Source organism: Schistocerca americana, chromosome X, assembly GCF_021461395.2.
Source record: "Schistocerca americana isolate TAMUIC-IGC-003095 chromosome X, iqSchAmer2.1, whole genome shotgun sequence".
Classification (NCBI taxonomy): domain Eukaryota; kingdom Metazoa; phylum Arthropoda; class Insecta; order Orthoptera; family Acrididae; genus Schistocerca; species Schistocerca americana.
The window spans coordinates 472,656,337-472,800,515 of NC_060130.1; the positions used below are offsets into that span (position 1 = coordinate 472,656,337).

Below are 144,179 nucleotides of genomic sequence, written 5' to 3' on the forward strand. Positions count from 1 at the left end.
GTGGGTAGCTACGACGGTCGGCGTTGGCAGACACCAGCAAGGCAAAAGCTCCGTCTCAGTCGTGTATCCAGATGAACAGGAGTTACATTTGCATTATTTAGCTGATGTTTATATTTTGTATAATGTGGGAAATTATAGGCTATGATATCATTATGAGCTATATTTTCATTGACGACATGGGGTTAGTATAATTCCAACTACACCCAACTAGTGGAACCCAACCCTGTCCCGTAGTACTAAATGTAATTAAAATTTAGTAGCCCCCAAAATCTGAAAAAAGGATGTTTACGCGTAATCTGTCAACTGAAGGTCTTAGGGGCATCAGAATGGTAACTCCATGGTGTGCTGCTCAACTAGTTGCCTAGAAACATCACCCGTTACCGTATACGGTGATCTGACTCATTCTTACCGCAGATTAATTTTAGGACAGATAATATTGGTGGCGGAATTACATCAGGGGCAGATTTTGTTTTGTTGTTAGCTTTGTTGTGTTTCTCAGTAGTTATCTACTTTTTACAAAAATGAAAAGTGAAAATCTCATTCTGGAAATATCCCTTAAGCTGTGGCTAAGCCATGTCTCCGCAATATCCGTTCTTCCAGGAGTGCTAGTTCTGCAAGATTCGCAGAAGAGCTTCTGTGAATTTGGAAAGGTAGGAGACGAGGTACTGGCAGAATTGAAGCTGTGAGGACGGGTCGTGAGTCGTCCTTGGGTAGTTCGGATGGTAGAGCACTTGCTCGCGAAAGGCAAAGGTCCCGAGTTTGATTCTTAGTCCGGCACACAGTTTTAATCTGCCAGGAAGTTTCGTATCAGCACACTCCGCTGCAAAGTGAAAATCTCATTCTGGAGGTTTCCACACACCACATGCATTAGCCTCTAGATGGTCGGTCAATGCATACCGAACTACATCTACATACATACTCCGCAATCCACCATACGGTGCGTGGCGGAGGGCACCTCGTACCACAACTAGAATCTTCTCTCCTTGTTCCACTCCCAAACAGAGCGAAGGAAAAATGACTGCCTATATGCCTCTGTACGAGCACTAATCTCTCTTATCTTTGTGGTCTTTCCGCGAAATATAAGTTGGTGGCAGTAAAATTGTACTGCAGTCAGCCTCAAATGCTGGTTCTCTAAATTTCCTCAGTAGCGATTCACGAAAAGAACGCCTCCTCTCCTCCAGAGACACCCACCCGAGTTCCTGAAGCATTTCCGTAACACTCGCGTGATGATCAAACCTACCAGTAACAAACCTAGCAGCCCACCTCTGAATTGCTTCTATGTCCTCCCTCAATCCGACCTGATAGGGATCCCAAACGCTCGAGCAGTACTCAAGAATAGGTCGTATTAGTGTTTTATATGCGGTCTCCTTTACAGATGAACCACATCTTCCCAACATTGTACCAGTGAACCGAAGACGACTATCCGCCTTCCCCCCCAACTGCCATTACATGCTTGTCCCACTTCATATCGCTCTCCAATGCTATGCTCAGATATTTAATCGACGTGACTGTGTCAAGCGCTACACTACTAATGGAGCATTCAAACATCTATCTCAGGGAAATTCATTATATTCGAACTGAGAATATGTTCGAGAATCCTGCAACAAACCGATGTTAAGGATATTGGTCTGTAATTTTGAGGATACGTCGTCCTACCCTTCTTATATATAAGCGTCACCTGCGCTTTTTTCCAGTCGCTCAGGACTTTACGTTGGGCAAGAGATTCGCGATAAGTGCAAGCTAAGTAAGGAGCCAAAGCAGTAGAGTACTCTCTCCAAAACCGAATTGGAATCCCATCAGGACCTGGCGATTTATTTATCTTCAACCCATTCAGCTGCTTCACAACCCCAGGGATGTCTGTCACTATGTCCTCCACACGGTAATCTGCACGAGACTCGAACGGCGGTATGTTTGTACGATCCTCCTGCGCGAAAGATTTCTCAAATGCTAAATTTAGATTTTCAGCTTTCGTTTTGCTGTCTTCCGTTGCCAGGCCAGACTGATCTATGGAAGCCTTCGACCGGCTTACCGATTTTACGTAAGACCAGAATTCCCTTGGGTTTTCAACAAGATCTTTTGCTAAGGTACGACGGTGGCAGTGGTTGTATACTTAGCTCATCACTCTTTTTACAGCAGCACGAATCTCTACAAACTTTTGCCTGTCCTCATTCTCCCGATCTTCCTTGTACCGCGAGTGCAACTGTCTTTGCTTCCTGAGCATTCTCCGAATTGCGCTGTTAAACCACGGTGGGTCTTTTCCGTCCGTAACCCAATTTTTCGGCGCATACTTGTCCAATGCGTGATTTACAGTGTGTTTAAAATTTGCCCACAATTCTTCCACGTCCATCGTACCGGAAGTAAATGAAGTCGATTCATTTACTGAGTGAAATGCTAACAACTGCTTATCTGCTCTTTCTGGTAAGAATACTTTCCTAGCCGTCTTGACCGACTTTTTAACTTTCGTAACCATAGTCGTAATGACAACATCATGATCACTAATCCCTATCTCAACACTGACATCGTCGATGAGGTCTGGTTTGTTCGTGGCTACCAGATCTAAAATATTTCCATTACGCGTTAGCTGTCGATTTAGCTGCTCGAGACAGTTTTCGGATAATGTGTTCAAAAGTAATTCACTCGACGGCTTGTCTGTACCACCTGTAATGAATCCATAGACATCCCAGTCTATACTAGGTACGTTTCAGTCGCCTCCGACTAATATAGCATGGTCCGGGTACTTCTGCGATACAGAGTGTAGACTCCCTTTGAATGATTCTAGAACTGTCACGGTGGAACCTGGTGGCCGGTAATAACACCCAACAATTAACTTTATTTCTCCTACTAAATAAATAAATAAATAAATAATTAACCTGTCCCAAGTAGGAACAATAGGCTTTTATATTCAAGGGATCGGTAGTCACCGAGAGACTACACAATGGGCCACAGTTTATTCCTCAAAGATGAGTGTTCAACATGGGTAGCGTGCACAGCACAGTGCTGCACACAGAGAAAGTATATCAACCGACCATGAGCCCCTTCACAAGCATCTAGGATCTATCACATCCATAAACACAGTGAAGATTGTTTGAAAACGTCTTGCACTGTTTACAATACCTGTTTACGGGATGTCCATCCAACGAGATGATAAACGCCGAACACTTAATGCCACCAGGAAGAAGCTACAAATTTATCACTACTCCAAGTAGTCTTGCAGAGAATTTTAAGTAAGTGGAGTAAGCAGAAATAATTACGTGACCGCCAGGCAAAAATATGAGCCTATAAATTGGAGATTTGTGGTAGTGCGCTGTCATAATGATTGGACATCATCTCAAAGAATAGCGCAACATTTTTCTTCCTGTACAGTGGACGTCCTGAAAGTTGACTTGTGTATTACCACGTCATTAGGAATAAATATTATATTATTAACTTCCACCCATTAGTTATGTTTTAATAATGCATCGTCGTAATTTGATTTACAACTGGGAGAAATTCCAGTTCAAAGAAATGTTTAGTTGTTGTGAGAGACAAGATCTCTAAGCATGAAATTGGGTGCAAACATATACGAATGTTGCTTGTAATCTTTACTAGGGACTATGGCACCTTTAACTTTGGTGCAGTGTTCCTTAGAACTTAAATCTTCAAGAACTTATTTCTAGCTAATTGAGTGACATCAGATTTTGGCACTGTTTATTGTTTTTTGTCTCTGCGACAAAAGACGAGGACCAGCTGCAGTTTTCATAAAACCCTGATGGTACCTTATATTTCGGATGATGAGCCGTGTAAAAGTGGAGATTATTTCGAGTGAGAAACTGAGAACATACAGTCGCAATCTTTACTAAGTAATTAAAATCTGAGGTTGGTCGCTACATGAAAAATTTAAAGATTTGTGGTTCTGTTAAATAAAAGGGAGAACATGTTTCCCAATAAACTGGCCTATGCCCCATGTCTCAAGATATAAAACGCTATCTTCTAAAATGTGGCGCACTTAAAAATGGACGCCATGACCAGAACACGTTTGAGGATTCTCTCGCCAGAGCATTGTCACAGGTCTTTTGCTATTCAGAGTCAAATGTGGACGACTCTCTCCGAGTTGCTGAAAGATAATTTGATCTGGCCAAGTAACTGAGTTAACGAGGCGCAGCTTATTACAGAATGTTATCAAAAGTATCCGAACACCTGGCTGAAAATGAGTTACAAGTCCTTGGCGTCCTCCCTAGGTAATGCTGAAATTCAATAAGATGTTGGCACACACTTAGCCTTGATGACAGCTTCCACTCTCGCAGGCATACGTTCAATCAGGTGCTGGAAGTTATCTTGTGGAATGGCAACCCATTCCTCACAGAGTGCTGCACTAAGGAGTGGTATCAATGAATGTCGGTGTGGCCTGGCACGGAGTCTGTGTCCAAAAACATCCCAAAGTTGTTCTATAGGATTGAGGTCGGGACTCTGTGCAGGCCAGTCCATTACAGGATTGTTATTGTCGTGTAATCACTCCGCCACAGGCCGTGCTTTATGAAAAGGTGCTCGACATTGTTGAAAGATACAATCGAAATCCCCAAATTGCTATTCAACAGTCAGAAGTACGAAGGTGCTTAAAACATCAATGTAGGCCTGTGCTGTGACAGTGCCACGCAAAACAAAAAGGGGTGCAAGCTCTCTCCATGTAAAACATGACCGCAACATAACACCATCGCCTCCGAATTTTTTGTTGACACTACACACGCTGGCAGATGACGTTCACGGGGCATTCACCATATCCACACCCTGCCATCGAATCGCCACATTGTGTACCGTGATTCGTCACTCCACACGACGTTTTTCTACTGTTCATTCATCCAATGTGTATGTGCCTTACACCAAACGAGGCGTCGTGTAGCATTTACCGGCGTGATGTATGACTTACGAGGAGCCGTTCGACTATGAAATCCAAGTTTTCTCACTTCCCGCCTTACGACATCGACACGGTTCGTGGCGATATATTGCCGGGTTGGGGATCTGTTTCACGCTCTAATATTAAAGCTCCTGTCCTCAGTAGGAGAGCACTGTAATTGAGGAAGAGTCTTTCCGTATTTTACGATATGTGGGGCACGTTCCAGGATTTAATTATCGGCGCAATATGGTGATCTGCACAAAATACAATCATAATGCTCTATTCACAAGACATCAATTGTGCCAGAATGTAGGAGCGTCTACAAACTGATTCGAACAAGATGGAGACAATGTGTGTATGGAAAGTTATGAGAAAGCAGGTGTTCAAAGACAAGTTGAAGCAGACCATCCATCTCTGGCAGGGATGCCGTCACTCATCCACTGCTGTGGCATTAACACATCTCCAGACCTGTAGCTGAAGGATACCGAAAATTCCGGGCATTTCTTCTCTTCTGTAAGACAGTGCTTCGAATTCTGTTTGCGTAATTGTTCTGATTTCCCCGTCTGTGTTTAGAGAGTGCTCTCTTTCCAAACAACAAGAATGCGTTTATGATTAATGGCGTTTTCGCGATCATGCAGAGGCTTTTAGCTGCGAGAACGTTTGCGTATGTTGAAAGCAGGAAGGGTAACACGTGATGGACGGGCTGCCACGTTATTCTGCGCTATATCCGTAAATATGTACTGTTAGGGCAAGAGCTTCCGTGCATACAAGCCGAGACATCACGAAAATTCCTACAAAAGTGCATGTTAAGAATTTCTGGGACACTATGCAACTTGCGAGATTTCGCTATAGATACTGAGATTCGTTCCAGAACCACAGCCATCAAGAGTAGACATTACTTGTACATCGATCGGTGGCCGACTGTAGCAGCAATCGTAATATTTAATTGTAGTTACAATGGTAAATATGTTCCTGGCTTTGAATATTCTTGTGAGTCTTATATGTATTTGATGATCTGTAGATCACTTTTGCAGTGTTTAACTGTCAGTGCAATTTAGCGATCTGTGCAAAATAATTTTAACACTGAAAGTCTCGTCTGGAGAAAACAATGGCGAAAGGATCGCTAGGAACAATGCACCCTGTGCTATTCTGGAAACCATTGGAACATCTCACTCTGTGCTGGACCATACCACAGCTCCACAGCTATGCATCATTGCATATGGGACCAGCGTGAGGGCGGCTTGGAGCTCTGTGCTGTCAGTGTAACACTCGAAGAATTCTAACTGTATAGACGAAAACAGAACCTACTTTCACGTGCAGCAGTGTGATAGTGATAGCTCGTGCTGGCGGGTGGGGCGGCGGCGATGGGCGTCGAGTGGCGGGATGTGTTTTTTATTAGCAATCTTTTGTTTAAACTATATTCCATCGATTTCACCAACCAATAAGATGCTGCAAATTAAGAATGTGAAGAATACGGATTTAATTAATTTGCATAACTTTTTTATATCAGTGTGGCTCTAGCAGTACAGCAGTTAATGGGGGAGGGGGGAGGGGGGAGGGAGTGCATGAGTGGGTGACATTGAGCAGAACAGCAGGTTATGTGCAGAACACTACATTAATTTGCATAATTTTCATGTAAAACGCAGTACAATAGTTTAATGGGGTGGGTGACAGCAGAATGCATCAGAAATGGCATTGAAAAGCATGTGAAATTAGAAACGTTTACCAGAAAATGGTGAGAGGACATAACTGATTACCTAATTTGGTATCAAATGCGGTACGATAGCTTAAGGAAATAGGGGTGACAGGGAACCAGTTAATGGGAGAGTAGGTTAAGTGCCGACATGGGCCCAAACATTACGTTAAGACACCCAGAGTACAGTGCCAAATATTAGGTTACGCAGCATGTTTGCCCCATGTAATTGCTTCTTGCAAGACCTACATATTTCCAAACAGCAGAGAATGATGAGCAAGAGAAATCCAACCCCCCAAAATAGTGAATTTTTTACAAATAAACAATATACCCTTGAATTTCCTGTTTATGAGATCCTTCCTCCCCACCAATTTCCCTATATTGCATACAATGCTTAAATCCCCTAAATTGTTTAAATAAATAATATTCCACACAATGTCTAAATTGTTTAAACAATATTCCATACACTACAATCGAATAACCTCCAAATTATCGACCAACTGAGTCTTTTTCCCACCAATTCCTAGGAAGAGGTGGTGGGTGGATGACTTAGGTTAGTGGAGGTGTCCTTGTTTCCCGCCGTTTTCTTAGGTTAGTAGGGGTAGTATTGGCCTGATGGAATTTGAACTTCCAGCCAGGGGGGTGTGGCATGTGCATCATCAACTGATGTCACAGCCGCCATCTTGGATGAAGTCGTGAACGTTAGGACACATTAGCACACCATCATGGGTTGGTAAGGCGACGTTTTGGTCAGTTGAGGATCGTGGTGGAGACTTTACCTATTTGATTTCAAGTGCAGGTGGGCATGGCACTTGTGAAAATCACAAAATTTGAATTTCCCCACCTGGGAGGGGGTCGTGGCAGTGTGGGGGGGGGGGGGGGTCATGGCACTTTCCCACCAGATAGGTTAATTAATTGATCAATTTAATTAAGTAGTCAATCAAATTGATAAGAGTGAGAAGGGCCTATTCCAATAACTCAGACCTGAAAGTGTACCTGTAGCAGCGAGGGAGGAGGGGGTTGGGGGAGGGAGAGGGGTAGGGGGAACAATAGATTAAGTGTCTATCAGTCAAAACAAAATGGGGGTGACATGGAAAAGCACTTAACAGAACAATAGGTTAAGTACTTGTCACTCAAAGTAGAACAATGGGATTGCCTGTGAGTGCATGCCTGCTCCCTATATAGGCAACCCACACTAACAAAATGGCCTGACACCCCTGTTCCTCTACTACTACTGTAGACTGAGATGTACAGCAACTCAGCTAGTCACCGAGAGGGTATCTGAGGAGGGAATTTATTTATGCAGTTCAGCGGATCATACCCTGTAGGTCTGCATCTTATGAATCAAAATGTCCACTGTGACAAAGGATTTAATGAAGATGGACAACAGTAGCTGTTCATACGGGATAATCCAATCCTTTACGACCTGTATCATACACATGCCATTAGTGTATGATGAAATGAATACTTGAGGATAAGGGACTAATGGTAGCAAATGAATATTAATTTTTCCACTGACAAAAAACTTACTCCAGATAGCAACAACTTAATTGGTAATTGCAGGGTAATCATATAGATGCAGAAACTCATGGTAGTTGTTCAATGTGACTACCGCTAGACTTAATGCAGCAAAAGAACTGAAATGCATGTTCAAAACCCTTTGCACCCAATGCTTTCACGTGTTGATTGTAACAGGGATGTAACGGCTGATCCACCATTATTTTCTTCACTGTATTCTTCATAGTGGGTATTTCGCGAGCAGCCTAACGGGTTCTTTTGATGAACCTTTTTCCACATGATCCAAACAATCTTATCAAAATTACTGTGTGAACAAAAAACAACGCAGTTTCTCGAAAATTTCTATCCTTGGCGATAAACGTTTGCCGTCTGGGATGACACGTATTCCGAAACTTTTCTCTGTGTATTCGTTAGGCTTTCTGGACGTGTCCCATAATCGACAATCACTCACTAAATGTAAACACTAGCATATTCCATCGTGGGCACATCTAAGATGATTGTGCATGGTTCATAAAGATAGCATACCAACACTAATGCGGCAGGCAGTTATTTCTTATACAATAAACAGTTTACAAACACGCACCTCTCACGTAGTGTTCATTTAACACCTTTTACCGCCTGAAGTTTTCATCCTGACCATTATGTTCCTGATTTCCAAATACTGAGTTAAGTGTCCTTTATCCTCTGTGTAATTTTGACTTTAGGGATTTGGGAAACCCTCTAGAACTACATCTCTTTGTAAATTAATCTCTTCGTTACTTTTTAAGTCACATCATAACACTTAATGAAGAATTCTGGGAGCGAAAATGGGACATTCTCGTGTGCTGTCACGCCATATTTGCCGCAAACTGCCTTTCCGTTACAGGCAAGGAAGCCGGTCACTCTCGCGTGACCCCACAACGGGTCAGCTACATATAGCCACGTACTCATGCAAAAATACAAGTTGTCATATAGGCGGCAGGCTCCATTGCGGTTCGCATATGTTCCATCTTCATCCGATTCTTTTTGCGGTTTATTTTAGTGTAATTTTCGTAACAGCCGTCCATAGCCCTCTGTAATAAAAGACTAAGTTCTTATCGAAAAAATATGAGACGTCATTCGATATCCACAAAGAACTCCAGAGGGAAGATGACAAGTGACCAGACAGAAAGGAAAAAAAAATATGGTTAGGGACTTTGTATTGTAATTATTTCGTATCATCATCATCATCATCATCATCATCATCTAGAAGTGCAAGTGGCCGAAGTGGCGTCAATAGACTTGCACCAATGGGCCAAACAACTCCAGACTGGTCTCCCGGCTGATTATACCATACGACCATTTCATTTCAGTTAATGATAGCCTGATAATGGACGTCTTGTCTTGTAGGAAGTACGATTTTCAAATTGAACTGGGTATTCCCTCAACTTTTAGAATTTAAGAAGCCATCCTGCTTGTTTAACCGGTCGTCTCTCAAGCAGCACTTCATTTCTAAATCATTCTGCAGGATGTAAGTTTGTAGTGACAGATTCTAAAGTTTCCAGAATGAAATTTTGTCACTGCAGCGGAGTGTATGCTGATATGAAACTTCTTGGCAGATTAAAAAGTGCGTGCTGGATCGAGACTCGAACTCAGAACCTTTGAAAGGCAAAGGTCCCGAGTTCGAGTTTCGATCCGGCACACAGTTTTAATCTGCCAGGAATTTTCAGATTCTAAAGTGTTCTGAATACAGGCAAGTCACCTATCACTTTTAATCCCAATAATATTTGTTGATACAGATGTTTCATGTTTGCTGGTTTTGACATTTTCAATTTTTTTTCTGTAGAGGAATAGCCTATCGAGCAATATTAGGTGTTAATTGTCCTCCTAACTTCGATGATTTTCGATTGCAAGCAGTGATGCGTATTCAGTAGACGCAAAGGTAATCACTGCATAAACTGGAAAAAACTGAAAAGCTAAATGGAAGGAAGTTTAATAGCATTTCTAACATGGGGTGCAAAATACGATATTGCACAATATTTTCGGATTAGTGCCACCGATTTTTATGATTCTTGGCGAAATTATTAAGTTTGCCCTCACTGCGCGTTACGTTTCAAGCAATTATAGATGTACTCTAAACGGGCTGTATAAGCGGCCACGGGAAGCTTGGGTACCTACTACGCCTCGTGACCAGCATCAGGTCCAGCAGTGATGCAACTGACGACCTTGGAATGACGTTAACAGAACTAAAAGGCGAAATTTATTACCTGGTGCTACGGAAAATGTACTCATGGTTAATGCGAATGACTGATTCCACACGTGGCACATAGTTTCATGTTACCTCAACGCCATAAACAGCTTCAAAAGCTTATTACAACCCTTTCATACGATACCAATGTTGGTGGAAAGGTAAGCATCCAAGCTCGTTGCGTATCGTACCCTGGAACGGCGAAATGTGGAAATCAAGCAGAGCGGCGTCAGAGTAAAAGTGGGAGTTTGCTACACAACTTTGATGCAAGCAATTTCAAACAGGAAAACACCATAATATAACTAGATCTAAAATAGAATCATGTAACTAGAAATCTTGCATACGGCATTTTTATAGGCAACTTTACAACAGTAAACTCTTACGTCATCCTATTGACTATGACGAAAAGATGAGTAATCATTAGAACATTCTTCCGTGTCCATAGAAGTGAAAGACTAATACAAAAAGGCTCCACTGATTTTGTTTCCAACATGCTCATAAATAAAATAATACAGGGGAAATGAGAATCAAATTTTGTGCAGTTATGTTGGATTAAACAACTTTGTGATCTTATTTACTCCCAAGTCTACTCGCTTCACTATTTACAGTTGTTGAAGTCCAAGAGAGGTTTCTAAAATTCATCAACAAGCTGTGAGTTGCGATGGAGCTGTAGTTATGGCTGTACATTTGAGTAGATTGCAATCAAGAGTGACAAACGTTTTCTACTGAAACATTCGGTTACTGTTTTGCCCATCGGCTGAACTGAGAGCTATTGCAAGCAGTGTCGAAGATGACAATACTTTCCTCACTTGGACCGTCCTGCTACAGTTTTTTGAGTAAAACAAAAAAACGTTGACTGTAGACGAGGAGTCAAAGAAATGAGCTGTAGAGCTCTGTACCTCGTTTGGGGAGAACCCATTGCAGTAACTTTTATCACTGTTCAAGAAGATAGTAGATTTAAGTGAGAAGTTGGGCAACGAAGCCTACACTGCTGCACTTGCATTTGAAACAACCATGCAAGATGTTGGTTTCAATTTCGTTCTACATACTTTTGCATATATCTTCTCACTAACGTCTTATTTGTATATTGTAAGCTGGAGCTTAGGATATTGGCTAATGTGTAACAATAATTAATGGTTTCGAAAAAAAATGTTGAAGAAACAAGTATCATTTGTTTGAAAGAATATGAACTAGTAATTAAACGTCCTAGGCATGATGGTGCAGTCAGTTTGGAAACAAAATTTAGAAGAATCTGCTGTAAAATTTTGGATAAAGTTACGAGCAGCTGAAGGTTCACTTTTACATCCTGGTTACAACTAATTCGACAATATGGAGTATGACACCTCATTACATATATGAATTTCGTACATAAAAATGACATTTTATTCGTTCGTAACTGCTTATCGTAACGATCATGTTAGTCACGCCACTGTCTCCAAGACTCTTTACATTAACTATTTCCATCATACGAGGTCGATCCCAACAGAGTCGTGCTTTTCCTGCACAAGTACAAATTATATGATGTGTGAAAATGAGAAGAAACTCCTATTAGGTCACATTGGTCGGTACAAGAAGTGTGGAGGGTGCAGACGATGTGGTATGGTAAGGATGAATCGGAAAACACGTCAGTGGCCTATTGTTGGTGGTACGATTATAAACTGCAGTGCACGAGAACTCTGCGAAGGGTGGGAAAAGGTGAAACACCTATACACGTCACAGGCTGGTCAGAAACGGCCTTGCCGTTTTTGACACACAAATAAACCCCTTCCACATTCCGCCAAGACAACGAAGCTCTTGTCTTAACGGGACCACAAACCTGCTCTACACCTGAACTATCCAAGCGCGCGAATTCTCTGAGACTTAGCGTCCTCTCTTATAGGAGTTTGAATGACCGCCACAGTAATAGTCCGGACAGTGGCCAGAATATGCTATCTTGAATAAGAGCAAGGGAACGTTCATAGCGTCATAAGCTCACTCACTTCGCGAAGAAGTAGCCAAGGAGGCAGATGTTTGCTTTTGGTCAGGTGTGGTGATTGGGAAGATATGGGTCAGGTCGCTACATGATATAATTGAGTACTAGCCTACTCTCTATAGCGAGTGCAACGATTATAATCCCTGAGGCTGGCAGAATGAACCCACAGTTACAAGCATGCCTGTGTAGTGTACTCATTTCTTGGGTTGGTTCAGTTGATACTAAGTTCAGACCGAGTCTGGCAGGAACCATTTAGAGTTGCCTGACTAACGTGTTTCGTTTCTAGGAACTTTCTTCTGGCTCAGTCCGTTGCTTTACCGAAGCCAAAACAAAGCAAGATCTACGAAGTGGAGCAGTGGCTAATGAAACAAAATGTGTCCAGCTGCCCAGTAGGCCCCCATTATGTTAACGACTCTTCAGCCTGAACAGACATTCACCGCATCGGCAAATAGCACAGTTCGAGATTAAGTTTTTAATAAAAGTTCATATCACACTCCAAATCTTGGTGATTAAGTCAAGATCCCTGTTTACACGACGATCAACCACGATGGTCACTGAAGTGAGGACAATTACAGAAGCCTGCCAGCTCTTAACAGTCCCCAACTCAAGAAACGTTGGTTCGCCAAACCTAAACTCTGCCAATGCACACTGACCTCCGTGAAGTCCTTTACATCTGGGATGTCACACGGGGCAAGTGTCTCTTATTGCTCGCCAATGACGACGCAGCGGTCGTTACCCTTAGCATTTGAGGCGGAAGCGTATCGACAGATGATGGAAATACTTTACCCCATGGGCGGCTTCACACTTCCCCCACTGCCACAGCGGCTGAGTGGTAGGATGGACAACTACGAACACACTGTACTTAGATGGCATGCAGTCACTTCACTTCATACAACTTTCATATTTCCCAACAACACAGATCACAAAGGGGACAAATTTTCAGTATTATTTAATTATTTTTGGCGCACTGGAGACAATTTTCATCTGGTACAAATTGTCGACATATGGACAGACGCAGGCAATTTCACAGATTTTCTCACTCAGGCTGCCATGTAATCACAACTTATTTAATTTCATAATCGGAAAAAGGACTTCCACACATGTATTAATCGAAATATTGCACCATGTTTGCAGCCTCATTATAAAGATATGGAAACTGCACCTGACGAAAACAATGTAGATGTCCTTGACAGTTTTAAGGTAAAAGGATTTGTCTTTAAACGGGAGTTACTTTGCAGATCAATCAGTTACATCTGTATGTGCACAGGGTGCTTTCAATTGAAACAGGAAACCGTCTCTAAAACAGCTCGAATACAGATGTAAAATTGACAACATCATCAAAACGTTTAAAAATCTATTCTTGATATTCTTTCAAGGCCACAATCAGTTCTTTAGCTCTCGAATTTTAATTCCATTCAATGAACTTGTGGAACTAGGCTGCTTTTGTCTGAATTTGTCAACTCCACAATGTGATTTTCTTTTTAAATACATATCAATCAAATCACAAAGAAGTTGTTTCTCACCTTAGTAAGTCTTACTGTGCGCAGTGCGAAGTCATGTTCGCTTAAAATGCGAGGTTTGCAATGTATTTCAGACATTCTAATTTTAGATCCTACACTATTTTTTCTTCATAAATTCAGCGATAGCAGCGTTTAAATCGTTGGGGGCGCCGAGACGAAATAAGAGCTGGATCATTGTAAGAGCTACTAAGGCAAGCGAGTGTGCCAGGGCTTACCCCAGTTCTCTGCTACCGGCGCCACATCGTCATAACACGAATGTATTTAACATACACTATGTGACCGACAGTATCTGGACACCTGGCTGAAAATGATTTACAAGTACTTGGCGCTCTCCATCGGTAATGCTGGAATTATATATGATGTTGGGCCACCCTCAGCCTTCATGACAGCTTCCACTCTCGCAGGCGTATGTTCAATCAGGTGCTGGAATATACCTTCGGGAATGGCAGCCCATTCTTGACGGAGCGCCGCACTGAGGAGAGGTATCGATGTCGGTCGGTTATGCCTGGCACGAAGTCGGCGTTCCAGAACATTCCAAAGACGTTCTACAGAATTCAGGTCAGGACTCTGAGCAAGCCGATCCATTACAGGGATGATATTGTCGTGTAACTACTCCGCCACATGCCGTGCATTATGAAAAGGTGCTCGGTCGTGTTGAAAAATGCAATCGCAATCGCCATCGCCATCGCCCAATTCCTCTTCAACAGTGGGAAGCAAGAAGGTGCTTAAAACATCAATCTAGGCCTGTGCTGTGGTAGTGCCACGCAAAATGACAAGGGGTGCAAGCCCCCTCCATGAAAAACACGACCACAACATAACACCACCGCCTCCGAATTTTTTGTTGGCACTACACACGCTGACAGATGGCGTTCACCGGGCATTCGCCATACCCATACCCTGCCATCGGATCTCCACATTGTGTACAATGATTCGTCACTCCACAGAACGTTTTTCCACTCTTCAATAAGCCAATGTTTACACTCCTTACACCAAGCGAGGTATCGTTTGTCATTCACCAGTGTGATGGGTGGCTTACGAGCAGCCGCTCGACCATGAGATCCAAGTTTTCTCATCTCCCGCCTAACTGTCATAGTACTTGCAGTGGATCCTGATGCTGTTTGGAATTCCTGTGTGATGGTCTGGATACATGTCTGCCTATTAAACATTACCACCCTCTTCAACTGTCGGCGGTCTCTGTCAGTCAACAGACGAGGTCGGCCTGTACACTAGTGCTGTACGTGTTCCTTGACGTTTCCACTTCACTATCGCATCGGAAGTAGTGGACCTAGGAATGTTTAGGAATGTGGAAATCTCGCATATAAACGTATGACCCAAGTGACGCCCAATCACCTGACCACGTTCCGCGGAACGCCCCATTCTGCTCTCACGATGTCTAATGACTACTGAGGTCGCTGACATGGAGTACAAGGCATTAGGAAGCAGCACAATGTACCTAATATGAAAAACTTATGTTTTTAGAGGTGTCGGGGTACTTTTGATCACATAATGCACAAAGGATTGCCCCATAATCTAAAACTGAAATTAAAAATTAAAATAACTTTTCCAAACTTCTTCAGTGTATGCTTCAGTATATTTTGAAGTCCCAGAACGATCAAATGAATATGTGAGGCACAATATACAATCTTAAGAAAAAAATTAGTGGCATTAAATAATAAAACCAGAAAGCCATAAACTGGTCAGAATAAGTAAAAGTATGTCACAATTGAAAGTTACCAGTCTCAACTTGATCAAAGAGATATATTGATCAAGATAGGCGAATAATTGAAGGTGCTAAATATTAGACTCAGAAAGATGAAAATTCGTATGTAACTGCAGTTACATGTAAAATCCTTTTATCTATGACACCAATAAGTTACCTCTATTAGCTTTCAAGTTCTTTACTAAAAACTAAATTTGGAACAAAAACTTATTTATGATAGAGTAAGTATCATTTGTATTTGCAATAAGTAGTTCTAATTACAGCACTAGATTACAACAATGCAGCTGTACCAAGTTTCAAAACCGTATTGTAAGTAAGAATGAATACAAAGAATCAGAGAGGCAGCTCTACGCACTCCAGTCCGGAGCCGCGCTGCTGCTACGGTCGCAGGTTCGAATCCTGCTTCGGGCATGGGTGTGTGTGATGTCCTTAGGTTAGTTAGGTTTAAGTAGTTCTAAGTTCTAGGGGACTGATGACCACAGCAGTTGAGTCCCATAGTGCTCAGAGCCATTTGAACCATTTTAGAGGCAGCTCAGATGTCATGTTGTTCTGTCGGTTCCTTTCTAAAAATTCTATCCGGCAAGGTTCTAATGCAGTCAGTTAAGGCTTTCAGTGACTAAAGTAAACTTAGCTCCATTTATATAAAAACTAAGATCATAAATTGTTTAACGACGGAGATATTAATTAATACGTGTCTCAGAAAGGTGGCATTTTGATACGGCTATTTGTGTCAAGGGCGGTTGATAGCAGATGTTGCGTTTAGCGATCCATTGCGTCCATATGTAAATACGGGGATAAGACACACGTCGCGCCGAAATATCAATGTGTCTGCCCCAGTTTAAGCGCCTGCGTGTGCTGTGCCTCGGTTGACATCAGAGATGGGCAGACTTGGAATGCGTTTCCCGTAAAAGCAGGAAGTGAACTCGCGAGGACTGGACACCGTCTTGGATCGCTTACATTTCGCTGAAATAACTGTTTGTGTACCGCCCGTAATGTTGACAAAACCTCACGGAAAGTGGCGAGATTACACTGAAGAGCAAAACAAACTGGAAAATCTGCCTAATATCATTTAGGCCCCCACGAGCACGCAGAACTGCCGCAACACGACGTGACATGGACTCGACTAATGTCTGCAGTAGTGCTGGATGGAAATGACACCATGAATCCTGCTGGGCTGTCCACATAAATCCATAAGAGTACGGGGGGGTGGGGGGGTGGGGGTGGGGGGGGGGTTTCTCTTCTGAACAGCACGTTGCAAGGCATCCCAGACGTGCTCCATAATGTTCATGTCTGGGAAGTTTGGTAGCCAGCGGAAGTGTTTCAGTTCAGAAGAGTGTTCCTGGACCCACTCTGTAGCAATTCTGGACGTGTCGGGTGTCTCATTGTCCTTCGGAATGCACAATGGACATGAATGGATGCTTGTGATTAGACGGACTGCTTACGTATGTGTCACCTGTCACAATCTTATCTAGACGTGTCAGGGATCCCATATCACTCCGACTGCACATGCTCCACACCATTACGGAGTCTCTGCCAGTTTTAATAGTCCCCTGCTGACATGCAGGGTCCATAGATTCGTGAGGTTGTCTCGATATCCGTAGACGTCCATCCGCTCGAAACAATTCGAAACGAGACCCGTCCGACCAGGCAACATGTTTCCAGTTATCAACAGTCCAATGTCGGTGTTGACGGGCCGAGGCGAGGCGTAAAGCTTTGTATCGTGCAGTCATCAAGGGTACACGAGTGGGTTTCGGCTCCGGAAGCCCATATCAATGTTGTTTCGCTGAATGGTTCGCACGCTGACACTTAATGCCCAGCATTGAAATCTGCAGCAATCTGCGAAAGTGATGCACTTCTGTCACGTTGAACGACTGTCTTCAGTCGTCGTTGGTCCCGTTCTTGCAGGATCTCTTTCCGGCCGCAGCTATGTCGGAAATTTGATGTTTTTCCGCATTTCTGGCATTCGCAATATACACGTGAAATGGTCGTACGGCAAAATTCCCACTTTATTGCTACCTTGGAGATGCTGTGTCCCATCGCTTGTGCGCCGACTATAACATCCCGACATCCCGTTCAAACTCACATCTTTATAACCTGCCATTATAGCAGCGGTGACTGATTTAACAACTGCGCCAGTCACTTGTTTTCTTGTATAGGCGTTACCTACCGCAGCGCCGTATTCTGCCTCTTTACGTGTCTCTGTATTTGAATACGCAAGCCTATACCAGCTTCTTTGACGCTTCAGTGTATTTTTTCATTTTTAAGGAGAGCAGTTAACTTATGTGATGACAAGTCATGATGATAGACCATTTTACTTGGAACTTCCCGTAGGTTACCTCAACTGTTAATAGTACTGTTTCCATTAGGATTACTACTACTACTACTACTACTACTACTACTACTACTACTACTACATTATTATTATTATTATTATTATTATTATTATTATTATTATTATTATTATTATTATTATTATTATTATTATTTCCTTCACTTTCTCAGACGTTAAGTCCGGTTAAAAATGGAGTGACGCGGACCTTGATCAAGCGTCACTTCCTTTTAACTGTACGGTATGTGTTATATTGCATTTAGGAACTTTCGGGTAATTGAACATGTATCAATAATTACGGATTTCTGTAGTTGTATATATATGTTTGGATGTAGCTGTATTGCATTGATGTACTGGTGGATATTGTGTGGTATGACTCCTGTAGTTGATAGTATAATTGGTATGATGTCAACTTTATCCTGATGCCACATGTCTGACTTCCTCAGCCAGTTGGATGTATTTTTCAATTTTTTCTCCTGTTTTCTTTTGTATATTTGTTGTATTTGGTATGGATATTTCGATTAGTTGTGTTAATTTCTTCTTTTTATTGGTGAGTATGATGTCAGGTTTGTTATGTGGCGTTGTTTTATCTGTTATAATGGTTCTGTTCCAGTATAATTTGTATTCATCATTCTCCAGTACATTTTTTGGTGTATACTTGTATGTTCCAAAAGCCATATTTATATCATTGCTGAATACTTCTGTTATCTTTAGTAATTGGTTAAGTTGTTGATTTGTTGCTGCCAGTAGTTTTAGATCATCCATGTATAGCAAATGTGTGATTTTGTGTGGGTATGTTCCAGTAATATTGTATCCATAATTTGTATTATTTAGCATGTTGGATAGTGGGTTCAGAGCAAGACAGAACCAGAAAGGACTTAGTGAGTCTCCTTGGTACATTCCACGCTTAATCTGTATTGGCTGTGATGTGATATTAATTGAATTGGTTTGGATATTAAGTGTGGTTTTCCAATTTTTCATTACTATGTTTAGGAACTGTATCAATTTAGGATCTACTTTGTATATTTCCAATATTTGTAGTAACCATGAGTGGGGTACAATATCAAAAGCTTTTTGGTAATCAATGTATGCATAGTGTAGCGACCTTTGTTTAGTTTTAGCTTGATATGTCACCTCTGCATCTATTATCAGTTGCTCTTTACATCCTCGTGTTCCTTTGCAACAGCCTTTTTGTTCTTCATTTATAATTTTGTTCTATGTTGTATGTGTCAATTTCTGTGTAATGACTGGAGTTAATATTTTGTATATTGTTGGTAGGCATGTTATGGGGCGATATTTAGCTGGGTTTGATGTGGCTGCTTGATCTTTAGGTTTCAGATAAGTTATTCCATGTGTAAGTGTATCAGGGAATGTGTATGGGTCTGCAATGTAACTGTTAAATAATTTAGTTAGATGTAAATGTGTTGAGGTGAACTTCTTTAGCCAGAAATTTGCTATTTTATCTTTTCCAGGGGCTTTCCAATTGTGAGTAGAATTAATTGCTTGGGTGACTTCATGTTGCAAAATTATCACTTCAGGCATTTGTGGTATCATCTTACACGTATCTGTTTCTGCTTGTATCCACCGTGCATGCCTGTTATGTTGTACCAGGTTTGACCATATGTTGCTCCAGAAGTGTTCCATGTCTGTTATGTTTGGTGGATTGTCTATTTTAATGTGTGTGTTGTCTATTGTCTGGTAAAATTTCTTTTGGTTTGTGTTGAATGTTTGGTTTTGTTTCCTTCTATTTTCACTTTTTTTGTATCTTCTAAGTCTTTTGGGCAATGCTTGTAATTTCTGCTTCTTTTCATCTAATTGCTCAATCACTTCTTGTTGTGAGATTTTACCTAACCTTTTTCGTTTTTTTTCTGACATTTCATTTCTTATAAATTGTGTTAGCTGTCCGATGTCTTTTCTCAGTTTTTCTATTCTGATCTGTAGCCTGTATTGCCATGCTGGTTTTGTGGGTTTCTTCTGTGTCTTGGTTGGTTCTGATCTCTGCCTAGTGTGTATATTTAGTGTAGTGAGTGCTCCTATATAAACAAGTAGTTGTAACTCTTCCATAGTTGTGTTTTCATTTATTCTGTTGTGTATGATTGTGTTGATAGTTTTTATTGCTGTTTCGACTTGTGGGTTATTTGGTGGTCTATGCAAGAATGGTCTAATGTCTGTATTTGTGTCTTTGTATTCTATATATGTCAACTGAAATTTTTCTTATGCTGACATATATAGAATACAATATATATAGAATACAATAATTATTTCTTCTTTTTCTTCTGCTGGCATATATAGAATACAATATATATAGAATACAATAATAATAATTATTATTATTATACTTGTGTCATGTTTTATGAATGTGTAACAAAGTTGAGATAAAAAAATAAAACAGACATGAAAAACTAACTTGTGGGATTTTTTATTGGAAACCATGTTGGATGGCCCAGGATCCCAACTGGGGACCAGACACTGTCCGTGTCAACTCCCAGCTTCACACTTGTCTCCAGCAATACCAGACCAGATCCAAGCTGAAACAGTTGTAATTCAAGATTAGCCGTGAAAAGTATGAATAACCCCTTCTTGGTAGAACACCAATATGTAACATCGTTCTGTTACATCTTTTTGATGCAGTACAGGATATAAAATCAGAAATTAATCGTTCAGAAATATTGCGGTAGTCTATGTTCATTTTAAGTATTTCGCCCGATCATCGACATACTGATGCTTCACATGAATGGTTTGCTCAAGTTAAAATGAAGTATAAGGCGGAAAGATTTTGGTTGGTTGGTTGGTTGGTTGTTTGAGGTTAAAGGGACCAAACAGCAAGGTCATCAGTCCCTTGTTTCAAATAGACTCCATTCTGCTAACGGGACATCTCAGTATAGTCAGAAAAATAAAACGGATAAAGGGGAAACGTAAAAGGGCAGTCACGTTGTCATTAGTAAAAACAAATGAGGGAAGTTGGCAAGAGAACGAACCCAACACTATGCTGAAGCAGCATAGGCAAGACCACCTGTGACTTAAAAGGTACAACTGCTATAATGCAGAAAGTACGTATGGGAATAGAAAAACTAACCAAGCCTTAAAAAGAAGGGGTAAAAACAGAGTAAAAGGGAAAGAAAAGAGGATTCCGGTCAGGGAGGTGAATCGGGAATCTCTGAACACTGCCTACAGTAGAAGACACCCAAACACTCACCGCCCTGCCCCAACACCAGAGGGAGATTAAAAACTTTAAAACTGAGAATAAAAACCACTCTCCCGGAGGTAACCTAGAACCAGAGAGACCATCCGGGAATCGTCAGCCAACATCAAAGGTAAAGTGTGGGGGAGTCTGTACTTAGCACGCAGAGCCAAAAGAAGGGGGCATTCAACCAAAATGTGGGCCACTGACTGGAAGGCTCCACAACCACATAGCGGGGGTGGCTCATCACGCAAAAGGAAACAATGGGTCAGCCTGGTATGGCCAATGCGGAGACGACACAGTGTGGTCGAGTCCTTGCGGGAGAGGCTAAAGGAAGAACGCCATGAGCCTGGATTCACCTTAATGGCACGAAGTTTATTAGACAGTGGAGTAGCCTCCCAAGAATTGGCCCATGACTGTGCAAAGTGGGATTTGATGTGAAGCCGTAAATCCGCTGCAGGAGGGGTTACAGAAAGCGGGGGGTAAGTAACTGCTCCCCCAGCCAAACGATCAGCGAGCTCATTACCCGGGATACCCACATGGCCCGGGACCCATAGGAAGTCAATGGAACAAGCAGCACGGTGAAGATCAGCGAGATGGTCATGGATGGCAGAGACCAAGGGATGGCGCGAAAAACACCGGTCAATAGCAAGAAGGCCACTCATCGAGTCCGTACATAACAAAACGCGGTTGTGTTGGGATTGTTTAATAAAGGTAAGGGCCCGGGAAATTGCCATCAATTCCGCAGTAAACACCCCACATGAGGGTGGCAGTAGATGATTTTCCGTTCCAACAAAGGACGTGAAGGCATACCCATCATGATCAGCAGATTTAGAGCCATCAGTGTAAAAAACAACAGCATCCCGAAACTCCCATAAAATTTGGCGGAAAAAGGAACGGAACACCACCGGGGGGATGGAATCTTTCGGACCGCGGCGGAGATCCATCCGAATTCGAGGCCGAGGAACTAACCAAGGAGGGGTGGAGGGGAGGGAGCGAGGAAGACAGGACAAAGAAGGAAGCCGAAAATCACGGTTAAGAGACGCAAGGCGCAGCCCAACCGGTAAACCCGCCCGAGGGCGGGAGTCAGGCGGGCGACGTCCATGGTCTGGGAATAGGATAGAATAGGAAGGATGAGCGGGAGAAGAACGGATAGTAAGGGCATAAGACACCAGGAGCTGGGACCGCCGAACAGAAAGGGGGGGGATCCCAGCTTCAACCAGGAGACTATCAACAGGGCTAGTAGGGAAGGCACCGGTGGCCAAACGGATACCACGATGGTGGACTGGATCCAGCACGTGCAGCGTGGAAGGAGCAGCTGAACCATAAACTTGACAACCATAGTCCAAACGTGACAGAACTAGAGCACGATAAAGACGGAGGAGGAGGGAACGGTCCGCACCCCAGGAGGAGTGGGCAAGGAAGCGAAGGACATTGAGTTTACGGAAACATCCTACCTTCAGGAGTCTGATATGGGGCAGCCAAGTGAGCTTGTTGTCGAAAAGAAGACCTAGGAAACGAAACTGTGGAACCATAGGCAATCTTTGTGCAGCGAGATAGAGCTCTGGATCAGGGTGGACCGTAGTACGGCGACAGAAGTGGACCACCCGCGATTTTAACGGAGAGAATTGAAACCCGTGTGAGAGGGTCCATGCAGAGGCACGCCGTATAGCCACCTGGAGCTGCCGTTCTGCAGATGGCATCGAGGAGGAACTAACCCAAATGCAGAAATCATCCACATACAGGGCAGGGGTGACCAAGGGACCGACAGAGGCCACAAGTCCATCGATAGCAATGAGGAAAAGAAGGACACTCAAGACAGAACCCTGTGGGATGCCCGTCTCCTGGGTCCGTGGAGAACTAAAAGCAGTACCAACTCGAACTCTGAATGACCGATGTATCAGGAACTGGCGGATAAAAATCGGGAGTGGGCCCCGAAGACCCCACTGATGAAGGGTTAGTAAGATGTGATGGCGCCAGGCCGTGTCATAGGCCTTGCGAAGGTCAAAAAACACTGCAACCAAATGGCGGCGCTGGGAAAAAGCCTGCCGAACTGCGGATTCCAAGCGAAGCAAATGATCGATTGGAGATCGTCCCTCTCGAAAGCCACACTGGTAAGGGGACAATAAATCCCGAGATTCGAGGACCCAAGTGAGCCGACGAGCTACCAGCCGTTCAAGTAACTTACAACCAACATTGGTCAAACTAATTGGCCGATAGCTGTCAACAGATAGGGGGTTCTGACCAGGCTTAAGGACAGGAACCACAATGCTATCCCTCCACTGAGAAGGGAAGTCACCCTGGAGCCAGATACGGTTAAACACCCGAAGAAGATGGTGCCGTTGTGGAGCACTGAGATGTTGAAGCAGCTGGTTATGAATGGAATCTGGGCCAGGAGCCGTATCATGAGAAGCAGATAGAGCAGAAAGAAATTCCCATTCAGTGAAAGGTTCGTTGTAAGATTCTGACTCACAAGTGGTGAAACATAAGGTGACAGCTTCAGCCTGCTGTTTTTGATGAAGGAAAGCAGCTGGATAGGAGGCCGACGCTGATGCCACTGCAAAATGGGTCACAAGATGTTCTGCGAGAACTAATGGGTCCGTACAAATGCCATCTGGGAGGTGAAGGCCTGGGAGGGTGGACTGCCGATGGCAACCTTGGAGAGAGCGAAGTGTAGCCCATACCCGTGACAGAGGGACAGTGGAACCAAGGGAAGAAACGAATCGTTCCCAACATATCCGCTTGCTCTGTTTGATTAAATAACGGGCTTTAGCGCGAAGGCGCTTAAAGGTAGAAAGGCTGGCTACAGATGGGTGCCTCTTAAAGTGTTGCAAAGCTCGACGGCGATCACGGATGGCAATGGCAATGGCCGTACTCCACCACGGGACTTGCCGACGACGAAATTGTCCAGATGAGCGCGGGACAGCAAGGTTAGCAGCGCGAACAATCGCGTCAGACACGTCACGTAGGACGTCATCAATACAACCCGACAAAGAGGGAGAAAACTCGACCTGTGCAGTATATAGAGGCCAATCGGCGCGGTGGGAAGACCAACGAGGTAACCTGTCTATCGGGGAGCGGGAAGGGAGCGTGATAATCAACGGGAAATGGTCACTATCACAAAGGTCGTCGTGTGGCGACCAGTGTAATGAAGGGAGGAGAGAGGGAGAAGAAAGAGAAAGATCAATGGCAGAAAAGGTACCATGACCAGCACTGAAATGAGTAGGGGAGCCATCATTAAGAAGGCACAGGTCGTGGTCTGCAATAAATTGGTCTATAAGAAGACCTCGTCGAGATGGAAAGGCACTGCCCCACAAAGGATGATGAGCATTAAAATCCCCAAGGAGGAGGAAGGGAGCAGGAAGTTGCTGAAGAAGGGTGGTTAAGGCAGCAGGTGTAAGAGTCCTGTCAGGAGGGAGATAAAGATTGCATACTGTGACTGCAGAGTCTAAGTGGACCCTAACAGCAACCGCTTCCAATGTAGTTTGGAGAGGAATCCACGTGCTAGCAATGTCTGTATGGACCAACGTACAAACGCCACCAGAAGCCCGCAAGGGTCCGACCCGATTTCGACAGAAAACACGGAACCCACGGAGGGTCGGTGAGTGAGCATCAGTAAAATGAGATTCCTGGAGAACCACACAAGCTGCTGAGTAGGACGAAAGAAGGGATTTCAATTCCGGAAGGTGACGATAGTAGCCATTACAATTCCATTGGAGAACCACAGAACGATGGTTTAAATGAGGGCTGAACACGCTAAATCCAGTCATACCGCCGGGTCCCCACCCGTCACCGACAAGGAGGGGGCGACATCCATAAACGACAGGTCAGAATCCGGTTGTGAAGCCGGGGAAGGGACCTCCGGTGACACCAGAGGCTCTTTGTCAGGGACTTATGTTTCTTCTTCTTTTCAGGCTGAGATCGAGGAGGGCTGTGTGGCATAATGGAGCCAGCTGCAGCAAGATCAGGAACAGAAAGAGACCGGGCGACCTGGGGGCCGATAGACCGCTGCTCTCGCGGTCGCCGCGCTGCAGCAGACCTTTGACCTGGAAGGTGCCGGGAAGGGGCATCCCGGGAGAGGCGCCCTTGACCGGCAGACGCCGAAGGAGTGAGACACTTCTCCGGCTGGGGAGGGGGAGCGGCGCCCAGAGGAGAAGGTGTGGGAGCCGCAGGGGAGGGGGGAAGGAGAGGGGTCCGGGATGGGGGTAAGGGGGAGGAAGGGATGAAGATGTAACCAAGGCGTAACTAGATGTCATGGACACAGGGTGCAATCGTGCATATTTCTGACGGGCCTCTGTGTAGCTTAAACGATCAAGAGACTTATACTCCTGTATCTTTTTTTCTTTCTTATAGACTGGGCAATCTGCTGAACGTGGAGAATGACTACCATGACAATTTACACAGACAGGAGGGGGAACACAGGGACTCCCCTCATGGAGTGGACGTCCACAGTCACCACAGAGAGGGTCCTGGGTACAGCGAGAAGACATGTGGCCAAAACGCAAGCACTTAAAACACCGCATAGGAGGTGGGATGTACGGCTTCACATCACAGCGATAGACCATAATCTTAACTTTCTCAGGAAGGGTATCCCCTTCAAAGGCCAGGATAAAGGCACCAGTATCAATACGATTATCTTTAGGACCCTTCTGAACACGCCGAACAAAGTGAACACCCCGCCGTCCGAGATTGTCCCGAAGTTCCTCATCAGTTTGAAGGATGAGGTCTCTGTGAAAAATCACACCTTGTACCATATTTAGAGACTGGTGAGGGGTAGTGGACACGGGAATTGTGCCAAGATGGGTACAGGCACGAAGGGCCGCAGATTGGGCAGCCGAAGCAGTTTTTATCAGTAACGAACCCGACCGCATCTTGCTCAGGGAGTCCACTTCGCCGAACTTGTCTTCAATGTGTTCCACAAAGAATAAAGGTTTGACACTGGTGAAAGTATCTCCATCAGTCCTGGTGCAAACTAGATAACGGGGGAAAGGTTTTGCCCCTAGACGACGGGCCTGACCCTCCTCCCAGGGGGTAGCCACGGAAGGGAAGGCCGAAGGGGCAAGAGAAGCAGTACTTGAGGAATCAGTACCACGCAGAGAGACGGCCGCAGAAGAGCGGCCAGAGTTTTGGACCCGTATGCGTTTCATCTGCATAGCGTCCGCCCTGATACCACCCACTCCGATCAGGGTCTCTCCTCACGGGCGCCACCCAGCCACAGCAAGGGCCGTCTGGCACGGCGGCCATTGCCGGGAGTTCCGATGCTCCAGGATGACGAGCAACCACTCCAAGGCATGCATGAGGAGGTCACAGCTCAGGTATCAGAAGTGTGATCCCTGTGTGTTCAGGGGGCTCAACCAAAAGGGTACATAGCGACCCCACCACACGGGCTGGCTACCGTGCTGGCTATGCACCCTAGCATCAGACAATGACGTAAAAGAAAAGGTGGAATGTACTAGGAGGGCACACGTCGGAGACACTAGGTAAGGTGCTCTTCCCCAAATGGCTCACACTACGGAAGAGAAATTTTGGAATGGAGGTCAAACCCCAGAGGGGGACCAAGGAATGCCAAAAGGAGGAGATGATTACGCAACAAAGCCGGAGTGTAAAACCAACAGAACCAGGAGGATAGCGGGGCCAACATAAGCAAGGACACCAATAGAGGGAGAGGAGAGGGCGAGGGGAAAGGGGTATGGAGGGGAAAGGAGGGGAAGTGAAAGGAAATGCAGCCCGGGAGAGAAAGAAGGCTGCAATGGCTCGGGGCCCCGTGCACGCCACGCACGTATCCACGAAAGATTTTGCCACCATGCATTTAATATTCGGTAAATTCTTTTCGATTTATATTTACATTCGATCACTACTTACGATGCACAGTCCGATTATTAATCATTTCATTGGCTGATACTGGCTAGCACCACGTACTAAATTTCTGTAGTAGGGCATGTCAGAGAGTTAAGAACTGAGAGAAAAGGCGACGTGGACAATGCGTTCCTCAGAAGCCGATATCTGCCAAAGAGCGGCTGGAAAATAGTTGTGTGCTGCAGGGGAGGATGTAAACTGCCCTGAGATAGAGGGGAGCGAGGAGGTGGCGGTTTACAACGTCGCAGAAGCCCTGTAACGCGGACATTGCGGGTGGCATGTTGCACTTTGGCGGATCGAAAAAATTTTCAAAGATAGCTTACTTGGGGAAGAGCGTAGGGGGCAGGTCAAGGCGAAGAGAAACCCTTTTTAGTGCGAAGGTATCCTCGGGGTCACAAACGATTGTTGCGAACTGACCTCCGAAGAATCTTATCACGAGAAGCGCCAGGGCGTGTTTCCCACAAACATTTATTAGAGAAAACAAATTAAAAAGAAAGAAACAAATTTAAAAACTATGACATTTCAACATCGACGGTACAGTTTTCCATTGCAGAACCACAAAATCACTTCAGAATGGCGTGTAAGGCTGAAACTAGCAACATCGATAAACCGCCTCTGACGCCACTTAAGCTATCTACACTATGTGATCAAAAGTATCCGGACACCTGCCTGAAAATGACTTACAAGTACGTGGAGCCCTCCATCGGTAATGCTGAAATTCAATACGGTGTTGGCCCACCCTTAACCTTGATGACAGCTTCTACTCTCGTAGGCATACGTTCAATCAGGTGCTGGAAGTTTTCTTCGGGAGTGGCAGCCCATTTTTCACAGAGTGCTGCACTGAGGAGAGTTATCGATGTCACTCGGTGAGGCCTGGCACGAAGGGGTTCCAAAACGTCCCAAAGGCGTTCTGTAGGATTCAGGTCAGGATTATGTGCAGGCCAGTCCATTACAGGGATGTTATTGTCGAGTAATCACTCCGCCACAGGCGGTGTATTAGAACAGGTGCTCTATCGTGTTGAAAGATGCAGTCGCCATCCCCGAATTGCTGTTCAACAGTGGGAAGCAAGAAGGTGCTTAAGACATCAATGTAGGCCTGAGCTGTGATAATGCCACGCAAAACGACAAGGGGTGCAAGCCCCCTCCATGAAAAACAAGACCACAACATAACACCCTCGCCTCCGAATTTTACTGTTGGCACTACACACGCTGGCAGATGACATTCACCGGGCATTCGCCATACCCTCACCCTGCCAGTGGATCGCCACATTGTGTACCGTGATTCGTCACTCCACACAACGTTTTTTCCACTCTTCAATGGTCCAATGTTTACGCTCATTACACGAAGCGAGGCATCGTTTGGCATTTACCGATATGATGTGTGGCTTATGAGCAGCCGCTCGACCACGAAATCCTAGTTTTCTCACCTCCCGCCTAACTGTCTTAGTACTTGCAGTGGATCCTGATGCAGTTTCGAATTCCTGTTTGATGGTCTGGATAGATGGCTGCCTATTACACATTACGACCCTGTTCAACTGTCGGCAGTCTCTGTTAGTCAACAGACTGGGTCGGCCTGTACACTTTTGTGCTGTACGTGTTCCTTCACGTTTCCACCTCTCTATCACATCGTAAACAGTGGACCTAGGGATGTTTAGGAATGTGGAAATCTCACGTACAGACGTATGACAAGTGACACCCAATCACCTGGCCTCGTTCGAAGTCCGTGAGTTCCGCGGAGCGCTCGATTCTGCTTTCTCACGATCTCTAATGACTACTGAGGTCGCTGATATGGAGTACCTGGCAATAGGTTTCAGCACAATGCACCTAATATGAAAAACTTATGTTTTTAGAGGTGTCCGGATACTTTTGATCACATAACGTACACCCTCCGAATACACAGTCCATACAGCTCCAGCCACCGCTTTCTTTGTACGGCGTCTTTCCAATTGTTAATAACTCAACTAACTGAAACGAATGGTTTGTGGTTGTTTTGTTTTGTTTTGTTTTCGGGCGCAAAAACAACGAGGGTCATACGCGCCCACGTCGGAACTGTAGAAGACGAAGAGATGAGTGACTCCCCATCGACGGAAGAGATGACCGCTAAAAACAGGGACGTGAGGAATGATCTATAAAATACGTCATAGAGAGACAGAGGTCATGAACTAAAAATTAAAAAGCCTTCGCCATATTGCTACGACGAATAACAAGTAAAACGCGGTCTACAGCCCGCGCGTCGTTCGTTAAAACGGTCGGTAACTCAGACGGCCAACACAAACGAGAACGTAAGTGGTTAAAAAAAGGCATTGCGTTAGGAAATGGAGGACCATCAAAGGTTGAGCGCAATGAGTACAAACTGTGGGGGGTCGCAACTTAACAAATGGCGATGGCTAAAAAGACAGTGCCCTATGCGCAACCTAGCTGAAATGATCTCACGGCGAGAAGGCTGGCAGGAGGTCGTTCAGGCCGATGGGAGAGGCTTAACAAACCGGAGTTTGTTCCCATGAAGGGAGGGCCAGAGGCGATGCCGAAGTGACACCATCTGCTGACAGACGGCAACGCAGGTATCATCGGACGGAATATAAGAACTAGCGGACTGAGATACGAGGACTGCAGCCTTGGCAGCAGCGTCAGTGGACCCGTTTCCTGTCGGACCACCATGCCCAGGAACCCACATGAACATCACAGTCGATCCATCAAGAGTGAGAAACTGACAGCTTTCCTGGACAAGTTGCACTGAGGCATGGACGGTGTACAGCATACAGAGGCTTTGAAGGACACAGAGTGTAAGCAGTTGATGCAACGGGAAAGCCTGTGATACGGGACGAAGAGCTCTGCTGTAAATACTGGGGCGTTTCCCGGAAGCCGATACCTATAAACTTCGGTGCCAATGACGAAGGCACACCGGACTCCACGGTCACCCAGAGAGCCATCAGTGTACACAGAAGAAATGAATGGAACCAATGAACATGAACCTGGAATGTAATGAGTATATTAACATTTCATCAGCTGTGATTCCGTTCATTTTATTTCATGCATCTCTATGGCAGGATAAGTCATGGTCCTCCACTAGATCTGTTCTCCCAGCTGTGGCATCCCATCTAACCTGTGGGAGGACTCTTATTGTAGCGTTGCAAACAGGTAGAACCATAAGTGAAAATGAAAATTTGTGTCTAGTATAAAGGCGCACTTAGAATTCCTAATGGTTAAGACGACTACTTCTGATAAGAATGAGATCTTTTTCTAAACCCGGTCTGGCACAAATTTTCACGCTATTGTTAAGAGTAGCTTCGATATGCCACACACAACAACAAGCGCTTGTAAATATGCACGAAAGGTACAACCAAGTCACTGACACTACGTTGATGTATGTGGCTTTTCCCTTAGCCGTAGATGTTTATACGAGGAGGTTAAAAACCTAAGCCAACAGGCTTCGCGTTACTTATTACTGCAGCAGGTATGCAGCAGGGGTCATGACGACGAACCTTTAGCTGTTTTAATATTTAGGTTCTAACAGAACATAATTCCTCGAAATATTTGCATCAACGCTTCAACGCCAGCGACAGCCGCAGTGTATGGCCTTCCGTGATCCGGAACCGTCCACGCCCGCGCGAGGTCCGCTGTACACGGTAATAACGTGACAGCGAACGGCCGCACTACACGAGACTAGATGCGAAGCTATACAAAGAAAACATTTTCTGTCCTCCCGAATCCGGACGTTTCATTGGTACTTCGTTTTAAATGATAAATTACTACTTTTCACATGAAGTATAGAATTACTTTAACCGAACAAGACGGCTGTACATGGTTACATCTCCATTTTGGAGAGGGAGATCCTGCAATGCTCAATAACAAAAGCTACTCATCTATATCTGAGGGCTGACAGTTTTTTGCTACGTAATTGGTTTTCAGTTATGTCTCTCATATGCGTCACTACGTTATTGCTCGTCCTATTGTAGCTGTGACTATTTTGCATATTATTATTTCATTTTATTAACAGTAAGTCCAGAAACAAAACAAAAATTGACATAAATAGGAAGGGAATGATTGAATAATTTATTTTTCACCTATTAATTTATTCAAAATCCATGATCAGAAAATAAATAACCAAATGAATGAAATGTAACTTTGATTGGCTCCGTTGCATTGTGTAACTTCACGTCGATACTAATGAACAGCCTCAAACTTTTGTTTTGTCTCGCGGTGAAAACACTTTCGTTAGTTTTCCACATGAAGCGTCTCGTTCTTGAATGATTAACAATCATTGTAACTTGGAAACTCTTTTGTTGGTCTTTGTTTGCGTAAAAAAACAGTATGGGATGTTGGGTCTTCCTTAACGGAGAACACTTGTGTTTAATTTCTTCTCCAAATTAGTTTCAACAAAAATATCGCCATCATCAGTATGTACTCTACTTTCTAGAACATGCAAAATTAGCATCGTTACAAAACATCACATGTGTACTATTTGATTCTATTGTGTGAATAGTTTTATAATACCTCTTTTGCTTTTGGGATGAGTCACTTTTGTTGCCGTTTTTTGGCACACGGCATGTCATCTGGAGCAGTATGAGGGACTTATGAGGATATTTGAACTTACGTCAGTGTTACGCTGCAGTTGTGTTGTAGATAAAAGTTCTGGGGGGGGGCATTGGGTTGTGAGCTAACCTGAAAGCCAATGTGCACTCGGTATGTGTGCCGAGGGGGAGGGGGAGAGTGGGTGGATGGATGGATGGGGAAATGGGGGCTCATCTGAGATGAGGAGGCGGCCTTGACTGCGGCTATCGAGCGTATAGGGTGCAGTAGTCTGCAAGCTGTGGCTCACGTCGTCACCAACGATACCTGTTGCATAAGTTCTGAGGCCATCCTCAGTTCTTACAGCCGACTAGCGGAGGTGTGAAGAGTGCTGGTCTCGCGCGGGGTGCTAGCAGAGCTCGCAATTTGCAGCATCGTTCACAAAGTTGATCGGGAACCTTTCGTTTGGAGCCGAGTGGAGGGACTCACCCAGAGTCTCTGTCGTCTCTGTGACGGTATTGGCTGCAGATTTCTGGACCTGCGTTATCAGGTGGGAGTTTGTAGGACTCCTTGATAGGTCAGCGGTGCACTACACAAAGGAAGCAGCTACTCTGGTGTACTTGTGGAGTACACATGTTTTTTTTTTTAGGTTAAGCGTGCGTTTGAGGTATTCTCATAAAAACTCGCCACTCGATACGCATATAAGAAAATCAGACTTCGTTCAGAGTAAAGACAGTTCGACTGTAAGAATTCTATCAGTAAATTGTAGAAGTATTCGTAACTAAGTTCTCGAATTTACTGCCCTCCGGGAAAGTTCTCAATCTCAAATTATTCTTGGGACAGGGCTGGCTATAACCAGAAGTAGAAAGCTCTGAGATATATAGTGAGTCTTGGAATGTTTATCGAAAAGTCATATCAGACGCTGTAGGAGGAGGAGTGTTCATTGCAGTCGACAAAAATAGTTTCTCTACTGAGATTGAAATTGAGTGTGCTACTGAAGTTATCTGGTTGCGCATAACAGGTCTACGTGAAGCCAGGTTAATTGTTGGATATTTTTACCGACCATGCCTGGCGTTATGGACGAGCGGTTTTAGGCGCTTCAGTCCGGAACCGCGCTGCTGCTACGGCCGCAGGTTCGAATCCTGCCTCGGGCATGGATGTGTGCGATATCCTTGGGTTAGTTATGTTTAAGTAGTTCTAAGTTCTAGGGGACTGATGACCTCAGATGTTATGTCCCATAGTGCTCAGCGCCATTTGAACCATTACCGACCACCCGACTCCGCTGTGACAGTTACATAGTCATTCAAAAGAAGTCTATGGTCAGTTGTGCATAAATACCCAGATCATCCAATACTAATTGGTCGTGACTAACCTACCGAGCATAGACTGGGACGTGTATGGATTCATTGCAGCGTGTACATACAAACAATCTTTTGAAGTACATCTGAACACGTTTTCCGAAAATTGTCTTGAGCAACTAGTTCGGCAGCCCACATGCAATGGACGTATCCTGGGTCTTGTAGCTACAAACAGGTCGGACCTTATCGATGGCGTCAGTATAGGCCTAGAAACGGGGATTAGTGATCACGATATCATAGCGGCTATGGTAACAAAAGTTAATAAGTCAGTCAATAGGGGTAGGCTAGTATTTCTGCTAGAAAGAGCAGATAAGCACTTGTTAGAATCTCACTTAGACAATGAACTGCAATGATCCAGTTCCAGAATGGTGGACATAGATAAATTATGGGCAAAGTTTAATCATATTGTAAATCCTACTCTCGACAAGTATGTGCCCAGTATGTGGATTAAGGACGGAAAAGACCAACCGTGGTTTAATAATGAAGTTCGGAAAATGATGAGGAACTAAAAGTCGTTGCACTCTCGGTTCAAAATAGCACCCGAAAACGACGATGGGCGAAGATTAGCAAAAATTCGTGCGTCTGTGGAAAGATCTATGCGCGAAGCATAAAACAGCTACCAATTTCATACCACGGCTATATATCTAGAGGACAAACCGAAAAAATTCTTGTCCTATGTAAAATCGCTAAGCGGGTCTAAGGCTTCCATCCAGTCACTCGTTTATCAGTGTGGTTTGGCAGCAGAAGATATCAAAATGAAAACCGAAGTTTTAAATTCCACGTTGATTTTTTTTATTTTTATTGTGGGGTTTAAGGGTGCTCAACTGCTGAGGTCATTAGCGCCCAGTCACAGTTATTAGAGCACATGGAATCTAGTAAAACTCAAGGGGAGGGGGGGACACCAGAAAGGCTTGACAAAGATGCAGATAAAATAAGTAAAAAAGTTAGATGTCTTCGGACAAGCCAGTCAAAGTCATAAAACGCAGAACACGAGCAGCTGCTCGAGCGTCATCAGCTAAAATATCCGGTAAAGTAGATGGCAGGGACAGGACAACACGAGATTGACTAAAGCGGGGACACAACAATAAAACATGGCGCACTGTTAATGCCTGACCACAAGGGCACTGCGGGGCTGGGTCACCGGAGAGCAGGCAGCGGTGGCTAAACCGGCAATGCCCAATCCGCAACCTGCTCAGAAGGACCTCCTCTCGCCGAGATGGTCGGGAGGAGGTCGTCCAAGCAGTTGGGAGCGGTTTTACTGCCCGGAGCTTGTTTCCTTGGAGGGATGACCAAGCATCCCACCACAACGACACAAGCCTCTTACAAACATCCCCACGAACGTCAGATGATGGGACACAATGGGAGGCTGGCCGAGGCAGGAGGACTGCAGCCTTGGCTGCAGCATCCGCAGCCTCATTCCCAGGCACTCCTACATGTCCGGGAACCCACAGAAAGCTGACAGGAAAACCATTATCCGCGAAAGAATGGAGGGACTGCTGTATCCGTTGAACCAAGGGATGGACCGGATAGGGAGCTCCAAGGCTCTGAAGAGCACTGAGTGAGTCAGAGCAGAGTACATACGATGAATGGCGGTGGCGGCGGGCATACTGAACGGCCTGATGGAGAGCAAAAAGCTCGGCCGTAAAGCTCGAACATTGGTCGAGGAGCCGGTATTTAAAGGTGGCGGCCCCGACGACAAAGGCACAGCCGACACCATCGTCAGTTTTGGAGCCATCGGTGTAAATAAAGGTGTGACCGGCAAGTCGAGCACGAAGTTCGACAAACCGTGAGCAATACACTGCAGCCGGAGTACACTCCTTCGGGAGTGAGCTGAGGTCGAGATAAATATGAACCGGAGCCTGGAGCCAAGGTGGTGTCGGGCTCTCACCCTCTCTGAAGGTGATAGGGAGGGCAAAATCCAATTGTCGAAGCAGGCGACGGAAGCGGACTCTGGGGAGCAGCAGGGCAGACACATACAACCCGTACTGACGGTCGAGAGAATCGGCGAAGAAGGATCGGTAAGAGGGGTGGTCGGGCATAGACAACAGCTGGCAGGCATACCGACACAGCAGTACATCGCGCCGGTAGGTCAATGTTAATTCGGCAGCTTCAGCATAAAGACTCTCTACAGGACTAGTGTAGAAGGCTCCGGTCGCAAGACGTAACCCCCGATGGTGGATGGAGTTGAGACAGCGTAAGAGGGATGGCCGAGCAGACGAGTAGACGAAGCTCCCATAATCCAGCTTCGATTGGACTATGGACGGATACAAGCGAAGCAGGACAGTGCGATCCGCTCCCCAAGATGAACCACTAAGAACTCTGAGGACATTAAGGGAACGTGTACAACGGGCCGCCAAATAAGAGACATGCAGAGACCAACACAGTTTCCTGTCCAACGTGAGCCCTAGAAACTTTGTTGTTTCCACGAATGGGAGAACAATGGGACCGAGACGTAAGGATGGCGGAAGGAACGCTTTATATCGCCAAAAGTTGATACAAACCGTCTTCTCTTCAGAGAACCGGAAGCCATTTGCCACACTCCATGAGTATAGGCTGTCTAGACAACGCTGAAGGCAGCGCTCCAGGAGGCATGTTCTCTGGGCACTGCAGTAGATCGCGAAGTCATCGACAAAGAGAGAGCCTGAGACATTAGGTGGAATCCAATCCATAATTGGATTGATCGCAATGGCAAAAAGGGCTACGCTCAAGACGGAGCCCTGAGGCACTCCGTTCTCCTGGAGGAAGACGTCGGACAATACGGAACCCACACGTACCCTAAACGTTCGATCCGTTAAAAAGGAATCAATAAAAAGGGGCAGGCGACCGCGTAGGCCCCACCTGTGCATAGTGCGGAGGATACCCCCTCTCCAACAGATATCATAAGCCTTCTCCAAATCGAAGAACACGGCTACCGTTTGGCGCCTTCGCAAAAAGTTGTTCATGATGAATGTCGACAAGGTCACAAGGTGGTCAACAGTGGAGCGGCGGCGACGAAAGCCGCATTGGACATTGGTAAGTAGCCATCGAGATTCAAGAATCCAAACTAACCGAGCATGAACCATGTGCTCCATCACCTTACAGACACAGCTTGTAAGAGAAATGGGGCGGTAACTAGAAGGAAGGTGTCTATCCTTCCCGGGTTTGGTTATAGGAACGACGACAGCGTCACGCCAACGCATGGGGACCTGACCTTCGGTCCAGACGCGATTGTAGGTACGAAGAAGGAAGCTTTTGCCCGCCGGAGAAAGGTGTGCCAGCATCTGAACGTGAATGGCATCTGGCCCCGGAGCAGAGGACCGGGACAGTGCAAGCGCACGTTCGAGTTCCCGCATAGTAAAGGAGGCATTATAAGTTTCCAGATTCAGCGAGTGGAAAGAAGGTCGCCGAGCCTCATCTGCCTCTTTCCTGGGAAGGAAGGCAGGGTGGTAATGGGCGGAGCTTGAAACCGCCGCGAAAAACCGGCCGAAGGCGTTGGAGACAGACACAGGATCAACAAGGACCTCATTACCTGAGGTCAGGCCAGGTACCGAGGAGTGGGCCTTAATGCCCGACAGCCGGCGCAGGCCACCCCATACGACAGAAGAGGGAGTAAAACTGTTAAAGGAGCTGGTGAAAGAGGCCCAACAAGCTTTTTTGCTGTCTTTGATGACTCTACGGCATTGCGCTCGGAGTCGTTTGTATCCAATACAATTCGCCAACGTAGGATGGCGGCGAAAGGTGCGTAAAGCACGTCGTCGAGCACGGATAGCGTTTCTACAAGTCTCGTTCCACCAGGGGACGGAAACGCGACGTGGAGAAGAGGTAGTACGAGGAATGGAACGTTCGGCAGCATTGATGATAACAGCCGTGAGGTATGCGACCTGACTGTCACAACTGAGAAAATCGTGGTCCGGAAAGGTCGCCAGGGAGGAGTAAAGTCCCCAGTCAGCTTTCGGTATGTTCCAGCTCTAAGGACGTGGGGATGGGGTGTGGTGCAGGAGACGAACGACGCAGGGGAAGTGGTCGCTCGAATAGGTGTCAGAAAGGACATACCACTCGAACCGACGGGCAAGAGTGGTAGAACAGATCGAGAGGTCCAAGTGGGAGTAGGTATGAGTAGAGTCCGAGAGGAAAGTCGGGGCGCCGGTATTGAGGCAGACAAGATTGAGATGGTTGAAGACATCCGCCAAGAGTGAGCCTCTTTGACAGGATGCAGGAGAGCCCCAAAGGGGATGATGGGCATTGAAGTCGCCAAACAATAAAAACGGCGGGGGAAGCTGAACGATCAGGTGCATCATGTCAGCCCGACTAACAGCAGATGACGGTGGAGTGTAGATGTTACAAACTGAAAAAGTAAAAGCAGAAAGAGTAATGCGGACAGCTATTGCTTGGAGTGGGGTGGTCAATGGGATGGGATGGTAATAGACATCGTCCCGAACGAGCAACATGACCCCACCATGAGCTGGGATACCGTCCACAGGGGTGAGGTCATACCGCTCCGAGGTATAGTGGGTAAAGGCAATACGGTCAGTCGGGCGCAACTTGGTTTCCTGGAGACCAAGGACGAGCGGACAGTGCAGGCGGAGGAGCAGTTGTAATTCCTCCCAATTAGATCGAATACCTCTTATGTTCCAATGAAACAACGCTATCGCTAGTCAAAAAGTTGGGGGAACGAGATGGGGGAAGAGCTGATCACCTCGACGGCCGCGGAGGGCCAGGTTGCGAGGGAACAACGCTACAACCGATGGGAGGCGGATCCGGTTCCATCGACTCGTCGCCAGATGCGGCCGCTGTCCCTGGTTGTGTAGGAGGGGCAGCACCGTTTGCCGACGAAAGGCCAGCTGAGCACCTGGCAGCAGAGCGTCCCGGCGAAACTGAGGATGGCCAGGAGCAGCGACTCACGGATGGAGCGTCAGACGAAACGCGCCGGGGTGGAGAGGGGGATAGAGACTTCTTCTTGGAGGCCTTCTTGGAAGGCCGAGGAGGCGCAGGGATGGTGGGCTGGACCCGAAGAAGGTCCTCACGCGCGGGGTCCGTTTTGGAACGCCGGACCTCGGAAGCTGGGGTCCAGAACGTTTCCCCGATGGGCGCCTGAGAAGAGGATCGCTTCTCAGGTAGCGTGGGGGGAGGAGGAAGGGTGGCCCCTGGGGCAGAGGGGGTGGGGGCCACGGGGGAGGAGGATTTGGAAGGGAGGGATTTGGGAGGCGGAGGCAGAGCCCCCTGATGGGCGGAGGAGGTGGAGGGGGGACAGGATAGGGGTGAGGATACCGCGGGAGGAGTGGACACAACTGAGGCAAACGAAGTGGTCAATGGCACGGGATGGAGGCGGTCATACTTCTTCCTGGCCTCAAAATAAGAGAGCCGATCCAAAGTTTTGATTTCTTGTATCTTCTTCTCCTTCTGATACGCGGGGCAGTCTGAGGATCTAGGCGAGCGGACGCCAGGACAATTAATGCACCGAGGTGGTGGGGTGCATGTATGTTCCTCACGAAGAGGACGTCCACAATCGCCACAAAGGGGCTCAGCCTCACACCGTGACGACATGTACCCAAAGTGAAAACACCGAAAACAGCGCATAGGAGGCGGGACGTAAGGTCACAAGTCACACCGGTAGCACATCACCTTTACCTTCTCTGGGAGAACGTCACCCTCGAAGGCGAGGATAAAGGCCCCGGTGTCGATGTGACAGTCTTTGGGGCCGCGCTGGACTCGCCGGTCGAAATGCACGCCTCGGCGCTCCAGGTTGGCCCTGAGCTCCTCATCAGATTGTAGCAGGAGGTCACGATGAAAAATAACCCCCTGCGTCCTATTTAGTGCCAGATGTGGGACAATGGATACTGGGATGTCCCCTAGGCGGTCGCACGCCTGGAGCGCCGCCGACTGTGTGGCGGAGGTGGTCTTGATAAGAACGGACCCTGAACGCATCTTGCTGAGAGCCTCGATTTCCCCGAAGATGTCCTCAATGTGCTGAACAAAGAACATGGGCTTGGAGGTGGCGAATGTCCCCCCGTCGGTTCGAGAACAGACCAAATAGCGGGGGAAGTGCTTCGCCCCAAGCCGGCGGGCCTGTCCCTTCTCCCAGGGAGTGGCCAATGGGGAAAGGGCAGGAGCACCAGAACCAGAGACAGAGACAGTACCTTTCCTTTTGAAAGACTCGGCCGCAGAGCGACCTGATACGTGTTGACGTTTCATCTGCGAAACGTCCGCCCCGATACCACCCACTCTGACCAGGGGCTCTCCCCATGGGCGCCACCCAGCCTCAGCAAGGGCCACCTGGCAGGATGACCGTTGCCAGGAGTCCTGATGCCCCAAGGAGACGGGCATCTACTCCTTGGCCGACGTGGGGAGGGTGCAGCTCAGGTATCGGCAGTATGATCCCTGTGTTGTCAGGGGGCTACAACCTAGAGGGTACATGACGACCCCACCATAACGGGCTGGCTACCGTGCTGGATTTCTGTTGCCATGGAAAGTCCATCATGATCGTAGGTGCCGATGGGGATGCACGAAGGGCGTAACTTGTACAACCCATCAGGCGTTTAGGCCCAATTTGAGGAATAGTGGGTATGGTTACAACGCCGGTACAATGCTGAGTGCCAAGGTCTTAGTGCACTGAGGACCAGTGGTACACCACGTAAGGCGTCCTTCCCCAAAAGGCTCGTACTTCTGTAGAATTTTGAAAAATGGAGGTCAAACCCCAAGGGGGACCATCACATGGAAGGCCGAAACGGTTGAAACTCCTTTTAGTCGCCTCTTACGACAGGCAGGAATACCTCGGCCCTATTCTTACCTCGGACCCGCAGGAGGGTCGTTGAAATCGTTCACGCAGGGGAATCGTACAAATGCACCGTCGTTTGACCATCGGACAGACTCCCATTTTAATGACACAGTAATAAGCATCCCTGGCGTAGAGAAGCAACAGAGGATTGAAAACAAATAAGTCACTAGGTCTGGATAGAATCCCAGTTCCGTTTTACAGAGAGTACTCTACGTGATTGGCCCCTTAGTTAGCATTGATACGCAAAATGCTAAGCGACTGGAAGAGAGCGCAAGTGGCTCCAGCATTTAAGAAGGGCAAAAGAACGGACCCGCAAGATTTCAGACCAATAACCTTAACATCGGTTTGCTGCAGAATTCTAGAGCATATTTTGAGTTCGAATATAATAAATTTCCTAGAGACCTGAAAGCTCATGTCCACAAATCAGCATAGTTTTAGAAAGCCTCACTCAAAGGAAACTCGGCTTGCCGTTTTCTTACATGATACATTGCAAACTATGGATGAAGGCCAACAGGCAGATTCCATACTTCTAGATTTCCGGAAATCATTCGACACGACCCCACTGCAGACTCAACGAAGGAACGTGTGCACGTAATAGACTCCCACGTATGTGACTGGCTGGAAGACTTCTCAAAGTAATACAGCCCAGTATTATCTCGACGGCGAGTGTTCATTGGAGACAGGGGTAACCTCAAGAGTGCCTCAGGGAAGAGTGATAGGACCGTTGCTATTTTCTATATATGTAAGTGCTCTGGCAGAGAGGGTGGGCAGCAATCTGCGGTTGTTCGCCGATGATACTGTGGTGTACAGGAAGGTATGTAAGATCAGTGACTGTAGGTTGATACAAGATGGTCTAGACAAAATTTGTGGTTGGTGTGATGAATGACAAGTGGCTCTTAATATAAGAAAAAATATAAGTTAATGCGGATGAGTAGGAAAAATAACCCCGTACTGTTCGCATATAGCATTAGTAGTGTCCTGCTTGACGCAGTCACATCGTTTAAATATCTGAGCGTAAAGCTGGGAAGCGACGTGAAACGAGACGAGCATGGAGGACTGGTAGGAAAGGCGAATGGTCGACTTAGGTTATCTGGGAGAATCTGTAAAGCAGACCGCATATAAGATGCTAGTGTGGCCTATTCTCGAGTACTGCTCGGTTGTTTGGGAGCCGCGCTAGGTCGGATAGAAGGAAGACGTCCAAGATGTTCAGAGGCGAATTGCTAGATTTGTGACCGGTAGGTTCGATGAGCATCCAAGTGCTACGGATATGCTTCGGGAGCTCAAGTGGGAATCCCTGGAGAGAAGAAATTTCACAGAACACTACTGAGAAAGCTGAGAGAACTGTCATTTGAAGCTGACTACAGAACGATCCTACTGCCGCCAACATACGTTTTGCGTAGGGACCACGAAGATTGGATAGGAGAAATTAGGGCTCCTACGGAGGCATATAGATAGTCGTTTTTCCCCCGCTCCCTATCTGCTAGTGGAACAGGAAAGGAAATGACTAGTTATGGTACAGGGTATCCTCCGACATGCACCGTACGGTGGCTTGAGCAGTATATACCTGAATGCAGGTGTCCGCTGGAGCGAGTTCCACTGTACAAGGAACTATTGTGACAGCGAAAGGACGCACTTCAGCAGACAAAACGCGACGAAATGTAAAGTACATATTTTGCATCATTCTGAATCTGAACTTTTGACCTATATTTCGTTGTAATTTATAAATTACTAGTTTTCACATGAAATATGGAATTATTTTGTTCAGCAGGTTGAGTGTATGTGGTTACATCTCCATTTGTAGAGGACTATCCAGCTAAGCTCAATAATAAAAATTGCTCTTCCATATGCAGAGGGGTGACAGGATGTTAAGTTACGTTTTTCTGTGGTTCAGACCAACTAAAAGCCGACAAACTAATATGAGTACATGAAATTACGTTACAAGCTAATGCCCACTAAAAATTGTGTTCACAACAGTATCTCAACCTCCAGTAGTATAACACTGACGTGTTTAAGTTCACATTTTCATATTTGCTAACAGCAGCTCATGCCGTTGTAGATGAAATGCTGTATGCCGGAAAATGGCAACAAACATACAAATCACATAGTGACTCGAAAGTAAAAGAGGTATTATAAAACTAACCACACAATACAGCATCTGGAACCAAACAGTACACATGTAATGATGTTTTTGTAGTGCTCCGTAATGATGCTAATTTTGCATTTTTTAGAATAAAGAGTATCCACAGATGACAGTGATATTTTCGCTGAAACTACTTTAGAGAAGAAATTGTTTTGCATCAAGGCGGCCCACACTCATATTATTGAAGCATTAAGCTAGTCAACTATACACTGGACTGTTTCTACTACTGAAAGCGGTCGAGCTTTATCTCGTAAATAGACACACTTCTGTTTACAAAAGGGCTAAAAAACTATGCTCTGATCTGGCCTAGATATCGGGCATTCTGAGTGTGTACTGGCGTGGTGCTCATAGCGGAAAACAAATGTGTCACTGACAACAGCTCCAGGTGACAAATGGTCACATGGCGCCAAAAAGTTCCTGTACGAATGTGCTTTGATTCCGAATGATTTCCAAGACAGAACTTGACGTATCACGTTAGGGTTGTGCTGTTCCTATCCGCAAGATCAGATTGTTTGCTGAATACCAACGCAGCAACAGATTCGTCATGCTCAATGTAGTGTAAACTTATCTTTTATTCTTGCACCTGTCGTCCGCGATTTTTCCTCTTAAGAAAGGATTATGTTAATACGTCTACTAGATTATCACAGTGACCGAAACTAGTTCGTAGATCTTATCCATATAGCAGCTATCTCGCAGTACACAACGCCTTTTTAAATACATGAGAAGTGAACTACTTACTGTATTTTTTAAGGACGATATTTTATTTACCTTCAAGATGTTTCAATGTTCATCTTCCCCATGTTCAACATTTTTCGTATATACATTCAATTTGCAACAACCATCGTGAAGAAGGACTCCATTTACAAACGGGATGAAACAATGCTCGAAACAGTTCCAGTATGCGGATAATAAACACTGTATTACGTTAAATGCAGTTTAAAATGTCATGGAAATAATAAACCTACTGATACCACCTCTTTGCTATGACTCATGAAGTATCGAAATGCCGGACATAAAGCACTCCTCAAAATACAGTGAGTATAATCCACACCATAACAAAAATTATGGTAATTTTTATGATATCACTTACGTTGGCTTCGCCACATCATAACGAAACCATCACCTAGTATAAGCTAGACCTCGAGCTTTTACTACAGATCACTGTCATCACAAACTGCAATCCAAAAAAATTAACACAGAAACAAAATACGCGTATATATGTCAACGTTTTGTTAAACCTCTGTTTCCGCATGTATTGCCTCACACGCCACGTAATCATTGTGTCACGGGCCAAAGCTGACGTCCGCTAGCGGCAGGTTCAGTCTATCGGTATTATGAACTATTTTAAACTTGGTGAAAAGCACTTGGTTGTAAATTTCTTACTTGAACAAGTATTAACACTTAAAAACACTTTAATAATGACGATAAAAGTGTTCAAGAGTTTATTCTCGACAACGTCTGAACTACAGCAATAACAATTTTGGTTCAGGTCATTTCTCTGAATAATTACTGTTCTTTCTAATGGGAACAGCATAAATGCCACACGATGTTTAAAATCAGCTATGACTGCGCCGCCTGGATATGGCCGGAAGGAAATCAGTGTACGCTCTAAATGCTAATTTTAAAATAATTTGACTTGTTCTAATGTATTAATGGGAAATGTGACTATCAGAAAACGGTACTCACATAGCCAATGAAAGCGAACACGTGTGGACTTTGCTGCAGCCATAACCTGTAGAAGCTCATCTGGACGACTGCACAGCGTCAACGTAGCTCTGAGGTCATGTGACACCCAAAACTGCAACAACAAACACGGAAGTATTTCTATTACGCTGGACGGCACAAGACGACATTACGCGGAAAACAAACACTGACCGTAAGACATTGCTATTTCCGACGTCTCGGTTCTTCGGAACTATGCCTTACAGCCAAAGAATAGGTCTCGAATGACGATCTTCGCAAACACCATGAAACTGCAGTAATGTGATACGCCATTCGAGACATACCTTTCGGCTTCAATGTTTCTCAGTAGCGAACATTTATTTAACGTAAATTAACAAGAAAGTATGATAAAAAGCTTTCGATGCTACTGAGCCACAGTCATGCAGTATTAAGAATAAACCGCCATTTGACTGAATATTACTGTATTTTTCTTCTGTACTATCTAAGAGTTCGGCTTTTACGCCATTATCGAGTACAATGCTAAAAGTTCCTAGACTTTTAACACGTCACATCTGGTACCGTCTTAAAATCTTAAAGACATACGCCACTCTTGTTTACCTGCTTTGGGCTGAGTTTACCAGAGATGACGTGTAAATGGCCTAAGAACTTTTAGCACAGTACTCGATAATGGCGTAAAAGCCTAAATCTAGTCAGTCCAGAAGAAGATACAGTAATACGGCCATTTGAGGATTTATTCTTTTTTTAAAAAAAAGATGAGATTCTCATAATCTGTAGCGTTTATTTCCTATGTTAATCTGAAAAAGAAAATAAAAGAAGTCATCCACTGTATCATCCAAACCTGCACCAACGTTTATGAAAATTGTGATATAAAAAATAATACATGTAACTGCCATTAACTTTATATCACAGATGAGGTATGTAATGACACAGTGAAGGCACGAATTCAGGGAACGGTTCTGGGAGAGAGGGAGGTGGGTCACAGTTTGTTACTGGTCCTCCTCCCCGTCTATCAAGTGCAATCTGTCGACATCAACACTTCACAGATGCCTGGGATTTATATGATTAACAATAAAAATTCTAGTATAATAATAATTTTGTTTACGTAAGCTCCTAACACATCGCTGTAACATAACCCCCAAAAACTGCAGTTCAGAGTTACACAGAATTTGAAGAGCACTCGTCCGAAGACATAAGATTTAAGCGTGACGTACAATTGATTTAATAATTATAATAGCAACAAACTCCCAAAGTTTGACAACGTCTTAATTTTTTAATGTGCAGAAAATCAGAGTGGGCATTCACCGCTAGGGTTGTGAACAACATGTTTTTCAAATGGTTCAAATGGCTCTGAGCACTATGGGACTTAACTTCTGAGGTCATCAGTCCCCTAGAACTACTTAAACCTAACTAACCTAAGGACATCACACACATCCATGCCCGAGGCAGGATTCGAACCTGCGACCGTAGCGGTCACGCGGTTCCAAACTGAAGCGCCCAGAACCGCACGGCCACACCGGCCGGCCATGTTTTTCAGACCAGGGCTACATAAACGTATAAATGGAGAGAATGCTGCTACTTACAGACACTTCCGACTCCTTTTGGTGAAGACTGTCTATCTATTTTATTTTATTTCTTTTTTTTACTTTGTGGAAGGTCTTTTCCCACCTGTTTTGCCTCACTCAACTTACTGTCATTTGGCAGTTATATCAGTGGACTCACGAACCGAGTCGAATTTATTGTTGAACAGGGGCATGATTAGCTTGTCTGTGGGGACCTTTATTCGGCTGGAACGTTATCTGCAGCCAGTAGCCAGTCAGACCGCAAGGTCATCCACGTGGGGTCGTAACTGGAAAGTATCCAGTCTTCAACACAGCTTGTAATTTTCTAGAATCTTTGCCATTTTAGAGACTCGAAGTTTTGATGCTACTTTACTTTTTGCGGGTTAGCTGAGATATGTGCAAATGGATATATGGAAAATATAAATGCTTTTAGTATAATATTCAGGGGGTTGGTGATCAGCGCCATGACACCACCCTACCTCCTCCCCCCCCCCCCCCCCCCCCTTGGATCAGGAATCTGTGCCTGACACACATATCATAGCTTTAACGATCTGTATATGATCTCATGTTTTGAGTACTCCATATGATAGGAGATCCGCTTCCATAGCTCAGTGATCAGCGTATCTGGCTGCTGTGGAGGATCCAGGTTTGATTTCTAGTACTGCCAGGAATTTTTCTTTGGAGAGAGGACTGAAACGAGGTACACTTAGCCTCATGCGTGTGTGTTTTGCGTGTTTTTAGAGCTTGTGGGTGCTCGACGGCGAAGTCATCAGCGCCCTTACACTTATTAAAGCAAACAAATGCGGCTAAAACCTCGAAAATGTTTCCACACTCATGCACTCCACACGCCTAAGAACAGTGTTCCAACAGAATGACTATTCTGATAGACAGATACGCCATACATTCAGTTCCAAGCAAGTTCAACGCAGCGATGCAAATGAAGCTGTGAAAGGTACCCATTGCAATGGTTTCTTTGCCGTATTTTGCGGGCATGTCTTCGAGAACAGGGAGAATCCTCAAGAGACACGACATCAAAAGTGTTTTTCGGCCACCAGCAAAATGAAGAATTTGTTGTGTTCGGTCAAAGGCGATCTTGGCATCAGCAAACGTGGCGTATATAAGATCCCATGCCAACAAGGCAAATATTATATTAGGCAGACATGCCCATCCGCGCAAGAACGTTGTGTTTAAAACCATCGCCATACACGCCTACGCTAACCTGATAAATTAGCAGTAGCGGAACATTGCCTACACACAGGGCGTCGCATGTTTTACAAGAAGACTGAAGTTTTATTCTCAGCGTCATCTTTCTGGTACTGTGTGCTTAAGGAGGCGATACATGTCCGTACGGCGGACGATCTTATCAACAGGGATGCAGGTTTGCAAATAAGCGATGGAATCCAGCACTGGCTGTCATTAAGTTAATACCGGAGGAACAAGAACTTCCGATTCATGACCCGACGCAGGGCATGCTGAGATTTAATTCAGCTTTTAACCACAGGAGCTTCTGGCAGCACAATCACTGCCCACGGCGCACGCGCGGAAGACCTTTCTGCGGCTCCCACAACAGCTCCCACCACACAGAGTGGATAAGGACACGCAACCTGGAGATAAAGAGAACATTAAACCGCATGCGGCGCCATATCAAGGCGGCTGTAGATGCCCACAGGCAATAAGAGTGGGCGGATAAAATAGCACGACTAAACGTCGAAGACGGCACCGCTTGGAAGGTAATCAAAAGCTACCTGCACCGATCGATGAAAATACCACCCTTACAGGTCGGTGCTGACTACTTTAGCTATCCGAATGCGAAGGAAAACGCTTTGGCAGACGCTTTCGCCGCTAATTTTACGCCGACCGAAGGCCCTGTGGACGCCGACCACAGACAGCTCGTCAGGGAGCGCCTCCCCATCTTCCTGGCAGGGAGAGCTGATGACCAAGCGATCACACCAATCAGTTCAGCCGAAGTCGCTGCGCAACTTCGCACACTCAACAGCAGAAGGCAGGAAGCCCCGACTCAGTAACAAACACCCTGCTGTACCTGCCACGGTAGCGGATGTTCTAGCCAATACATTCAACATCATACTGCAGTCTGGAACATTCCCATCCTGCTGGAAGCACGCAGCAGTGGTAGCTCTTCCCAAGCCAGAGAAAAACATCCACTTGACTAAGAACTAGCCCCCTATAAGCCTACTGCCAGCGCTGCCAAAGGTGTCTGAAAGATTACTCATTCAGCGCCTCCACCGCCATATTGAAGACGAGGACATCAAACGCAAGCAACAGTTCGGCTTTCGCCAGGGGCGCTCGACGGTCCACCAATTACTACGTTTAATGGAAGAGGCGTTCTAAGCCATTGACCGACGCGAGTATTTCGGCGCTCTTCTGCTCGACGTGTCTCTTGCCTTTGACTCCGTGTGGTACGATGGTCTCCTTTACAAACTTCTTGTACTGGGGATACCGACACCGCATGTGAGGCTCCTGCAGAGCTATCTGCAGGACTTGACGTTGCACATTCGAGCTGGTAGTGGAATTTCCACGGAGCGTCGAATACTCGCGGGCGTACTACAAGGCTCGGTCATTGGCCCGACCCTCTATTAGTTTTACACAGTGGACCTGCCGCGCAAAGAGCCAATCAAACCGCAGTTTACATCCTGCAAAGGCGACGACAGATGGCCACAGACAACCTGACGGAGTGGGCCATCAAATGGCGTCTATCATACAAAGTAGAAAAGTCAAAGGCCATCATTATCACAGGAAGACACATTTCAACGGGGGTACCACCGATCTCTGTGCGTGGACGTCCAGTAGAGTAGAGTGCCAGTTCAAATACCTTGGCGTCACGATAAACGAACGTCTGACGTGGCGCCAACATATATCAGAAGCGAGGGCGAAAGCACAAGGTCGGCTACGGCTACTGTACGCTGCGCTAAACCCTACAACAACGCTGCCTGCCCACTTAGGTCTCACGCTGTACAAAGCAGCAATACGACCCCTATTGGAATGTGCAGCGGTGGGATGGGGAAACACAGCTGAGACCAACCTACGCAGCCTTCAGACCATCCAGAACATGGCTCTGAAACTGGCACTCCACCTCCCACGAGATTTCCCCCGGAGGACCTACACGTCTTTCGCCTACATACTACCACTCAGGAGCCGGTTTAAGGAAACTCAAAAATTTCTACAAAAACACAAGGCAAGCGAGAAATCCACTCATCCGCGAGCTCGGCCAAAGGCCACACTGGTTACATACAACAAGATGGTCAGACCTGTTACGGTTTGAGTAAGTAAGTCGTAACTCACGAATCACCTCAAAGCTCCAGTGGAGAGCAACAAAGCCAACCAAAAAAAGTCTCTGAGAAGAATACACCAACTATAGAAGGAATAGTAGCGAAAGGCTATTAAAGACTTCTACGGAACCAGGAGACGCGCGGTAACAAAACCGCTGAACATCAAAACTGATGCATATCTCCGGTAGGGGGTACTAAAAGCGCCGCTTTCCTCCGCAAACCTATTAAGAGTATTTGCTGTCTTACGTTATTCTCTTGATCCGTAAGCGAGGTATCCTATTGTGGTAGCATAATGCTTGCACAGTTTCCTTCAGATATAGGTTCTTTAAATTTATCCAACAGCGTTTCAGGAGAACTACGGGGTCATTCATCCAACGATTCCCAGTGGAGTTCAAGTCATCTGGTACCTCATTCTCCAGGAATTCCACATCAAGAAAAATTATTCGATAGTCATTCAGGAATAGTTTCAATACTTGCAAAGGTTGGGTAGTTTACCGTATTGTTCGTACAGACAAATTTATGGTAAATAAAACAATATGAACCATAAAGTAAGATGGCTTACGTTCGGGCTTCCCACAAGAATTGCATTCCGTTGCCACTAAATTCCATAACCTGTAAACCGCATCACACAGGCTTGGATTTGGAGTTCGGTTCTTAATAACAACATATGATCATTATTATTTTACTAACGCATTTTATAAATTTGTTTAGGGTAGTGTATAGTACATCGCTTCCTCATAACTTCCAAAGAACTGCATTTCATAGCATCTGTCAAAAAATTTGAAAGTAACTGTGTCATGCAATTGCTTTACGAACTATAACAGCAACAAAGCTTCACAAGTTTGACAAGTTCACAATTTATACGGTATAAAATCGAAGAATGCACTCATATCTATCAGTATTTCACTTAGCTCTAAGACTGCGAACGTAAATCTGCTGGCTATGGCCGTGCGAACATATGGGCAGAACGCTGTATGTTTATACCCTTTTCACCTACGTATGATAAAGTTTTTGTGTTATTTTTCTTAGTGCAGCATCTTTCTCCTTCTGTCCTGCCTTCCCTCAAATTCCTGTGATTTGTCTGTTACACTTGTGGACTCACGAAGGTAATCGTACGCTGACGGAAAAAAATCGCAACAACAAAAGATAATAAATGTAAAGTAACGAAATTTTGGGAAAACGTTTGTCTAGGTAACGTATTTAAGTGATTAACATTACAAGACCAACGGTTAAAGAATGCTCGAGATAAGCCATTGCAAATGTGAAGTACTGGCACATTAATTGCCAGTGTGCCCTCTAAAATGTTGAATGCAAGCATGCATGGAAACGTGCATGCATTGTGTTGTGCAGGTGCCGGATGTCAGTTTGTAGGATGGAGTGCCATGTCTGTTGTACTTGGTCGATCACTACAGGAACGGTTAATACTGGCTGTATATAACGCTGAGTTGTCGTCCAATGATATCCCATATGAGCTCGATTGGAGACAGATATGGTGACTGAGCAGGCCAAGGCAACATGTCGACATTCTGTAGAGCATGTTAGGTTACAACAGCGGTATGTGGGCGAGCGTTATCCTGTTGGAAAGCACCCCCTGGAATGCAGTTAATGAATGGCAGCACAAAATTTCGAACCACCAGACTGACGTACAAATTTGCAGCCAGGGTACGTGGGATAACCACGAGAGTGGTCCTACTGTCATACGAAAATGCACCCCTGACCATAACTCCAGGAGAAGGTCCAATGTGCTTAACGCGCAGACAGGTTTTGTTGCAGGCTCTCAACTGGTCTCCTTCTAACCAACACACGGCCATTACTGGCACCAAGGCAGAACCACCTTTCATCAGAAAACACGAAAGACCTCCACACTGCCCTCCAATGAGCTCTCGCTTGACACCAGTCAAGTGGCAAATTGCGGTGGTTCGGGGCCAATGGAATGCACGCTACAGGGCGTCGGGTCCAGAAATGTCCTTGAATTAGCCGATCTGACACAGTTCGTTGTGTCACTGTGGTGCCAACTGCCGCTCAAACTGTTGCGGCAGATGCAACACGATGCACCAGAGCCATACGCCAAACACGAAGGTCTTCGCTCTCGGTAGTGCTACGTGGCGGTCGATAGCCCGGTCTTCTTGCGACCGCACATTCTAATGACCACCGTTGCCAACGATCATGTACAATGGCTGCTGCCTCGTCTTTCTGCAGTATCACGGAAGGAACATCCATCTTCTCGTAGCAGTGTTACATGACATCGTTCACACTCAGTGAGGTGTTGATAATGGCGTCTGACAACTTTCGTTTACATGAAATGTACCTGTAGTTGCGAATATGGACTACCATCAGCTGTGTGATAGAATGACGACAGCAAAAATTTGTGCCCGGTTTGGACTCGAATCCGGATTTACCGCTTATCGCGAGCAGTCGCCTAACCATTTATTTTTATCTTTTCGCGAGTGGTCGCCTCACTATTCTTTTTTTTTTTGGAGACAGGAGCTCTACCGCCTTTGTTTGCATTTAAACAGGAACAATAGAAAACAAAAAAACTACCTTTTGTTGGTATTACAAAATGAGATTAACAATACGTAAACTGAAAGAGTAACTATAAACCAGACTGACGTAAAATTAACGTTGTAATAATCAGTAAACTTTGGAAAGGTAAACATACGTCAGAAATGAAAAACGTAAGAAATTTACGTTAAAAAAAATACTTCTCCATCCATGCTTCAAACTTCAATGAATATCTTTTAAAAATTAAAGCAAATCCTGGATCACAAATAATATTTAAGTGAAGGTAAATTTCGGGAATAACTACTGCATTGTCATACCACAAATAATATTTCTTTATTGCTTGAAAGCTAGTAAACCGAACATTATTCTCGCTTACATAAAGAAGGAAATCCACATCACAATGGAGAATCGTATTTCCAGTCCTCCCCTCTGCTGTTCTGTCATCCGAGTACGTTTTCTCGCAAGTATAAGGTACCCACCGATTCTTCTCTTCTGTTCATTCTTTCTTCGCGTTGATAATTTAGCTTCTCCTACCCTGGACGTTCCAGCTACGCGGGGGCTCTTGAATAACACTCCATAGGAAGTTAAAGAAATACTGTCGGTATTTCGGATTGTTCACGATCTTTAGATGTTCCTGTAAAAAATGTCCAAAAGTCCATTACATTCTTTGGGCCATCTCTGAACAAATAGAGCACCGTCTGACCTCGAAGCCACGTTACGGCATTCGTTTTGGTGCGTGGGTTGTACGTCCCGTCCGTGAAGAATATAATCCCTGGTTCAGTGTTGTGTTGTCCCATTCGAAGAAAGAAAGCGATCATCTGTGTCGACAAACGCCACACTTCTACCGAGGAGCCGCATATGAGGCGGTATTCATCGTTGTCCAGAGTTTGGCACTGAGGGCACAATGGAGAATCTGTCTTATGAATCACATGGAGTCTGAATCTTGTGACATTTTTATCATTAACTGTTAGTTACCACGTTGCACGTGTCTCTGTGTCTAAGGAAACATGGTGTATCATTTGCAGGCCGGCAGGGGTGGCCGAGCGGTTCTAGGCGCTACAGTCTGGAACTGCGCGACCGCTACGGTCGCAGGTTCCAATCCTGCTTCGGGCACGGATGCGTGTGATGTCCTTAGGTTAGCTGGGTTTAAGTAGTTCTAAGTTCTAGGGGACTGATGACCTTAGAAGTTAAGTCCCATAGTGCTCAGAGCCATTTTTTGTATCGATTGCCATACTACTTGCCAATTCATCAATTCATATGTGCATGTTTCCTCTCAATAGGATTACTGTGTCGTCCGGTATCCGATAGATGTCACGCGCCGTTGCAGGTGTGGTTTCCGGCAGAGCCGTCTGAACGTAGCTGTACTCTATAAATAAAGTGCGTATATGCTGCAGTAACTGGGAAATGCGCTGGACCGCCACTGGCCAGTCGAGAAACTGGTGCTAGTTCTTCTATTAAGATTTCTGTCAGACAAGTCTGATACCACCTCCATAGTTTTAACATTGTGCTGATGCATAGTGGCCGGACAGAGTGACCGAACGGGTTATGGCGCTACAGTTTAGAACCACCCGACCGCTACGGTCGCAGGTTCGAATCCTGCCTCGGGCATGGATGTGTGTGATGTCCTTAGGTTTAAGTAGTTCTAAGTTCTAGGGGACTGATGACCTCAGAAGTTAAGTCCCATAGTGCTCAGAGCCATTTGATGCATAGTGCCACGACTCGATCACGAGACTGCGCAAGACCAAGTCCACCCCTACTAAGAGGGTGGGGGGGGGGGGGGGGGTGTAACGGTGTCGTATCTTACTTTAAGCAGTAGATCTGCACTCACAAAAGAACCGAACGCGGCCAGTATTCGTCGTGCTGTTATCGCCGACATTGGGAGTACTTGAGCAAAGCGCGTAATTCGTGACGCCAGGTATGTGTTAAGAATATGTGACCCGCTGGACCATGTCTAATGCCCGTATGATGTTCCCCTAACGCCTGTCCGGACTGACTGTAGTAGTATCTTACAGTCGTATGCTGGTGTGCGACATATGTTGTTGGTCAAAATAATACCTAGACATTTCAAGTTATCCATGAGCCGTAAAGGTGCTACACACTCTTCCGGTAGTCCAACAATATTCATCGCTACACACTTGTCCATATTTATACGGCTGCCAGTGGTCGCTCCATATTTGCGTGCCCAGTCTAAAGCCACACTCATACCGTTTTCATTGCGCTCTATCAGCACCAGGTCATCCACATATGACTTGCTCATAAATGTGTATCCTCGCAAAGTCAGTCCTGTCAAGTGGTGTCGTAGGCAGCAAACCAACGGGTCGAGAGCCAGTGCATATAATGCCGTTGACAAGGGACATCCCTGTCTGACCGATCTCACTACGACTAGAGATGTTGTCGTACGTCCTTTGACGAGCAACTTGGAGGAGGCATTGGTGAGTAGCCGCATCACGACAGCGATAAATGGTCGTGGTAATAGCATGTGTGTCAGGACTTCTGCAAGACAGTTATGGCTTACTCTATCAAAGGCTTGATCAAAATCTATTGACGCTAGTGCTGCACGGAGGTGGCACGTCTTTGCTAGGGCGATCAAATAGCGATGTTCTACAAGCGCCATCTGAATGCTGTTATCTCCACCGAGCGAAGTTTGATGGAGTGAGAGCATTTGACGCAAGGCTCTTCGGAGGCGTGCTGCTAATAATCTGGTGAATATTTTAAAGTCGCAGTTAAGGAGCGTCAGTGGTCGATAGTCCCGTATCCGTGTACCACGCAAAGATTTGTGTATCGGGATAATCAGTCACTCCACAAAAGCCAGCGGTAAGGGCACGTTAGGAAACATTAATTCGCGGCAGATAGTGGTCCATCGTAGTGCGATCACATAGCTAGAGGTCCTGTAGAATTCCAGAGGGAGGCCATCTGGTCCCAGTGATTTGTTCCCCGCCCCCCTACCAATGGCCTCAGTCACTTCCTCCTCTGTAATCTCCTCCATCAGTTGTGCTTCCGCCTCTGGATCAATGGCGCCGAAAATCATATGTGTAACTTCGTTAATGGCCGCCAATCGGTATCCACTGCGGTGTAAAGTTGAGTGTAATGTTCTACAAAGGTATTACCTATTTCTTGTTGCGATGTTAGGTGTCTGCCATCATCCGTGTCCACGGCATGTACTACTGCTCTTCGTAGTCTCGTTTTCGTTGATGATGTGTTGCATGCATGGGCGTTCTCCTGCAACCCGATCTAGTGTCTGCACATTGACCACTGTACCTTCGAGGTGGCGTCGCATGATGGATATAGTTTTGGCTTTTGCTCGTTGTACCGCCTCTTGCCGCTCCGGAGAAGGCATTTGTTCGGCGCATTCCCGTAGCACCGTGAAACAGAAGTTCATCGTCTGACGTCGCCACACTTCCTGCTCACGATCATACAGTATGTCATCAATGCACGGCGCAGTGCCGGCTTGGCGTAACCCATACACCAACTTAGGGTCGTGGGATACTACCGAAGGCGTCGTTCGCAAGATCTCCAAACATCTTCAGTGACGTCTCGACAAGCTGAGTCCCGCTGGTGGACGACGTTCATTTTCCAAGGACCGCGGCTGCGCCACACTTGCTGCCGCCGGATGAGATTGTACATATTAATACTATATGGTCGGTACTGTCTGTAGGCCACAGCTCCGCTTCCAGGACGTCTGTGTTAAGATTGCGTCTAACACATATTCGGTCGAGACGGCTAGTGAAATGACTCGTTGTATGGGTGCATCCAGGATGGAGGCTATGGACATGCTCCCAGATGTCAACCAGATGCATACTCTGCACCAACATTCGTGATCCCGGGCACGGGGTATATCGAGGAAATTGATCTTTCGGTGCAAGTACAGAATTAAAATCCCCGCCTAAGACTAATCGGTCCTGTCGACATTGGAAGAGCGAGGCAATTTCGTTTGCAAACAAGCGGGAACGCCTTTGCCTTCTGTCTGTACCGGACGGTGCACAATTGTTGATGGGTCGTACGTCAAGTACAGGAAATGCTAATCCCTGTACCGACGGTAGGCACAGCACATCCTCTGCCGTGATGCCTTGTTTAAGAAGTATTGCTATGCCGCTGCCAGTTTCGGAGTCGTCTGATATGTATACCCGCACATGACAGGAAATTCATCGACGTATACTTCCTGTAGGAGGACGATGCCGGTGTCCGCTGCTTGTAGCATGTCTTTGAGTAAGGACACCTTAATCTGCGACCAGCTCTTGACGAATGCTGCCGCCGAGACGGTGGTGTTCTGGATGAGGAATCTCGGGACCTTCTGTAAGGTGGCCGTGTGCCTCTGTCGTTTCTTGATCGTCGCCCTCCATACGTATTAAAGAGTCTTCCGACGGGATTAGACGTCGATTCTTGCGCCGTTTCGGTGACCATTGCTTACGCGTGTGCGTTTCCGTATCCAAATGTGGGCGAGTATCTCTGCCACCACTGCAGTCGGACACGAAGGCAGCCGTTGCCACTATTCGACTATCGATGACCATTTGCTCATCCGATCTCTCTACTGGTGGTATCGATCGGTGCTGCTCGGTGGGGGGGGGGGGGGGGGGGGGGGGCATCGCCACCGTCACCATGCTCGTGTCGTCATCCGTTATCGTCGGCTTTTCGACTGGCCTGTCCAGGTATTGGGCGCGGTCACTGTTCGGTTGCGCTCGGAACAAATTTGCATATCTGAGAGGGAGAGACGTCGCCACAGGTGTTGCTACAGGTTCACCTGTCGATATTTGTGCAATTTTTCGTTGGAGACACGCTGAGCGAACGTTGCCTTCCTGACCACAACCTGAGCTAGTTTTCCGCTGAACATCGCAAATGACTATCGTTCTGCAGCCTCCAAATGTGAGATAAGACGGCACATGTTTTGATAGTTCGATCCGTATTTGTCGCACACCATGAAGTACCGGGTACATGGTAAAGGCTGTCCATTTTTCTGCTGAAATACTCTGACAGTTCTCAATCGAAGTCCTATATGATCAATAACTACCATTCCGACATGGACGTCTGAATGTTTAAATTTAAATCCATCTTTATGGTCACGTACGATATTGTCACACACCGTGTCGTTGATCCGTTTGACGTAGACCACACTGCTTCTGATAGAGAAATGGATGCCAATCATATCTTGTGGGTCAATTTCAATTTCTTGGTGTATAAATCGTTCTACTTCATATGCCTTCGGTCTTGCAAATTCATTATTAAAGCCGGCCGCGGTGGTCTAGCGGTTCTAGGCGCTCAGTCCGGAGCCGCGCGACTGCTACGGTCGCAGGTTCGAATCCTGCCTCGGGCATGGATGTGCGTGATGTCCTTAGGTTAGTTAGGTTTAAGTAGTTATAAGTTCTAGGGGACTAATGACCATAGATGTTAAGTCCCGTAGTGCTCAGAGCCATTTGAACCATTTTTTTTTCATTATTAAAGCTGATCTTGATAGTAGATTGTCGGTACGAATGAGCCATTCTAGTTCAAAAGTGCAAGCACAAGCGAAGGCTAACATGAAGTAAACTACCACGTGCGCGCGAAGGTCCGCGGCAGGGACGTAAACATACGTCCGAGCCGCACGACTGCAGAAAGCAGGCTGCACTTACATACTACTTAATCTAACTTCCCAAACCAGCACTGTTTGTGAAGGGGCTTTGCATCGTAATTCGGAGTAATAACAGGTGCTGCAATATCGTATTTATCCGAGTACACTGAGCAAGTGACTTTCAAGTAATAGCCTCCCCTCTACAGAAATATACATAATGGATGTACAAGTACAGGTTGTAGACGACATATGGAAGTTTGGGTTTGGCTATGAATCGTTTTCGGAATAATCTAATGGCAAGGCGACCGCTCGCGATAAGCGGGAAATCTGGGTTCGAGTCCAATTCCAGCACAAATTTTCGTTGTCCTGGTTCCATTATACAGCTGATGGTAGCCCATAGACGCAACTGCGAATACTTTACACGTATTTCATGACGGCTGCAGTTGCCACGGTGTCTGTTCCTTCGGACATGCATGTACGAAGGAACATTGTGTCGTAATTCGGAATAATACAGGCATTGCAATATCGTATCGTAACTTTCGTTTATGTCGCACAACTCCTTCTTTATGTTGCGATATTTTTTCCGTCAGCGTACCTGTTGTTGGCGGCAGGTATGGTCAGTCCATCGAGTGTGCGCCTCTATTTGGCTGGAATGTTTTCTACAGTCAGGCGGAAAACCACTCCACGTGGACTAACCTTCAGGGCCGCAACGGAAGACTATCCTGTATTAAGCTAAACTTGTAACTTTTTTAGAATTTCTTGCCATTTTTGATACTCCTAGTTATTACGATACTGCATTCTCCGAAAGTTAGCTGCAAAATTTATATATTTATATGTGTAAAAATATAAATATTTTTAGTAAAACTATGCTTGTGGTATGGTGTCATGACCCCGAGACTACCTCCCTTGGATATGCGTCTGTTCGTCGATATAATAAGGCAGGCCACCATACATCTGTGCCATATCCTCAATGCTTGTACGACAGACGTTAAATTAAGGACCTCAGAAGAACTCAGTTTGCCCATTTTAAGCTCAATATTCTTCTTTCCGCGCGGGATTATCCGAGCGGTCTCAGGCGCTGCAGTCATGGACTGTGCGGCCGATCCCGGCGGAGGTTCGAGTCCTCCCTCGGGCATGGGTGTGTGTGTTTGTCCTTAGGATAATTTAGGTTAAGTAGTGTGTAAGCTTATGGACTGATGAGCTTAGCAGTTAAGTCCCATAAGGTTTCACACACATTTGAACATTTTTTTTAGTACTCTTCTTATTATTTACTGATCTACATCGTTTCTGATTGTATATGTCAGTAAAAAGTAAATAAGGGTACGTTCATTAACTGTAAGACATCTCACTGTTCACCACCCTATAGACGTTCCGATTTGCTACGCGTATGTCAATATTTTAGAATGTACCAGCTGAGTTGTTTTGTATGGTGGGATTTAGAGATTTGTTGATAAGTTGTAAATCTTGTTCCTGTACTAAAATTTGCAGCTCTAAGCCTGTATCATCTGTTTCTTTGCTGAAGCAAAGTGATGATTTTGGATTAGTGTCTGTTATTATAATAAGATTAGTGCTTGTACCTGTGACTTATTTGCCACGTCTTGGCTGCACGGCTCGCTTCTTTTCATCGCGTGTGATGGCCCGTACCGCGCTGTGTGCCAACCGTCATGCTGCAGCGCTGCTCAGTCGCTGCTGGAGTATTGTTTACTCTCCGTGTTTTTTCTGTCCTTGTTATCGTGTTTCTTTAAACCGAACAATGGACTAGACTAAATTGGGACCATTCTTTCGAACAGCCATATAAAGCTCCGATTTAAAAAGAGCTTTGTTAGTAGTGGGAAAGAAACCAATGTCGTTCGCTTAGACTGGACGTATCATGAGATGCATGACGACTTCGTTTATACATTGCCAAAACGAATTTGCAAATTGCACCGAAACACACGAGGAAATAAGCCTCATGAGTCTTACAGGAGACAGGGCGAGTCGCATTTTATTTCGTTAAGGTTGTAGATATCGATACGAGGTTTTTGACAAATAATAGAACGCTGCGGAGCACGTAGTTTTGGCATAAGTTTAATCGTCGTAACTCTTGTATCAACCGAGGCATTGTAGGAAACAGGGTTCTTTTATTGAAAAGACCTATTATTTTTAACGGCACTCGAAAGTTCTTGAAAAGCGGAGTACATTGATTTAACCCTTTTTAATGTTGACGCTGAAACTTTTACACAGAAACATTCGAGGAATTTGCTGAATTTGAATAACTAGGTGACCGGAATCAGCTGTTCCAGTGGAAACACCGCCAAGTGGGACTTCATGCCAAGCTTAACCGTTGTATCAAGCCTTTCTACTTAGTTTTTGTTTCCACAAAACCAGTTTGCTTAAGCATGAGTACGTACACAAATTTAGGATAGTTTTCTCAAACCCCAGCTGATACACTATCGACTACCATATGGTTACATTTATAACAATTGTTTTCCTATGAAGTAGGGCAAGCGTAAATGCTGTTAATCTTAGTAGCGTAGGCCGTCTTCTCGCTGCGTGTGACAAAGGAGCCTGGCAACAAAGCTCCACGTGGCGGATTTTACACCGCAATAGCTAATTCCGACTATACTGCCTTTCAGTTCTAGCACTTCTCTCGAATATTTTTTCAAAAAATTTTCGATGCCAATATCAACAAGTCTGGAAGGTAGGAGACGAGATACTGGCAGAAGTAAAGCTGTGAGGAGGGGGTGTGAGTTGTGCTTGGGTAGCTCAGTTGGTAGATCACTTGCCCGCGAAAGGCAAAAGTCCCGAGTTCGAGTCTCGGTCCGGCATACAGTTTTAATCTGCCAGGAAGTTTCATATCAGCGCACACTCCGCTTCAGAGTGAAAATCTCATGCTGGAAATATCAACAAGTGTTATATAACCGTACTCGTTTTTTCAAGGTCCGTCAAAGGCCATTACAAAGTAATACATTCCAATAAAAAAACAATATTTCTTAAGTCAGAGATGCTACTTAGAGGCCAAGAAAGAATAGTGCTGAAGTAAAAGCATTTATCACAAGTCTCCTAACGGCCCCTGCACTGACAGCAAGCTCGGAATTTTGCTGCAACCCAGGGAACAGGTGGGTGCCGCAAATCAATACATTGAGTTCGTCTGCCTCTGCGTACTATCATTTGCCGAAAACTTCGTTTCGAGATCCTGGACCACTCAGGAAATAAAGATGTGTTACGCCTCATGCCACTCACTCTGTATATGTCAGCTTGCAAACTTCCTACTTTCAATTGTTATCATGACTAATAAAAAAGGCAAAGGTAATGCTAATCAGAACACTGGGAGGAGTTGGTGTCTAAATAACAATAGATTTATTCATTCTTAACCTCAGAAGACAAAAAAAAGGGTAAAGAAACGTCGCACGAACCTTTTTATTTGACAAACGCTTTCACTAATATACGGTCTATGGTGAACAAAGTGATCAGCCGGGAATCAATACACGACACTAACCAGAACTAATCGCTTTACCTGACTTCATACATATGAATCCGTGGTATGGCGCAAAAACTACGCTACTATCAAGCCCCTATACTTACTATTCCATAAAGAAAAATATGGTTCCAAAGAACAGGGTGCTGAGAAGCATATATTGGTGCCCTACGCCGTAGAAGCGAATACTTTACCCCCCTGCTGGTCAGGGCGGGACACCGCGATGCGCTCGGCGACTGGAGTCATGGACGACAGCAATCTGTTATTAATGGCGCACGCCCGAAAAATGCAAGTGAACGGTCTCGCGTTCAACTAATTCGGAATGCAGGTACTTCCATATGGGCCTCTGAAACACTGGTGGATTACAGTGTGCAGGAGAAACCCATTTGCTGGTCTGCCAAACCAATTTGACCCCGTGCCACGATTATGTGTGACGAAATATGTCAAATGTTTAGACGGCTGACTCAAAACAAATAAGTACACCCACGCATCACTCGTTGTGTGCGTGGTGCTAGAAGCAGTACCTCTGACGGTTCAGATGGTGACTGGCACAGGCTCAGAGTGGCACACTAGCAAAGGAAACACAAGTCTCACCGTATAGGTAAAGACATGTAGTTCTTTACTAGCGAAGCGCCAGTACCAGAGTGAGCTCTCTTCTCTTTCTGTCCGCTTCCTCCTAAGCTTGGTAGCAAAGCACATTTACATCTCACACTACTCCCACATTAGCCCAAGCCAATCAAGAGCTGGAGCGTGGCACTCGAAGCTGGGAGACCGCCCCTTGTTCTGTATACACAAATTTGACAAATCAGCGACTTGAAAAATTAATTGGGAGAAAAGGAAAAAAATTCAGCTTCTCAGTCTTTTTCCCACTTGTTTACACAGTGTCTTTTGCTAATAGAATGACCTGGATGGAACCACAGCCCCCCATAAAAGATTGTTATCTCCCCTGTTGCGTCCATTTCTAACTTTCCAAAGAACGGCCACAAATTTCGTAAAAGCCTCGTGCCTTCACAAATATGTTTTGTACCAGAGTCAGGGTGCCACTGACCTGTCTCACAGAAACCTGTCACAGAAACACACAGTCGTCTCATCGGCTTCCTACCTAACAAAGGTCCATCTTCTGCTTTATGCCGGTCATCAATGCTCTGCCCATAGCAGTGGCAACTCCTTGGCGATAGTCGGCCTACCTGGACGTGGCCACCAACCGACCGGCACTGTCCAGCGTGTCTGCACAATGATACCGAGGAACTCGGCAGTCCACAAGATTTTCACCTTGGTTTCGCAGAAAAAACACTCCCCTCGGCCCTCAGTCGCCACACACTTTTGCTGAAGTTGTTTAAATTGGCACCCTCTTCCTCTGAATGCTTGTTAAGCTTACTGCTATTCCTTCACTAGAGCACACAAGCAAGAGCGTTAACTACTGCCAACCATTTCAGCATATGAATGAAGTCAGGCCGTATCCAGTATAGCAACCAAGTAATAAAGATCAACTTCCCTAAGAACATTAGGAAGTATAACATCGTATCAGAAGTGAGAGTGCCCTGCAATCTCTCAAGCTTAAACCCTTAGTCGTTACTCATAATGTGGTCAGTACGAAATAAACATCGCTAATGCTTGATAAAATCTTGTGGTAAAGTCCCAAACAAATGTCGTACGTCGGTACTTTTTGACGAGAACATTAGCAATAATTCACAACGGTGACCCACATACTGTAGAGTATTTATAAATCTGCAGTCCGTTTAACTCAGAGACGCTGTTTTGAGGACCAGAGTGGATCGCGCCTGATGAGAAACGCCATAGTGGATGCCGTTTTCGGTAGTCTGTTAACTGCCCCCACACTGGCAGCAAGCCTGGACGTTAGCTGTGTTCCAGGAAACAGATGGGTGGTGCAAATCAATATAGCGAGGATGTGCGCAATGTATGGGCTCGCCAGTGCTGTCATGTTAACAGTAGTAGGGTAAAGCAGGCATGGCCATGTTGCATTGTTGCCAAATTTATTTAAGATGGTGGATCCAAGATGGCGGCCACAGATGCGACAATGTCGCAGTGATGTCATTGTGGGGAGTTCACATTCTGGCGAGAAAATACATCAATTGTGCTACCTCCACTACTCTAACACCAACCCCTCCCCTCCCCCCCTCCCCCTCCCCAACCCACTTCTCCTCTCTGCATCTGCTAATTGGTGGGAAAAGATACTCAGTCTCTGTTGGGTTGAAAGATAGGATGGATGTAAGTCTTTATTTTGTATGCGTTACTACCCTCCACCCTCTCCTCATCTGAAAACTGGTGGGAAAAGGACTCAATCTGTGCTGGGCTGAAAGATAGGATGGGCATAAATCTTTATTTTGTATGCATTATTTATTTGAAGAATTTGAGTTTTCATAGACACTATCTCCATCCAGTGTGTTCATCACGACGTCCAGAGTCCAACTCACCTAGCTCACAACACCGGCACAAGAGAGCACTGTGGGACCTCCCCCCTCCTATCCTGTGACATAATCAAAGAGCGAGGTCTGGGAAAAAATGGTGGGAAAAGGACTCAGTTTGCGTCTAGCTGTTGGACTGGGAGAATGGATGTAGCTGTTTACTGTGTTCAATGGATGAGATGTCTGTGCTGGAGAAGGAGGAGTTTAATGGGTATATCGGCTGTAACCATGCATCTGAGGACTGTGTCGATAGCAATGATATTTGGTGACGAATACGCTTCCTCAAATAATGAAGATGCTGAAGGATGGGGCTAAGTTACACTTTGAAACTCATGCTGGTAAATGCGTGTGCTGTATCTGTAGATTATTCGGTAAAAGATCAGTCAGTCTTCCACAGCATAAAAGGCAAGATGTTCACTCTGGTGCATGCACTCCCTGTCCCCAGAGGCCACATGCCGGCTTACGGCACGGCCACACGGTAGCCGCAGGAGCAGCCAAGTACTTCCTGTCACTTTGGAAATATCCACGCCCTTCCTCCTTCTCATATTCGGAAAACAGATATCCTTAGTCGTTGAATACAAACTGCTTCAGGTGTTATTACATCTGATGTCTAAGCAATGTGCGTGAATATTGCCACATACATAACTTGAAGATGTCACAGGAACTAAATGTACCAATGCGCGAAGAGAGAGAGAGGGAGCTTTGCAGATGATGCAAAATTATTTAGACACTTACATGTTTCATTCTGAGAAATACCATCACTGCCACACTTGAATATGGACTCTAAAAGATCGCTGCACACTTATGAAACCTCCCTGAGACATTTCTCACACTTTTATGGGAAACAGATCCCAAAACCGATATCAGCTGCTGTATCTGATTTTAAAAGCCAAAACGATGATATTTGGAAGTAGAAATAAATATCTCTGTAACTCTAAGCTGGACGATGACCACTTTTCGAGTTTTAGCTGATTGTTTGAAGGCGATGCCAGAGAGAGAAAATTTTCTCAGTCCTACAGTTGCTGTGGTGGTCATCACTTTTCGGAAACGGTGAGTGGGCTTAGTTTATATTTTCTGCTGGAGTCAGGGACGTTGTTATCCTCACTTTTAGAAGCACACACTGGTGTCCAAAAACAGACGGGAAAATCAGAACAATTACACAAACAGAATTCGAAGCACTGTCCTACAGATGAGAAGAATAGCTGGAATTTTCGATGAATTTTCGATGTCCTACAGCTTCTGGTCTGGAGATGCTCTAAAGCCACAATTTCAGGTGAGGGAGTGCATCCAGCATGTCTAAACCAGAGGAGGATGGTCTGCCTGGACTTGTCTCTGAATACTCGAGCAAAAAAGACATCACATGACTCTCAGACGCCACAGAACATTCCATGGGTAATTTGCCCCCGTCTTGTTCAAACCAATATCTAGAGGCTCCTATGTCCTGCACAAAGGATGTCTTGTGAACCTCTCACGTAATTGAACTTCTTGTAAATGGAGCATTCTGACTGGTTCTTACTGAATTTAGCTGCCAAACTGCTGCTGCTGCCGGTATTGGAGCACTGTCCGCTATTTTCTGCAGACGGGCAAATTACGAGACTTTCAGTGGCAAAACTATTTTATACAGACCGAAAAAAAGAAAAAAATACAGCAGTAATAGTGTACTGGCAGTTAAACCATGCAGAAGTAGTCTCCATATCATGAAATACGGATGCTACCGCCAAAGACACTTCCTCAATTACATTGTTCTGCTACAGTCAAGGAAATCTCGAATTATTTCAGTGTTAAACCGATATTAAACCTGGCTGTATCACCACATACCACACCGATATAGTAAACACAATTCGTATTCTGCATCATACAAAATCATCACTTTTGCCTCCTCATATAGCTGTCGGCCACCAGACATTCGTAGCTATACCGTGAAGACAGACAGATCCCCTAAAAACATAGGCACATGCACTGTATATAGTCCCCACAGCACAAGATATTTCCCGTGAGGTCGTTCGGTCATCCATTGTGGCCACTCCCTACCCTGATAGGTGACCAGAGCGCCCTCAGCGCACTGCAGTCACTCTCTGAACTAGTGTACGAAGGCCGGACTGCTTTCCCCTCACGATACAAAGGCGTTACTGTTTCCGGCCAAGACCTGCTTGCTTGCTTTCTGCCAAGGTTTCTACAGCCATCTTCAGACTCCGGGATTATAAGAACATATGTATATTCACATGGTTTGGCAGAATAACATAGCATTTACGCAACAGTTCTCGATGTCAAGCACATAGCAGTATGCAACCGATAGGCTGCACAGTAAAATTCCGAAGATAAAGACTGATAATTATATCTCTAGAAACCCAAAACTTTAGCAAGGTGCAGTGAGGTGAAACATGTTGCAGATCGCTGAGTAACAAGACACCTGTCTCACCTGAGGTCGTTCGAAAAAGTGAAAAGTGAAAAGTCGAAGAAGGAGACATAACTAAATGTTCCATGCGTATTTTTTTAACGAATACCGATGTCAGTGATATAACAGATTTCAAATCATCCTTCTACTTCGCTAGGTGTTTCTCATGTCTAAAGAAGTCCGCCCCCCGGTAGCTGAATGGTCAGCATGACTGATTGTCAATCCTCTCCCTGGTTCGATTTCCGGCTGGGTCGAGGAATTTTCTCCGCCCAGGGACTGGGTGTTGTGATTGAAAGACCAGCACCCATCGAACGGTCTGGCCGACAGGGGGCCCTAGCCATGTCTAGAGAATAAGCAAATGGGTCCTCCACCCGTCTTTCACTATCTAGACGCATACAGCACACACCACAAGCGATGTTCTCTCAACCAAATAAAGACGGGAAGCAGTCAACCAGACAATTTACATGTGAGGGAATAATTGTCCGGTGAAAACTGAGTTCCAGTACAGCACTCGTGGCTGCCGCATGGCGGTAGCGAAGTGGGGCCGAGGCAGTTCCAGATAAGTTTTATAGTCTGACGATAACTTATGGATTTGTAGGTTTAGCTTGACGATGTCCACTATGGACAAACGGTAGTTACTGTTATTCTGAAGAAGGTTGGGTTATCCCGACTGAAACCTAGGTAAGTTGTAGGTAAACGGTGCAACTGAGGCTGTTGATTATTAAAATTAAAATTAATATTTCTACAGTTGCTGACAGGGCCGCGAAATGTTGAAAATATCTAACTTCTAAAGATATAATTTCCAGTCTTTATCTTCGGAATTATAATGTGCAAGCGATCGCTAGCATGACATCGAGAACTATCACGTAAATGGCAAACCATGTGAAATACATATGTTCTTGTAATCCCAGAGTCTGAAGGTGGCTCTAGAAAGCTTGGCAGCAAGCAAGCAAGGAGGTCAGGACCGGAAATAGCAACGCCTTTGTGCGGGTGGGGGAGGAGGGGGTGGGTTACCATTCCAGCCTTTGACACCAGCTCGGAGAGTGGCCGCAGTTCGCTGAGTGCACCCTGTTCGCAGATCAGGGCAGCATGTGCGGGGGCAGTTGACTCTTGACCGGTGGCGATGATGGACGGCCGACCGACCTCGTGGGAAATATCTAGTGCTGTGAAGACTATATACAGTGCATGTGCCAATGTTTTTCGCGGATCTGTCTGTCTTCGCGGTGTATGTACGGGTGCCTGGTGGTCGACAGCTCTATGCAGGATGCAGAAGTGATGATACCGCATGATGCAGGATACGAATTTTGTTTACTGCATCAATATGGTGTGTGGTGATATACCACGGTTACAGATCAGTTTAACACTGAGAAATTTGTGCTTTTTCTCGACAGTGGCAGATTAGTGTAATTGGGGAAGTGTCTTTGGCGGTAGTTTCCGTATTTCATGATCTGTAAACCACTTTTGCAGGGTTTAACTGCCAGTGCTATATGGCTGCTTATATCTTCTTTCCTTTTTCGATCTGTACAAAACAGTTCAGCCGTTGAACGGCCTTGATACGCCTGGGCATTGAGTCAAACAGAGCTTGGATGGCGTGTACAGGTACAGCTGCCCATGCAGCTTCAACACGATACCACAGTTCATAACAGTAGTGACTGGCGTATTGTGACGACCCTTGTAATTTATCTATCTGCAGAAAAATGCGGACAGTGCTCCAATACCGGCAGCAGCAGCAGTTTGGCAGGTAAATTCAGTAAGAACCAATCAGAATGCTCTACTCACAAAAAGTTCCTTGACGTCAGAGTGTCACAAGACATCCTTTGTGAGCGGCATAGGAGGTTCTACAGACTGGTTTGAACAAGACGGGGGCAAGGTATCTACGGAAAGTTTGGTGACGTCTGAGATTCACGTGATGCCTTCTTTGCTTTAGTGTTTAGAAATCCGGCCGCTGCGGTGGAGCGGTTCTAGGCGCTTCAGTCCGGAACCATGCTACTGCTACGGTCGCAGGTTCGAATCCTGCCTCGGGCATGGATGTGTGTGATGTCCTTAGGTTAGTTAGGTTTAAGTAGTTCTAAGTCTCGGGACTGATGACCTCAGATGTTAAGTCCCATAGTGCTTAGAGCCATTTGAACCATTTGAGTGTTGAGAAACAAGTCGAGGCACACCATTCTGCTCTGGTTTTGACAGGCGGGATGCCGTTCCTTACCCGCCATTATGGCCGAAGTGCATCTTCAGACCAGCAGCTGTAGAACATCGAAAATTCACCGAAATTTACAGCCATTCATAGTATGAAGGCTTTCACGACCGGATGAAATATCTTCTGGTAAACCTTGCGGGATGTAAGGTCGTGGTCCATGAAACTCTTCAGCTCCTGACGTTTCGTCCAGTGCTTCGCTGGACATCTTCAGAGGGGTGTTTCTCCTCCGGTGAGTCTTGCCGAGTCGGCACGCCAGGTGATACGCCAGTATGGCGATGACGAATACACGCTTCAATGTGCGTTCACCGCGATGTCGCCAAACACGGATGCGACCATCACGATGCTGTAAACAGAACCTAGATTCTCCGAAAAAATGACGTTTTGCCATTCGTGCACCCAGGTTCGTCGTTGAGTACACCATCGCAGACGCTCCTGTCTGTGATGCAACGTCAAGGGTAACCGCAGCCATGGTCTCGGAGCTGATAGTCTATGCTGCTGCAAACGACGTCGAACTGTTCGTGCAGATGGTTGTTGCCTTTCAAACGTCCCCATCTGTTGACTCAGGGATCGAGACGTGGCTGCACGTTCCGTTACAGCCATGCGGATAAGAGGCCTGTCATCTCGACTGCTAGTGATACGAGGCCGCTGGGATCCAGCACGGCGTTCCGTATTACCCTCTTGAACCCACCGATTCCATATTCTGCTAACAGTCATTGGATCTCGACCAACGCGAGCAGCAACGTCGCGATACGATAAACTGCAATCGCGTTAGGCTACAATCCGACCTTTATCAAAGTCGGAAATGTTGTGGGTTGGCAGGAGAGCCAACACCGGATATGAGAGGAAGCCGAAAGGCACGCGTCTTAGCTCACGCAGGCTGGCGTGAGGTCTGGAACAGGTCAAGGAAATTAGACTTTAGAAAAACGGACGTAGCAGGTGGAATACTTAACTTTAATCCATTAATGATGAGCGTCGCTCTTGACGGTACATGATTACAGTATCAATAGTAACTGGTGATGGCGCCTTGCTAGGTCGTAGCAAATGACGTAGCTGAAGGCTATGCTGACTATCGTCTCGGCAAATGAGAGCGTATTTTGTCAGTGAACCATCGCTAGCAAAGTCGGTTGTACAACTGGGGCGAGTACTAGGAAGTCTCTCTAGACCTGCCGTGTGGCGGCGCTCGGTCTGCAATCACTGATAGTGGTGACACGCGGGTCCGACGTATACTAACGGACCGCGGCCGATTTAAAGGCTACCACCTAGCAAGTGTGGTGTCTGGCGGTGGCACCACAGGAAACGTGATGGTACGCATTACTCCTCCTTACACGAGGCATTACAACAACGTTTCACCAGGCAACGCCGGTCAACTGCTGTTTGTGTATGAGAAATCGGTAGGAAACGTTCCTCATGTCAGCACGTTGTAGGTGTCGCCACCGGCGTCAGCCTTGTGTGAATGCTCTGAAAAGCTAATCATTTGCATATCACAGCATCTTCTTCCTGCCAGTTAAATTTCGCGTCTGTAGCACGTCATTTTCGTGGTGTAGCAATATTAATGGCCAGTAGTGTATAAACTAAGCCCACTCACCGTTTCTGAAAAGTGATGAACACCACAGCAGCTATAGGAGTAAGAAAATTTTTTCTCTCTGGCAGCGTCTTCAAACAAGCAGCTAATACTCAAAAAGTGGTAATCGTCCAGCTTAGAGTTACAGAGATATTTATTTCGACTTCCAAATATAATCGTTTTGGCGTTTAAAATCAGATACTGCAGCTGAAATCGGTTTCGGGATCTGTTTCCCACAAAAGTGTGTGAAGTGTCTCAGGGAGGTTTCACAAGTGTGCAGCGATCTTTTTAGACTCTGTATTCGAGTGTGGCAGTAGACATCGTAAAACTGATGCAAACTAATGTGCACCGATCGTTTTTTGAAAGGGTATTTAGAGATATATTCAGTTGGATTCAGAGAAGTTTTACAAGTGTGCAGTGATCTTTTTGGAGTCTGTGTTCCAGTGTGGCGGTATACACAGTAAAATTGAGGCAAACTATTGTGCAGCGGTCTGTTTTGCAAATATGGTTAGAGACATGTTCAGTTGGATTTAGTATCTCCTGAAGTAGTTCGTGCTCAAGGACAAGGACTAGGCATGGCAGTGGCGTAAGTCGGCGCATGGCCTCTGGCGGCAGGGAGTGTGCACACCGGAGGGAACGTCTTGCCTCTTGTGCTTCGGAAGACTGACTGGACTTTTACAGAATGATTTACAATTACAGCACATGTATTTATCAGCATGAGTTGCAATGTGTAATTTAACACCATGCTGCCAAATCTTCATTATTTAATGAAGTGCATTTGTCTTTACCAAATATGATTGCTATCAACAAAGTCCTCAGATGCATGGTTATAGCTAATATATCCATTAAACTACTCTCCCCGAGCAGAGACATCTCATTCATTGAGCACAGTAAACAATTACGTCCGTCCTCCCAGTCCAGCAGCTAGACACAGGCTGAGTCCTTTTCCCACCATTTTTCCCAAGACTGCTATCTTGAATTACGTCAAAGGAGGATAGTGTGGTAGGGCCAACAGGACCCTCTGGTAGCGGTGTTGTGAATTACGTCAGTTAGACTTCGGCCCTCATGGTGAGCATAGTGGATGGAGTTACTGTCTATGGCAACTCAAATTGTTTAAATTAACAATGCAAACAAAATAAAGACTTATGTCCATTCTTTCCGGCAGTCCAGTACAGACTGAGTCCTTTTCCCGCCAATTTCCAGATGGGAGAGGCGAAGAGAGGGGGAGTAATGTATTCAAAATAAAGACTTAATCCGTCTTGTTTGGCAGCCCAGCACAGACTGAGTCCTTTTCCCACCAATTTTCAGATTGTGGGGAGGGGAAGGGGGGAGGGGGCACGGGAGGGGGTTGGTGTTAGGTTAGTGGAGGTAGTCCAATTGACCTATTTTCCCGCCAAAATGTGAACTTCCCGCCATGATGTCACTGCAGTGTTGCCACATCTTGGATCAGTCGTATTGAATAAATCTGGAAACAATGCAATGTGGGGTCATGCCCACTTTTCCCTAACAGTTCAAACGCACCTGATGGAGAAATCGTTTCCGTAGGAGTGTCAGCATTATGAGATATTGACTCAGTCCTGTTGCACAGGAGAATTATTTCATTGTGCATGCGTAACATTTTTTTTTAAGTTCCACCAGGCGAGTGCAGAACGCTTGATGAGAGACGCTGAAGTAAAGCAGTTGTCATTCTACTATCCGCCCCCACGCTGGCAGCAAGCCCAGACGTTTCCTGCCTTCTGGCCAACAGGTGGGCAACGCAGATCAACACAACGATTTCGTGCGCCTCCGCGTATTATCATTATCCGAGAGCTTCGTTTCGATGTCCTGGACCATTCACGAAATAAAACATTTGTTACGTCTCATGCGGCTCACTCTGTATATGTGAGCTTAAACCCTTAGTCGTTACTTATGACGTGGTCAAAACGAAATAAACATCGCTCACGCATTATAAAATCCTGTCTTGAACCCAAAAACAGATATCGTACATACGGTACTGTTTAGACGAGAACATTAGGAATAATTAACAACGGTGACCCATATACTGCATAATGTTTAGAAATCTACAGTGCGTTTTAACTCAGAGACGTTGTTTTGAGGCCCAAGCGAGTCACGCCTGATGAAAAGTGCTGAAGTAAAAGGAGCTTTCGGAAGTCTATTAACCGACCCCGCGCCGTCAGCGAGTCCGGGCGTCGGCTGCGTCCCGGGAAACAGGTGTACAAATCAATACAGTGAGCTCGTGCGCAGTTTATGGGCTCACCCGTGCTGGCATACGAGTAACAGGTCAAAGGTACCATCTGGACACACAGCTTTTCCGTAGGAATGTTGACATCATAACTCATTGGTCCAGTACTGCCGCACAGCAAAATAATTTTGCTGTGCAGGCTTAAATTTGTTATTAAAGTTCCATCAGGAGAGCTCGGAACGGAGAAGGTTGGAACTGAAGTAATGTGCTAATCGTTATGTCAACATGACGTACCGCCAATACAACATGTACATCTACATGATTACTCTGCAATTCAGGCGTAAGATTCGTCCAACTATCTTCAGACTTTTTCTCTGCCATTCCACTCTCGAACAGCGCGCAGGAAAGACGAAAACTTAAATCTTTCAATATTTCCTTGAGAGCTCTGATTTACCTTCTTTTATTACGATGACTATTCCTCCCTATGTAGGCTGACGTCAAAAACATATTTTCACGCTCGGAGGAGAAAGCCGACTGAAATTTCATGAAAAGGTCTCGTTGCAACGAAAACGCCTTTGTTTTAATGACTGCCTTCCCATTTCGCGTATCATATCTCTGGCATTCTCCCCCCTATTTCGCGAAACTTCAAAAAGAGCTGCCCTTCTTTGAACTGTTTCAATGTCCTCTGTCAGTCCTATCTGGTGCGGATCCACAAATTGCGCAGCAATACTCCAAGGAGGACGACAAGGGTAGTGTACACGGTCTCTTTAGTAGACCAGCTGCATTTTCTAAGTGTTCTATCCATAAATTGCAGTCTTTGGCTCGCTTTCCACTCAACATTATCCAGACCATTAGCTGCTTACAGGCGCTGGTAAATATCAACGTGGACAGTTGAAATGTGTGCCCCGACCGGGTTCGAACCCGGGATCTCCCGCTTGAATGGCAGACGCTCTATCCGACTTTTTTTATTTCGTTACCACTTTTTTTTTTTTTTTTTTTTTTTTTTTTTTTTTTTTTTTTTTTTTTTTTAGAACCGGTGGGGGCTCAGGGGGCAAAATGGGCAGGGATCGAAACCCGAGGCCTGGCCACAGTGCCCCCTCACCCCACCGAGCCTGTGGAGCACAGGGAAGTGGGAGACACAGGAATCAACAGAAGTGGAAGGCGTCTTTTGTCGCAGCCTTTGCTGCTGCTGTTGACTCTCAGCTGCATCAATTACCCACTGGATATATGCTGAAACAATAAGACATGTATTCAATACAAAATTCTTAGTGGGGAAAAAAAAAGCTATCGTTATTGATTTTGATCTCTCTGGAAACCATCTACGGATTCGCTGGTCACACCAGTAGTGTAAAGATGGTATATGTACTTACAATGCTGCCGCTGCTGCTGCTGATGGAGCAGCTGGTGCCACTGTGTCTGCTGTTGCACGACAGGGTTCGTATCACCCACACTTTGATGTTGGTAGATATGCGCTGAAACAATAAGAAGAAGAAATGTATTCAATACTATGAACTTCTTAGTGGAAGAGGAAAGTTAGAGTCACCGATTTGAATCTATACTCACCAGGTAATTCCTCATCATGCTCTAAAGTTCTCTGCTGTTTGCTGTCACTGGCACTACCGACGGTGCTTGACACCGCTGCTGAATGTTTCATTTTTGTACCTAAACTGGTAACACGTACACAAGAAAGGAGCAAACTGACGCACAGGAGCAGGAACAAGCCGATCGACTTCACACTATGGTGGTTGACGAAAGAATGACGACAGCTGTGGACAGAATGGTCTTTATGTACCCTCTGCCCCATCAACCCACCACCTCCTTCAGGGAGCCAATAGAAACGCAGCATTCTACCCCACCAGTAGGTGAAAGCTTGTCTGAGCGCGCTGGACAGGTCTATGCCTGTCTGACCATGCTGGACATGTCGGTGCCGGTCTGCGACCACTTTCTGCGTCCAGCTGGTTGTGGAATTTTTCCTATAGCTGCAGCTACGTATTTGTCTGCTGGTGTCAGACGCCAACAATTATTTTAGAATTGCTGTTAGCGTGAAAGTATAGTGCACCGATTTCAAAGACATGATTTTTGTAAGGTTATGACTCTACATTTGCTAATTTCACTGCTGTTAATATCTGCCTTTGTTTGAATGAATTCGAAACAAAGTAAATGTCCAGTTCTTTAAGTACTTTACGTCAGCTAAATAATACTTAATATCTGCTATTCCCCCATCCACATTCTGCTTCATAGTCACGCCTCCCTCGTTTTATGAAAAAAATTTAAACAGAGAATGACGTTGCTGTAAAGCTTAAACTAAAGCTATACAAGGGTCTCTGAATGGTGGCCCATCATTGCGGCATCACGCATTCGAGTCATAGTGCTTAAAGCGTGGCTCATACTTTGATACACGTCAGGTGGTAAGTAAAATATATATATCACGTAATAATGGTACAAGTTGTGTAGGGAACATGTAATAATCAAAAGCGTTAACGTGGCGACGACTCTTTATCAGTTTTGATATAAATATCCAAGAGCACATTAAACGCATTTCATGATTTCACCAGCTCAAACACGCTGTAATTAGTAATATTCTATTTTCCCCTGAATCCGTAGTCTCAAGGTTAATCGTCGTAACATATTAAGGAAGTAAGAGCTATGGAATATTTCTTCTAATGTGAGGCTACAGCTCTGTTGTTGAACAAGTGGAGTAGTGCAGTCACAACCGCCTTTAATAGCGACAACTAAAGCATGACCATACTTTGCACACTACACTCACTGCCGCTCCTGAGAACTACGGCATACCTTATTCAAAGACATCTAGGACACACTTGAAGTTGAATAATTGAATTACGATGGAATCATGGTGATTATTCAGTTAGATACACCTAGTGTGTTGAAAGAGTCTATTGCATGCTTGTAATAAAGCAGTCTTTGCATTCAGGCCTGTAGGAGGTTTCTATATAAAATGATATTCCTTCTATTTTTTTTTTAATTGAGCTCCTATACACACGCTATACGATCTAAACAGGGCTGTATCACCATTTCTCGCACGTGTAATAAACAAAATTTTTGTATGACGCTCTAACAGGCTCTTTTGTTTTTCGTAATAAACTCTATCTGGCCAGTTGAAACAACATATCCGTCCCGCGTGTAACATCATAGAACTTGCGACAGCAATCGCACAACTTGCGTACGGGCCGCTAGACGCCGCCGCGAGCGGTAAGAGTGCATTGCAATCGCAGGCGCTCGTGTTGCGTACGGGCCGCGAGGTGCCGCCACGAGCGCAACAGAATGAAAGTGCCGACGGAGTTCGGCCAGCTCTCATTTTGTTGGCATCTCATTTTTGCCTATTCTCTTATTTGCTTAGTTGCTTAGCTCTTATTCGTTTACGGCACATGTTATTGTGCTCTCTTTTAGCCATTCTGATTGGTTTGATTTACTCTCAATTGAGAAGTGTTCATTATGGCATTTCACTTTTGCATATTTCTCATTTTGCTAATAATATGCTCCTTAGCTTTTTACAGTTGAGTTGATTAACATAGTCTCATGTACTGTTTGTTCACTTCAGCCTGGTCATATTTTGATGTTCTTTAAATACTGTAACAATTATCGGAAGCATTTCTTCCCTTAAACTTGTGTAAAGTATTCTCCATGTAGGATTTGATCTGTGACACAGGTGTAAGGTTTTGAATATAAATTATATACGAAACAGTGCTTTAAAAGGAAATTATTTTTTCAGTTTGTACTACATCAGACGACAATTTTGTGATATGAGGGAGAAATTTGAGGGTCGAACCCCTATACGTCACACGCGCTAATCCTGCTCCTACTCCAAAATGTTAAACAGGTACGGCGCTTAGCACCATGAACTTAAAAATACGCTTAGACTAAAACAGTTTTGCGGTTTCTCCACACACCTGCTCCGCCCGTGAAATTAACTCCGAATGAACGTACTCTAGTAAATTTCGCACTCACGATGATTTCTTAGTCAGGGGGAAAATTGTGTGTGTGGTGGAAGCTATGCATGGAATGCACTGACACAAACCTCCACTTGGCTGGGTTTCGTGGAAGTGGTGAAATCGATAAACCGAAAATACTCCAGGGTGGGCTTTTTTAAATTGTAATTACATCCTTTATTCATTGACAAAAACGTAATGGCGGGAGGCTTTTTTTCTGTGGAAAAACGACACTCGGCTGCTGCAAGTGTGGACGTATCATAATTTTTTTTATACACATGTAACTGATGGTCGAAAATATTATGTTGCTGCTTGAACGTGAAGGTACCGTGGCTTTTGTTCCGAGATACGTCTGTCGGTAGTACTCAAACTACTACTCACGTAAAAAACAAAAACAAAAAAAGATTGCGTATGTCTAGTCGTTTTGGAAGGATAGATTGGACATTGTGAATTGTGATTTCAACGCACTGAGAAGTATATCCGAACGTTAGTGGTGATAGATTGATTTCGTAAACAGCTGCACAATATAGCAATGTAAGTGTTCAACTGGACATGCTATAGTGTACAAACAGTACTCTGCTAGCCACCAAGTGGTGTGTGGTGGGGGGCACTATTCGCACCAAAGTTATATTTCCATCCTTCTGTTCCACTCGCGGTTCGCATGAGGGAAAAACGACTGTATGAACATCGCAGTACAAGCTCTAATTTCCGTTCGTGGTCACTGCACGGCATGAAAGTTGGTGGTAACATTATATGCTCTACATCCTCAGCGATGATAGGAGTTGGAATTTAGTGAGCAGCCCCTTCGGTTTAGCGCGTCATCTATCTGCAAGTGTGTCCCACTTCAAACTTTCAGTGAGATTTGTAACGCTCTCGCGATGGTTAAATGCACCGAAGAATATCGATTTAATTAATTTGCATAATTTTTTTATATCAATGTAGTATTAGTGGTACAATAGTTCAGGAGAGGCTGTGTGTGAGAGGGTGACATGGAGGAGAACAGCAGGTTAAGTGCAGAACACTAAGTTAATTTGAATAATTTTTACGTGAAATGCAGTACAATAGTTTAAGGGGGTGGGGGTGACATGGAAAACCACTTAACAGAACAATAGTTTAAGTGCCGACAAAGGATCAAACATCAGGTTAAGACACCCAGAGTACAGTGCCGAATATTAGGTTATGCAACATGTTTGCCCCACGTAATTGCTTCTTGCATGAACTAGATGTTTCCAAACAGCAGAGAATGATGAGCAAGAGAAATCCAACCCCCACAAACTGAATTTTTTGTAAATAAACAATATACCCTTTCCATATATTTCATACATTGTCTAAATTGTTTAAACAATATTCCATACAGAGCAATCGAATGAATACCCTCCAATTGATCTACCAACTGAGTCTTTTCCCTGCCAATTCCTAGAAAGAGGTGGCGATCGGATGACTTAGGGTAGTGGAGGTGCATTTTCACCCCATTTTCTTAGGTTAGTAGAGATTGCATTGTCCTGATGGAATTTGGACTTCCCACCATGGGGGCATGGCACTTTCCCACCACAGAGGTTAATAAATTAATCAGTTTAATTAAGTAGTCAATCAAATTGATAAGAGTGCCTGTCAATCAAAAAGAAATGGTGGTGATATGGAAAAGCACTTAATAGAACAATAGGTTAACTCAGACCTGAAAGTGTACCTGTAGCAGTGAGGGGGGAGGGGGTTGGGGCAAGGGGATGGGGTGGGATGGGGGAACAATAGGTTAAGTGCAGAAAAATGGAAAAGCACTTAGTAGAACAATGGGCTGACATGGAAAAGCACTTAACAGGTTTGCCTGTGAGTGTATACCTGCCCCTGATGTAGGCAACCTGCACTAACAAAATGCGCCAGAACTGCCCTCGTCCCAATACATGCACTTAGTATACACTACGCATTAAAGTCACTTGATAAATAGTAGTATTTAAGTGTAAATGTTTTATGTCTATGAATTTTTGTATTCATGTTCAGACAAATCTCTCCGTTTCCTCATTACGGCAACGACTCTACTGTTTTTTTTTTTCTTGCCCCCCTCCTCTGACACGCTTTATATATCCTCCACTGCTGGTGTTGCCACCTGGCGGGCGATTATTGCACGTTGACGTCGAATAGAGGCAGTGGTTACATTAATGTGACTGGACAGTCTAAAAAGCTGGCGCTACTATCGCCTAACAAAGATCCTGAGTTCAGGGAAAACATTCTTTGAAAATATGTCCGAAAAAAACCTGTTTAAATAAATATAGCTTTTCACTTCGAAAATAATACCCTTGTTCTACAGCCAAGTGTGCGTAGCATGAATTTACATTAAGTCCTATATCACTGCGTGTCTTTGGAATAATTTTCCTTTACTGCCCTGTATGTTGATTTTATACTCAATTAGGTGTACGAAAACACTGCATAACTTCTATATTTTATCTTGTATTCCATATAAGCTACTTCCGTTGAAGAAAAACTTAAATATACACAACGTACTCCCAGTAGCTGGCAATACTGTCGATATCGTTACTTTTGTTTCGCTGTTATTGAGGCATCGATCTAATTTTATGTATTATTATAGTGTACTGAATATGTTACTGCAGCGGCGCTATTCGCGCTCGTGGAAGAGGGATATGTTCATTTGCCAGATACTTCTGCAACTGTACATGTTTTGTGGAAGGAGCTTAACCGAAATCTGAATCACGCAATTATCTGAGTAGCCAACCGACCACATTTCTCCGTCTTTTACGCTATTTGACAAGATTTTAGGTACATAGAGCGAATCATAATTAATAATGAAAACACACACGTGAGAAAGTACACGACAAAGTAAGCAAAAACGCTCCAGTAAACATCAGTCTATAAGCGAGCCATTTGCGAGATAATGCCGAATGTACTGTTACGAGCTGCCAGTGGCTTCACTATGGTAAACTGTCCTAGTTAGTTCAAATGTATTTCAAATGTCATTTCATTTCCAAACCTAAGTCCATCGGCTTCACCTGAGTTAATTCGACTACATTCCATTAACCTTGTTTTATTCTTTTCGAGGCACTATCTATTCCATTCAACTGCTCTTTTTAGTCCTTTGCCGTCTCTAATAGTATTACAAAGTTGTCGACACACCTCAAAGTTTTTATTTCTTCTCCTTGAACTATATTCCTTTTCCAAAAATGTCATTGATTTCCTCTACTGCTTCCTCAATGTACACAATGAATAACGCTGGTAACAGGTCTCATTCCACTCCAAACTACGTCCCTTTCATGTCCTTCGACTATTCCAGCTGCGGTGTAGTTTCTGTAAAAATTATGAATTAATTTTTGCCCCCTGTATTTTATCACCTTCATAATTTAAAGGAGTATAGTTCATTCGATGTCAAAAGCTTCCTCTAATTCTACAAAAGTTGTAAAGTTAGGTTTTACATTTCTTCAACCTATCTTCTAGGCTAAGCTTCAGGATCAGTATTTCCTTGCGTGTTCCTAAATTTCTCCACAACACAAACCGATTTTCCCCAAGGTCAGCCTCTTCTTTTTTTATTCAACTGCGAATAATTCGTGTTAGTATTTTGCAACAATGAATTATTAACCTGATGGTACGGTAGTACTCACGCCTGTAAGCACATGCTTTCTTTGAAACTGAAACTCGCCTGTCCCATACACCCCGCACACCACGTGGAATAATTTTGCATTGGCTGGCTCTCTGAAGGATCTCAACAGTACTGAGAAAATGCCGTCTACTCCAGGGGCCTTATTTTTACTAAATCTTTCAGTGATCTTTCGAATTCTTCTCTCAGTATAATGTCCCATTTTCATCTACTTTCACTTTCCTTTCTACGAGGGGGTGCTAAAAAATAATGACTCCGAATTTTTATATGAAAACTTTTAAAGCCTTGTAAATAAAACAAACGTTATTAACATTTTACATCTTTATTCTTCATGTTTAGATATTTGCACCACTGTCGCTAGAGGTCTCCGAATTGTAGCGGCTAACATGGTGGTGTGCAACGTAACTACTTAAGTGAGAGAGAACGAGCGTGCTGTAATCGAATTTTTAATTCGAGGAGTCCGTCCACGCATGGAGCTGCCGGCTCCTTCAATATGACAACACCAGACCACACACGAGCGCTGCGACATCTGCAACAATCCGATGTCTTGGGTTAAATGACATGAAATTTAACCGACAGGAAGAAGGCGTGTGATATGCAAATGATTAGCTTTTCAGAGCATTCACACAAGGTTGACGCCGGTGGCGACACCTACAATGCGCTGACATGAGGAAAGTTTCCAACCGATTTCTCATACACAAACAGCAGTTGACCGGCGTTGCCTGGTGAAACGTTGTGATGCCTCGTGTAAGGAGGAGAAATGTGTACCATCACGTTTCCGACTTTGATAAAGGTCGGATTGAAGCCTGTCGTGATTGCGGTTTATCGTATCGCGACATTGCTGCTCACGTTGGTCGAGATCCAATGACTGTTAGCAGAATATGGAATCGGTGGGTTCAGGAGGGTAATACGGAACGCCGTGTTGGATCCCAACGGCCTCGTATCACTAGCAGTCGAGATGACGGGCATCTTATCCGCATGACTGTAACGGATAGTGCAGCCACGTCTCGATCCCTGAGTCAACAGATGGGGTCGAAAGCTTGGAGTTTTATCCTGAATTGACGCGGCATGTACACCGAGAGGTTTTTATTCAAGAAATACGTCGCGAAAGACTTCGTAGCCATAACAGATGGGGACGTTTGCAAGACAATAACCGTGTGCACGAACAGTTCGACGACGTTTGCAGCAGCATGGACTGATGCTCGGAGACCATGGTTGCGGTTACCCTTGACGCTGCATCACAGAGAGGAGCGCATCTGCTGCGAGGGCATGTATAGGTTCTTGTTACTGGCCACTGAAATTGAGATGTGTCTATGGCGTGACGGAGGAAATGTGTGATGCTCGCCGCTGTTGCATGTGAAAACGCTTCGTTTGCCTTGCGTCTGTGCAGGAAATTATGTGAAGTAAATAGCTGGTACCATGGCGACGTCTTGCTCTCACGCGTTGTTGAATACATTTCAGAATTACTGAATGGTGAAGATATCCCACCTGTAAAGCAAATGACCCCATTTGCGCCATACTAAGGTACTGTTTTATTCTGCTTAAATCTGTGTCAGTTATATGTGCATTTATATGCCCTTATTTAGTTGCAGAAGTTATAGAAGTGTGTAAACAGAGAGCTATGTGGAAAGAGATGTAAAGTTGAAACCCTTCCAATAAGTGAATACACTCGATCTCTGTATTTATGAAGGTGCCTTTCCATACCAGCACCTACCTTGGGTGATAAATATTATTCGGAGGTTGTCATGGTACTGTAAGTAATTATTGTACACAAAACTGTTTGCCTCGGGCATGGATGTGTGTGATGTCTTTAGATTAGTTAGATTTAAGTAGTTCTAAGTTCTAGGGGACTGATGACCTCAGATGTTAAGTCCCATAGTGCTCAGAGCCATTTGAACCACAAAACTGTTTATTCTGATTATACTAAGTTGGAGATATAAGGTCGGTTGTATGCCGCTGTAAATTACTATTGTCTCCTCTGTGTGGCAGCCTAGCATTGTCAGTGGCTTCAATCATTATTCCTTTCGTATTTCGAGTTATGTATTCGCGTGTTTGCTTAAGCTGACACTGTTGAGTCGTAAGACCTATAAACAGGCAAGTCAAACTGATTATTCGATGAGCTCAAGACGATATTCTATTACGTGGTACCTTAGTTTGTTATAGGTTAGAAGTATTTTACGTGTTATTAATATTCTGCTGTTTGCTTTGTCTAAAGAGGAGCTAGTTCTGTGAAGTAGTCGTTTATATTTTATTAGTATGTTACGCGTTGTGCCTTTTCATGTTAACTGTTTTTAAGAAGCTACAAATGACTTTGTGAATGTTGCAGGTAGCTGAAACTGACGTGTTCACGGGGGTCGCTTCCTGACGGGGTTGACAGTCGCCCTTTTTACTACGGCACATCCGGCTATCCTCCTTCAGTACATTTGTCTCGCTTATATCGTTACTACGTTTGTCGAGTGGAATTAGGGCTTACTGTAATCACCTTACGTGTTGAAGTTAAGTTATTCTCCTCTTGTTGAAACAAATTTAAGTGATTTTATTCCTTTTTTAAGTAACTTTTAGATGCGTACATTTTGCCTCCATGTTTGGTGTTTTTATGGCTTCCACGTTAATTAAAATTGCAATAAAGGTAAATTTGGCAACGGAAGGTATCGTGTATTTATTAGTTGCTAAGTGGATCCAAAGTTAAGTGCAGGAACCCTACCAGTTGCTAAACTCTCTTCTCCCACCCCCACCGTTACCACCACCACCGCCCTCACACATTCACACTGTACATGTCCAGGCTTCCCAGAATTACAAGAAGTTTCTGCTCACAACGATTCATCTAGTGAATTTTGTTACTCAGAGCTTTACAGAGCTTACGCATCTTTGTTAATTTGGTTGGCACAGCGTCGCTCCATTACTGGCTTTGTCAAGACAGCTTTTCTCGAAATATTTGGGACAGGTTCAGACGTGCACAGTTTTCTTTTCAGTGCCTGTATCCATAGCTGCCCTTCATCTTCAAGGACCATACACAAATAAAAAAACCTATGTTGTCTAATTTGCCAACAAATACGCCACATTGGAATGTGCATCAAACACTTCACTTTTAACCAATGATCTACATGACAGCGATTTTCTGCTTATAAAAATGATATAAACAACAGTTTAGCAATTTTCAAGAAACGTGATGCATTAAAGTATGAATATTTACAAATTTAGGATTACTTCTCTCGGCAAAACACGCTGACATTCATAAGCACAACACTACACCACGACTGTTTTCCCAGTAGTCACGTGGTAATAGCTATAGAGATTATAACGCTCAAAAACGTAACGTCCTGCCCGATCTATGAGCATCTATGGTCGAAGATTTACATATCAGTAATTGCCTGATAAATCAAAAAGTGTACTCACGTCGCTGCTCAAACTCCGTGAGGTGGCGAGCGTTGTCTGCAGCTGGCGAGGCCAGGCGAGTGCTGTCGCAAGCGGAACTGGACTAACGGCTCCTTGTTTTTGTGGAGACTCTCTCACTGCTAAGGCAGACAGCTCATAACGTGACAGACACCAAATTACCGTATGGCATCGAAACTTGGTAGATATGCTAAGGCGGTACCAGAAATAATTAGTTCCAGTTTTGATCCCAGGTGCAAATCTAACGCTGTATAGCATCTCGTCTACAACTACATCTACATGGTTACTTTGCAATTCACACTTAAGTGCCTGGCAGAGGGTTCAATGAACGATTTTCATACTGCTTCTCTACCATACCACTTTCGAATGGTGCCTGGGAAAAAGGAACACCTAAATCTTTTCATTCGAGCTCTGATTTCTCTTATTTTATTATGCTGATCATTTCTCCCTACGTAGGTGGGTGTCAACAAACTATTTTCGCATTCGGAAGAGAAAGTTGGTGATTGAAATTTCGTAAATAGATCTTGCCGCAAGGAAAACCGCCTTTGTTTCAGTGACTGCCACCCCAACTCTCATATCACATCAGTGACACACTCATCCCCATTGCGCGATAACACGAAACGAGCTGCCCTCCTTTACACTTTCTCGATGTCCTCCGTCAATCCCACTTGGTAAGGATCACACACCGCGCAGCAATATTCCAGCAGAGTACGGACAAGTGTAATGTAGGCTGTCTCTCTAGTGGGTTTGTCGCATCTTCTAAGTGTTATGCCAACAAAGCGCAGTCTTTGTTTCCCCTTCCCCACAATATTATCTACGTGGTCTTTCCAATTTAAATTGCTCGTAATTGTAATTCGTAGGTATTTAGTCGAATTGACAGCCCTTAGATTTGTGCGATTTATCGTATACCCAAAATTTATCGGATTTCTTTTCGTACCCATGTGGATGACCTCGCACTTTTCTTTGTTTAGTGCCAATTGCCACTTTTCGCACCATACAGAAATTCTCTCTAGATCATTTTGTAATTGGAATTGATCGTCTGATGATTTTACTAGACGGTAAATTACAGCGTCATCTGCAAACAATCTAAGGGGGCTGCTCAGATTATCACCTAGATCATTTATGTAAATCAGGAACAGCAGAAGTCCTATGACACTATCTTGTGGAACGCCAGATATCACTTCTGTTCTACTCGATGATTTATCGTCTACCACTACGATCAGTGACCTCTCTGAGAGGAAATCACGAATCCAGTCTCACAACTGAGACGATACTCCATATGCACGCAATTTGATTAATAGTCGCTTGTGAGGAACGGTATCAAAACCCTTCCGGAAATCTAGGAATATGGAATCGATCTCAGATCCCTTGTCGACAGCACTCATTACTTCGTGGGAATAAAGAGCTAGCTGTGTTGCACAAGAATGGTATTTTCTGAATCCGTGTTGGTTATGTATCAGTAAGACATTTTCTTCAAGGTGATTCTTAATGTTCGAGTACAATATATGCTCCAAAATCCTACTGCAAATTGAGGTCAGTGATGTGGGTCTGTAATTCAATGGGTTACTCCTATTTCCTTTCTTGAATGTTGGTGCGACCTGTGCTACTTGCCACCCTTTAGGAACAGACCTTTCGTCAAGTGAGCGGTTGTATATGATTGCTAAGAAAGGCGCTATTGTGTCTGCATACTCTGAAAGGAACCTGATTGGTGTACCATCTGGACCGGAAGACTTACCTTTCTTAAGCGATTTGAGTTGTTTCGCAACACCTAAGACATCTATTTTATGTCACTCATGCTAACAGCTGTTCTGGTTTCGAATTCTGGAATATTTACTTCGTCTTCTTTCGTGAAGGAATTACGGAAAACTGTATTTAGTAACTCCGCTTTAGTGGCACCATCATCGGTAACATTTCCATCGCTATCGCGCAGTGACGGTATTGACTGTTTTTTGCCACTAGTGTACTTTACATACGACCAGAATCTCTCTGGGTTTTCTACCTAATTTTGAGACAATGTTTCCTTGTGGAAACTATTAAAAGCATCTCGCATTGACGTCCGCACTAAATTTCGAGCTTCCGTGAAACTTAGCCTGTCTTGGTGATTTTGCGTTCTTCTGAATTTGGCATGCTTTTTTCGTTGCTTCTGCCAGGTGTTCTGACGTGTTTTGTGTACCACGGTGGATCAGTCCCGTCTCCTATTAACTTACGCGGTATGAATCTATCTATCGCTGTCGATACTGTATCTTTGAATTTGAGCCGTATCTGGTCTATACTTACATAATTAGCTTGGAAGGAATGGAGACTCTCTCTTAGGAAGATATCAAGCGAATTTGTATCTGCTGCTTTAAATAGATATATTTTGCGTTATTTTTAGTGGTTTTGGTTGATATGGTTTTGAGCCTCGCTACAATGACCTTGTATTCACTAATCCCTGTATCCGTCATGACGCTCTCTATTAGATCAGGATTATTTGTAGCTAAGAGGTCAAGTGTGTTTTCGCAACCATTTACAATTCGTGTGGGCTCATGAACTAACTGTTCAAAGTAATTCTCAGAGAAAGCATTTAATACAATTTCGAAAGATGTTTTCTGTCTACCACCGATGTTTCCATTGCTCATATTGAACAAACGTGGTAAGCGGCGGTTAATAATAAATCGGCATTATGTCTTTGTCACTTGTTTGACCTTTTCTGCCCATGTCCCATTCCTATCCCATGACACATGGAAAAATTTCTATATGTATTTCTTGCATTCACAGCCCCAGTTTGCATCTGGTGGCAAAAAATGGAACTAATTTCCAATGTAAATCGATCCCGCAATAACGCATTTGCATATCTACCGAGTTTCGCTGCCCTACGGTAATTACAGCCCGCACTGGATCTCTGTGAGTAGCTGCACTTTAATTACAACCACCCTGTACAAGCAGTTGTAACTTACATACAGGACGACCCGCCTGGAATAGAAAAATTAAATTTACAAACTCAGTGTCAGTACTTACGTTCAAATTTTCAGACTATTGGAAAGAGGTGACAAGAGAGTATGAAATGAATTCAGCCGGACAGTTCTGCGTCACATCAGGAAATAAGTGCACCGTAGCAATTCCTTTCATGTTACGAACTCACAATCGCAGCAACAAGGAAAGCGTACACCCAACGGGTCAGCGATTTTGTCCATCTTTCGCACGAATGTAGTACACACTTACATGTAACAAATGCTGATATATCATGGTGTGCTTCTCAGATGTTTTTTGAGAAATATGGGTTCTAACTTATACGAGACTGTTGAAACTAGATGTCTGCCAGTATTGTGTTGAAGGCACGTTTTTTTGCTAATCTTCCACCAGACAGTTGCGTCGCTACAAAGAATGGGACAATAATAATGGTTACAATCGTCGTTGTACGGTCTTGGCATGGCACAATCGGGATATAGTAAGGAATAGTTATGAAACGAACAATTTTATCAATAAATTGAAGCGCACACTGCAGTGAAGTCATATCGGGCAATACCTGCTTTGAAAAAGGCACCCTATATTTGCAATACACGCATGAATGTATCTATATATGAGTGCTCATTTGATCACTGTTTTTTATTACACTTCGCCACGAATGTACCACTATCGTTACCATTATCATTACATCTTTCAGAAGAAATATGATTCGTTGTTGTGACACTTGTTTGGTAGGAATTAAAAAAAAAAAAAAAAGGTGAGACTCGAAGCTGTACAGTCTGTCGTCTTAGCAGATTCTCCTACAGACAGGAAAAAATTCTTAGAAGAAACAAAAGCCATATTTAAAACGGGCCCGCGACGGAAGCTGATAGTACATTTAGTCCTGAAAATAAATCCAACAGTCAGAGCACAGTTGGCTAAACAGAAAAAATATACAATGGATTTTGATCAGTCCTTCTGAAGAACTAACTTGCTGTCACCAAATGCTGCAACGACCATGACTACGGCCATATTACAAGTCATGTATGGAAAACAAACTGATATGCCTCCACTGTGGAGAATCTGACCATCTGAAAAAATACCGTAAAAATGACAAACGACACAATGCAGTGAAGAAAAGAAAGGAATCATACAGCGAATGAAGTAAAGATTGTGCGACATACCGAATGTTCTCGGGGCGATAAATTTAAGGAATGGAACATGAATTCTGAAGCACAGAGTAATCTGCCAGTGAGCCTCACAAAAAAATCGTAGACTAACTACAAACGAATCAAATGTCAGGTCGACAGTCGAAACACATGAAACGTTGTCCAGGAAGAAAACTGTTAAACCCGAGCCCTTCGATCAAACGGATTATAAAATTACCAGTTATCTTTGTAAGAAACAAAAACCTCCGTCGAAAAGAAAGCAGGATGCAGAAAAAGCCAAAATAGTCTGGTCAAACTTTCCTGTAAACAGAGAGGAACTACAGACCCTACGTAACGTCTTTGTAAGACGGGGCCGAAGACACATCTCGATATCGACCATCTGTACAAGCAGTTAGTGATGACACGGCCGAATTGTACATGATCACATATTCCAATAGCCTATATAGCTATGCGTTCACCGTGTTCCCGTAGTATTCACATTCAATCGACACGCAACATTACGGCAAAGGAACATAGACAAATGATTAAAATCGGCCAGATAAGTACCATGCGCAGCGCTACTTTGGTGGAAGAACTCGGGACATTGTTAGAAGAATTGCACCTATGTTACTACGTATACCGGGTCCATATTCTAGAAATGGGACATTATCTCAGATGCCAGATATTGCTCAGATAATAATATCAGGCTATTAATGCTGGTCTGTTGAAGTAACTGGGTGACTGATGCGGTATAGTATTCTTCTGCCTATCGCCTTTCCCTCTAAGAGAGGAATTTACACTCACCTAATGATCTGCGGTCTCCGGATCGTAAATGCGTCAGACTTCTTCTCTCTGCATGTGTTTCGTCGCCTTGTTCGTAGCTTCTTTAAAGACAAAGAGACAGTGAGAAAGTTACAGAACATGGTACGCAGTAAATATGATTAAAAAACTCATATATATTGCAGTAAAAGACACGAATGTGAGGTAAACCTGTCACAAGTTTTATAACATGCACTCACAAATCTGAGTAACTTGGTACGAAGCCATCTTCCTGTAAGACTGGGAATTAAAACAAGAAAATTCATCAAAACACATTGAAGTGAAATGAGATTACGTCCAGTGCCTAGAGAGCGAGGAACGGTTGAACGAGAGAATAATAAGATGCTAGCCATGAGCTCCGTATAACGAGAACAGGGGCTGGGGCCGAACGACGAAACTCACCTCATTACGATTTGTGAGGCCGCGATACCGGGTGCTCGCTGTGCAGGTAATGTAATTGCCTGGTAGCAACCAACGTGACTGCTGCAAGCTTCCGAACGCGAATCATGCTAATTTACACGGGTGGAGGGCTCTAACAGATGGCCACTCTCAAGGTGGTAAGAGACAACACTTCAGTAACGAAATAACGGTACGTGTCGCATAACTGCTGTCCGCGAAGTGAAGGCGTGCGAGACCAACTACCGGATGGGGTGGAGTGTGGTTCTCGGTGCTGTTGGTGAACTCGGGGGCCGCAGTGTGCGTCCGCAGTTGACAAGTAGGTCCCAGCAGCCAACATACCAGCGGGAGGGAGAGAACCGTTGGTGCAGCGTCACCCCGAAGGGCAGCTCAGTCTCTTTGCCTCTCAGGCTGGGTCACTTGTTTCGGCGCGAATTCTCCGAACGAGGGAAAACTGGATGCCTTCGCCAACGTGTAGCTTCACCTTACATTCAAACGTAACGGCCATGAGCTGTTACGGAAATTCGTCATATTTTCATTTTCTATATTAACCAAATGGAGAATTTGAAAATTACTCTGCCCTCTCCACTTGATGGTACTCCATGCAAGCAATCATTCGATGATACTTGTTGACTGAGGACAGTTATTCTAACTGCATAAAATGACCGATTTAGTTTTATGACTTGTTAATTAATGATCCGTCCGGTCTCAGGTTATTATTAATGAGTTCGAAAATTTGCAGGCTACTCGAATCTATGGTTGGAATTATGAAACTAATTTTATTTGGCCCTCTTTCTTTGTGATTGGAACTGGCAAGTACAGCCGCTGTGGTCGTGCCCTAGCCGTTGTATGTCCTCAAAAGGTTTGTGCGTTACTACTACCCCCTCCAGGATACCGATTTGTGGAAACAGCTGCCCGCTCTGGGCACAGAATCCTTCCCTGATGACCACACACAAGCAACATCCCAACAGACTCAAAATTTTAAATACACAAGGCACAAAAATTAATAACACAATGAATGTTTCCAGGACTACCTCTGTATATTCCTACCTAATTACTAGTTCCACTAGTAACTGGTTTCACTTTCAGCCAAAATGGGTTCTCTTTAGGTTGGAATAAGTGTTTCTAAGGTTCACCCTGACTCTCAGTTAATAATGTGGTAACGACAGTGTCTCTTAATCACGGGCTCTTGAAAAAAATAATGAAACTACACTGACACTACTGTATTGTCACGAGGCAATGAAAAAGGATTGCTACTTGAGACTTTTTGTGCTCCAGACTCCTCGTTATGCCATGCTAGAGCGTGTTCGCGTGGTCCAAGGTTTTCAGATTCACTTTCTCCTTCTCTACCTGAACACACCGGGCGGGGTGGACTTGCATTCGGGAGGACGACGGTTCAAGTCCGCGTCCGGCCATCCTAATTTAGGTTTTCCGTGATTTCCCTAAATCGCTTCAGGCAAATGAAAGGGAACGACCGATTTCCTTCCCCATCCTTCCCTAATCCGATCGGAGCGATGACCTCGCAGTTTGGTCCCTTCCCCCGAATCATCTACCTACCGGAGCACACGCACTCACTAGACACGCGCAGGTAACCCCATTGCGTGGCTGCGTTGGGCGACCAGCTGTCGCCTCAGCGCTGGCGGGGGAGGAAACTTGCCGACGACCGAATGGGTCGGTAACCAGTTCCTGCTGGTGGGCCCTAGCTCTCGTGGCCAGGGGCTGTAACCGTTTCTCGGCGACGGTCCCTGTCACACACACCTTGGTATCTCGGTGGCATGTTTACTCCCGGGCTGCGCCTTGACGAGCGTCCATTTTTAACTATACGGTCCTTGCCAGCTGTCTCAGTCTTTGCAGATGACTTCCTTGTTAGCACTCTCTGAAGGAGTTGCAGGCGACACACAACTATGGTACTTATTTGCGAAGGAACCCCTCTAAGGTTCCATGTTTTATATTTTCTCACATAATATAGTCTAACACAAGCAATATACATTTATAAACAATAACACAAGCCATATACTATTTATAAACAAAAAACTTTATTTACCTTACTACTAGTTTTCTTGTGGTCACCTTTCTTCCCCAGTGGTGCAATCTTAGTTGCCGAGTGCACAGCACTTGTGCAGTTACATCAAGATACTTTTCATTAACACAACTAAAAAAAATTCCTCTCTCAATTTAAATTTAATACTAATTATCAGTAATTAGTATATATTTTTCTTTCCTTTTTTATTTTCAATGAATGCTTCGCAACCTTCTCCATAATCTCTCTCTGTCTGTTTGGTTTCCTCTTATTTTAGGTTATCATCACTCAACTAGTGTTGCCTGTCAAAGGCCTTCTGATTACAGGGTGCCTCTTCCCTTTTTAATATTGTTCCACTTTCCTCAATTTCTGAGAGTCGCTGGACGAATTGGAAGTTGAGCGTTACACTATCGTTTTCTGGCCTCCAGTGTTTATTTCTTAAAACTAGCAAGTAATGATACCCAATTTCACTACTTTCGCGAACTATTTCGATTGTACAATACTCGATGTTCTTCTTTAGTTATCCCTTTTTTCATTATTTCTTACGCGATTTGGCGGCCGGGGTGGCCAAGTGGTTGAAGGCGCTACAGTCTGGAACCGCGCGACCGCTACGGTCGCAGGTTCGAATCCTGCCTCGGGCATGGATGTGTGTGATGTCCTTAGGTTAGTTAGGTTTAAGTAGTTCTAAGTTCTAGGGGACTGATGACCTTAGAAGTTAAGTCCCATAGTGCTCAGAGCCATTTGAACCTTACGCGATTTCAGTGTGCTCTCTTTTACAATTTATTCTATGTTCTAAACACCTTCCTCCTTCTACTAGGGCACCTCTACATACTCAAACTTTGTCCTCCATCCTTTCTTACGAATGTGTTTACTTATTCCCTCATGAATCTTGTTTTACTGAAACTGGTTGGCCCCAATGAGTGTTTTTTGCCGGCCGCGGTGGTCTAGCGGTTCAGGCGCTCAGTCCGGAACCGCGCGACTACTACGGCCGCAGGTTCGAATCCTGCCTCGGGCATGGATGTGTGTGATGTCCTTAGGTTAGTTAGGTTTAAGTAGTTCTAAGTTCTAGGGGACTGATGACCACAGATGTTAAGTCCCATAGTGCTCAGAGCCATTTTTTTGAATGAGTGTTTGGGTTTGACGGTGTGTTTCTACTGTCTATTTGCAGAGTTACCCAATGACACTGTCACACTGTGTTGGGAGGACTTCAGCGAAGTAGATCGTTCCTCAGACTCGATCTACCCTCGGCAGGTATTCGTATGTGAAAAGGGGCCTTAGTATAGCGCCGCTTCCAGCCCGTCACGCTCGACAGTGAGTTGCCAGGTGCCTCCTGCTTCAAAGGGAACAGCCCACATGCTCTTGCCACCTTCGTCACCAGCCCATTTCATGCAGAGACACGCGTCAAGTACTTCCGATTTCCTCTTCTCGTCTCTGAACTACGTCTCTCATCGACAGTTGCGGAATCTATTTCTTCCCTTTCGTTCCCCTCCTGGAACGTTTAGTAGCCAAACAGTTTCAAATTACAACTAAAATCTTGGTAAAGGAAACACAGTACCCTCGGCGAGCACTTATATAAAACAAATAAAAACAGTTTCACTCTGTTATTTATCACACAATGGAAATTGAACAGTCGAAGCAGCTAGCACAATAAATACACTCGTAAACAACGATTTAGATGATGGGTTACGGAGGAGGGTTTAGCTGACGGAGAGCTTAATGTAGTCGATGTTTATGGATTCCTTTCTCTGCACCAGTATCAGGGTCGACAACAACATAAGAATGGTCGCCCAGAACATTCCCTACTCGGGCATAATTTTGTTTTGTTTTGTTTTCGATATTGCCAGACTTTTAACGGTTTCTGGCAAGGACGAGATCTCCTTTCCTAAGCGAGGGCGCTTGGCGGTGCTGTTGACTCGCGCTTTCCTTAAGCGTCTTTTCGCCTAATTCTTCTTAAAGCAATTGACGATATTGACTGCAAATGTTCTTCAGGGGAAGGGCCTAATAGCGCCCCTGCTATCACTGGAGAGATTAGAGCCCTCTCCAGCATCAGTTCGGTCGGTGAGTAACCCGTGGAGTCGTATATTAAGACTACTTATAATCACGTCCAACTGCTGGATGCATTCGACCCATGTTGTGTGTTTCGTATAGCAGTGAATCCTCACTAGGTTTCGGACTGCTCAGAAACAACGCTCAGTTGTACTGGCCGCTGCATGGTACATATTAGTTCTGCGGAATGTTAAATGGAGTCACATAGTTAATACTTTTATATGAAGCTGAGGCCACATACGAATTTTCATATTTCTGTGCCGAATATTTGGCGCCTTCAATTTTTCGTAAAAGCTCCGATTTTGACCAAAATATTGCTCCCATCAAGTTGAGACTTGTAACAGTTGATTGTTACATACATTTGTACATTCTGAACAATTTATTGCTTTCTAGCTGTATTACTTAGCGCCACTTACTTTTTTTCTTTATACAATATATCAAATGAAACATATTCATCTGATCATTTTCAGACTTAACAATTTTAACATTAATATATTGAAGCATATATTGACAAATGTAGAAAAAAAATGGCTCAAATGGCTCTGAGCACTATGGGACTTAACTTCTAAGGTCATCAGTCCCCTAGAACTTAGAACTACTTAAACCTAACTAACCTAAGGACATCACACACATCCATGCCTGAGGCAGGATTCGAACCTGCGACCGTAGCGGTCACGCGGTTCCAGACTGCAGCACCTTTAACCGCTTGGCCACACCGGCCGGCGACAAATGTAGAAGAGTTACTTTAATTTTTCATTTCATCCTTAGATTAAGGAACAATACTTTGTATGCTATGTGCAGGCGCGTTATGATGAGGTGGCTCTAGTAGCAGTGAACTGGAGTAAGTCCCGACACACCTGTTAGCCTCTGTATCTCTCAAATGATACAGCGCTTGTTTCGCCACATCACCCCCTACTTATTTTTGTGAAAACTTATTTTTCAACAAAATTAAATATTAGAAACAAGTGATGTTGCTATAGCTAACTTCTTTTAAATGAAATTGATTTCAGCAAAATTTTCCTTAATACTGAACTTACAAAAATAACCGTATACATATGTAAGTACACATAGAAAACCATGACATAATCGATTTTTACAAATCATGTACGTAAATAACATAGAAACATGAAACAAAATTTTCGATTATTACAAAATTACTTTCGTGATTTAGATTTTTCATTCTTCACCTGACAGAGAAACACGCAAAACATTTTGCTTTGCAGTACTTACTCATTTAATTACAATTGCATGGACCACTGTGAGTGTCCGTATGAACCACTTTCACTAAAACATTTAAGGTAGAGGGCGGAAGTCATTTTATGGCGTTCTCCATTATATCTTGTTACAAAAAGGAAAGTGGAAGATCCATTGTAGATTATGCTCTTCTAGCTTCCTTCTCCAACACAGCTTGCAGGCTGCTTTTCCTGAAGTCTCCATGTCGCTGAGAAGCAGGTAACATAGCCTAAGCTTCTGTTCTCAACTTACATCTAAGGAAGAACAAAACACAATCTATATTCTACTTCCCTTCTATAATTTATACAATTAATTGAGAAATTACCAGAAAGAATTTCGTTTCCCTTTTTTTTAAATTTGTAAGTTGGAAAATTACTATCAATTTTTTGAAAATGATTATTGGCAAAACATTACTTCACAAAACAGTGACATCTTACTTAATTATTAAGCTTGAATCACAAACTTTGCAATTATCTTTTTTTAACAATAGCTATTTTGCACTGAAAGTCAAAGTAGATTTTTAAATAGTCACATACTGGGTAGTTTTCAATTTATTTCATTACATTAGGTGTTGCTTTACTTAATAAAACGAGTAACCTTTGTAAGTTCTATCTCCATATGGCTCAATTATCGTATGGATTGGCATGCTAGGGAAGTGATTTGCTGGACAGCAGTTACTTTGCCTTATTACAAACGTAATCAGAAGGCTATACTATACCAATACTCTAGCTACAATCTGCATTTCCTAACACATTCGTTTACCTCTATTGTTGTTTGTGTTTATCTGGTAAAGCTTCCATACAGACGAGCAATACTCAAAGACTGGATGAACTAACGTATTGTAAGCAATTTCCTTTGTTGAAGCACTGCATCGCTTCAGGATTCTACCAATAAACCGCAATCTAGAGTTCGCCTTGCCCGTTACTTGTGTAATCTGATCGTTCCATTTGAGATCATTTCGAATAGTCACACCCAGATACTTGACGGATATTACCGCTTCCAAAGACTGGGCATTTATTTTGTACTCGTACATTAATGGGGATTTCCGCCTTGTTATACGCAGTAGGTTACACTTACTAATATTGAGAGATAATTGCCAGTCATTACACCATGCATTTATTTTCTGCAAATCCTCACTGATTTGTTCACAACTTTCGTGTGATACTACTTTCCTGTAGGCTAAAGCATCATAGGCAAACAGTCTAATGCCGCTGTCAGTACCATCAACCAGACCATTTATGTAAATCGTAAAAAGCAGCGGACCTATTACGCTGCCCTGGGGCACACCTGAAGTTACGCTTGTTTCTGTTGAAGTCACCCCGTTCAGGACGACATACTGCTTTCTGTCTGTTAGAAAACTTTCTATCCAACCGCATATGTCATCGGAAAGACCGTAAGCGCGCACTTTTTGGAGCAAGCGACAGTGCGGAACTGAGTCGAACGCCTTTCGAAAGTCGAGAAATAATGGCATTAACCTGGGAGCCGGTATCTAGAGCCTGTTGTATATCATGCACAAAGAGGGCCAGCTGTGTCTTGCATGACCGCTGTTTCCTAAAACCGTGCTGGTTTCTGCAGATTAGCTTCTCAGAGTCTAGAAAGGTCATTATGTCTGAACACAAAATATGTTACATGATTCTACAACAAATCGATGTCAGTGAAATTGGCAGGTAATTATGTGCATCCGATTTTCTACCCTTTTTATAGATTACTATGACCTGGGCCTTCTTCCAGTCCCGTGGAACTTTCCGCTGTTCCAGTGATCTCTGATAGATGATGGATAAGAATGGTGCAATATTTGTAGCATAGTCAACATACAATCTTACGGGGATACCGTCTGGGCCAAATGCCTTCCTGTCGTCTAAGGATCTTAACTGTTTTACCTTCCCAGATACACTAAACACTATGTCAGCCATCCTTGCGTTTGTTCGATAATTGAAAGGGGGAATGGTGCTGCAGTCCTCTACCGTAAACGAGTTTTGAAAGCTAGGTTTAGAAGTTATATTACCAGTACTGTCAGCAAGAGAAGGTATTGAATTATTTGTAGCGTTTTTAGATTTTACGTACGACCAAAATTTTTTGGGGTTATTTTTAGAATCTGCAGATACAATATTGCTTTAAAATTCGTTAAAAGAATCTCTCATTGAACTTTCTAAAAAAGAAACTGCTCGCCAAAAAAAGCTCAGTGGTTGAATACTGAAACATGCCGCATGGATACTATGAAGGCCAATATTTCACAGGCGAATATCTGTCCAACAGATTTAGCCAAAATCTCTGAAATTTTGCCAAGCAGTCCTCAACAACAACTGCTATCGACTTAGCTCATCAATAACTCAAACACTAAGTAATTCCTCATTTTAGACATTATTTTGACTGGCACTACTAACATGATCGTCTGCGTTCAAAGCTAGCAAGCGACTCCCTTCTTCCAGACTTACTCGCAGTGTAACTATCAGGTAACGAGCAGGAACCGTCTCAATTCTGATTAGCTGACCATACTCGCTGCCAATCAGAATGCTCGCTCATGATCATACTCGCGCCAAAACTGGCCAGCGCCAATCCTTACAATCTGACATACAAATATTAAAGTAATGTTTAATAAACGAAAACGAAAAGAGAATAATTCTGGAACTATTCTTCAGATACAGATTTTACTCCAGCTGACTTTCTGGTTGCTCTGTTACAATAGCAATCGCACCTAGACTTACGTCATCAGCAAAGTGAGTAAATCCCCTAGGACCATTTTCCCACGACAAGCTTGTGTAACTCTTGCGGGTTACTTAGACGGTATATAATGCAACATTAAAATTTGACGAGTGACCCACGTACACACTCTCCTTTACTCACATTTACTCCCACAACAATATCACACGCAAATAATAATGTTGTTTGATATTTATATTATGAAAAAGAAAAATAATTAAAGTTTTAATATGAAAATCTCAATTAATTAATTCTGCACACTGAGAGTTCTGTTTATGTTTTTTAAATGATACCAAAAGGTAAATTATTATAGTTATTACTGAAGTTAATTCCCTAGGTGTCGGTTTTTGACTTTTTAAGTAATTTTCTCTATCTCCGAAACTATGATAGTTACAATGTTGAAATTTTTATGCAATCTTCTCCTGAATAACAAAAGGCAGTGTACCGATTTTGAAAATGATTGAATAGTATTTAATATCGTTTATTTAGGTTCTTACAGGTGGTGAATGTACGCGTTCAGTAAGGGACATGGAATAGCTTTCCCACGGCAGGCAGTGCCAGGTGCACGTGTCTCCCGGGTAGGCCGCTAGATGTCAGCACCCGAAGTAACATGCAGCAAGCTATCCTAAAACAAACGTTTGCTTGGAACAACTTGGGATGCAACACATCAGCTAAGAACCTAACATTTTTTATGGTTCTTACTGCGTCCAAAGTTAAATCTTTAACTACCACGACGCTGCTTGTCAAAATTTGTTTTCCTCAATTAACCAAATATCTAAACTACGTGACAGTATTATATACAAATATATTGAATATCAAAAGCTAGGACTGAATAGAATACAATCGAATTAATTTACAAAATTTTCCATCCTTCTCCAAAATCACATTTTTCTCACAAAATTATACTCTTGAATATTTTTTCCCAAAACTGAATTAGCAAAATATTTACATTGAACTCTTCTTGAAATTACAATTTTCTCGGAACAAAAAGCTCTCTGTCTTTCACATTGACTTTAAGCAAAAATTGTAATTTTATACGTCGCTTTATCAGCATTCAGAAATTTACTACAATACAATTTAGGCACTGTGTACTGTGTCCGTTCCTGAACCTTCACAGAATATATTGATTTCGATATGGGGCTCATCTGCAATCTCTGGCATAATGAATGACGTACACGCCGCAGTACATCTGGTGTAACGTCGCCGCAGACTGCCACAATACGTTGTTTCATATCCTCTGGGGTTGTAGGCACATCACGGTACACACGGTACATGATGGCCACCACATTGAACATCTATTGGCCTGACATGTTGGGACACACTCTATTCCACTCCGTAATTGAAAACGGAAACCACGTGTGTACGTGTACCTCACCCCTCATGGTAATGTACATGTGCGTCAGTGAAAAAGACCAATAAAAAGGTGTTAGCATGTGGACGTAATGTGCTGTTCCAGTCTCTTCTGTATCTAAGGTCCATCACCGTTCCCTTTGGATCCCTACGTAATTCGGTGCTCTCCGATACACACGATCGAACAGCGGAGGAGTGGTACTCAAGCGTCAACTTTAGGTTACAATATCTCCGGATGTAATTATCATTTTACAATGCAACAAACGGCACTGATTACGTATTTGTTTATATGTTCAGATGTGCTAACAAAACTAACGTGGTTCCATTTAAAAAAAACGTAGGTTTGTGTTAAAAGGCATACTTCCGTGCATTTTTGTATGGTTTGTATTAACCAATTACACTAGCCCCTCTCCTCACGTTCGGTCTGTGGAATCGGTTCGTCAGTATTTGATGTGGTTTACGAAATATATCCAGCGGTAACGTTAGGTGACTCACCATATATATATATATATATATATATATATAATGGTTCTTTCAGATAAACATTCAGCATGACTTACACCAACTCGTGTGGCTCTCCAACACATCTCATTCACTATATTCAAGAAAAAATACATTACTCACGATTTTAAATACACTTAAGTCCACCTCTTTGTGGCTTTCAAGTCATCTCATTTATTTTTATGTTAGGATTGGTCAGTATCTCAGTTCACTATTAGAATTAATGTGTCAATGTAAGTTTGCGCTGTATGGTTGAATAACCGCTCTGCTAATCACCTACAAGAAGGATAGGATGGAGGAGCATTGCTGCCGCAGTGTTCACATCACTCAACAGCTTTGTAACTTGTTGGTAGTGCTGAGTGGCACTACAAGGAATTGCAATGGATAGATAGAGAAGTGTTTGTTCCCCACTTCCAAAGGTGGGCAGCAAGGACGCATAGATTAAAGAGACAGATAGGAGACCGGTTTATGAAAACGAAAATTGAGGGAATAAACCGATCAGCTGGGCACTCTGCGGGCTCTAAACGCAACGTGCAAGACACACGGCCCTGGAGGAATTCCTCCCTTTCACCATATTCATTATAGCCTTCGATCAATGTATCCGCCCTACAGTATCGTATCTGAATGTCACTTTGTTCTTCGTTTACACTGTCATTTTCCAGTGAATGGAATAACTATAGGTTTTCCACTTATTCTTATACTTACATAATTGGCCCCAAAATTTACCCATCCTTCATATTTATGGAAGAAGTCGGCACCCACCAACATTTCCACACTGAGTCCATTTATAACTAGAAAATTCTGTTTTATGGCTACCCCACTTACAGATAGGGTAATAGGACTTCCTGTTCAATCACTTTCTTAGTTTTTTCAGTAGCTACAATAATGTTTAAACCACTCACTGGCATGATAACTACTTCTTTATTCTTTGGGAGAGCATTTACCAAGTTCTGTGATACAACACACACTTCCGAACCGGTATCAATTAGACAAGGAACTTTTTCTTCAAACATCATTACTTCAATAATCGGTTGTCCTACATTCTCTCTCCTGATTACATTCTCAGGCTCCTCTAACAAATCCTGCACCACTTCTCGTCTGTCGAATCCTACCTCCCTTGTGGAAATCATACTTACATTTACTGGGTCCTCCTTTTGCTTATTGTTAGTAGTGTCAGCTTCCACAAGTCTGTCCACTATTGACAACTTAAAATACTCCTCCAACTTCTCACCATAATTTTCCTCTGATTCTGCTACCTCTTCCAAGGTATTGTCAGAAATTTCTACACCACTTTCTTCTTCCCCCTCATCCGATTCTCCATTCTCACTTTCAGAAATTACTTCAATTAATTTACTCAAAACTTCCTCGACCCTTACTCCCGCATTAATTCCACAATTCATTGGTAGCGTCACATCTGCTTCGCAGTGCTGCTTCACCCCCATTTCCTGATCCGAATCTTCACTTAAATTTACTTGTTCCTTATGATTATGGTCCTTATGATCTTTATTTGCACTGTCTCTATCATATAATGCTACGTTATTTACCGGATATACCTTTAGTTTCTCCGTGTCACTCTCCTCTGCTCTCTTAGTGGCTAAATTATTATTATCAAAATGTTGTTTTGTAGGCACCTTCCTTACAAAGGGTGTCGCTAGCGGGTTTAACCTGTAATGTTTTCGTCTGCGAACGCCAGCTTCATCGCAGACCGCGAACAGTCTTCCTGCCTGGTGTTATTATGTCTAAGATGCCTGTCATCGGGTGGGCACCGCCTCTCTGTTACGTCATCAGCCGACAGCTGATGGCAGTAGTAATACCGAACCCGTTCGTTGAACCTATTCCCATTAGTACCACCTCGTTCTGTGGTTTCAGGGGGCTCAGCCCCACCACACGGGCTGGCTACCGTGCTGGTGAACTAGCAGGAGGGGGGCCAGGGTGCAAATGGGGAGGGGAGGGGGAGAGGAACCTGCACCATGGAAGCTAAGTAGGGAGTTCATCCCCAAATGGCTCACACTGATCGGAAAATTTTGGGAATGGAGGTCAAACCCCAAGGGGACCAGAAACGCCGAAAAGGAGATGGCAGCAGCAAACTAAACAATAGCACAGACCAAAACAAAACCAGGAGGATAGCCAGGTCGACATAAAGAAGACCACTCTAAGAGGGGGCAGGGATGTTGCCGTTTGTTCCACGATCATTGGACCTAAACCTGATTGAGAATATGTGGGCAAAGGTAACGAGGTCATTGCCATGTGGACCTAAAAATGCAAGCAACCTATGGACGAATACAGAAAAGTATGGTGGGAAGTAAGCCATCACGCTACACTATGGAGGACCTTAGTGGAATCAAGGACCTTGGTGGAATCAATGCCACGACGCCTTCGAGAAATCTCACGTAATGATGGTGGGTGGGTTGATTACTAAAAGTGTGCTCGCCCACAAAGCCGATGTGGACAATCAATAATTAATCAAGCTTTGCTTTGTCGCAACTCTTTAGCATACAAGTCCATTTACTTTCAGTCTCCTCCTTACAATTCCTGCAATCCAATGTAATTGATAAATCTCATTCACTAGACACCAACCGAGGAATTGACTGGCGTATGTGTTGTTCAACAGACAGCAGTCGCCACTCTCGCTGGAATCAATTACTGTGTGTTACAGTATGGAAAAAATGCAGCAAAGACGAGTTCCCCTAGACCAGTGAGGATATTTGCACATGTCTGGATTCAGCAATGACTGCCAGCTGCCACAACACTTTACAGAATTCGTGCGGCAGGCAACACAACTGTGAGTGCGACTTCATTCGGTAAGTCGTCAGGAGATGGACGGAAACGTCAAATTAACATCACTCTTCGAGTCATATTCAATCCAAAATGAGGTGTTATTAAGGTAGTTCAGTGTTCTAGCAATTACAGTTTGATAATTTGAGTATTCCGATAGCCAAAAGAACTCATTAGTGTGAAACCATCGGAAACTACATTAATATCAAACTCGAGAGAATACGTGGGCTCTTCCCTTCGATGTGTAACCTCTTACTGTTATTTAGGATCCTTTCTGTGCTAGGCATAATGCAAATGGAACTTCACGTTCATGATGCTCATTCCGCTAATCTTGACAAAGATCAGCAACTTTTAATTACTGCGAATAACAACTGTGTGATGATAATGGTACAGGTTGTCAGTGGATGTGGTGGTGTTATGCTGTCAAACTGCTTACAGCAACGTTAATGGTGGCGCACATAATCTAGCGCTGACTACCTAAGTGAAGATAGTGTGGTGGCGTCGTCGCTACTCTTTATTTGGTATCGGCTTGAGTAATCTGATTTATCGAACATAGTACTCCATTCACGAGTTCCTATCAGCTACGCAGCTGAAATGACTCACTATACAGGTACTCTATGTTGCACTTGGTTAAGTGATCAACTCGCTGCAATCCTGATTCTACTGTTCGTAAATACTTGTATACTGACCATTCGTTATTTGAATAAGTATGTGCTGCAATCTGATTTGCATGTATCTGGCATGGGTTAGCACCATCACAAAGCAATGACTAAGGAATGGGTGCCGTTGAAGTCCTGTTACACTGATCGCAAGACAAATGTTCACAGATCACCTGTATTGTCTCAAAAAACAATTGCATCTTAACTATCGAAGGACAGACGTCCACACTGTCACAGGGCATAGAAATACAGAAACGGCGGCAGATGAAAACTTGTGCCCTACCGGGTTCCAAACCTGGACCTCCTGCTTACTAGGCAGTCGCGCTGACCATTGCTCTATCAGGACAATATGGCCAACCTGCCTGCAGGACCCATCAACACACGCTCCTCGCTAGACATAAATTCTGATCTTTGCCGCATACCACATACACGGTAACCCCCTCCCCCATTATTCCACTCACTCGCAGCCACACTGTATTACTGCGAGAGTCCGGATGACGACGTGCGTCTAGCACTGAAAACTTTCGATGGTCCGTCGAGACCTGAATAACATACAGGATGTTTCAGGAGGAAAAGTAAATATTGCAGGAGGTGGTAGTACAGACAAATTGCAGAAAAATGCCGTATAACGTGTCCAATTTTAATTGAGTACACGCAACTGGGTTCAATGCATTTTCGTTTTATTTGTTGGCCCTTACAGGACCCCGTTGTCTACACTTCCTTGAAAATGAGCTTCCAGCATTATTGGAAGAGGTTCCTTTGGCTACAAGAATGCGTATGTCCCTCCGGCATGACGGAGCTCCTGCACATTCTAGTTGTCAGATTCCACATCATCCAAACCTAATATTTCCTGGAAGATGGATCAGTAGATATTGGCACTTTTCTTAGCCACCAGGGTCGCCCGACTTTATCTCTTTGCATTTTTGCCTGTGGGGATGGTTGAAAGGTGAAGTCTACAAAGAAAAAGTAAACCCAAGAGCCGATTTGATCCTTCAGATTATGAATAGTGCAGTCCTTATAAAAGAATGTAAAGACGACGTCAGAAGAGCTACACGTCATGTTTTCAAGAGAAGTCAAAAGAGCATTGAAGTTTGTGGGGGAATTTTTGAAAATCAACCTTGAAGGTCCTCATTTGCCTTTGCATTGAGTTCCTTAGGGTTACGTACTAACAGCTGTATCTCTGTACTCAATAAAAAATGGAGCCGCACGGTTAGAGGCGCCATGTCACTGACTGCGCGGCCACTCCCGTCGGAGGTTCGTGTCATCCTCCGGACATGGGTGTGTGTGTTGTTCTTAGCATAAGTTAGTTTAAGTAGTGTGTAAGTCTAGGGACCGATGACCTCAGCAGTTTGGTCCCTTAGAAATTCACACACACTTTTTTTTTTTTAATGGACACATTTAAAAGGAATTTTTATGCAAGTCGTCTATACTAACTCCTGCTAAACAATCTACTATTCCTTGTGAAACACCCTGTATACGTATATATGAATGGTGTCTGTTCTTTTGGACATATCCGAAAGGAAAGACACCACGAATCCTGGTTCGAACCTCGTCAGGCACAAATTTTCAACTGCCGCCATAGTTGTATTTTAACGCCCTGTGACAGCCTAGGCATCTGTCCTTCGATATTTAATTAATTAACAAGGCTGTCTGTTTCGATTCGTAGTGTCCGAAAGAACAGACACCACACACACACACAATATACAGGGTGGTCCATTGATCGTGACCGGGCCAAATGTCTCACGAAATAAGCGTCAAACGAAAAAGCTACAAAGAACGAAACTTGTCTGGCTTGAAGGGGGAAACCAGATGGCGCTATGGTTGGCCCGCTAGATGGCGCTGCCATAGGTCAAACGGTTATCAACTGCATTTTTTTAAAAAATAGGAACCCCCATTCTTTATTACATATTCGTGAAGTACGTAAAGAAATATGAATGTTTTAGTTGGACCACTTTTTTCGCTTTGTGATAGATGGCGCTGTAATAGTCACAAACATATGGCTCACAATTTTAGACGAACAGCTGGTAACAGGTAGATCTTTTAAATTTAAATACTGAACGTAGGTACGTTCGCACATTTTGTTTCGGTTGTTCCACTGTGATACATGTACCTTTGTGAACTTATCATTTCTGAGAACACATGCTGTTTTAGCGTGACTACCTGTAAATACCACAATGATACAATAAATGCTCTAAATCATGTCCGTCAACTTCAATGCATTTGGCAATACGAGTAACGACGTTCCTGTCAACAGCGAGTAGTTCGCCTTCCGTAATGTTCGCACATGCATTGACAATGCGCTGACGCATGTTGTCAGGCGTTGTCGGTGGATCACGATAGCAAATATCCTTCAACTTTCCCCACAGAAAGCAATCTGGGGACGTCAGATCCGATGAACGTGCGGGCCATGGTATGGTGCTTGACGACCAATCAACCTGTCATGAAATATGCTATTCAATATCGCTTCAACCCCACGCGAGCTATGTGCTGGACATCCATCATGTTGGAAGTACATTGCCATTCTGTCATGCAGCGAAACATCTTGTAGTAACATCGGTAGAACGTTATGTAGGAAATCAGCATGCATTGCACCATTTAGATTTCCATCGATAAAATGGGGGCCAATTATCCTTCCTCCCATAATGCCGCACCATACATTAGCCCGCCAAGGTCACTGATGTTCCACTTGTCGCAGCCATCGTGGATTTTCCGTTGTGCAATAGTGCATATTATGTCGGTTTACGTTACCACTGTTGGTGAAGACGCTACGTCGCTAAATAGAACGCGAGCAAAAAATCTGTCATCGCCCCGTAATTTCTCTTGCGCCCAGTGGCAGAACTGTACACGACTTTCAGAGTCGTCGCCATGCAGTTCCTGGCTCATAGAAATATGGTACGGGTGCAATCGATGTTGATGCAGCATTCTCAACAGCGACGTATTTGAGATTCCCGATCCTCGCGCAATTTGTCTGCTACTAATGTGCCGATTAGCCGCGAAAGCAGCTTAAACACCTACTTGGACATCATCATTTGTTCCAGGTCGTGGTTGACGTTTCACATGTGGCTGAACACTTCCTGTTTCCTTAAATATCGTAACTATCCGGCGAATGGTCCGGACATTTCGATGATGTCGTCCAGGATACCGAGCAGCATACATAGCACACGCCCGTGTGGCATTTTGATCACAACAGCCATACATCAACACGATATCGACCTTTTCCGCAGTTGGTAAACGGTCCATTTTAACACGGGTAATGTATCACGAAGCAAATACCGTCCGCACTGGCGGAATGTTACGTGATACCACGTATGACTATTACAACGCCATCTATCACAAAGCGAAAAAAGTGGTCCAACTAAAACATTCATATTTCTTTACGTACTACACGAACATGTAATAAAAAAATGGTGGTTCCTATTTAAAAAAACGCAGTTGATATCCGTTTGACCTATGGCAGAGCCATCTAGCGGGCCAACCATAGCGCCATCTGGTTTCTCCCTTCAAGCTAGACGAGTTTCTTTCTTTGTAGTTTTTTCGTTTGCTGCTTATTTCGTGAAATATTTGGCCCGGTCACTATCAATGGACCACCCTGTACATACACTCCTGGATATTGAAATAAGAACACCGTGAATTCATTGTCCCAGGAAGGGGAAACTTTATTGACACATTCCTGGGGTCAGATACATCGCATGATCACACTGACAGAACCACAGGCACATAGACACAGGCAACAGAGCATGCACAATGTCGGCACTAGTACAGTGTATATCCACCTTTCGCAGCAATGCAGGCTGCTATTCTCCCATGGAGACGATCGTAGAGATGCTGGATGTAGTCCTGTGGAACAGCTTGCCATGCCATTTCCACCTGGCGCCTCAGTTGGACCAGCGTTCGTGCTGGACGTGCAGACCGCGTGAGACGACGCTTCATCCAGTCCCAAACATGCTCAATGGGGGACAGATCCGGAGATCTTGCTGGCCAGGGTAGTTGACTTACACCATCTAAAGCACGTTGGGTGGCACGGGATACATGCGGACGTGCATTGTCCTGTTGGAACAGCAAGTTCCCTTGCCGGTCTAGGAATGGTAGAACGATGGGTTCGATGACGGTTTGAATGTACCGTGCACTATTCAGTGTCCCCTCGACGATCACCAGTGGTGTACGGCCAGTGTAGGAGATCGCTCCCCACACCATGATGCCGGGTGTTGGCCCTGTGTGCCTCGGTCGTATGCAGTCCTGATTGTGGCGCTCACCTGCACGGCGCCAAACACGCATGCGACCATCATTGGCACCAAGGCAGAAGCGACTCTCATCGCTGAAGACGACACGTCTCCATTCGTCCCTCCATTCACGCCTGTCGCGACACCACTGGAGGCGGGATGCACGATTTTGGGGCGTGAGCGGAAGACGGCCTAACGGTGTGCGGGACCGTAGCCCAGCTTTATGGAGACGGTTGCGAATGGTCCTCGCCGATACCCCAGGAGCAACAGTGTCCCTAATTTGCTGGGAAGTGGCGGTGCGGTCCCCTACGGCACTGCGTAGGATCCTACGGTCTTGGCGTGCATCCGTGCGTCGCTGCGGTCCGGTCCCAGGTCGACGGGCACGTGCACCTTCCGCCGACCACTGGCGACAACATCGATGTACTGTGGAGACCTCACGCCCCACGTGTTGAGCAATTCGGCGGTACGTCCACCCGGCCTCCCGCATGCCCACTATACGCCCTCGCTCAAAGTCCGTCAACTGCACATACGGTTCACGTCCACGCTGTCGCGGCATGCTACCAGTGTTAAAGACTGCGATGGAGCTCCGTATGCCACGGCAAACTGGCTGACACTGACGGCGGCGGTGCACAAATGCTGCGCAGCTAGCGCCATTCGACGGCCAACACCGCGGTTCCTGGTGTGTCCGCTGTGCCGTGCGTGTGATCATTGCTTGTACAGCCCTCTCGCAGTGTCCGGAGCAAGTATGGTGGGTCTGACACACCGGTGTCAATGTGTTCTTTTTTCCATTTCCAGGAGTGTATTAACTGCTGTTCCGAAAATGTTTGGCAACTGAGTGATAGTGACGGACTGGAGCTGCATCAACGTACTCATTTCACTAGATATTGTTGTAACTTTCTGAACAACTCATGTTTAATAAGTGACTGTGATTTGGAAAATTTAAGTTGGCGAGATGGTTACTTTATGCGTTAATTACAGTGTCCCTCACCGTTTACTTTGTGGGAAACCTGCTTCTTTCTGCCCTGGCAATGAGTGAATGCTCGCGTTCTTGACACCTCATTGAAACCAATCACAACGAATTAAGTATAGAAATCCTACAAAACCCTTGAGTTCATACTGCGGTGCTGTGCAGATGAAAGAACTAGTTTTTCACAATTATCAGATGACAGACGGGATTTGTCAGATTCCACTACTTATGACTGCATTATTTATTGTTGGTTCACAGGTGATTTTCTCCAGCTATTGTACCTATTTTTGAATATTAGAGCTGAAAGAAGAGAAGCATCAGATTTTCGCCATATAGAATATTCGAATTCACCTTAAGTCTTCACGTTTCGAGCAAACGCAGAATATTCATCAGAAAAGCTGACAAGAAGCCAGGTCATGCCTGTTTCCTGGCGGGTGTGCTAGTGACAGTGATCACAGTAACAATATTGAATAGCAAAGATATGTTGCCAACTCAACCATTGGAGAAGCTCCAAAAATTGTGAATTGTGTCTGGTTAATATGCTTTCAAGGTTTTGGTAAAAGTGAAATACAGTAAAATACAAATAATTGTCGCAGTTATTAATTTATGACGTTTCGTTTGCACTCAGTGCATCAATGCATTACAAGTAATTACACTCTAGCCCCTAAACCTAGTTACAGGAATGCAAATAAGACTCATTGACATGTTGTTAATGTTCTGGTCTTCAGTCCTGAGACTGGTTTGATGCAGCTCTCCATGCTACTCTATCCTGTGCAAGCTTCTTCATCTCCCAGTACCTACTGGAACCTACATCCTTCTGAATCTGCTTAGTGTATTCATCTCTTGGTCTCCCTCTACGATTTTTACCCTCCACGCTGCCCTCCAATACTAAATTGGTGATCCCTTGATGCCTCAGAATATGTCCTACCAACCGATCCCTTCTTCTAGTCAAGTTGTGCCACAAACTCCTCTTCTCCCCAATCCTATTCAATACCTCCTCATTAATTATGTGATCTACCCATCTAATCTTCAGCATTCTTCTGTAGCACCACATTTCAAAAGCTTCTATTATCTTCCTGTCCAAACTATTTATCGTCCATGTTTCACTTCCATACATGGCTACACTCCATACAAATACTTTCAGAAACGACTTCCTGACATTTAAATCAATACTCGATGTTAACAAATTTCTCTTCTTCAGAAACGCTTTCCTTGCCATTGCCAGTCTACATTTTATATCCTCTCTACTTCGACCATCATCAGCTACTTTGCTCCCCAAATAGCAAAACTCCTTTACTACTTTAAGTGTCTCATTTCTTAATCTAATTCCCTCAGCATCACCCGACTTAATTCGACTACATTCCATTATCCTCGTTTTGCTTTTGTTGTTCATCCTATATCCTCCTTTGAAGACACTGTCCATTCCGTTCAACTGCTCTTCCAACCCCTTTGCTGTCTCTGACAGAATTACAATGTCATCGGCGAACCTCAAAGTTTTTATTTCTTCTCCATGGATTTTAATACCTACACCGAATTTTTCTTTTGTTTCCTTTACTGCTTGCTCAATATACAGATTGAATAACATCGGGGGGAGGCTGCAACCCTGTCTCACTCCCTTCCCAACCACTGCTTCCCTTTCATGCCACTCGACTCTTATAACTGCCATCTGGTTTCTGTACAAATTGTAAATAGCCTTTCGCACCCTGTATTTTACCCCTCCCACCTCCAGAATTTGAAAGAGAGTATTCCAGTCCACATTCTCAAAAGCTTTCTCTAAGTCTACAAATGCTAGGACTGTAGGTTTGCCTTTCCTTAATCTTTCTTCTAAGGTGAGTCGTAAGATCAGTATTGCCTCATGTGTTCCAATATTTCTACGGAATCCGAACTGATCTTCCCCGAGGTCGGCTTCTACCAGTTTTTCCATTCGTCTGTAAAGAATTCGCGTTAATATTTTGCAACTGTGACTTATGAAACTGATTGTTCGGTAATTTTCACATCTATCAACACGTGCTTTCTTTGGGATTGGAATTATTATATTCTTTTTGAAGTCTGAGGGTATTTCGCCCGTCTCATACATCTTGCTCACCAGATGGTAGAGTTTTGTCAGGACTGGCTCCCCCAAGGCTGTCAGTAGTTCTAATGGAATGTTGTCTACTCCCAGGGCCTTGTTTCGACTCATGTCTGTCAGTGCTCTGTCAAACTCTTCATGCAGTATCATATCTCCCATTTCATCTTCATCTACATGCTCTCCCATTTCCATAATACTGTTCTCAAGTACATCACCCTTGTATAGACCCTCTATATACTCCTTCCTCCTTTCTGCTTTCCCTTCTTTGCTTAGAACTGGGTTTCCATCTGAGCTCTTGATATTCATGCAAGTGGTTCTCTTTTCTCCAAAGGTCTCTTTAATTTTCCTGTAGGCAGTATCTATCTTACCCCTAGTGAGATAACTCTCTACATCCTTACATTTGTCCTCTAGCCATCCCTGCTTAGCCATTTTGCACTTCCTATCGATCTTATTTTTGAGACGTTTGTATTCCTTTTTGCCTGCTTCATTTACTGCGTTTTTATATTTTCTCCTTTCATCAATTAAATTCAATATTTCTTCTGTTACCTAAGGATTTCTACCAGCCCTCGTCTTTTTACCTACTTGATCCTCTGCTACCTTCACTACTTCATCCCTCAAAGCTACCCATTCTTCTTCTACTGTATTTCTTTCCCCCATTCCTGTCAATCGTTCCCTAATGCTCTCCCTGAAACTCCCTACAACCTCTGGTTCTGTGAGTTTATCCAAGTCCCATCTCTTGGAATTCCCACCTTTTTGGAGTTTCTTCACTTTTAATCTACAGTTCATAACCAATAGATTGTGGTTAGAGTCCACATCTGCCCCTGGAAACATCTTACAATTTAAAACCTGGTTCCTAAATCTCTGTCTTACCATTATATAATCTATCTGAAACCTGTCAGTATCTCCAGGATTCTTCCATGTATACAACCTACTTTTGTGATACTTGAACCAGGTGTTAGCTATGATTAAGTTATGCTCTGTGCAGAATTCTACAAGACGGCTTCCTCTTTCATTTCTTCCCCCCAATCCATAATCACCTACTACGTTTCCTTCTCTTCCTTTTCCTACTACCGAATGCCAGTCACCCATGACTATTAAATTTTCGTCTCCCTTCACTATTTGAATAAATTCTTTTGTCTCCTCATACATTTCTTCAATTTCTTCGTCATCTGCAAAGCTAGTTGGCATACAAACTTGTACTGCTGTAGTAGGCGTGGGCCTCGTGTCTATCTTGGCCACAATAATGCGTTCGCTATGCTGTTTGTAGTAGCTTAATCGCACTCCTATTTTTTATTCATTATTCAACCTACTCCTGCAATACCCCTATTTGATTTTGTATTTATAACCCTGTATTCACCTGACCAGGAGTCTTGTTCCTCCTGCCACCGAACTTCACTAATTACCACTATATCTAACTTTAACCTATCCATTTCCCTTTTTAAATTTTCTAACCTACCTGCCCGATTAAGGGATCTGACATTCCATACTCCGATCCGTAGAACGCCAGTTTTCTTTCTCCTGATAACGACGTCCTCTTGAGTAGTCCCCGCCCGGAGATCCGAATTGGGGACTATTTTACCTCCGGAATATTTTACCCAAGAGGACGCCATCATAATTTAATTATACAGTAAAGCTGCATGCCCTCGGGAAAAATTACGGTTGTAGTTTCCCCTTGCTTTCCGCCTTTCGCAGTACCAGCACAGCAAGGCCGTTTTGGTTAGTGTTACAAGGCCAGATCAGTCAATCATCCAGACTGTTGCCTCTGCAACTACTGAAAAGGCTGCTGCCCCTCTTCAGTAATCACACGTTTGTCTGGCCTCTCAACAGATACCCATCCGTTGTGGTTGCACCTACGGTTCGGCCATCTGTATCGCTGAGGCACGCAAGCCTCCCCACCAACGGCAAGGTCCATGGTTCATGGGGGAAGGACTCATTGACATATAATGAGGATATTCCAGCCTTTGCCACCCACAACTCTGAGACGAAACTATAGTCACTTCCGAGGTCACTCACAGAACAGATTAACTGGTATCCTTCCTGATAGTATAACTGTAACCTGGAAACAACGGAGAATATGTTTGGCAACTCTGTGACTGACGAGTTACTTCCTTGTTGGCACAGAACTATCCTGCTAAATTCACTTGACACTATCATGTCAATTCAATTGAATAATGTGATTTTCTCTTGAGATGTGATAAAGGATATCAGTTAATACTTTTTGAGTCCCCGAAAGTCGATCCACACGGGAAATACAACTACGCTCATCTCTTACGTTACGATTTATCTGTCATAGCGGCTAGTAGGCCAATAAGTAAGACACATACGCCCCACCTCTTCCGTAGCTCTGTGGTACCGTGCTTGTGTACCAGGTGCAAGCTGCTTTCGAGACTTGCTGAAAGCCAGATTTTTAATTCTTTTGGAGCTGAGCTACAAGCAAGCAGATAGAAACTCAAGAAGAGAATCGTAAGACAACACTCGGGCAAAATTCTTCTTGCTACTTTAATACCCCCTACAGCCAGAGCGAAAACTTTATGCTACTGCGAAATTCATGATGTCACTTTAGTTTCCTACTGACCTAATTTTTATTGTTGTGAATACATAATTTTATCTATGAACTGCTACATTTTCGTAATTCTTGAGTATGATACAGGATATGGAGTAAATACAGACCTTTTCGAAGTCAAAAGTCGGTAACATGCTACTAATTCGTGTAAAAATAGGAACAATCGTCTTACACACACTTTGTGCTTTATTAAGATAAGACTGCCTTCGTGATGTTTCTGTAGTAAGTTGAATTTAACTTGTATTAATACAATGGATATTTGAATTGCGTTATCTATTAGTTTATTGAACACAGCAGTAAACATGAAAGAGAATTTCTCTTTACTCCGATGAAAGTTTCGAAATAATGCGGACATTTTGCAGTGTTTGGTGTTTTTGCAACAAAATAATGCAAGTTTTTTTATTTCGATTTTACCCATGGTGAACATGTACATTAGATGTGATATGGTTTAATACGTGTCAGACGTATAGCACCGACCTCTGCAGTTTGGTTATCTGTAACTGGCGGCAGTACTGTAGATTTTTTTCACACCATTGGATGTTGCAAAAAATAAGGGTGGTAGGTGGGGGAAGATATGAAAATTTTATCCTGCAGCCAAACGTAAGACAATGAGTGTATAGATGCCATTCTCTATTGATAATTCATCGATCTGAAAAGAATATAATGCCCTCCTGCGTGACGATTTTTAATTCCAACATAGTGAATGCTATCGAACTATACCAATTTTGATCATAAATCTAAAAGAAAATGAACTGTGCTTATTTTCGTAGGAACAGGACATTCATTATTATTATGGTTGTGTTTTCTTTTTTTTAATAGATGCTCACTTACAAGAGGTGCGTTGACGTTAATTACAGTTGTTGCAGTGAAGTGTTTTCCATCGCAGAGCTGTGGGCACTTTCGGGGGCTGCCTGCTGGCAGTTTGGGGGACAGTGCGGCGCAGCTGCAGTTTCGACAAACAGCTCGTAGACGGGGTAGCCATCGTCATTTATCTCGCTTCGTTCTGTTGCCACCGGTGTCCGAACCTTGTGTGTATGTCAGCATTGTTAGCGCTGACCGACCGCCTCGCCAGCCGGCTGTGGCCTGCCACTCCTACCTGCAGGGGTGGGTGCTGGGAGTTCGCAGAAGCAGTCGCAACTGTCGATTTGAAAAAGCTATCTGGAGAGTTCCCCTGAATTCAGATGTTGTTCCAGTCTTTCTGAAAAATACGTTTATAAGATTCTAGGAGGCGTCCATCTGCGACTGTGTCCTGAAGACCACAGACAGTATATCACAAGATAGAACAGGCCTGTTTTCCTATTTACGGTGGAGAGAGGGAAGGATGAGGAGTTCTGGAGGGAGGTAAGAGTGGCTCCAAGTTGGAGAACAACTGCCGCCCTCTCTATTGGTACAATCTTACGGCATAACAATTTTTTCCAATTCTCAGTACATGTGTTCCATTATGACACACTGATTACGACAGCTGTTTTTTTCCATGACAATTTTGATGTGTATTGGAGCAATGAGGCATTTTCCGTCATTTGTTGTAGTGTGTAATGATTTTATTACCTGCACTGCAGGATGATTGTCGAGCAGGCGTCTGTAGCAAAGTCTAACTCAAGAAGCAATAGACAGTCCTCAGCTGTATGGTTACAGGTAATACACTTATTAAACTCCTCTCTGTCCAACATTGCTATCGCGTCAGTTGAACACAATTCCCACAAAAAAAAAAAAAACAGGTACTACCTTCCACTCCAGCCTTTTTCTCATCATCATACGTAGAGTCTGTTTATGTCTACCACTATTTTCATGTGGTACTGTGATATTTTTTCCCAGCAGGTAACACCGGTTGTATGACATCGGCAATTTTTGATACGTATTGCGGTTTTAGGTGCTCCTTGTGCAGCGCTGTGCATATAGATGTGTAATTGGCACCGATCTTCCCTTCAATATCCCAACCAAAATAAGCAAGTACACTGATCTAACCTTCCTCTACTGTATTTGGACCGTTTCCATGTGTTGGGTGGATACACTTGGGCTTTCTGTACAGGAGGACTGGGGTTCGAGTCCCAGAAAGGGCACTGCTATTTTTAATTTCCTGCCAATTCCATGGTGGGGTGGGACAACAGTGCAATTCTCCTGACTTCAGTAGAGTTCAACCCATAAATACTCCATGGGAGTTAACGTCTGGCAGCTAAGGTGGTGTCTTAATAATTTTGGGATAGTACAACGATGCAATCCCTCTACAAACCGTCGGGTCATTACCTTGAGAAAATTTGAATGCATATCTAATTTCCAGCTTTTCCTCATTGTTGTGTAGATTTTTCTTCAGGATGTTGAGTTATGCTTCCTAGTTTAACGTGCTGTCAATGAAAGTAATGTTCCACGCAAGATGACGAAATACAGTCCCGCCCCAAAATATTCATCCCTTCGTCTTTTACAACAGGTCGCAAGTGTTTAGCCTGTAACTCTTCACAGGTAGTTTCTTCCACGTACATGTTTTTTCTGTCTGTGCAAAAGTCGATGAATTTGCTCAAATCAACAAATATGTCATTCCACCAATCTTACCCTTTTATAACAAGGCTTTGTGTTCTCTAACCTTTTACCCATTTCACTTTTATGAAGGTTGGCTTTTTCCTTGTCACACTTTCGTTCTCTGATAACTGTTTGGACATTTTTTTGTGCACTGTCTGGGTTTCAATTTTCGGTGCAGTTAACCTACGATTACGCTTGCTATTTATTACTTATCACCTCATTTTGTTGCTTGCCAGCCTTGTTAGAGGTACAAATTCTACGTGGTTCTTTTCGTCGAATATTTTGTAATACCCACAATACTTCTAGGGATAGTCAACTAACTGGCAGTCTCTCTGTCCACTCCACACGATGACGATGAAACACAACAAGTTGCTTTTCTAACTTTGCGTGACATTGCGACCTTTCTGACAACGTGGCGGGACGTATCATTAAATGAGTGGACAGGGATAAGCGGCCGTTATGCTACACACACTGAGCATTTAGACAAGATAAGTGTATTCATGCTCTTATGCGACCGTACATTAAACATTAATTAGAAAAATATTTTTATCAATACTTTACAGTGCTTCAACTACAATTTGTCGTCCTACAGCTACCTGAGATCTGGACAGAGATTTTTGTGTACATTTGATACGTAATCCTTCGTCCGACATGAAAAACTGTTAAAAACCAGCGGCTGATTTAATATTAGTGACAGCCTCTAGGTACTTACAAGTTTGTTGTCCGTTTGTTTGTTGTATCTTACAGGCTTTTCCCTACTGTGAAGATTTTTCACACAAACAAGTGTAACTGGGGGGTAATAAACCGAGGAAGTCAGAGACAACGGGTCCCTAAATACCAGAGTATATCACCCTACAGGCTCTGAAACCTCGTTGGTGTGGGTTCGAGTACACCCTATACATGAGCAGAACGACTGCACTACTTCGACGAGAAATATACCAAGTGGAACACTGCGTACTGAAGTCGGATTACAAGCCATTTACTTCAATTTTGATGAAGACCTTCCCTTTGTAGAATGAAAACATACAAACCAGAGGTGTCTTGCTCGAACATCAAGATTTAATATTAAATCAGTGACATGTATATGCAATCATTAACAGTACTTGTTATGAAATGGGAAGAGAGTGTGGAGATGGTGCTAGTCGCCGATTTCCTCGAGCTCTGTCTCCGGTTCTGCCTGTGGCTGTGGCTTTGGCTTTGCCATCACACGGCTGCGCATCCTCGTCATCGCTCCCACCACATACGACTGCGACCCGCCCCCACTGCTCGGTTTGTCAAAGTCGTAGTCGTAGTCTTCAAAGTCGCTGCCGTGCCAGCTCTCTTTCTTCTCTGGGTGATGATGCCACCGTCTCATCGTGAAGCACAGAGACACCAGTGTAAGAACATTTACCACTGCGAAAAGAAAATGTTCTCGTGGTACCAATAGTGGGCAAAATGGGCAAGAACAGACAAAAGAATGGAAAACTTAATTTATTACCATTGAATTATAAACTTGACTAGAAATAGAGATGAATTCAAGGAAAATTTTAGATCCAATAATGAGAAAATAAGTCTTGAAGTAAAGAAATATTTCAAAACAGAAAAAGTAAACAAGGGACCACAGGACACTTTTGGACATTTGTACAGCATGGATCATAATACTCTTACAGAACAAATCAAGTAACCTCTGAGAAAATAAAACAAGTTGAGCTCAAGAAGTTAAAGATTTAGAGACATGCAACATAAAAAAGCAGCAGCAGAAATAAATTTTTTGTTAAATGAAGGGTTCCAAAGTAAAATATGTAAGAACACGTGTGAAGTAAGGAAAAGATGGAAGCATATTAGAGGAAAAGGAAGATCTGAAGGGAAAAAAAATGGTCAACTTGATTCTCAACAGCATGAATTTTTCGCCAACGAACATTTGAAGCACTGTACCTTCAGGACATTAGGAGGATATCTAAGGACCTTCATTGTGATATGGTAATCAACAAGAATGCACATCCGCTGATTTTTCAGATTGCTGTTGCGTATAAAATTGCTGTAAAATATCTTCGACATGTTATTTACGCTCTTATGAACGAGGTCCTTAAATAGCCAACTGATGTCCCGAAGATTCAGCTGTGCTATAGAGCAGTGTAGATGGTTTGAAACAGGTATCACGCAGTCTTGTGAAGTTCCACCATCACTGGCTGAACGATGTCAATGAAGTGAGTGAGTGAGTGAGTGAGTGAGTGAGTGAGTGAGTGAGTGAGTGAGTGAGTGAGTGAGTGAGTGAGTGATTTCCCATTTTTGTGACTAGTATTGAACGTATGGATTAATTGTTTCAGATACTTACAAATACACAAATCAAAGAAAGTTTTTCATCACCCCAGTCCCCAGAACTCTGGAAGATAGACGTTGACTGCGGGTATTTTATCATCGACACAGTCACTCTGACTGTTCAGAGATGTCACTAAACCCGCCCAAGGATGCGAACAACCATGCATGAGCAGCGCCTATTAGACGGACGGGGTCCGACAGCTGATCAGTTCCAGTTATTTGAAGAGGACGCAGGTACACGGCTCGTGTTTGTAGCTTAACCATGCCTAGACGGTCAATACCACGGTTCGATCGCGTCCGCATTGTTACTTCGTGCAAGGAAGGGCTCTGAACAAGGGAAGTGTCCAGGCCTCTCTGAGTGAACCAAAGCGATGTTGTTCAGACATGCAGAAGATACAGAGAAACAGGAACTGTGGTTCACATGCCTCGCTAAGGCCGCCCAAGGGTTACTACTGCAGTGGATGACCTCTACCTAGGAATTATGGCTTGGAGGAACCCTGACAGCAACGCCACTATGTTGAATAATGCTTCTCGTGCAGCCACAGGACGTCCTGTTACTACTAAAACTGTGCGCAATAGGCTGCATGATGCGCAACTTCACTCCCGACGTCCATGGCGACGTCCAGCTTTGCAACCACAACACCATGCAGCGCGGTACAGATGGGCCTAACAACATGCCGAATGGACCTATCAAGATTGGCATCACGTTCTCTATACCGATGAGTGTCACATATGCCTTCAACGAGACAATCGTCAGAAGTATTTTGAGGCAACCCGGTCAGGCTCAATGCCTTAGTCACACTGTCCAGCGAGTGCAGCAAGGTGGACGTTCCCTGCTGTTTTGGGACCGACGTACGCCGCTGGTGGTCATGGAAGGCGCCGTCACGGCCCTACGATACGTGATTGCAATCCTCCGACCGATAATGCAACCATATCGGCAGCATACTGGCAAGGCATTCGTCTTCATGGACGACAATTCGCGCCCCACCGTGCACATCTTGTGAATGACTTGCTTTAGGATTACGTCATCACTCGACTAGAGAGGCCAGCATGTTCTCGAGACATGAACCCTATCGAACATGCCTGCGATAGATTGAACAGGGCTCTTTATGGACGACGTGACCCACCAACCACTCTGAGGGATCTACGCCTAACCGCCGTTGAGTGGGACAATCTGGACCAATAGTTCCTTGATGAACTTGTGGATAGTGTGCCACGACGAATACAGACATGCATCAATGCAAGAGGATTTGCTACTGGGTATTAGAGGTACTGGTGTGTACAGCAATCTGGACCACCACCTCTGAAGGTCTCGCCGTATGGTGGTATAACATGCAATGTGTGGTTTTCATGAGAAATAAAAAGAGCGGAAAAGATGTTTATGTTGATCTATACTCCAATTTTCTGTATAGGTTTCGGATCCGAGGTGAGGCAAAACTTTTGATTTGTGTAATTTTTAAAAATTCTACAAGAAAATCTGCTACTAGAGCTATTATCTACCACTACAAAACTACAATTTAAAAAAGTTCTTAACCAATTACCTAAGTATTAATACTATTTTAGTGCTATAGATTATGTTCTAATTATGTTCATTTCTTCGCGAGCGTGTAACTTCATATTTCTTTCCGCTGCTGGATTCTCGCTCATGAGGCCCCAGTGAATAGCACTGTTTGCTGGAGTCGTTGGTATTAGGGCACCGTTCACGTGTTTCCACTTTACAAGCGATTCCATTTTTCAGTGTGAGAAGTCACACTTTCGTGATCACTTGCACCAACGCAATGTAGATCCTTGGAAAGCCATTTCATTCATTCTTCTTTGTTGATCTACTATGGACCGTGGGACAACGGCTGGCATGTATTTCTTGTTGCAATAATTTACCAACAGCCATATGTATTGCAGAAATTTATTTTATGAACTTATGTGCTACCAGTTTCGGCATTACATTGATGCAGTTTCAGGCCCCACACGTCGTAGTCGTAAAATCGATATACACGGAAGGAGCTGTATAACTGGATCCGTGAATCAAATCGTTATGCAGCAGCTCTCGGTGGCCAGGCGACACAGACTGAGGCGGTTTGCAAACATCGATATGTGGTCAGAGACATGTAATGGCGAAACTGATAGCACATAAGAAGTTCATAAAATAAATTTCTCCAATACATACGGCTGTTGGTAAACTATTGCATCAAGAAAATTTTATTCATTGGTTGCCAATATCAGTTGTCTTCTCTCCATCCGTAGATTATCTCGCTTAGCCGGGATGGTAGCATACTAACGTGCGGTTGAATGCACTATGAAATCTTGTTTGCCCTTCCTGGATACCGCGGCTGCAGTATCGTCCAAGATACGCTAGGCCGACTCGTTCCTCAGTGTTGCTGTGGGATCCACAGTCTTTAATACCTGACGACCATAACCCGCTGCGACTTCATGAAGTGCACAGTCGCACAATGTGTTCTCCGCAGTGTTCACATTGCCGCAGGCGTAACTATCATTAATCTGCCTTTTGATTTTGTACAGGTTCGTAGCATATAGGCCATCACTAGTCGGGTAACGTATCAGTCTACTGGACAGCTGAGGAAATTTCATTTGCAGTCTCTCCCTGATGTGAGGGAGAAATTCTTATGTCCTCCTTCGGGTGCCTGAAGAGTTGCATTCATTTTACCAGAGTTTTTGTATGCGATCTTGTATTTACTTTTCTGTACTGGCCTCAGTTCAAAGTATACTTTGTACGTCCATTTGATTGCCTTTCTTGAATTGATTTTCCTAATCTCCAAATCCAGTGGGCATGTTCCTCGAGTTGCTAACAATGCATCATTCGGTGTAGTGCAGTAATCTCCTGTTATAGTATGAAAGCTTTCACGACCGGATGACATATCTTCTGGTAAACCTTCCGGGATGTAAGGTCGTGGTCCATGAAACTCTTCAGCTCCTAACGTTTCGTCCAGAGCTGCGCTGGACATCTTCAGAGGGGTGGTTCTCCTCCGGTCGGCAAGACCCACCGCAGGAGAAACACCCCTCTGAAGATGTCCAGCGCAGCTCTGGACGAAACGTTAGGAGCTGAAGAGTTTCATGGACCACGACCTTACATCCCGGAAGGTTTACCAGAAGAAATCTCCTGTTAATCTTAATAGCACTTCTCCTCGAACTCTTCTGACTAGTGAAGCTGGCTTCACATGCCCACACACTCGCGCCATATCCTACGACTGATGCTAATACAGATTGTTGGTATGCTCCGATTGCGTTCAAGAGAAGTCGACATTGTCTATTTGTTATTACTACCATTTTGTTCATCGTGTTAGTACGTTTTCTGCCTGCCTCCTCTATATGACGTGCAAAGTTACGACGTTCGTCCATGAATACCTCCTGATATCTCTTTACTGCGCTGCTTCTAATAGTTACATCGTTGATTTCATCTTCTGATTTCTTGCTGTGTTCCCTTTCAGCAAGAGATGCGTGATTTTGCAAAGCACCGATAACAATTAACAATTTGACACTTCTACACCATCCTTGGAGCTCATGGAGCGCTGCACTACATTCATCTTCCGTATTTTTAAAGTTACCACTTACAACAAACGGCACGTCATCTGAAAATGCTACCAATCCGCTTACGTTACAGGTGTCACCTAACTTATGTAGTATGGGTTTCAATGTTATATCCAAAATTCTGGGCTACGCAGTGATCCCCGTGGACAGCCTTTTGTTATGGTCTTCGTTATTTCCTGTTCTGGGCATAATCACTCTGGCTGTTGTACCGGCTCTCTGGACACACTTACTCCCTAAGGCGACCAAAGAAAGATGGCCACCAAAGGTTATCGAAAGCTCCCATAATATCCATCATCATCGCTAGAGCATACGTAAAATCAATATCTGTCACTAGCGGAATCGGCTTATTAGTGGCGTTTTCAGTCGATTTTCTTCTTCTAAACACGTACTGATGAGGGCTCACCCCCCCTTTTAGTAATCTGGGATCTTCTAATATTTTGCATAGCAGTTTTTCAGAGGTATTCCCAAAAACATTCAGAAGACAAATTAGTCTGTAGGCTTTTGGTATCATCGGATCCTTGTCTTCCTTCTTATTGTTAATCAACGCTGATTGTCTCCAAGGAAAGGTCTACCACTCGCCGTCATGTAACATAGCGTAGACAATGTAATAAGAATATTCTAACCGGCAGGGACCACAGAGGAGTGTTACGTTACGTCACGTCAACGACAATCTGAAACCTGACAGGAATTGCTGCCGTCTCTGAACCTGGGCGGCATAACGAAGCAGTCATTACTTAAACTGGTTGCAGCTAGATGCGTAGCTTTCCATCGCGAAACGATTACGTATCTCTGAGCTGATCTTTAATTTGCTATCCATCTGATAGCTACTGATGACGTGGTCCACATCGAACGAAAAAATTACCTTCATCACAAGCGGTTGCAAGATTTCAGCTCATCGCAAACTATCTTGGCAGTAGAAGACACCAAAACGAGGCAAATGATAAGAAACGTTGTCCATAACTATCACTGAAGCCATGCTCAAGTTTCCCAAAGCGAGTCCTTAAACCACAGCTAACATGTCTCTCCGTTCATTTCTTTGTTGTTATCAGTGGTTTTCTTCGATCTAAGCAACAACATACAATTTTCCATAACACTGCTGATGTACCCGCATAGATAAGAATCGGTCTGCTACCTTTACCGATGAGTTTGTGGCATGGTGCCAGTTACAATCATCTGTCTAGCCTGTACTCATTGAATGACTTCCATTTACCCATGTTTCCTCGCGCCAAGCGATATCGTTAACTATACAAAGTAGGCTTTCACGGCTGGCGTCGCCTTCGGTTAAAACTTCCGGGCAGAGGGGCTGTGGTCGTCACATGAAACTGCTTCCTAACATTCCGTCTCCAACTGCGCGAGAAATCTTCTGAGGTAAACCTTTTCTGATCACTTGATAAAATCTGGAAATTAGCCGTCCAACATGGAACAGGACGTGCAAATTATTGGAGTGAATAACTACAACAAAAAAACTCCTGACAATAAAAAAATAAGGAAGAGAAATGTGACACACACCACAATGCAAAAGATAAACACACAGCGACAGTTGGCAACACTACACACATGTTGAGCACACACATGTTGAACACACACATGTTGAACACACACATGTTGAACACACACATGTTGAACACACACATGTTGAACACACACATGTTGAACACACACATGTTGAACACACACATGTTGAACACACACATGTTGAACACACACATGTTGAACACACACATGTTGAACACACACATGTTGAACACACACATGTTGAACACACACATGTTGAACACACACATGTTGAACACACACATGTTGAACACACACATGTTGAACACACACATGTTGAACACACACATGTTGAGCACACACATGTTGAGCACACACATGTTGAACACACACATGTTGAACACACACATGTTGAACACACACATGTTGAACACACACATGTTGAACACACACATGTTGAACACACACATGTTGAACACACACATGTTGAACACACACATGTTGAACACACAGTGAAAAGTACAAGTGAAGTGTTGCAATAGATGTGGTGGATAAACGCCGGAAATCGGCCATCTGGAGTCTGGGGACCGAATTAACAACTCCATTACCACTCACATGGACTAGCAACATTGGACATCTTAAAACCAAAGGATAATTTAACCTCACGAAACTAGAGCTACCATATATTATTTTACAGGCCACTGAAGATGCTTCATAAATGAAAAGCGAAACGCGCATGGCAAAAAAAAAAAAAAAAAAAAAAAAAAAAAAAAAAAAAAAAAAAAAAAAAAAAACTGCCTTTCATTTAATTGCAAAGGCGCAATAGATTTCCGTAATTTTTTTTATATACGTATTTGAATCTTAATCCATGCGCTACGGTATTCCGTAGCGATTTGCTGCCTCTGGAAAGTTCCGCTTCTTCTAAGGAAACCTTCAGTTTCTCAAATCGTAATTATACATAGGACGTCGAATTGCATCTCCCTGAAAATCGTCTATATTTTTCACACGTTTCTCGTACCAACCTTTTTGTTGGAGTGCTTCAGTGATATGGTCCAGCTTCACATTCTCCTTCTGCTCCGTACTTTTCCTTCTGTATTACCACAACTGTGTTTTATGAATTTTTAGTGCGCCCCCCGTTCTATCACTTTAGCGAGAGACAGCAAGATCGCACCGTTGTCTTTCTCCCTTTCGAGGTATTCCCTAACATTATCGCAGTATTCACAAGTCTGCCCACTCAGTGCAATGACCTGACTACATATATATGTCTCGCACAGCACACATCCTTTACCGTCCTCTCGCTCTCCTTGTTAACATTGAAATATTGCGAATATGAAGAAATGTTCACAAAATTCTCACACACCTCAGTTCGCAGCACCGCACAATATAACTGTTATATGACGACTGTAAGTTTCTAGTGTAGAGCGAAGGTGAGTTGGCAGCTAGAAGCGTTTTTTCTGTCCCCATGTTGCATGGCTTCGAAGGTGAATATATCACACAAAGTGCAGTTTCCATGAGGATTTCCGTATCCCTTCCTTGGAAACCCGTAGATACTGACCATAAATCAGGAAGCATCAGTTCTCGTGGTGAAGCTGTGAACACAGTGGTGTGTGTGTGTGTGTGTGTGTGTGTGTGTGTGTGTGTGTGTGTGTGTGTGTGTCACGGGAAACCTGGAACTCTGGATAATAATGTCGGAGTTGACACTGTTTTGCAGCATTAAATATGCAGCCACAACTTGCAGAACTATCACGCTCCCAGTCAGTTTCAGTCCCTGCTCTGCATTCTGTAACTGCCGTTGCCGTTGCTAACGACGATATTCCATAAGCACGCAATTTCACTACGAGCCGCTTGTGTGGTACAGTGTCAAAAGCCTTCCGGAAATCCAGAAATACGGAATCGATCTGAAATCCCTTGTCAATAGCACTCAGCACTTCATGTGATTAAAGAGCAAGTTGTGTTTCACAGGAACGATGTTTTCTAAACCCATGTGTGTCAATAGACCGTTTTCTTCGAGGTAATTCATAATGTTCGAACACAATATATGATCTAAAATCTTGCTGCATATCGACGTTAACGGTATGGGCCTGTAATTTAGTGGATTACTCTTATTACCATTCTTGAATATTGGTGTGATCTGTGCAACTTTCCAGTCTTTGGGTGCGGATCTTTCGTCGAGCGCACGGTTGTATATGATAAGTTTGGAGCTAATGCATCAGCATACTCCGAAAGGAACCTAATTGGTATACGGTCTGGAACAAAAGACTTGCTTTTATTAAATTGCTTCACTACTCCGAGGATATTTACTTCCCGTTACTCATGTTGGCAGCTGTTCTCTATTCGATTTCTGGAATATTTACTTCGTCTTCTTTTGTGAAGACATTTCGGAAGGCTGTGTTTAGTAACTCTCCTTTGGCAGCGCTGTCCTCGATAATATCTCCATTGTTATCGCGCAGAGAAGGCATAGATTGTTTCTTGCCACTAACATACGTCACATACGACCAGAATCGCTTTGGATTTTCTGCCAGGTTTCGAGACAAAGTTTCGTTGTGGATACTGTTATAGGCGTCTCGCATTGAACTCCGCGCTAAATTTCGAGCTTCTGTACAGGACCGCCAATCTTGGGGATTTTGTGTCTTTGAATGTGGCATGTTTGTTTCGTTGTTTCTGCAACAGTGTTCTAACCAGTTTTGTGTACCAAGAAGGATCAGCTCCTTTTGTTAATTTATTTGGTATAAATCTCTCAACTGCTGCCGATACTATTTCTTTGAATTTAAGCCGCATCTGGTCTACACTTATATTATTAATTTGGAATGAGTGGCGATTGTCTCTCAGGAAGGCGTCAAGTGAATTTTTATCTGCTTTTTGAATAGGTATATTTTCGTTTATTTTTCGAGGATTTGGGGATTACAATATTCAGTCTCGCTACGACAACTCTATGTTCACTAATCCCTATATCGGTTTTGATGCTGGTTATTAACTAAGGATTATTTGTTGCTAAGAGGTCAAGTGTGTTTTCACAACCGTTTACTATTCGCGTGGGCTCATGAACTAGCTGCTCGAAATAATTTTCAGAGAATGCGTTTAGCACAATTTCGAATGATATTTTATGCGTACCTCCGGAATTAAACACGTATTTTCGCCAACATATCGAGGGTAAATTAAAGTCACCACCAACTATTATCGTATGAGCCGGGTACGTGTTTGAAATCAAACTCAAGTTTTCTTTGAACCTTTCAGCAACTGTGTCATCTGAACTGGGAGGTCGGTAAAAGGATTGAATTATTGTTTTATTCCGGTTGCCTACAATGACGTCTTCCCATACTAACTCTCTGAAGTATTTACTTCCATTTCGCGACAAGCTGGACTACTTCCGACAGCAACAAACACGTCACCGCCAACCGTGTTTAGCCTATCTTTTCGGAACACCGTTAGGTTCTTAGCAAAAATTTCGGCTGGGCTCATATCCGGCTCTAGCCAGCTTTCACTGCCTGTAACGATTTGAGCATTAGTGCTTTCTATTAGCGCTTGGAGCTCTGCTACTTTCCCAACACAGCTACGACAATTTACAACTGTTATACCAATGGTTCCTGTATCTATATTCTTCCTGTGTTCAGTCTGCACCCTTTGTGACTGAAGCCCTTCTTGTGTTTTCCCGGCTAAAAAACCGCCCAGTCCACGCCACACAGCCCCTGCCACCCGTGTAGCCGCCTCCTGCGTATAGTAGACACCTGACCTATTCAGCGGAGCCTGAAACCCAACCACCCTTTAGCCCAAGTCGAGGTATCTGCAGCCTACACGGTCTAAGCGTCTGATTCAGACCCTCCACTCGGCTCTGTACCAGAGATCCGCAATCGGTCCTGCCGACTATGCTGCAAATAGTCAGCTCTGCTTTCATCCTGCAAACAAGACTGGCAGCCTTTACCACTACTGTTAGCCGCTCGAAACTAGAAAGAAACTCTTCTGATCCAAAGCGACACACATCATTGGTACCGACGTGAGCCACCACCTGCAGCTGGCTGCACCCTGTGCTCTTCATGGCATCTGTGAGGAACCTTTCCACATCTGGAATGACTCTACCCAGTATGCACACGGAGTGAACATTGGTTTTCTTACCCTTCTTGTCAGCCAAGTCCGTAAGGGGGTCCGTAATGCGCCAAACGTTGGAGCTCCCTACTACCAATAATCCCACCCTCTGTGATTGTCTGGATCTTGCAGGCTGAATGGCTTCCCCTGAAACAGGACAGGCAACAGCATCTGGCTCAGCGACAGTGTCAGCCACAGACAGCACCTGGAACCTGTTTGTCAGACAAACCGGGGATGCCTTATGTGCGGCTGCCTGGGAAGTCTTTCGCCGCCTGCTTCGCCCTCGGGGCGACCTCCCACTCGACCACAGGTGAGGGGTCAGCCTCAGTGCGAGCAGTAACTGGGTTGGCCACCAGTGAGGACCAATCAGAGGACTCTGACGTGCTGGACGCACACTGGATCCCCGACAGCCAGCCCACAACAGTGCACCCATCCACTGCAGCCTCAAACTGTGTAACCGAAGCCATCACAGCCTGAAGCTGATAGCGAAGTGTCACCAACTCGGCTCTCATACGCACACAACAATCGCAGTCCGTGTCCATACTAAAGACCGTGGAAAACTAAACTATGCAGATAAACGGACTATCGACTCGCGCTATGGAAATCTACTGCAGACCCTGCCGAAAGCGCATGAACTGTGTCTAGTAATACACAGATATTCAAGAACCTAACTACCGAAGCACTTAGGTGAAACTAAATAATTTGCCCCTGAACAGGAACTTGTAATGTCACAAAATCGGTTTACTTTCTGACGCAAACGAAAACGCGAGGACTGGCTATTAGATTTTAAATTTACACACAGAAACTCAAGAAACTTAACTATTAAAGCACATAGATGATATAAAATTTGCTCCTGGTTAGGAACTCGTAAATGTCACAAAAGCGGTTTACTTGTCTGTTGCTCTGTCTGTTGTGGTCGGCTACTACTGCCCGACTAACACCAATGAAATACTGCAGTGACAAAAAGGTTGATTGAGAGTGTCATTCCTTTAATTATTTAATTAAATTATATGAAAATAAGCATTAACAGTCTAAATTGTATTTTATTTTAATGTCGGCGCTGACCGGTTTTTGTTGTAACTGTCATCTGACCCGGATTAACTTACCCAGCACTGCTGTAGACTATCGAAAGATAGGCATCACCTCTAATAGAAACGAAAATTGTGAATTAGACACACTTATATAAACGATAACTCGCTTAAGTTTATAAATGTCCAGATTTCTCAAGAAATGTTATATTTTTTTGTTTCTGCGATGCGAACCGCCTGCTATAAAAACGCATGTCGGTACGACCGCTTAAATGTAAGCAAACGCGTTTTATAAACAAACCACTCTTAGGAAACTCCAACTTTTGCAGATATGCTTTGTTCAGTATCCCTAAATTTGCTTTTCTTTTTGCACAAATCTAAAGTCTTAAGTCCCAGTCTGAGGCTCTTGTCAGTGCATGATATTTGGTTCACACGATATGTGCATTGGTGAACGTGTCATGGTTCTGAAAGCAATAAAATCCGTACTACATCCGTCCAGTCATTTCCTAAAATAGAAATATAGTCCACAGCCAATTATACAGTTGCCTTCCTGTCAGAATATGAAGTATAGTCAATTTAAATGTGGATTTATGGTCTGCGGCACGTTCGAAGCTCAGCACAATCGTAGGTCCCTTTACTGGAGGGGAAACCGTTAGGGGGACTACAATCGAAGTCATGTCTCCATTAGTTCATTCTGTCTCTAACATGAAGGAATTGGGCCACAGCTGAATGACTGGCTTCGTAGACGCCGCCTCTTGTCTGGCTGTTCCAACCACTGTTCCTTCAAACGTCGCACGATCCTTTGCCTTAACAGCAGTCTCACTGCTTATTTATAGACTTACTGTAGACACTGTACGGGCCTCTTTGGCTAGCCTATCCGCCAGTTCAGTACCCTAATTGCCACACGCCCATGTACTCCTCTGAATACCAATACATTCCCTAGATGTTTTAGCCGGAGGAGGGTTTCCTGGATTACTTTCTCTGCTGGGTTCGTGAAGTGGATTGTACGCAATGCACTCAGAGAGGGAGAGTTTCATAGCTCTATCATGACTAAGACAGCCGGTATCACCGCATCACACATTTGTTAAGCTGACCTTACAGACATGGCCAGGGCAAATCACATATCCACATCATCTCCCTGAGTAGACCCCATCAGCGTATGTGGTGATTTACAGTCTGTATGTTGAAACACAGGGTAATAGTGAAAATATGAAAACCACTATACGTGTTCTCGAACTCACTCACTTACATCCTTGGACTCAGTGGTGCACTGGGGTGTCACTAAATTGCACATGTTTCATATTACAATCTTCTCTGATGCTTTTAAAATTGTTGTGGTGTGCCTACCACTTTATGACGCTCTTCAGTCATACCTAGTTTTACTAATTATAACGGTCGTTACCTGTGTTAACTTACGGTTACGCTGCTGCGTATGTGATTTGTTTAGTTCTTTTGATTGTGAATGAAGCATTGCCACTGACGGCTCGTCCATGTTAGAGGAACTCTTTGAGAAACTAAAAGTTTTGGGTCATGTTTTATTACGGTGATATGTCTATCTGGGTTCGCTTTTGGAATCTGCTGTATAGTGAAATGTCATGTAATAGTAATGGAAATAAAATGAGACTCCATTTAATAACACAACGTGGGAAAAATGTTATGTCTTCAATAAACGTCAGCTGTTCCCCACTCGCTGTTTCTTCACAATTTTTAAGTCCATTTCACTACGTTATCAGTGGGTATACGAGCCAAGATAATGATCTTATCTCAAGGTCACTGATAAGAACATTGGTGCCGTGTTACACTCTAGGGCAACTTATATTCAAGGTCACCCCCACTCTGCTCCCCCTAAGCAATTGACCAAAGTCATCCAGGAGAACTCCTGCCCACCCAAACACCTTAGGCAAGTGGGCAAAGTTATGACTTAACTTGATACTGATCGCATGGTACAAAATTTGCGGGGAAACCCCTGGACCAATAAGACAGGCTTTGTGAACTGCACTAAAATCCTAGCCATCTCCACAGCTTTTAGTTCTTCATTGAAGATGGCAGCTCACTTTATTGGCGTGGCGATTTAATCTCTTGCACCGTAACGCCCATCCCACCAGTAAACTAAATGAATTCCGCGATATTCTCTAACATGTTCAATTGTTTTCCCAGGAACTGAATTATTCATTAACATACAAAAATCATTTCTGAAGTCAATCAAGAGAGTCCTCTCTTCGGTGTTTACATCAATGTACCACTTCATCCAGCAATGATGCTTTAAGGAGATGCCATGGGTTATTACTAAAGTTCTGTCCCCAATATGAGACACTGCTGGAGGTTTTTGTAATGCAGAATATATTGCTGCTTATTTCCCAGTGTTGTCAACAAGTTTAGGATGGAACTATTTTGCGTGACTACTCGCAACAGGCACAGTGACAAGTTGCACTGCTTGCCATGGAAATAGGTGGGATATGCGAGTTCTGCCTCCAGGACGTATCCCTCATTAGCATCCTCAGCCATGTAACGGATCTCACGCATCAGTCTGACTATTTCCTTTTCAGGCAGCCCCTAGAGCCCTCCAAATGGCAGACTTTGTTGGGTGACATACCCAAGAAGGTTCTTTACAACCAGGTAAATGATGTAGTTAAGATCGTCAGATGGCCTGTCTCCTCACTAATTTGCGAATTATTCGTCTTTGTGTACCTGAGCACACAACGGCGAAGCCCCCTGTGAGTCGTACATTTGAGGAAGTAAACTTATCAACATCAGTTAATAGTTCGACGCTGACAGGTTCTTCACATTGCGTCCCATGAAAGCCATGTCACGGTGAAACAGGTGTTTTCATGTACACAGTCCTGAACTATTCGGAAATGTTCACGTGCACGTATACATTGGTGTTCATGTATTATCTACCATATTCTCCTGAATCAGGGATGCTGAACTCTCATATATTCACCATGTGCTTATACTATGCATCCATATGTCAGTGTGTCAGTTTATTGGAGAATGCGGTGATGTCGGGCAGTGTGATTTCATAGAGTCTCCCACTGAACTCAGGTATTCGTATGGAATCATCCCTTCTTTGTAACAAGCTGAAACTTTGTATCGTCGAGATCTGCATGATTCTTGATGCTTTTTCTCAGCAAGTTTCTGAAAAGAGGCGTGGATAGAGTGAAGTAAATCCAGGGAGCAGAGTGCTATTCTTCGTGTCATATGCCTGGAAAAAAAGATGTACTTTTCGACAGTATCAGGGATGACACTGACCTTAACATTCAAACCGAAATCACTTAAGTACTGAATGAGAAAATGGGCATCATACCCACTCAAATGGTGGAAAAAGAAGGGAATGTTCCATGGCAGTTGGTACTTCAAGTTGCATGCATTGTGAGCTGCACTGTAGAACTTCCCCCTCAGATGACAATGACCTCTCTGTGGAGTTTCTGCTCCACTCTCCATCAGTAGCCCACAATTAAAACACTCAACTGCCTTCTCATGTAAGGCATCATTCTCCTTCAGGTTGGTCATGGGAAAGTTTTTGATATATCCTATCAACTTCCTGCTCATGTTTTTCGAGCTCTGTTTAGCGGCAATACCTTTCAGAAGGGGGATGAAATCAGACCCTCCATTATGACGATGAAAGACGTGCGAGTATATATCAAAATGAAGTACACAGCCGAGTACCCTCTTTCCTGCACTTCAATAAAAATGGCGCAGTATGACATACTTGGGAAATCTTCGGAACTACTCTGTGAATGGCTCACCCTGTGATATCACACTTTCTCCCCGAAATCTGGACAATGTTCTTCTCGTCAGTATTGTCGCTACCCTGTTTTGGCGGCTGTGGGAGTTCATAGAGCGGAACTACTTCGCACTTAATGGTGGGCTACTATGGGTCACTGATTTATCCAGAAGCTCCCTTTCCAGAACTGCTGAAGTGTTCAGGGAAGTTGCAGGATCTAGGTAGCTCACATTCCAGTTATCAGTTTGGGCAAGTGAGACCCTGTCCCCAAATGCGACAGCAATCACACATTAGTCCAATGAGGCTGCAGGACTGACTTGGTGATCCCTAACAGCGCTGTTTGTGCCTGTGCTGCTAGATCCCATGTGGCGTTGCAGTGATCTCTGATGGTGATGTTCACAGGACAGACCAGAGCATAGGGTGTGTAGCCCAGACCATTGCAAACAGGCCGGATTGCGATACCATTCCACAGACAGCCTGGGGCATCGATGGCCTAGGCTGCATCGCAGATGGCAAACTGGGCTGCAAGTCCAGCCACGGATCCACCGCCACCCAGTCAGTTGTTGCTGCTGCGGCAGGTGCAAGTCTCCTTCCAATTATTTTCTCAGTATCATCTGCAAAGGAATAAAAAATATTAGATAATGTGTAATTAAAACTAAGATATACGCAGGAGTCTCTAGTAGTTCTACTCACACTCAGAAATTTCCGCATCTGGGACTCTTGGCCACTATCTGCAACACTGTGCAGTCGATTTCTGCCTGCTGCTCGACACACCATTCAGTTACGTCAAGTGCAATTAGAAGCAAACTAACACCTACCCGGCATTAGTATGGGTGCTAGTATTGTATAAGAAGAGGAAAGCAAGCACACGCACACACAGTCTTTAACCAGTCTATTTGCTAGCAGAAGGAAGGGAAGTGACATGCCAGTGATTGGAATCAAATGGTCCTCTGCTCGATGTTCCTCGTTTTGTATACCAGAGTCGCATTCCGTTGCTTATTTCATCAAATAGGAAACAAGTATGTTAATTACTGCATTGACCTTAGACAAGTTGGTTCCTGGAGGCATAGGGACAAGCAAATCATAGCCTGCCCACTATCATGTCGCTGAAATTCAGCAGCATCCTGCGACTAAAAACTATTTTCTATCATCACTTTGCAGCAGCACTATCACGTTAGTGTTTTGTGTTTCAGTGCAAGCGTTTGTTCTATTACATTATGGATCGTACATGGGCTGCAGTGATCCACTGTACATTCTTCCAGCGGTTTGCAGAACTTCCATTTTAATGGTGGAAGTGCTACCAACCCTTGCTGGCAAGGCTGCTATCTGCAGATCTCTGCCCACACAGTTCCTGATGGGGCCATATTACCAACACCCTATGCAGATATATCCACTACCGCCGCTGCTGTTGCTCCTCCTCCTCTGTGCTGGCAGCACTCTGACTGTCTTAGCTCGGAACTGAATGCTGACCATGATTCAGTGTAAATATCTGCATATAAGAAAGGGCTGTGATATAGACATCAAAGTGATGATGAATGTACAGTTGCCAGAAGACGAGTGTACCTTACTTCATATATCAAATGGTTGACCACTTACTATGAAGCCAGAGGCCCATGTGGGCCCTTGGATATAGGTGGCTGTGGACAGGTGGCACTTCCACAAAAATACTGAGGAAGTTACCAGAATTTTAACCCCAATACTCAGTGAACCCCACAGGCAGCATATAATGAATACTTACACGGAAAGTGTAACAGAAGGAGAGGGAAGATCTGATTAAATGAAAAGAAATATTTTCTTTAAAAAAAAGGGACTTGTTCACTGATAATCCACCTTAAAAGTACAGGGTGTCCCACTCAAACCTCCCTGATTTCAAGGACCCATGAGAGAAAAACCACAGTAGATACGACAATGAAATATGCACCACATTTTAGAGCATCTCAAAGAATTTATATTAACGAGCCAGAAGTGCCAAGTATCGTCGCCAGATTGCAGCATGGTCGCGTGAAGTGAAAATGGCGATTCCACAGCAGTGCGCGCAAGCAGTAGTGTGGTTTGCAGAAACAAAATCGCCGATTGCTGTGCAAAGATATTATCGTCATGCGTATAAATGTGATCCAAGTGATGTGAAAACAATTAAGGAATGGTATAGGAAGTTTCTGGCAACAGGAAATGTTCTGAAACATTCTGGCGGTGCACGTTATGGAGTTTCAGAAGAGACAGTGGAGGACATCAGACAGACGTTTCTCAGAAGCCAACGTAAGTCAATTCGTCAAGCATCTAGGACACTTGATGCACCTCGATCAACATTGCATCGTGTAGTTCACCTGCGTCTTCGTACGTGTGCTTACAAAGTGCTAATTCTGCAACATCTGATGCCGAATAACAAATCACGCCGACAACAATTTGATGCGATATGGTGCAGCTTATTGATATGGATGCCAGCTTCCTGAAAAGATGTTTATTCTCAGACGAGGCAACCTTTCATCAGGAAGGGGTAATAGGCATAATGTTCGAATTTGGGGTTTGCAAAATCCGCACGTTGTCACTAAACATGTTCGTGATAGCCCTAAACTAAAGTCTGGTGCGGGTAATGCACTACAGGATTGTTGGACCGTTCTTCTTTGCGAAACAAATAGTGAATGGGTCAGTGTATCTGGACATGTTGGAGCAGTTTGTGTACCCTCAGATACAAGACTTGAAACCAAACAACATTTGTCAACAAGGTGAAGCTCCGCCTCATTAGCCAACGGCTGTTCGCAAGTTCCTGGATAGGAAATTTTCCAATCGTTGAATCGGACGCGGATGACCCATTTCCTGGCCACCACGTTCACCCGACATTACGCCGCTTGATTTTTTCATGTGGGGATTCGTGAAGGACCGCGTGTATGCCTCCAAAGTGGACCATATTGCTACGTTGTGACATTGTATCACCAATGATTGCAACAATAACAGAGGAAATGTTCCAAAGAACTTGGCAAGAAATTGAGTATAAACTCGATATTCTTCATGCTACAAATGGTTCACATGTAGAGGTGTATTGATGATAAATAAGTTCTTTGAGATGCTCTACAATGTGGTAAATTTTTCATTGTATCTACTGTGTTTCTTTGTGTGTCTTTGAAATCGGGGAGGTTTGAGTGGGATACCCTGTATTTGTACATTTCCTGAAGCACATACAGAATCACTTGTGTCCACGACACATTTCCCTGAGTCTCCGAATAGCTGGACGGTTACAGCCTTCAAGGTTCCTTATTAATGAACTTTTGGAAATGTCACAAAGCTGCAATACTTTTTCACAGCCTGCGATGTACACATTTGTAGCCTTATCAGCAATTCTTCATATTGCAGTCCATCACTGCACTGCTTTCCGTAGTAATTGTGGGTCAACGAGGTAACAGTCTATCGGGTCTCCGCAGTCTGAACTGTTCTAAACTGTTTGGGTAAAGCAACAATGGATGAGACTATTGTCAATACCTACACAGTGTTGTCACTGCAAGGAATGTAATATCTTTCAAAACGAATTTTCCACACTCTCTTTGTAAAAGCCCTGTGTTGTTGTTGTCTTCAGTCCTGAGACTGGTTTGATGCAGCTCTCCATGCTACTCTATCCTGTGCAAGCTTCTTCATCTCCCAGTACCTACTGCAACCTACATCCTTCTGAATCTGCTTAGTGTATTCATCTCTTGGTCTCCCTCTACGGTTTTTACCCTCCACGCTGCCCTCCAATGCTAAATTTGTGATCCCTTGATGCTTCAAAACATGTCCTACCAACCGATCCCTTCTTCTAGTCAAGTTGTGCCACAAACTTCTCTTCTCCCCAATCCTACTCAATACCTCCTCATTAGTTACGTGATCTACCCACCTTATCAAAGCCCTGTACATCCGTGAATATATTCACACTTTCAGGTGCCAACATGGAATGCATCTAGCGTGAAGCAACACCACCACATTTATACTAATATTGCTCTACAATTCTTGTGAGAGATTAGTAATTAATAACAATGATACAACAATTATGTAGTGTTTGGAGGGAAACTGATGATTCATATTCAATATGAATGCCTGTGGGACCAGTCTTTATACTCATTTTGCCTCAAGCAATCGATCATGACAAATGGTGCCAATTCTTTAAACTTCTGTGAGCATCCATATTCGTCGCCCTTATAGAAAGAAGAGTGACACTTCCTAATACATATCGTACAGTAGACAGATACTGTCATTGTTTCAGTTAAGTTTTTGATTATTTTATGCCTACTATACTGAATTCAGAATACTTCTGCACTGGTTAGGTTCTTTCTGTGTCAGATTTGACGTACATTAAAAGAAGTTGTTCGCCTCCATATTGTGTTATGTCACATGAGTTATCGAGAGCAAATACGAAGGGTTCTAATGTAATCATGTTTTAATTGTTGTCTAAGGATTTTTGCATGTATGTTGTAGATACTCAGATGACAAACAGCTACAAAACCCATCAACCTCTTAGCAAAGCAAAGATTGAGCAGCGGGGACGGCCGAGTCTAGATAGAGTCCACCATCGCAGATTCTGGCCTCTATACGACTTCGCGAAAACTATTTTCTACAACGTGAACATTATTGTGAAGTCAAAAAATTGTTGCATTTTGTCTGTGATGTCATTCCTGAGTAACGTGACATTGAGAGACCGTCAATTGAACCCCCGTTGTCATAGGACACAGCAGACCGTCCGACGAGAGATAATATTGGTAACAGTTTGCCTCGATCGGTAAGTCTAATTGCTGCTAGTGGTCGCGGTTAGCTCATTCCGAAATTTTTACGGTTTAGTAAATTTAGTAGTCTTCCTAACCGTGAGGTTCCGCATGTCAGAATTTGATTAATTAAGCTGTGAATGTAGTTACCTAGATTAGAGAGATCGCCTATTTCAGTTAGTAGCTGGTGCAGTTAGCTGCATATTTGTGAGGCTACATAATTTCATTTGAAGTTGTTTTATTTAGATTTTAGGGGTCCTACGGTTCCGTGAACGGCTGTCAGCATATCTTCTGGCCGAGTCTGGGGTGGTAGACTTCGTGCTTATCTGATGGCTGTTGAATGTAGGATGATTCTGGTTTCCGAGCGGAGGTTTCGACGTAATTCATATTTTGTTTGGCAGCAGCTAGCGATTCATAGACTGGTAACTGTGTCTTATTTTGCCACTGCACACAACATGTTGTGTGAAGTTTGCGATCTGCCCTAACGTGTAAAGGAAAGGAACTGAAGGTCAGAAGGTTGGAGCCATATTATGAGGCATTCTGTAATCATTTTAAGACTACACTCCTGGAAATAGAAAAAAGAACACATTGACACCGGTGTGTCAGACCCACCATACTTGCTCCGGACACTGCTAGAGGGCTGTACAAGCAATGATCACACGCACGGCACAGCGGACACACCAGGAACCGCGGTGTTGGCCGTCGAATGGCGCTAGCTGCGCAGCATTTGTGCACCGCCGCCGTCAGTGTCAGCCAGTTTGCCGTGGCATACGGAGCTCCATCGCAGTCTTTAACACTGGTAGCATGCCGCGACAGCGTGGACGTGAACCGTATGTGCAGTTGACGGACTTTGAGCGAGGGCGTATAGTGGGCATGCGGGAGGCCGGGTGGACGTACCGCCGAATTGCTCAACACGTGGGGCGTGAGGTCTCCACAGTACATCGATGTTGTCGCCAGTGGTCGGCGGAAGGTGCACGTGCCCGTCGACCTGGGACCGGACCGCAGCGACGCACGGATGCACGCCAAGACCGTAGGATCCTACGCAGTGCCGTAGGGGACCGCACCGCCACTTCCCAGCAAATTAGGGACACTGTTGCTCCTGGGGTATCGGCGAGGACCATTCGCAACCGTCTCCATGAAGCTGGGCTACGGTCCCGCACACCGTTAGGGCGTCTTCCGCTCACGCCCCAACATCGTGCAGCCCGCCTCCAGTGGTGTCGCGACAGGCGTGAATGGAGGGACGAATGGAGACGTGTCGTCTTCAGCGATGAGAGTCGCTTCTGCCTTGGTGCCAATGATGGTCGTATGCGTGTTTGGCGCCGTGCAGGTGAGCGCCACAATCAGGACTGCATACGACCGAGGCACACAGGGCCAACACCCGGCATCATGGTGTGGGGAGCGATCTCCTACACTGGCCGTACACCACTGGTGATCGCCGAGGGGACACTGAATAGTGCACGGTACATCCAAACCGTCATCCATCCCATCGTTCTACCATTCCTAGACCGGCAAGGGAACTTGCTGTTCCAACAGGACAATGCACGTCCGCATGTATCCCGTGCCACCCAACGTGCTCTAGAAGGTGTAAGTCAACTACCCTGGCCAGCAAGATCTCCGGATCTGTCCCCCATTGAGCATGTTTGGGACTGGATGAAGCGTCGTCTCACGCGGTCTGCACGTCCAGCACGAACGCTGGTCCAACTGAGGCGCCAGGTGGAAATGGCATGGCAAGCCGTTCCACAGGACTACATCCAGCATCTCTACGATCGTCTCCATGGGAGAATAGCAGCCTGCATTGCTGCGAAAGGTGGATATACACTGTACTAGTGCCGACATTGTGCATGCTCTGTTGCCTGTGTCTATGTGCCTGTGGTTCTGTCACTGTGATCATGTGATGTATCTGACCCCAGGAATGTGTCAATAAAGTTTCCCCTTCCTGGGACAATGATTTCACGGTGTTCTTATTTCAATTTCCAGGAGTGTATTTAAGAGATCTGTGACGAGTGACTTTCGTAATTTGTTTGAAGTAGTGGGATTGCGTATTGTCAACGTCTGAAGCGGTTGAGCTTTGAATTACCATTCAATTGCAGTATTTAAAGTAGCAATGACACGTAGAAGTTTTTGTTAATTTGATTCCGTTTGATGGGACATAGTTCTCTCTTCACCAGATCAGACGTGTATACGAAGTGTGTAAATGATAACTGAGCTTTTATGAATAAACAGAAAAAAGGTAGCTGAGATTGGCAAAAGAAGTAAAACCTAAAAACTCGTCTTCTAATCTCGTAGTGTGTGTTAACGTGTACTGTGAGAAGCTACAAATTTTAAATTGTGTATTTGTCGTGATATTTCGAAAGTTCTTTATTGATTAAATACGAGGGTTGGAACTTAAATAGTGGCAACTATTTATTCGTAACCGATACAAAAGAGTTACATGTTTCCACCTGTTACTGTCCTTCAATGTAGTTACCAGCGTTGTGTAGAACCCGTTGCCAGCTACGTGGAAGGCATAGTGTACCGTTAGTTCCTTCATCTTCGGAATCAAATCTAAGTCACAAGGACTGAAGTCCGGGGAGTATGGTGGGTGGTACAGTATTTCCCAGTCCCATCGACTGAACAGAGCAACCACAGCTTGCGCTGTATGCGCCCGCGCACTGTCGTGCAAAATGATGGGTGGGTTGCGCAGAAAGCGTCGCCGCTTCTTTCGCAAAGCTGGTCACAGGTGATGCTCCATAAACGAACAGTAATACTGTGCATTGACGGTATGCCGTGGAGGAACGTAATGCATTAGAGTAGCACTGTCACAGTCTTACAGGAGAATCACCATAACTTTCACCATACTGGGGCTCTAACACACTTTCGACTTTCGCGGCGACCCCATAATTACGCCATTCGTTGGATTCGCGTTTCAGTTTTGGCTTCGTGGCATTCGCTTCAAAACTGTTCCAGCAATTCGACAGGCAGTAGACCGCTCCATTCGCACCATCAGCAGAACAGGCTCTGCTAACGGTATACTACGCCTTTCACATCGCTGGCAACGGGTTCGTCACAACGCTGATGACTACTTTGAAGGTCAGTAACAGGTGCAAACATGTAACTCTTGTATCGGTTGTGAATAAATGGTGGCAACTATTTAAGTTCTAACCCTCGTATATAGGAAGACGACTAAATTCCAAGGACAGTTACTAGTTATTTGAAATATATTTACATATGAGAAACTGTTTGCGAATACGCGTGACGTATAACAGTATTTTGAACCATGGTTATTTATTATTTTTTGTGTTACATCAAACGAACTGGCGTTAATTAGAGAGAAAAAACTTCTAAGTTATTAGAGGGGGTCATATTTACTTGGAAGTAGCTCGAAAGCGGAGATAAAGGAATAAAGTCAAATGAAATTATCGATAATATTTTAGTAATAAGAACTCTGGATCAGAAATGTGATTTTCGTAATAGTAGCATCTGTGTGAGAAATTTTATCATATTTGAGTCAACAAAAGGAAAGATTTTTACGCTAAATAACAAGACTCGGGAAACAATTACATACCAAAGGTATTAAAGCAGTTTAATCTGAGTTGTTTAAATTCCGACGATCCCTTAACATTTTGCGGGATTAATTAAAGTGAATTACTCCGTATTATCGTAGTGTAAAGGTACAACTTTGCTTCAATTACAGTGGTTTTCTATTGAGAAAAGCTTTGCTATAGTAATTAATAGGGTTTTTGAGAGTCTTTGCAAATAACAGAATTGCCATTAAAGCAGCAGTTTCGATAACACGTTACGTAATTGAAGCTGTTACGTATACACTGTGTGTACGTTTGAAAGTGGTAACACTGGTACCTTGTGTTTACACTTAAACCGTGGATTTCACGTGGTGTTATTGACTCAAGTCATTGTCAGTCGCTAGAGTCTAACCGAGTTTAGGAATAATAGACAAGTATACACCGTTATCAGAAGCTCAACTTTAAGATCTGTTACGGCGATTGCAAAATGGTGATGAATCTGACATGGCCTGCGTCTCCGATGAGGAAGAAGATAAAGAAAACCATTCTGAAACATTAAAGTCTGTTGCTGCTACTGCTGATGATGATACAGTTATTGGAACTTTCCCAGACGAAATAAAATTAATTTCTAATGACGAAATCTCACAACTAAGTGATCATGAGAAACATGTATCTTTGTGTGAGAAGTCAAAAGTAAAAAGGCTTTCAGAACCCACATAATATTTGGCTTGGAACACCAGACTAGGAGTTGGGAAAAATGTATGTACACCATATGAATATTCTAGAAGGTATATTCCAGAGGATCTTTACGAAACTACTGCTTTTCGCAAACAACTACATTGTTAGAAACATGGGAAATAGCATTTCAACAAATCCCACAGAAATTTTGAAGCTCATTGCAATGCACACTGTAATGGGTGTTCTAAAATGATACGGTTTTGAAACCCGTTCACAAGCAGTCCATTGGATGCTGACCTCATGCAACGCAACGGATTTGAAAAACTATGAAAGACTACATTTAGCAACTGACAAACAAGCAGTAACAATAATATTCTGTGGAAGGTTAGACCTATAACAGACAATGATAAGTCAAGATGCCATGGTCTCCATGTTTAAAGGAATGTGTGAATTGATGAGCAAATTATTCCCTTCAGAGCAATATGTAACAGCAAGACATATCCTTGCTGGGTGAAATGTTAACTTCTGTGCGCTGATAATTGATTTCCGATTTAATTTTCTATTAATGGAAAGCAACACCACTCAACCTGAACTGATTGAAGCTTTTTGTGTGGATGGAGCTGTAGTGTTACGTATTACTGCTATGCCGAGCATACAGGTGATATTGGATATGACAATGCACGAGGAGGAGGAGGAGGAGGAGGAGGAGGAGGATGATATTGGTGTTTAACGTCCCGTCGACAACGAGGTCATTAGAGACAGAACACAAGCTCGGATTAGAGAAGGATTGGGAAGGAAGTCGGCCGTGCCCTTTCAAAGGAACCATCCCGGCATTTGCCTGGAGTGATCTAGGGAAATCACGGAAAACATAAATCAGGATGGCCGGACGCGGGATTGAACCGTCGTCCGCCCGAATGCGAGTCCAGTGTGCTATGACAATGCAAGACAAGGCAAAAAACAGTGGACAATCAAGGAAGATACAAGAAAGAAATGTATGCCTTGAAGTAAAAATCAAGGTTAAAAAATAAGTGTGATTTACACTTATGTTTGACGAACCATGACCCTAAGTTCTTCCACAATCGCTAGATACAGTACTTTCAATAGCAATGACATTTTTGACTAAGTAAATAATTACCATATTTCTTCATGGTTAGTGATGATATTTGAAGGAAGACTGTAGTCTGGAAACTGTTGTATGGAAAACGAGATAATAACGCAATAAGTGTGTGTGTGTGTGTGTGTGTGTGTGTGTGTGTGTGTGTGTGTGTGTGTGTGTGTGTGTGTGTAACTACTTACTCCACAAAAAATCTGATATACTATTTATGGTACACACTGTAATTTGCAAACTATGAGTGTAAAAATATATTTTTGTACCTTGTCGTGTAAATAAATGCTTTTTAATTAAGGGTACAGGTTTTAAATTTTTTGTAAGAGAACTAGAAAAAAAAATCCGGACTCAACAAGGTTACTGCTGTCATATGTTCACTTTATTGGTAATAAGGTAATTTAGGAGCTTTAAATTTTGTATCATATTACACTTAAATATTTACTTTTACTTATTAGCTTCATTTTACACCACCTCATTTCGAGATTAATCACAAGGATGGTGTTAGGAAACTATATTTCATGCTCCATGTAGCTCTTATTCTGAAGAATTTGAGAACCTATTTAATAATTTCCAATCACATTATTCTTCCCACACAAGGCGTTGAAGACAATTTGCCTGTTACAATTATCTAACTGAATTTATGTTATTGGAGATCCATATTTACACAAATACTCCGTATGCCACAGTACGGTGCGTGGTAGAGGGTACCTTGTACACTACAAGTCATTTCCCTTCCTATTCAACTCACAAATAGAGCGAGGGAAATACGACTGTCTATAAAGCCTCAGTATGAGTCCTAATTTCTCTAATCTTATCTTAAATTCTGCAACTTATAGTGAAGCTGTGCGAGTTTGACAAAGACGAAAATTTAACGTTGCTTTGCACCAACAACGGATTGAAATACGGCCAGGGCATAACAATAAAATCGAAGTTGGTCCCGCTTATGCACTCTTAAATCAGTGTTTTAACAGCATTTAAATATGCAGTAGAACAACAAACTAAGATTGTACTGCGTGAACTGCATATTTTATAGGCGTATTCTTTTAGGTTTAAATTGATGACCTCGAGGAAGGTAAGTACAATACTGTTTCTTTATTCCATTATAGCCTATTACCTATAATTTTAACACCCGTTGTATTGATTCATATGCAAATTACGGAATAGAAATTAATTCTTAATTTTGTCCTAAGTCAATACTAGTTTCCATCACCGAAACGTAATAGTAATAATAAAATTCTATTTCCACTATGAATAAAAACTACAGCTACTACTACCGTAACTTCAGTTCTTGTCTGTCACATTCCACAATACACTCCGTAGTCCACAGGGATGCCATTTAGTTTCTTGGGCACTGGGAGGGCATTGTAGTTCCATCTACCCCTTCTGTTTGTTGGCTCCCCGTTGCAGGGAACGATTTCCCCATTGCAAGGGAGCATCGTTGTCGATAAGAAGCGCAGCCACAGGTCAATTTACATCATCCCGTTTCTAGTTTCTAGGATGGTGAGACATGGCCCACAGCTGCGCTACTTTCTGGTGTTTGTAGAAATTCAGCTGTTGACCTCAGCTGCCTTTGCTGCGTTGTTTCTCGATCTACTATCGTAATGTCACTGAGTGCAATAGACAGGGCTAAATTGTCAAGCTAATGCGCTACCCAAGCCATTCTTGAAATAGTAACAGCAATGTTTGCCAAGATCTACCATTCTGCCTCACGAAACAGTCTCCTTGACATCGAGCCTTCCATGCTGATTCACTTGCTGCCGATCAGTTTCGGCAACATCGGCATTCACTTGCTGCCGATCAGTTTCAGCAACATCGGCATACAACAGACATCCCTATATAGTATGTTGTGGCGTATCTTCCTCACCACAGGCGCGGGCAATTTGTCTTCTACCAATTCAATGCCAGTAGGTGGCGTATGGCCCATGACCAGTCTTGAGGAATTCAGGTGCTTCATTCCCAGTCTTAGTTTTAAATTTGGCAGAAAAATCATACGTGCTCCCTGCCGTTTGGGCGTCGTCCCATTGTTTCTGCCATACGTGTAGGATCTGATTTTCAATTTGCTTCTTGCTTGTAGCCAGTACTCCCACTGAATTCAGCATTTCATCATATTGTTCATTCTTCAGTCAATACATCGCTTTTTTTTACATATCTGGAGATCAAGTAGATATATTCGAAGTATGTCCTGCAACGCCTCAACTGACAGTATGAAAAGCTCCCGTCAACCCAAGAAGTATTCCACAATGCCTCCTGTTAGCTGTCCGTGCTGGTGTCACGAGCAGAAGTCTGTTGACCCAAGAACTCCCACATCCCATCACAGCAGTTAGGATATCATAACGCTATGTTCTTATTGTTTGCGTTAACAGGCTTATAATCCGAACGAGCGAGACAATTTTGTTCATTTTCCTGGCTCTCTTGCTCATTTCTTCAATACGTGCACTGCAATTTTATCATTCGTCCAGGACGGTGCCGAAGTACCTGACGACGGACTTTATTAATCTGTCGCTTAATTTCATGGTTGGGTCTCTTAACAGATTATCTTTTAACAGTGTATATGTGAAACTTCCTGGCAGATTAAAACTGTGTGCCCGACCGAGACTCGAACTCGGGACCTTTGCCTTTCGAGGGCAAGTGCTCTACCAACTGAGCTACCGAAGCACAACTCACGCCCGGTACTCACAGCTTTACTTCTGCCAGTACCTCGTCTCCTACCTTCCAAACTTTACAGAAGCAAAGGTCCCGAGTTCGAGTCTCGGTCGGGCACACAGTTTTAATCTGCCAGGAAGTTTCATATCAGCGCACACTCTGCTGCTGAGTGAAAATCTCATTCCAGTGTATATGTGGTCTCTTGAGGCGAAATAGATTATCTGACTCATTGGCACCGCTGATTTACTGTTTAAGGACTACGTTACATCTATCTTAGAGGTTGCTTCTGGAGCTTCCGTTCAGAAGGGCCATCGTGGTCGGCAAATGCCACTGCTCCTACGACGTCTTCATTAACCAGCAACTTTCGTAATACCGGGTCGAATCCAGATCCCAGGAACTGCGGACAGCCTTTGAAATGTCTTGTTACGGTCTCTCCGGGGCACGAAAGTGATGCCTCTCTATTTTCGTAATAATTCTTATGACAGTTGTGTAATGCTTGTGGGCAGTCCAAGCTCTTAGGCGGTCAATAAGTGCTACCCACCATAACTGATCGAACGCTCCGGCGATATTCTCTGTTATGGCTATTACATATTTATGCTGATCATTTTTCATACGTCTTATGGCCTCATTTACGGTGTATTGTGTTTACTTTCCGCTTCTGAAAACATACTGTTGCGAGTTCGTTCCACGAAGAAGTCTATTCTCCTGTAGCCTACCAAATATCAACTTCTCCAGATCCTTCCCGGAAAAATCTGTAAGACAAATCGGTCTGTAGGACGTTGAAGCTAGATAATGGCATTTCTTTTCTTCCTTGTATCTGTTATTCTTCCCTGCACTGAACATGAATTGTAGAGTTGGCATAAATATAAAGCTATGTGCTTACGACGGGTTTGTAGAAATTCAGCAGATACACCGTCACAGCCAGGTGATTTATTCCTCTTCAGTTTCGGGATTTCTTTTCTTGCTTCCTCTTCCGAAAATTAACTATCCCATCTCCGCAGTATGCTTGCCTAATTTTGTTTCGAAATTTTGTGTGATCAAATTCTTCTTCTTCAGTATCGCCTGTAAAGAGTACAGTAACTGTTTGGATTGGCGCCAGTTTTCTGTCATGTTGCCATCTGCTCGTTTTAGAGTTGATAACATCCTTGGAGATTTTATCTTTTGACAGATGATTTTATACGGCGTGTTTCATGGATAAAAATGGAAGTTTGCGTCACGAATTGGTTACAGCTCTGTACTTTCCTGTCGCAAGCGGTCTTTAAATTGCTGCTTAAAGTGTGTGTACCTGCCCAGTCCGCGAGCTCTTTTTTTCTGCAGTGTTGCCCTTTTGGTAGTATCTTCTCGTCCTTCTGACTTCTCAATCTTTGGATATTATTGTCCCGCGACACTTGGGAATTACAGGCCGTTTGTCTTAGGACTGGTCATGACTTTTTTTCAGTGACGAGTTCCTGTGCTACATTATCACGTGCTATGCACCTCGACATCGCAGCCCGTTCGTTCTCTCTCGACTCACTGAACAATTTATCGACCACTGTTTATCTACATTTTTGCAGCAATGTATGCAAGTTCTTTAAAAATATGAAAATCACAGTATAAAACACAAACACGCTGGCCTCTACTGCCAGTTCATCAACAGAACGAACAAGGTTATTATTTGTGGAGCGATGGTCTCAAGTCAGCGTAAGTGAGGGCAGCGAGTGTGTACTGCGAGCGAGGTCTGCTGATGCGTCGCCTATTACATCGCTATTTAGGGAGACAAGGGACTGTATTAAAATACTACTTAACCGATACGTTCTGAATATTTCTGAATACATGAAGACAATTCAGCTGGAGGACTATGGTTTCTGAAATAACAATGACCTATTTACTACTGCCTATCATGTTCGAGTGGCTGAAATCAAGATATATTTGTTAAGTGCCTCTTGAAATTTTATATAACAGCTACTGAACGATATCGTCGTTTCAGTATTGTAGACTTCCTTGTTTCTTACACAGCTCATACTTTCGCTTGTGATCGTTCATACAAATTTAGCATACTGCCTCAACCGTTTAAAAATAATGTGTTTCTCTCTATGTATGAGCCCTGCTCTGAACATTATGATATGAATACTCCATGCCAGATTGATGAGCCTAACTGCACTGTGTTGGTTGTAAAGAGGAAAATAATGATTTTTTTTCTACCCAGTGTATTTTTTTTTTAAGTTTATGTACAGGCACGGCGGGTTAACTAGTATGTAAGATGCTACGGACTAAGTCATTTCTTTTCACGAACTAACTCACTATATCATACTTCCATGAGACACTTCAGTCTTGTTGCATTCGTTACGAGCATATGAGGCGCCCCCCCCACCCTCTGGGGTGGGTGCCGAAGACCGTTTGTCGGGCCCCAGTAGGCCAAAATCCTTCGGCCGTTTCTAATCGTATCAGGCAGCCATTCACAACTGTTCGATGTGGTGGCATCGACGGAGGCAGTGGCAGCTGCATGGTTGATGTGGAGGCAGGCGTCGGTGGCCCCTGAGCGCCCTGACTCGCAGTAAGAAGCTATAAATTTTTCTATATGTAAGTAGTTTGATAGGATATGGGGGGGGGGGGGGGAAGGGTGTACTACAGGTGAAATTAAGAATTGTTTTGGAAGCATTACCCACATGAGAATTCCTTCAGTTAACTCAGCCTCTACAGACTTGACTGGTTGTACACTTACACAGTTTGGTACGTGGGGTGTACAGGCATAGATACACTGTTCTAACTGGCACATAGCATCACTATTTTCACTCACATAGTCTACAGTCTCATGGTAAGCCGTTCTTCCATTCGGCTGACAGGGGTACAATCTTCTTCTAGAGATCGATAATGCACAGAACAGATGTTCTAAATTTACTACACTTAAATATTTTAAGTAAATATTCTGGCCCCATGAAGTTCATTCTAACATGGCCTCACCATACTTAACTACTGAAACTTAAGGGTCAAACATACGAACATGTATTGGAGTGCGGAATGGATCATACTTGATTGCCATCTTATTCGTTATACACCCCATCATACTACACAGATATTCCCATTCATACAATGAATACTGAACTTTGGCAGTGACGCATTG

At 44.1% G+C, this 144,179-nt stretch overlaps 1 non-coding gene across 1 annotated transcript; it reads right to left on the reverse strand.

The window, feature by feature from the left end:
• Positions 1-141,017: 141,017 nt before the first annotated feature.
• Positions 141,018-141,092, reverse strand: Trnas-cga. The gene has a single exon. It is a non-coding gene; the product is annotated as a tRNA-Ser (tRNA).
• Positions 141,093-144,179: the final 3,087 nt, after the last annotated feature.